Raw genomic sequence first — 144,179 nt, forward strand, 5'->3', positions numbered from 1 at the left:
CTAGATTTGGATCTTTATCAGATAGATATAAAGATGGATTTCTTACATAGGGACTTTCGTGATGAGATTTATATACAACAACCTAAGAGATTTGAGAAAAAAGACAAAAAAACACCTAGTGTGTAAGTTGAGAAATAGTCTTTATGGCCTTAAGCAGGCACCTAGGGAATGGTACCACAAGTTTGATATTTTCATGCATTCACTAGGATATACTTGTAGTGGCCTGGATCCCTGATTTTATATGAAGAAGGCCCATGATGATAGCCTTATGATTTTGATACCTATATGAATGATATATTGATTATTGTGGGAGAGCTCATGATAAGCTGAATGCCTTGAAAAGTCAGCTCTCAAGAAGAGCTTTGAGATGAAGGACATGGGAAAAGCCTCACATATTCTTGGGATATGAATTATGTGTGATCCCTCTAAGAGGCTCCTTTACTTCTCATAGATGGAGTACATCCAAAAGGTCCTTGAGTAGTTTCATATGCATGATGTTAAGTATAGTGGTTGTCCTTTACCTTATCATGTGAAGGTTAGTTAGGTTGATTGTCTACAGTCTGATGAGTAGAAGGGCGAGATGACCAAGGTCCCTTATGCATTTGCAATGGGCAATTTAATGTATGCCATGACAGCCATTCAATATAGTATTTACAATGGGATTTTTGGCACACTATGTGGCTACAATTGGCAAGGGACATTGGGATGCCGTGATGATAGGTATCATGAGATACCTTATATGTGCATATATTATGGTGGCCAAGATACAAGAAGTGGATAACCAAGGAGAAAGAATGCATGACCCTATCCATTATACAGAGAGTATGTTGCAGTCATTGAGGCTTGCAAGGAGGCTCTTTGGTTACATGTCTGGTAGCAAACCTTGGTATTACTAATGTGGTCCCTACATTGCATTCAAATTTTATGAGTGCTATTCAGTTGGCCAAGAATCCAATCTACCATGTGAAGACAAAGCACATTGACGTGCATTACCACTTTATCAAAGAGGTTGTTGAGGATAAGTCCATTGAGCTTGTGAAGATCTCACAACTAACTAGAATCTTGAATATCTACTTACTAAAAGTGTCTTAGCGGAGTGTTTTCCTTCCTTAGGAAGATGATGGGCATTGTATGACATGATGTCTATCCCTCATCCTATTGTATTTTATATATATTTGTACTTTTCTTTTTCCTTTCACTCTTCACTCAAGGAACATTTTCCTTTGGGAGGTTGGTGGGGGTAAAGGCACCTGTTTCTATGCCACCTATGTATTCACTATACTTACAGTACATGCACACTTGTACACTATAGGTGGCAAATTCCCATCATTCTCACTTCATTCTTTATTCTTTCATTGACACACTGTGATTGTTGGAGTTTCCACACCTTGTGTCTCTCTCTCTCTTACTGCCTTGCTCCTTCCTCCATAGCTTGTCTCTCTTATACTTCCACTTGTGTGTGCTTCCACTTGGGCTCCACCTTTCAATCATCTTTATTTTCATCATTACCACTAATTAATGCATCAATATCATGATCAATTTTCCATGTCCTTTCCAACAACACGTTGCTCCTCTAACAAGCTCTTCATTATCATTGCCAGTCAAACTGGGCAATTAAACTAACTATCATTACCTCCCTCAATGTCATTGCAAACTAATCATCATAGCACCCTCGAATGCATGAAATGTGGTCCAATAAAGTCTTCAACCAACTCCAAATCACAGTGTTGATAATCTCGAGAGAGGTATAACGATATTGACAAGAGGATTGAACCTGCATTAAGGCTATATAAGCTTTAGTGATAAAGGCTTTTGGGCCTTCTATTAACGTCATTTTTAGATCATGCATGTTATGAGAGAGAGAGTGCGTGTGTGAGGGAGGGAGGGGGAGGGCGAAATAGAGGGATAGGTGAGAAATTTAGAGGAAAAAATAGGGATAAAGAAAAAGAAATCTAGGACATCCTTTCTCCCATAAAGAATTGTCAAGCACAAGATAACCCCCTCCTTTGAGCCATCATAATGTTGGCTTTATTTCACTACTTCCCTTTGTCATTCTATCATCTTCTAGTGTTACCATCACTGGTATTGCCTATAAGCCTTCCTCGAACAACCATAAGGAACTTCAAGAACCATACTGAATCCAAGGGCTTATGAAAGGGAAGTTCAAAAGCAATGCAAGACAAATGGCACCCAAAAGGAGTGTTTCTAAAGTAGGATACATTGTTGCAACTATGACAAATACATTATCTACTCCACAAGCCTTCCAAGTTCCTTTTACTACATCAAAGTGTCTTGTATTGAAAAGATTGTTGATAAATAAATAAGAGATATATCTTGATTGTGACAAAGAAGGAAAATGCTTGAAATATTCATAGTAAAGGGCTTGTATCAATTCCTAAAGTAGAGAAACCTTCTTGCAAGGGCAATAAGACTCATATGATTAATGGTTGTTATCTAGAGTATTACTCACAAGAGGGTTTGTAAGATTATGAATTTGACCTACTAGTATGCTCCTATTGGGCTAAAAATAAGAGATGTGATTCTCATGAGAAGTAATTTTCACATTGATAAGGTACTAAGCTCAAATATGCACTTTCTAGGAGTCAAATTTGCTTTAGTGACCTTTTTAATAACTAATGAGAGTTAATGACCAATGGGTTTTCCTCATTTACAAGTGCTATCATATTGCATCCATAAAGTGCAAGTTTCCCAAAATAGTTAGATTATCATTGAGATTATCATTGACTTTCCTAAGGATGATTCTACAAGGGGCCTAGTGATCCCTAGATAAAATTAGATATAAAGGTAGATGCCTTGTGATGCCATAAGTGATTATGCATGGTTAAGAGTTGCACCTCGGGGAAATATTTATGTGATATGAAGAGACTTGAAATTCATTATCTTAACTTGCAACCTAATTATAATTGGGATTGCTATTTTTATTTATCATTTCTCAAGTTGTAGCACTCTTTGGAGGGGTTATGTTGGCAAGTTTATTGACCCTTGTGAGATACCTAAGGGTGTTGTTTGAATCCTACTGTGCCTTGAAGAGATGTTATACTTGTCACAAGAAAAGATTATTTTATTAGTTTAAGGTTAGGTTATTTTCCTCTCTCGAATGGGCACTACTTCATACACTAGCTGAAGGTCAAGTGGTGAGAAGGCTACTACAGAAGGCAAGGGTTGCTCCTATGATAGCATGCAAGTCAAGGAGGCTCTGGACACCCCATGATGGGCCTATGATGGAGATGGAAAACCTTCATGGCCTAAAAGTTGTAGACATTGAAAGAACCTATTCTAAATAAAGGGTGGATTATGGATTCTATCCATGGGACTTGGATACGGGTATCCAAGTGTTTGGATATAAGTCCCAGTGTAAGAGGCAATATGCTAGATTAGCCATTCAGCTTGGAGAAGATATGGATAAATTTATTATTATCATTTTCTTCTAAAGATTGTTTGATCTTGTCTTTGTGTTTGTTTACAAATTAGTGAATGAACCTTGTGTTAATGGATTGGTTAAAGAAGTTACTTTTATATGTTAAATTAATCATGTGATATAATTAAATAATTAAAAATCATGTCTTAAATGGGAAGCTAGAGGGTGGATCCTTGACAGATCCATCATATGGTAGGGTGGTCTCAGTAAGCTGAGAGGTTTCCCATGGAGTGATAGGATAAGCAATTTAAGAATAGATGAAATGTGACTTTCCTAGGAAAACCAATTTTAGAACCAACCTTATGTCATTTTAAGGGGCCGAGGTGAGACTTTGCTTTATGGGAAAAGGGGTCAATACATCAACTCTCCCTCATTTCTCACCCTCTTTGAACCAAAAGTGAGACGGGTCCACTTTGCTCTAAGTCGATTTACACAAGTAGCTGCTCGAAGACCAATGCTAGATAAACTGTTAAGTGACCTTCAAATTATGTAGGAACCTTGTTTCAGGTCAATCCTCGTTGGTATGGAGGAGCGCAACTTACCATATGAGGTAGACTCATGTAGGCCCACACAATAATGTCCATGATATTCTAAGGTAGTTTAGAAGGGCGTTGTTTAGGACTGTTGAATCATGCCATCAAGGGGACATTTGGCAAGCATTACACCTATGGACCCAGATAGTGCTAGTTAAGATAGAGATCCACGTGACTATTAAATGTTTCATCCCTTGGCATCAACTAGGGTTGAGTATATCACAGGTGGGCTAGAATTAAATAGATCCTCATTGCTTGCGTTGCATCTACTACCAATCCATATCCCTTTTACTTTTACGATGCGAGAGGGGGGGGGGATTAATGAGTCACTTCCTTTGCATGTGTCTCTATGAGTTGGTTCTTTTATATACTCTTTTCTTTTTATTTCTTAAAGAAGAAAAAACAAGGATTGGATCTTTGTTCACTTTTGATGTAGGCTTGGGATTGGGCTTGATTGAAGTGTCAGTATAATATAGTATAACTAAAATCATAGAAGTGTAGATAAAATTTAGATATTTATGTTTTGCTAAAATATGGAAAGGGATGATAGAGATAAAAGTGGTTTATAAAAATGAGTATTTATTTCCTTTTTGGTATATTTTTTCTCAGTCTTATTGGTGGAGGGTTGTGTCCCTCTGATAATAATATGGATATAAGGGTCTTGTTTAATGACATGTAATGTTGTGACTTATTCTATACAACTAGGCTTAAGTATGACATTCAAGTGTAGATTTTCCCCTAATAGCCCACTGAAAACTTGATCCCAAATCCCATGAAAAAGTTCAAGTTGAAGTGTCAATTCACCACCTCTCACAAGCCTTGTAACCAATGTATGTGACCAATCTTTAATTGACACCCCCCCCTTGGCCCCCCAAAAAAAGGAAACATTGAGCCAAAGTAGAATCCCATCTTCCAATCAAGCATGAATTTTTACAAGATGTCACCAATCTTGCTTGCAACTAAGTTTTTAAAGTGCCACTATCAAGGATGTTTCAACACCAAGCAAAACCTTGGAAATCACAAGCTCCTTTCAACACCCATTTTAAAATAATGTGATGGTCAAGTAGATTGTCAACAAACCTTTTTCAGCGTGCACACTTTTTTAAGCTAGCTCTAATATTATAAACAAAAGCTCATCACATGTTAAACTTCAAAGCACGATAATGTAAATAATCAACAACAACTAAAAGCCATCATCTATCTTAATCAAACATGCCAAGAAGAGTGATAAAGACATATCCAAGCATATAACAATTTCAAAGTTATTGTGCTATATAAAATTCCATAGTGCATAATTTATACATATTCTAAATGTTATTCTTAGTCCATGGTGTAAATATTATATCCCATAGTGAATCTCTGGAAAAAAATTTCCATGCCTCATTTATCCTTGACTCCACTAACCTCAATAATGCGAAGTAATCAATGATAGTCTCTAGTTTGGAGAGAAGCTTGAGGTTTACTTTTCATCTTATTCTTATAAATGCCTAGAGGAATCAAAAGAATTAATTTGACTTCTAATAAAATAGAAACTTGGCATGTAATCTAATATCATGACATATGACATCCTTCACCCTTCCTTGATTGTCTAATCCATGATGCTTTTTTAGACCTAATGGTTAATTTCAATAAGATGATGAATTTTGGATCTAATGTCTAATCTATCCTATGTACTTGGGATACTATTACATGTATAATGTTTCTTAAGGGCATTTAGAATCATACTGCTAGTGGCCTCCTTCTTTTACTCCCCTTGGTGATAGTCAAGATTTGCAATTAGATGGTAGCTCTTGAAACCTAAACTATCTTAGAAATCATACACACCTTTTTCTATATGTGCCATGTGTAAATGTGAGGATTGCCTTAGTCCTAGGCTACTCTAGTCTATGAGGTGAAGAGTAGGTGTTCAATCACTTCATTAATGAAGTGGATCTCATGTCACTAATGATTTGTATCAAACATCAAAATTGAGATACAACTTGTTCACACATGAACTTGGCTATCATTCTAGAATCATTATTCTATGTCATCTTGCCTTAGTCCATTATGTCATGTAGTCCATTGTGACTATAATGTATTGTGCCTAAGAATGTTGCGTTGTGGGATTGATTTGTCCCATGAATTTAATTTTCCATTTTTCAAAGGGTGAACAAGCCAAGACAAGTAGGAGCTCCACCTTGTCCTTTTTAATGGGCACCTTTATACATTGGTACTCATCACAATGCTAAACAAATCATGTTGCATCCTTGAAAATTGTGTTGCACCCTTGAATAGGATTTGCCACCAAAGTTGTGATTGTAGCACTTTTCAAGCCATGGTTCTAGCATCAAGGTTGCCTTTGGCTATTCTACCATTTGCCTCCTACAATACCTCTTCAAATTCATGCTTGCACACACATCTCAATAGACTATCTTGTCCTATCCTATACATTTTTTCTACATTTGAATTCTAGTAGAGCCTTGTGCTTTAATGTGTAGGCACATAAGGTAAGTCTTTTGTGTTGGGTGTTCAAGCAATCCATGCTCTAAGATATCCACGATGTAATCAATCCAATAAGGGGTCAAGTCATTCTTGAAGAGTTGAGCTTCTTGTTGCATCCTAAACAATTGTGAATCTAGAAGATTATCATCTATCCCGATTTTCTTTTGCCACTTGTCACTCTCAACATGTGGTCAAACATGTAGTGCTACTTTCCTTTTCTTACCAGTACATTGAAGTCGAATAACTATAGCCATGTCACATTGTGGCCTATCCTGCAAGGTTTGTTCACTAAATATAGCAAGGCTTGATGATCTATGAAGAAGATGAAGGGGGTGGCTAATAAATAATGATGAAACTTCTTTACAATGTATAGATGCTAAGCCCTTCATGTTCCATCATGAAATAATTCATTTCTATCATCATGAGCTATCTATTGGGACGTCTATGTTGTGCTCACCGCCAAGCTAGTAGAGCATGCTCCAATCACAATTTTAGATGCATTGATATGCACAAGAAAATGTGATTCTTGGGTCTAGGACTCAATTTGGCCTTATATGCTGGCTTAGGGGAAACTAGAGGTACTCTTCAACTTGTATACCAACTTTCATGTCAATGCATTATTTCGATTGGACAAAGAAAACAAATCCCATGTATAGTTTTTCTCTAGTTAATCATACTCAAACTACATGGCCCTCTCCCAAGAGTGACTATCATCTCTATGCATAGCCTTATCTTAAGTGATAGGCTCACTAACATCTATCACCATGACATAATGGCATAGAGGTCTCAAAACAATCAAGAGGACCTGAGGATCTAGTGAAGCATCTCAAGATTGGTTGTGGGGCCTATACGGCATGTCCTCTTTGTCCAACATCATGATCTTGCACAACAAGTGGATCTTGGGGTCACTACATCATCGCCATCTGCAGCAAGCTATCTAACTAGGGCTAGTTGTACTATAAAAGTAGGCTTCTCTTAAAAGATCACCCTACGTACCTCAATCACCTGCTATGGTCTCATATACATCTTTTTCTCATGGAATACAACATCACCTATGGATAACCTTCTGAGCCTATAGATCCCAAAGCTAACAGCTCATCTCGCCTACATCACCATATCCAAGGAAGATGCATTTGATAGACTTTAGATCAAATTATTGCTCTTGTCTTTGGAAATATAGCAAAAAGCCACACATCTAAAGACTCACAAGTGTGCATACAAGGGAGATTAACTAAGCCATATCTCCTTTGCAACTATATTACCAAGAACAATGCATGGAGATCTATTAATGAGATAAATGGTAGTAGTAATAACTGCCTCAACCCAAAAGTATTGTAATAAGCCTACCTGACTAAGTGCACTATTGACTCTTTCCTAAATAGTCATGTTTATGCGCTTTGCAAAACCATTCTAGTGTGGGGTGTATGCGGCAGTCAATTGATGCTTAATACCCCTCTCATCATAAAGCTACTCATATATCTTAGAGGTATATTCATCCCCATTGTCAAATCATACGTATTCTAGTCTATATCTAGACTAGTTCTCAACCATAGCAAGAAAGCACTAAAACGTGGGTAGTACCTCTAATTACTACTTAATGCGATAGGCCCAACCTTACACAAATTATCGTCAATAAATAAAATACTTAGTAGCACCTAATGACTGACAAGGCAGGGGATCACAAACATCTGAATGCATAAGAGCCAAAGACTCACCCACATGCATAGAGCCAAAATTTTAATGAGAGTTACATGTTTGCCTACCTTATTTAATGAGAGTTCATGTTGCCTGCACTATTTGCAGACTACTCAAAGTTTTTCTAACTGCTCATCCCATAAGGAGTTGACACAAAGGTCTTTGATGAAATCCCCCACTAAGTAGGCTATCTAGAAATGGAATGAAACCCATTTAAATGAGAAGATATAGCAATGCCTTCCTTTATATGAAGACCCATGAGCTTCTTAAGCTAATGCAACTATGAATCAGAGCTTTGCTTATCATAAAGATAACATATTTTCTCCCATAACTCTCAAGCACCACCCTCAATCTCAATGATATTAAAGTAAATCTACTTTGACAAAGATAATATAATATGGGACTTGCATAACTCATCAAGATCAATCCAAGCCTCTACATCATACCCTTTAGCCTTTATGCCTTTAGTCTTCAATGGTCTATTTTTCTTCTTTTGAACCAAAACTTGCCATATCTAGGTCTTCCAAGAGTTGAAGTTATTGCCACCAAACTTGTCTATCTTGAAAATGGCACTATGTTGAGAAGCACTTGAAGAAAATGCCATTACGATTGCAAAATAAAGAGTAAATGGGCTGCTGTAATAATAGTAAATCAGCCCCAAGATCAACCCAAAACTAAATACAAGAGGCAATGTGCAAGAGAATGTATGGCTATCCACAAAATAAATGTACTAAAGTGCTCAATCCAAGTGTCTACTCTCAACAAACTGACTCAAAGTGTTTTCTCTCAACAAACTGAGTCAAAACTAAATTTCAACATGGCTATCCATAAAATTGTGATAAAAGAGTATGTAACTATAAGCAAAAGACCAAAATGCAAAGCTCTCATTGCTAGCTAAGTCTGGGCACTAACTTGGCTGAAAATGCAAGTAGCAGTGGACAAGAATGAGCAATAAACCTCAAGGAACCAAGTACATGGATGCATTTCAACCAAGAGGGTAACCATATACATAAGCTGACTAAGCATAAGAGATCTCTCAAAAGCAACAGGGAGATCCAATCAACTACAACCAAACTCATAGCATATGAATAGTGAAGCTCATGTACATAAGCATAGCATGCATCCACCACTGAAAACTTGTTTGATAGGAGGAAGTACCGAGGTATCAAACCAATACTAGATTAGTCCACAATCATCAACGTCTACAAAGACAATATATGCATTAAACCAATGAGCATATAAGAGTCTCCCACTAGCTCAAAGAGTCCAAGCTTTGCAAATAGAATGCCAAAGTACTCCCACTAGAAGCAAACTAGAATAGCCAATGAGCAAACCAAGCTCAATACATAAAACTCAAAGAATTAAGAACCCAATATACATCAAGCATACGTCTGGGAGCATATACATCCAATAGGTAACCAAGCCCATAAGTGGGAAATCAATGAAGCAAACAGTCACTACAAAGTGTATGTAACCAAGCTCAAGATCAAAGCTCAAAGCTCAATGAGAACATAACCATACATATATGTCAATGGCAAGCATCTGTATACCAATAGACATCCCCAAAGATTCTATAGGAATCGAATGCATAAGCATTCATTGTGTATGTTTGTTGCCCATAGATTAAAAAAATAATAAACCTTTCAAATGTTGAGCTAAACAAGCTCTAATTGATCCAAGAATATTTCTTGAGCATTAATACATCATCCTAGCACCATAGACTTGCCCCATAAGCATCAATAAAGCATTAAACAATCAAATATATGCTATAGCAAATAGTGAATAATAGTCTTTCCTAAACTGTGAATCAATGGCTAACTTCAATCTTCTCAAATGATGCTCAAGATCAAGCCAAACTACCTACAACAAGTGCCATGGTGTGGCAATGCCTAAGCAAGGGCTAGAGATGAAGTTTGAGTTGGACAAAGTGGAGAAAATTAGCTTAGACAATAGGTGCAAATAGCATGGGTTGTCCAAGAGGTACTAATGGCTTCTTTAAAGCTCAAGGATCACCTAGCAATGCAGAGAAAGTCTTGGCAAGACCTTGGAACAAGCTGAGATGATGAAGGGAAATTTTATTGTACCTCAAATGAGCTAAATTTAGGCTGCCATGGAAGCTGCTAGTTAAGCTCTCTTCCTGGGCTGAAATGAATTTGATAAAGCTCCTCAAATGTGGGATCTAATACCAATTGAAAACTGGAGGGATTTAGCTAGAATGAGAGTACAAGAGAAAGCAAGAACCAAGAGCTATGGAGGTTGGAGAAAGAAGAGAGAGCAAGACAATATGTGGAAACTCCAACTATTAAAATATGTGGCATGCCTTCCCTTATTATATTATCGTAGTAAGAATAAAAAATAAATTGACAATAATGAGTGACTTCCACCTGCAACATACAAGTGTGTGGGTAGTAATAAATACAAGATAAATATAGGCAACTAGGCACATGTGGCCTTTAACCCCCCAATAGGTAATCTCAGTTGGATTATTCTAACAACCACATGTAGTCACGTATGCATGTATCTTCTCATACCAATCCCTACATCTTTGCTTTAGATTACTATACAATGCCTTTTTTAATCACATTTTGTTTGTTTACCCCTTCTGCACAAAAGTACAAGACAAATAATCATACACTTTCTCATGTAAATTGCCATTTGTAATATATACAAGGCGAGGGGGAAAAGGCCTCCTAGAGAAGGAAAAGAGTACCTCAACAATCCAAAGTATGTTCATACAAATCAGTACTAAAATATAAGGTTTGAAGGATTACATTATTTCATGCACTTTGGTAAAAGCTCAAGTCATGCAATCTCATGTGAAAGGAAGTTGAGAAGACAAACAATAGAGTATTCTATTATTGCAAGTTTTCTATTCAAGTTAATGGAAGATGACAACATATTTCTCTCTCAAAGCTTCTCTCTTGGATATCCATTTTCTATATTATTCTCATTTCTTGTTTCATGATAATTATGTTTGAATTTTGTATTGTCACTTAAATTGATCCTTGCTCATTATATCATTGTGGTGGGACTGAGGTCAATCCATGAGGGTTTCAATGATATAGAAATGCAATAACAATGTGAAATAGATATAGCGAATCAAGACTTAGGAACACACTAGAAAATTGAACTTTTATGACATTCTGTTCAAATTTTTTCCTCAATGCAAAAGTAAACTTCTTTTTAATGTCATGGAGTTTTTTTACACAACTCCACCATATGATACTACTTGGATGATTTTCCCTTTGAGAAGTGTTTCCCATTAAGGTTTACTATTGAAACACATCCTTGACCAAGTAAATCTTCCTTTAAAGTGATAATGAACTTATCACAATGGGTGGCAATAGTCGCTATTGCTACCCATCTTTCACCTCTAGTTTTTCTTTAAAAGTGTAAATGAATTAATTATTGATTGCATCTTTCTCCTCCAATTTTTCTTTACAAATGATAATCAGCTAGTTGCAATGGGTGGCAATATTCACTTTTCATTCAAAGAGGGTGCATGTAGCAAGTATTCTTTAGGATGGCTCCCTCTCCACTTCATCTTTATCACCATCTTCTTTATTTATTGTCTACTAGTAGGTATTAATCATTATTATCATTGCAATTTGCAAGAGATCCTAATTTCTCCCTATGTCAATCATGACTTGTTGAGGTTCAATCTTACATATATTGCACAAGCTCCTTAGAATTTCAAGAATCAAGTCGAGAATCACCCCATTATGTTTAAGTAGGATGCTAGATATGTGCCAATCATGACTGGAAATATTCATCATTAACCATTGATCTTGTTACATATTTATAATGGACTATTGGTTATCCTTTTCTTATTCAAAAAGAAAGGGAAGGAGGAGATTGTCAATTGTTGGTATCACAAATCCATACTACAATGATAATTGCTTTCTCTTGAACTCCTTAATCTTCCCTTGATCGTCTCTCTCCTTTTCTATACAAAGGTTTCTTACTTGCTACAACCCTCAAATGAACTATTAACTTATTAACAACCTTGAAATGGACTTCAATTGATTGCCACATCTCTTCAAGAAGATTTGATAAGCCATTTTTCTTGAAACTAAACTTGATCTTCTTTAGCCCTTCTATCTTCAGTTTGAATTTATGTATGCATCTTTGATTTTACACTCAAAACCTCTATTTGCATTTCACCTTGAATGCATTGCCTTAATTTTTGAATCACACCCTAAATACTATGCTTCAGGGTCCTAAATCTATGACTTGTGCCCTTGAATGCACTTCAAACTTGCAATTGGCCTTCTTCAACCTAAAATGTGAAACCTAAAATATCTCTCCCATCACATTCATGGATTAAACTACTACAAAAACTCTTTCTCTTCCTTGTTCACCTTGAAACTCACTCAAGAATATAGGTTAGGACCATGAGCTATTAGGAGTGTAGGCTTTTCGGATCCATGCACCACAACTAAGCATGCACTTGAACTTGACTTCTTTTCCAAATTTTTCTTTGAGACATTTATAACACACCTTTTCACATAATTCTTCTTACATTCTTTACACCAAATTTCAAAATTTTGACCATAAATTTAAACTTACAACTACAATGCTTGAAGTTGAAATCTAAACCTGAAAGTATGAAGATGATTGGATTTGGATTTTGGTTCTTTTTCAAGTGAAGATCATGAGAACGGTGATTTTGGTACCCTCCAACCAAGGTTTTACCAATGAAGGAGCTTATCAAAAGTGGATTTAAGCATCACACACCTTGCATCAACAAAGCAAAGTTTTCTTTACTTTGATGTTTCTTCAAGGATGATGATCTTGATGAAGAAGAAGTTTCTTCAAGTATTCAAGAAGATGAAGTTTTTCAAGGATGATAATCTTGAAGATCAAACTTTCAAGGATGATGCCATTATGGATTAGTTTTCATGTTCTCTTATAAGCAAGGTAATGTAGGTAAGAAGCTATATATGAGCACAAATTGGACATTATCGTAGTGCATTTTATAGCATCATTTGTGGTAAAATTATTATAACTTGAAGAAATTTAATAGTTTTCAATGTAGAAAATTTTCAAGATTGTATGCCTAAAAGAGGAATATTTAGGACAGTAATGCACAAAATGTAGGATAACAAATAGAAGCTTCCATCACCTCTAGATTTGCAAAAAAAAGGGGAAGAAATTTAGAAACAAATGAGATTGATCAATTTGTGCTTTTATTAAATAATAAATTTGTTATGTCCTATTATTCAATCTCCATCTGAGGTGATTCACGAGCTTTCTCTGTAGTTTGAAAGGGTAGATATGCAATACAAGCTGTAGCACAACTGAAGCAATGTCTATGATTAATCAACTTTAATAAGAAAATGCATTTTTGTTAAGGGAGGTTTCTCAAGTTAGAGATGTAGTCAATTGGCAAGTTTCTCATTATTTGTGACACCATTAAAATGCTCTCAAAAGGTTAATTTAGAGAAAGATAATGAGATTGTGTATTTGCATTATTAGTTGGAATCTTCTAGGAAAATGATGTCTTGTTTTGATGAGGATGTTTTTAATGATGTACACAATATTATTGTTGTAGTTGCAATGATTGAAATTTCCCTTACTACTAAGATTTAAAGGAAAAAATTGGATATGCATGAGTATTTTCTTATATTCCAAGTCAAGATGCTAATGTTTCAAATGATCAAGCTTTTGATATATTAGGTCAATATAATATTTATGAAGTGTTTGAGTGAGACAATCAAGCTATGGATGCATTTGAAGCTAATGGAACGTATAAATGGAAGAAGTGCGTAATAGTCCTAACATTCAAGTTGCAGCAAAAATAGCCAAAAAATTTCAAGGTAAACAAATTTTTGGCAACCTAGGTACTATCCCAAATCATGTGTAGGAAAAACCTCTAAATATTTTGTAATTTCCAAATTTATGATTTTAGGAGGCATAACTACAAAAATTTCAACACGAGAGTTTTTTAGAGTAGAATTTAGAATTTTAGGAACTTGAAACATATCCTAAAATGTTTCAAGTGCCAAAATGTCAAATTTTTTAATGTTTCAATAGAGAGAGAAACTTTATTGATGCTTATGCTTTGTGTGATTCTACAATGCAAAATGTTACTGAGATTGCTCTCATTAGGCTAATTATTTTTCAAAATGTAGATACTGAAAGTGTGTGTGGAAACCTTAAACTCTTGTAGACAAGGTAAGAATAAATCCAATTGTATATTGAAAATGCTTTCACCACATGGTTGGGATTTAACTAAGAATATCTAGGTTTTGAGGCCCTTCAACACTCTCAATAAACACAAGATGACACCTTGGATTATCCCATGTTGTCACATAAGTGCTTTGATGAAGCTTGTCATGTGGGGGGAAGCTGGAAGCCTACTACTAGATTTCAACTAGAGCTGAGGTCAAGTAGACATGAAATCCAAAAAAAGTGCAAAAAATAGTTATCCTTCAAGTTCTCAAGCAAGTACAAGCATTTGCAATTCTCAAACAATGCTTTAGAGACTATGCCACATGTAATCTCTTTTTAGTCAAGTTTAAGTGCATATGGATTGTTCCATAAGCCAAATCCATAAAAATCAAAAAAATCATTATGAAAATCTTAAATGGGTGATAAAATTTAGCTCCATGTTGAGTTTAGGATAGCACTCATTGGTTTTGAGATCGTCAAGTGTTCAATTATGTGTCAAGTGTCACTCAAGATGGGCACGAACTATCAAATGCATGTTAGAGTAGTTTCCACCACATGATTGGAAACTCCCAATGAAACTTTTCATTTTCACCCATAACCTTTTTGCTTTTTATCTCAAGCTCACTCAATGAACAATGATGATATGTTTCTTCATGCCAGAATCCACATCCTTTTCAATATACCCCTCCTTGTCCTCAAGTAGAATCTTGCCATGGAACTCACAAGCCCTTGGATGCACAAACTCAAACTCATCATGTCCTTTCTAGTTTAGAAAATACCACTTGAGGAAGATATGAATATTAGCTCTTTTTGTATAAGATATATTTGTTTTGTGAAAGCAATCACCACCCATGTGATGCTTGTGGCTATACTTGTTGATATGCTACATGTTCATGAATGCTCTAAGATAGCTAATATCAGTAATATGCTCAATGAGTAGATAGGCTTGCTCCATTTTTGGTCGTCCATATGCATGAGCGTATAGTTGATTTCATCAATTCAACTTACAAAACCCTTGTGTGTATACATGTGCAAACACACATACACACACATAGATAAAGGAAATTGTAAAGGAAATGCTATTTTATTATCTCATCATGCAACATTCTAGGAAATTGACTACTCATTGTATACAAAATCTTCCTAGATGTGAACAAATTGGACTTCATTCAATTTGAAGGACCTCATGTGCATCTATTTGAAGTAGTTCATTACAATAGGGTCTTCGTACTAGTCAACAAATATGGCAACACACATAAAAGATGTATCAAAATTATAGGACCTGGACTTCTGTTTCTTAATAAAAAACTACTTATTACATTGAAAAACCATGAAACTTGCCAGACCAACTTAGTCACACAAGCATATTGATGCTTGCATAAAGAAATGCAATATCAACTTTCATTACAAGTAATAGAGCACTATGTTCATGGCTAAGCAATCATAAAAGTGGTGTAAACCACACATACATGGCTAAGTTCAGTGCTTGATCTTCCACTTGTTTGGCAAAGAAATATATGAGACATCTTGGGCTCTCACAAACATGCATGTCGAGTTTTAAAGATAGTTAAGTTCAATGCTTGATCTTCCACTTGTTTTGCAAAGAAATATGTGAGACATCTTGGGCTCTCACAAACATGCATGTTGAATTTTAGAGATAGTTTTGATTTTTTATTATGTTTTTTTAGAGTATATTGGAAGTTACTTAAATAGCTTGGGTATCACTCAAAATTAACTACATAACTCACAATCATGTATGCTATGTTCTATTACAATTTGGCATACCCTTCTTTGTCATTTAGTGATAAAGATTACATCAAGAATGTATGACACTTAAAAAGAGTAAATGCCAAATAGAAATTTAATGGCACCCTTTAGCAAACGCTCCCTAAATGTACAACATTTTCTAAGTGTGCAGCCTACAATTGTCACACAAATGCAGTGAGTTACCACATCATGAAGTGGTTTGAGACTTATTTGCACCACTATTGTCATGGCAATACCTTCCAATTGGGTTAAATGGTTGTACTTGGTTCAATTCTGTTAAAACTCAATTTCACATGAGCCTACAAATGTCTCCTTTTGAGGCACTATATGGGTCAAAATGCATATCTCTTTCTAAAGAAGAGAAACTTGTAGATTCTCTAGTTAAGGAGAGCTAGAAATGATTGGCATGTTGTTAGAGCAATGTAAAAGTAACCTCAAGTAGACTTAAGAAAGATGTGAATGACAAGTCAATAAGTACAAGAAGTATCAAGAGCTTGAAGAAAGAGAGCTCTCCAATGGGCCCTATCTAATACTCTACATGATTTAGGAATTAGCTAACAAAGTGCAACTCCATCCTACCACAAGCATGCATGATGTATTTAACCTCTCTCATCTTGAGAAGTACAAAGGTCCTTTTGTATCACCATTAGGTGAATTTCCCCCTACTAATGACTGCGGAGAGATCATATATGTCCCTAATGTTTATTCTCAACATCCATGCTTATTAGCTCCACAACTACACATGGGAATATTAGGTCAAGTGGAACATCCAATTTATAAGTCTTCCTTTATATGAATAGAAAGAAGCCAAAGACAATCTACGGGGCATTCAATTATTAATACTCAATTTTTCATTAAAGAATGTGCACCATACACCTTGCAAATAGAAATTGTAAGTACAACAAAATCAAGCCATATTACATCTATGGTTCATCATTCATATGTGTGAGAGAGAAGAAAGGAATGAGGAAAGTTGTATTAACCTCCCTTTGGACACTTGAAAGGCATATAGAACAAGGGGCTCGCATCAAATTGTTTTAGTTACAATCCACTTCCGAATGCCATTGCCATGACGAGAAACCAAGGTGCCATTAGCACAAAAAGAGAACCAATTACTGATGCTATCAAAGTTACTAAATACATCATGGCCCACAAGTAACTGTCTTTTGGCTCTTGAACTCTATGATGACTTGGTCACCTTGATAAACTCCCAATTTCCCTCCTTTCGAGCTACCTTCATCTTGGCAATTTCACCTAGTTGTTGTGCTAGTGTACTTTCATATGTGATCCATAATTTGGTTCCCTTAAAGCATTTTGATTACTTTAATACTTCACCTCTATCTTCCATACTTCGAAACTCCAAAATTTCTAGATTTTTCCCTTGCTTGATGATTTTCCATATTATCATCCATTTGAACCCTTCTTCTTCTAGCATTTGCCTTATTTTGGTCTCTAGCTTGTATATTTTTGAATATCCTTAATGCTCTTCATCAACTAGTTCCCCTTGTGTTTCTTTATGACATCCTTCAAGGTCTCCTAAACGTGCATGGAATGCAACCTTCTTTTGTAATGTAGCCTCATTAGCTACTAAAAACTTACTCTTGCACTATGATCGATAATTCCTTGACTTCATCTTCAATTTTTTAATTAGTTGTAGCCGCCTCTATGGCCAACTTTCCCTATAATGCCACCAAGCATATAAGCATTTTGGCAAATGAGTCCTTCAAAGCCACAATCTTTGCTTCCAAGTTGTGAGCTCATTAATATAAATATTCCTCCCATGGGCCCTTGATTTGTCTTGGATAGTGATACCAAGACCATTGAGAGTCTTTGCATTCATCTTGATGTTAGGGCAATAACTTAGGCCTCACCATCATTCACACACACACAAAGAAGCAATTTGAAAGACTATGTAATTATTGTACTCAATAAGGAATTTTGGACAACACACATACGCGGAATTTCAAGGACAATATATGATTATTGTGCCCAATAAAGAACTTAGTACTTAAAGGTACACCAATGTCATATTTAAAATCCTTAAAACCACTAGTTCTATCCTACATGTTTAAAGAATACTCATTTTTAACCTCTTTACACATTTCCATAAAAATATAAACAAACATACACTATTCCACAATTTCATGAACTTCAAACATAGTAAGTGTTAGTAATATCTTAACACATTGGAAACAATGACTATATAAAGATTGTTGCTCTTACTCGCGCTCGACTTTGGTGAATGCTCATCCTCATTTCTTACAACACTTCTGGTTCATTGGAATTTTCCAATCACATAAAGGGTCAAACGCCTCCCAATGCTCATTATTGAACCTCATCAAGAAACTATTATGCTTCAATAGCAACAATTCCCATGCAATCCTATCATTACTATACTTTTTTATTTTCCCTCTTTTTTCTTAAGTAGCAAACGTAGGATTGGGAGCCGATGGATGGTTAGATTGGAAAAAAAAACAAATATTCAATTCCTGTTTGCCAAGAAAATGGTAATGAGGTAAATCCATCGATTTCTTTTTTTAGCATTTGGAAATATCAAGAGCATTTTAGGATCAACACAAAGCTTTCAATACTACAAAGGATAGAACTTGCACAACAAAAATCAATTCTCTTCTCAAGGAGGTTGTCCATCTAACATTATCCTCACCATTGATTTCTTAATTGGAAGGTTCCATAATTACTTCAACCATTTAGATCCCAAACATTGAAGCTAATTGAGGGTGATAGAAGACCTCTAACAAAACCTTTTGTTAGAGACTTCTAAGATAGCTACTTTGAACACAAGTTTTCTCAAAAGTGTGGATACATTTTAAAACTCAACTACAACATGATACCAAAGCTTCTTACACAAGATTTGTAAGTCATGTGTACATACAATGATATATTAGTGTTTATTTGACAAGTTCTCTCTTTTGACATCACTCAAAAGATGCAAGATGTCCAAGATCAATACAGCATGCAAAACATGCCTCTAAAATAGTGCTACATCCTTACTTCTTGTTTCAATGGCAAACACATCAATGAAAAGTCAATCCACTTATTAGCATATCTCAAGCTAAAAATTATCATTTGCTAGTTGGAGGCAACAACGCTACAATCACATGGCTTGTGACTTCAAGAAACCATGTTGATCTACAAGCCCACAAATTAAGTGCTTACCAAGGTATAACTCAAGGCAAGGTATTTCAATGGGCAATTGTAGCAACTAATAATAAGTTCGATATTAAACTAGTGCCATCATTGTACATTATTATTGGTCCCATCATTGCCAACTTATTATCAACTGCAACTATGGCCCCATCATTGACTGAGCTCAATATATACCTATGCCTACAACTATGGCCCCATCATTGACTGAGCTCAATATATACCTATGCCTACAACTATGGCCCCATCATTGCCACCTCATTATTGGAATAAAGTACTACTTAAAATTGGTCTCCTACTACATGTGTAATTCTTGCATAGAAGCCTCTCCAATGTGTGACGAGGTGAAGCAATAGTATGCAAAGCTAGAAAGTGTTTTTAAAATCTAAAATTATTATATGCACCCAATGAACACAAACCTTATTTTAGTACTATGCAAAGCAAGAATATGAGAAACACGACACCAAATGTTACCACACTTAAGGATTGGTACATTACCACATCTACACTCCATAAAATAAGGAGTGTTTACCAAACTTGGTCAAAAACAAATTCCTCCAATATACTTGAACCCCTCTTTTCAAGAATTGGTCATCCTCAAACCTCCACTTCAATAAAATATCACCAAATATACATGCATTGTTGCAAAAATTGAAGTGCATTTATGATCTACATACAAAACCTCGTGCAAATACATTGCGACTCACAATCGAACTCATGATGATACGCTAGCATGCGGATGTGTGCTTTCTTTTCTACATAACTTCCTGCGTGATCCCAACACAAAGGACGGAGTGCATGTAAAAACTAAAACTCACTACAACAAACATCAACATGGAACAAAAATAAAGACCACTTGATACAAAGGATTTCATAGATATGTTATGGAACATAGCTTGTGAAGGTATTGGTTGGAGATCTTTTTAATGCTTCTTAGTAGAGCATGTGCTTTGACTTTCTTAAATCCCTTAAGAGACATCTCCATAAGGATTTCCAATAGCTTTTCACGGACCATCCATAAACTAGGTAGAGAGAAGAGAGAGAGAGATGTCAGCATGGAAATCCAGAGACATGTATGAACTGTACGCTACGTCTGAGAAGGATGATTACGATGATTATAAGGACTCACTAACAGCCTTTGTGTAGATGTGTGAGTACAATGTATGCAAATACAAGAGAAGGCCCAGCACATGCTGCTTCATGCATATGTTCACAAGGTCTTCCTCACCTTCACAAAAGAATGATGGCATGGTCATTCAATGTAAAAAGCCATTTATAAGACTTGAATGTGTTGTCTTCATATCTCCCATTTCACACCTGCCCAACAGAAAAAAAATGTCCATGAATCAACAAGACCAGCAATCGCTACTTCTGTTGAATATACTGTGTTAATTGTACCTGACCACTGAGAATTTCCACAGCCATAGCTAGATCTCCATTTGCAGCATCTAAAGCAACCTCTGCTTTTTCCTGCAAAAGCAAAAACTGGTCAGATTCATCACATGGACACCCTATCTCTGAAACTTTTCAAATGTGCTTGAATAGAACAATACTCGCTGAAATCCCATTGCCACCAGGCTCAACACAAGATCCTCAACATGCTGAGAACCCTGCAAACACCACCTTACAAAATGAAATGAATGTAGAAAACATGAAACCATATACATGACAAACATCTAAAACATCTCATAGAAAGGAACCTGGATGATTAATGAAGGGTCTTGTTGAGTGGGGAGCCCAGCTTCAGCAGATCTGCACACAGACAAGTTAACCCCAGATATCCTTATTATGGGTTTTGAGGATAAGAGGAATGTATAAGCCACAGATGTCATATCTTCTAATCCAACACTTATCATATCTTCACCATTGTCAAGAAGTGACAAAAGCACTAACAACTTCTGAAAGCCACATGATAATGACAATAATGCAGAAATCACAAGTGAGGCCATGAAACATATGATAAACATACAAAGAATAAAATCCAACATGACAAATATCATGTCGCCTAGTACAAGAAATTTCCAGACTGACAGAATTTGGAACAACATTGAGTTACTTCAATATGGAGTTTGACATTTTCCATTTCACAAGGGACATCTTTCCTCTAGGATAAGCAAGAAAGGTCCCACCTGCACTGTGGATGCAATAACTTTCTTGTGCCCAATTTATAACTCAGTATGTGTTCTTTCTGCTAACAACAGTATGAGAGCAGTATGCTGATCATAAGCTGTAACAGGGGTTGTGTGACACACTACAGAGAATAACTGAAAGGAAAAGATCCGAACTATAACCACCCCAGAAAAAAGCACTAGAGTGAGGAGCTCTCACCCTCTCATCACAACCGTCTCTGAATACAAGATACCAGGCAACTCACTAGAATTCTACAGAAGCTTTACAATGTATAGCAAAGCCATGGTCAACCCTTAAGTGTTCCACAGAAAGCACATCAAATCTCAACAGTCATAGACAGTTCAAAAGCATTCATCTTGACTAAAAATGAAGGCAAAGACGACTCTTCTAAACATGATGCACATTCATCTTGATAAAATCAAAGGCAAAAACAAACTCTTCTACCAAAAATGATGCAGTCGATCTTACCAGATTAGCTTGCCTGATGAAAGATACAAGTCCATGGTGTCACCAAAAAAAACAGACACCCTGATCAAAAATGAAGTGGTAACAAGCTCGCCTGAGGAAAGCTAAAGGCAGCTATAAGAGACATCGCTGAGGGAAAGCTTTTGGGCAAAGGCTCACTAGATGCTTCTGTGGAAAAAGCACATCTAGCTTGATAAACCCAACAGGAGATTTGGATCTACCTTGGTAGCTATTAGATAGTTTTTCCCCTACCCCACACTTGTGTTCCTACCTTGGACTTAAGTTTCCAACTTTTGTTTTGCATTTGACTTCCATTGGTCTGATTTCCAATTTTAGATTTTCCCATTTGCTGCCCAGCTACTTTTTGCAAAATAGTAAAACTCAGATGATGTTTTGGGAGCCTTATGTCAGAATGACGCAATGGGGAAGCAAAGGAACGAGATTACTGGGAACAGACACAAAACATCAACATGAAAGTATAAACGCAAAGAACACGATGAAATGGAGCCCACTAGTGAGGAAGATGGGAAATAAGATGCCCCATGGACACTCATAGCATGCACTCCACTGCATACACATCCGTAAGTACTGAAATGCAAGTGTTACCGCTTAATCTTGGGCATTCAACACTCAATTGGCGCCACAATCCAAATGCCTCTTGCAGTCACAAATGACCAGCAAGCCTTCAAATCAATTTGCCCCTTGGTTTGCTGGAGGAATTGGCTTTCACCATGCTCCTTGAGTGACAAATTCATCCCCAAATCCAATGTTGGCTAGCTGGCCTCTTGAATCTCCTAAATTTCTCCAATTTCAATCGTTGAAATTTAATTTCTAGGCTTGCAAATCTGAGCACCATTCCCGAGGTCTCTGAATTCAAGTCCTAGGCCCGCAAATCTGAGCACCATTCCCGAGGTGGCTGTCAAACCATAATCCCCATTGTAAGTCAAGGTTTACAACAAACATTCTTCAAAATCTACACCTCCAATGGTTGGAACTGCTAGAATTTGCTGAGAGAAGATGAGAAATGGCTGGAAGATTAGAGAATGCTGAGAAGAGAGAAAACTCTGACTTTTATCACAAGAGCAGGTTGAAATCTGCTGCTGCCCTATCTAGACAGCCCCTGGAGCTGTCACCCAGCTAGGGAGCTTCAGAAATGCAATCGCCCCCTGTTGAATGTTGCCGTCTGCCTGTGTAGGCCTTCTCCAACTGTTGCGTGCTGTCTAGCTGCAATGACTAACCCAAGTTCACCTCCTGCTGGCTGGCAATGGCTGCATCAGCCTCCTCTCCTACTGGTACACCCCCAAAATGACTCACCTCCCTCTCTCTCAGCCTTCCACTTGCATAGGTAAGTTTGCAAAGAAACAACCTTCTTAATTTATTTTCCAAAAATTGTTAGAATTTGCCAAATCTATGGGCAGTCCCCAATGTTTTAGTCTTTAATTCTTTTTCAATTCTTAGTGTGAACACAACTACAGTTATTAGTTGTGTCACCACTCTTAGAGTTAGAGTCAATTAACTCTAGTTGAGTTAGAGCTAGGTCTATCTTAGACCTATCTTGTACCTTTCATTCTCATTCTTAGTCCTTACCTTAGGCCTCAACTGCTTTTTGTGATACAACATTGTCCATGCTTCATCAAAAAATCATCTCTAAGCACAAAGTGCTTATGGCTTTAGCCATTGCAAAGCTAATCATAAACATTCGCAAAATCCGAATCAATAGCATATTGGTCTTCCATAGCATTCAACTCAATATATATATTGTACTAATAGCTGAAATCTGAGGCTTACAAGACAGTGCATCAGCCACTACATTCTTTTTCCCATCTACATACACAATCCAAAAGTGAAACATAAACAAGGAGTTTGCCCATCTCATGTGCTTCTCAAACAACTTAGTCTGAGTCAAAAAGTAGTGTAATGTCTTATGGTTTGTCTGGCATGTAAAATCAGCCCCTAAGAGATAGCTGTTGAGCTAAGAAATGTACTTAGCCACTTAAACTGCATATTTTAGTTAAAACTCTAAAATGGAGTACGAATCGAGAGAGTTAAGTGGGGCTCCCAAACTTTCTATAAATAGGTAGCCAGCCCTCTACTCTTTCCATCTCATTTTTGCAGTTTTCAAGTCTTTCAGCTTGCTGCCCACATCCCAGACGCGGAGGACATTGCAGTCCAAGCTGGCCATTGTTGTCTACATCAATTTGGCACCGACCCTCTAAAGCCGAAGAAGAAATAGGAGCCCCCTTTGAGGGCAAAGAGAGTACATCCCCCCTCTATCTCCCCCTCTACACCAAAAGTAATGGAGAGCAAAAGGGAGATGAGCTAGGCTGAATCAACCCTTCTTCTAACACCTCGTTTACGTGGCTCATAATCTCCTATTGTTGAGTTGCACTCACCCTATATGGTGGCTTATTAGGAGGGCTACTTCTAGGGATGAGATCTATATCATAATCTTCCAACCTTTCAGGTGATAGCTGTGAGAGTGCGCAACGGAAGAGGAAATACGAACACGGAGGAGAGGAGAGAAAGCAGAGAATGAAGGAAGAAAATCTGCACTGACTGAAATGAATGCTGAATACACTGAAATGGACTGATCAGTCCCTGCACGCAGCCCGAAGCGTCAGTAAGGGAATCAGATCAGGCTGATGACGATGGCAGCACCAAAGACGGAGGAGAAGGACGTCGGAGTGTGCACCTGCTGAAGAGAGATGATCAGCCAAGTGTGGGAGGCTGGCTATATATAGCCAAAAGAGCCTAAAACTGGCCGACCTGCCCCAGGGGCCCTAAAAATGGGCCGACTGCATTTAATGCAGTCCGACTGCATTAAATGCAGTCGCAAAATGCTGACGTGGCACATCTGGGGCCAAAAAATCCCGAAACAGGGGGACAATGCCTGGCAGGTGTGGGCAGCCTGGGAAATGCAGAAACTGCCCTAAAAATGCACACTGGACCCCGACAAATAAAGGGAATGCATAGAAATGCAAACTGACAGCCAGTCGAGACTGTGACTAGCCTCCTCCATCATAACACATGACAGACATGTCAGAGCTCCTAATGTCCTCGTCTGACTCAGACTGAGGCTCACAGGCAGGAGATGACAAGGCATGACAAACATGACTGCTAACACCCCCTCTCAGATCCTAGATGTGGCGGAAGGCCAAGGGAGAAACGGATCCTGGGGCGGCAAGAGGAATGCCAATGGCGATGAAGTCCGTCGATGTAGACTGCCGCTGAAGGAGCTCCTCACAAGCCTGGAAAGCCCCCTCTAAAACACGAGGGGCCAGGGAATCCACAGCCGCATCACCGAGATCGTCCCCCTCTGAAAGGGATGGGGGGTACGAGGGAACCACCGGAGGAGAAGGTGGGGGATGGGAAGGAACCTGTGGAATAGAAGGTGCACAAGCGGGAACGGGTGTAGCAATAGATTGCCTCGGAGGACCCTGCATCAAAGAAGGGGAATGGAGCCTGTAAAGCCCGCTCTCTTGCCAACCTGTAGATAAGACAGCTCCTGTAAAAGAATCCTCAATAACAACGGCATGCTCGGTGAAGATCACTCGTGTGCCAAGCCTCGTAAGACCATAAACTGAGAGGAGGGGAAGGCCCAAATCCGGAACATGTAGGGCCTGTGAAAAGGAGCTCGAAGGTCGGTCGGTAAACAAAGGCAATGTGCCAACACCACTAATAGGCACCGGTAAAATGTCACCAACAGTGACTGAACCCTCTGATGGACGGAGATCCTGTAACAAATCACCTCGGGGAGTCATATGACTCGAAGCACCACTGTCCACTAACCAAGGCTGCGCAGAAGACACTGCAGCCACGGAAGAAGGATCCTCCTCCAAAGCATGGATATGAAGGAACACTGACTCATGGGTAACAGCTGGTGTAGAGGTAGAAGAAGGCTCCGATGTAGATCCACCCTTCGCTCCCGGACGAAGGTGAGGGTACTTCTTCCAGCATTTCTCCTCTGGATGTGTCCCTTTCCCACAGTGTGGGCACTTCGGTCTCTCTGAATCTGAGTCAGAGCCTGAAGAACTGTCCTTCTGCTTAGCCTTTGACTTCTTCTTCTTCTTCTGTCCTCCCGAACTTGCAACAAAGGCTCTAGTGGAGTCGGATCCACTAGCACTGACCTCTCTGAGTCGCTCGTCATGCTCCAAGACAAGCGGGGATAACTCCTCCCATAGAAGCTTCTCACGGGTCCTCGATGTAAGTAGGCTGGTGTAGAAGACATCAAACCGAGGCGATGGCAGCTGAGTCAAAAGAATCATAGCCATGTCTTCAGAAGATATCGTGCGACCGAGGGATGCAAGCTCATCCCTCATATCCTGTAATCTGTTGATGTGGTCCTTCATGGAAGGACTATCATCAATAGCGAGCATCCGCAACTTCTTTTCAAGAGATATCCGGTGGGCAAACGTCTTCTGCTGATAGAGAGACGCTAGCTTCTGCCACACGTCCGCTGCAGTCTTCAACCTGTGAACATGAACAAGGACAGAATCCTGCAAACTCAGAAAGAGGAAAGATCTGGCTCTAGAATTAAGCCGATCCCATAAGGCTGCACGATCCATAGATGTCCCATCTGCGGGATCCACCTTAGGCCGGGGAATAGGAACAGAAACAAGCTCCCAAAGATCGAAGGAGTCCAAGATACACTCCACCTTGCAGGACCATAGAGAAAAGTTGGAGCCATCCAACCGGTCCTCTTTGGGCAGCTGAGGAAGTACGGGTACCTGTACAGGGGGTACCAAAGGCTGCATCTTCGGCCCACTGGAAGGGGATCGCCGAGATACATGAATAGAAGGGGGACGGGAAAGAGGAATAGACTCCGGACGACGGTCCTCGTGATAGAAATCACGCCTCCGTTCAGATGAATGTCGAGACAAAAGCTCATCATCTGAGTCATCAAAACCTGTAAACTGATGATAAGACATCTTCCAATCTGCAAACACCAAAACACAACAAGGGTAAGGTTGCCGGTGCCGAAACACAAACACCAGAAGCTCCTGAGCGGGCCGCCTTGCACAGAACGCAAGGATGATGTCAAACGCAAATGCTGACGATGCAATCACCACTGAAAAACAGCCGCCTGCCTGAAAACGCAGCCTGGGAAGAAGGCGCCAGCAGGAAAAGAGCCGCCGGACGATGGAGCAACAGCCAGAACAGCAAGGCGCAGGCTGGAAGGGTGTCGCCCAGCTGGAGGAGGGCCGCCCAGGCTGAAAACGCAGGCAGGAAGAGGGTGGTGATGACGTGGCAGCCACTGGAGAAGGCGCCAGCAGCAAACGCAAATTTGTGGACACCAAAACAGGCCGCCCTGATCAAGGAGATGGTGCAGAGGATGACGCCTCAGCTGTTGAAGACGTCTTGACCAGCAAACGCAGAGTTGTGGGTGTTCTCCCGCGTAAAACTCAGCTCCGTGTACTCTCCTTCGGCGATGATACCATGTGAGAGTGCGCAACGGAAGAGGAAATACGAACACGGAGGAGAGGAGAGAAAGCAGAGAATGAAGGAAGAAAATCTGCACTGACTGAAATGAATGCTGAATACACTGAAATGGACTGATCAGTCCCTGCACGCAGCCCGAAGCGTCAGTAAGGGAATCAGATCAGGCTGATGACGATGGCAGCACCAAAGACGGAGGAGAAGGACGTCGGAGTGTGCACCTGCTGAAGAGAGATGATCAGCCAAGTGTGGGAGGCTGGCTATATATAGCCAAAAGAGCCTAAAACTGGCCGACCTGCCCCAGGGGCCCTAAAAATGGGCCGACTGCATTTAATGCAGTCCGACTGCATTAAATGCAGTCGCAAAATGCTGACGTGGCACATCTGGGGCCAAAAAATCCCGAAACAGGGGGACAATGCCTGGCAGGTGTGGGCAGCCTGGGAAATGCAGAAACTGCCCTAAAAATGCACACTGGACCCCGACAAATAAAGGGAATGCATAGAAATGCAAACTGACAGCCAGTCGAGACTGTGACTAGCCTCCTCCATCATAACACATGACAGACATGTCAGAGCTCCTAATGTCCTCGTCTGACTCAGACTGAGGCTCACAGGCAGGAGATGACAAGGCATGACAAACATGACTGCTAACAATAGCTGCCCTTAAAGTGACTGAGAATAGCAATCAACATATATTTTTCAGAAATGAAATGCAATCCTTTTTCCACTTAGACCTGTTCCCACCATTTTCATTATCATCCTTATCCTTAGTGAAAACGAAGTACACTAAATAATTATTTTTCGTTACTTTAGAAATGGCAGTAGGGCAGCTGATACAACAAGGACAAATTCCCCTTTTAGTTTTACATCCAATGTATGGGCCTTGTCCTTATGCTGAATAGTAATCACTTTAGCAATAGAATCAATCACTACATGTACACAATGGCACCCAGGCACACCAAGCAATACATCAATGGTACAATGAAAAACTCTTCAGTGTTGATAAAACCCTATATATGTAAGTGAAGCTTCCCAATCAAAGGTGTAACTCGCTTTGCATGGCCCTTAAATGCCATACCAAGTTCTCCCATGGGTCCCATCTCATCCTCTCTAATGCCTAGATGGGCTGACATATCCATGCAAAGAAAATTGACTCATGCTCCACAATTGAAGAATATCAATGCATATTGATCTGATTTTCCCCCATGCCTTACAAAGCTCAGTAGCATCATAATTGGACTGATCACTAACTACATCAAGCACCAAACAAACGGATGTTTTGGGCTTCTTCCCCTTGCTATTGAGACAATCCTTTCCCATGTGACCCCTCCGGTTCAAAAACAAAACATTTGTTTGCAGCCCTTAATTCTTAATGTTGTGCAAGTGTTTTCCAACCCTTTCCTTATTGTTTTTGCTTCTTTTCAGTGTTACTTTCGAATTTGCCCCTCTCTCAGCCTTTGAAAACTTCTTATTCTACTTCTATCAATGTCTTGAAAATCCAAAAAACAAAGCATCAAAATTTTACATCCTTGTGATACACTAGCTCATCGACAACACTGCTATGAGTTGTACTCTAGGATCTTCATGCTCACAACAGTAAAATCTGTGTAGGTGACATTTCATTGGTACCTATTTGTAGTGTTGGCACTTCGCATTAATTTCTGATCATTCATCCTCGTACTCCGTATTAAAAGTCCAAGTTCCTGAAGAGAAGGGTGTGCAGCAGTTGAAGGAGTGAACAGGTGAGTGAGAGTGACAAAGAGAGAGAGAGAGAGTACGATTCAATTTTTGGGTGTACCAACAATGTGTTGGTACACAAAGAATAAAATGTATTTATATTTAGGGCACGTAAGGGTACATTCACATATACAACTAAATAATACACGTGTACTATACACAGAGGTGAATAAAGGGCCTTTATCCCAACAACCTCCCACTTAAAGGTTCGAGATGAACCTCTAACCAATTCCCACTAGTCGTATGCAATGCTCATGCTAAGCTTTGCTTAAACTTTTAGCGAGAACATTTCCAGGGTTGTCCAATGTTTTGATCTTGGTCAATGTAATTAGACCATCTTCCAGAATCTGTCTAATAAAGTGATATTCCACATCTATATACTTTGTGCGTGAATGATACATGGCATTCTTAGCCAGATACACAGCACTCTGGCTATCACATCCCAGCACCGGAGTACTCATAGACATTCCAAGATCCTCTGCAAGTCTGCTCAATCATATAGCTTTCTTAGAAGCTTCAGTAGAGCTGATATGTATTTAACTTTAGTAGTACTCAGTGCTACGATGTTCTACAACCTGGAACACCAAGAAACGGCCCTACCAACAAATGTAAAGACATACCCGCTATCGGACCTACCAGTGTCCAAGTCACCTACCATGTCTACATCACAATAACCCTGCAAACTAAGTGCACCCTGCCCATAGAAAATACACTTTCTTTGTGTACCCTTTAGGTATAGAAGAATTCCCACTGCATGAGCAATGTCTAGACGAGTAGCAACCATAGTATACATAAGAGAGCCACAAGTTGATGCATAAGGGACTCCCTTCATAGCATTGGCTTCCACGTCATCTTTTGGGTTGTTGGCTTTACTAAGCTTAAGGTATGGAGGTAAGGGCACCCCAAAAGGCTTAGCTTCAGCCATATTAAATCTGTCCAATACCTTTTCAATGTACTTTTCTTGAGATAAGAACAGCAATTTCTATGTTCTATCCCTGCGAATGCTCATGCCCAATATATGGTCTGCATTCCCCAAATCTTTCATGGAGAACGCTGATTTTAGCTGATCTTTGAGAGCATCCAAGCTAGTCTTTCTTTTCCCAGCTAGCAACATATCATCCACATACAAAACAAGTATAATGGGGCTGCCATTTGTATCCTTTTTCATGTACAAACAATGATCCACATGGCTGCGTGTAAACCCATGAGAGAGCATAAAAGTGTCAAACTTTTGGTACCACTGCTGTGGTGCTTGCTTCAACCCATACAAGCTGCGTTTTAGTTTACACACCAACTACTCTTTTCAGAGAACTACAAAGCCCTCAACCTGTTTCATGTAGATTTCCTCATCAATGTCACCATGCAAAAAAGTTGTTTTCACATCCATTCGGTACAGCTCTTAAGTCCAATATAGCAGTGAGAGAAAAAAGCACACATAGAGTGGTCATCTTCACAACAGGTGAGAAGATCTCTTGGAAGTCAATCCCTTCCTTCTGTGCATACCAAGTATCATTAACATACAGAGATTTAATCTCTTCCTGAGCTAGCTCCCACCAACTGTTGAATTTACATGACTTGGCCTCTTTATGTAAGAGGCTCACCCTCATCAGTAAGCATCACATAATGCAAGGAGGGGTCGTACCTATGTGGCTGCCTTCCTAAGCGTGTAGACCTGCATACTCAATGATCTACATTTTCAGAAATTGAATCTACACCTGGAGATATGTTATTTTCAACATTTATTGGCTGCTGTAAGCCATTTTCAGCATGTTGTTCATGTTGTACCATACCTTCGTTTTCATTACCAACACCTGCATTTTCATAATCAGCAAGTCTATCTAGCTGTCCATGACCTCCTTGTGCTTTTATTTGTTTTCCATCATCATTTGGCTCAAAAATAACCGGCTGATCATCAATTTTTCAGCCTGTGGTACATCATCATGAGGCTCATCATTTGAAGTAATAGGTGGCTGCAAATTCGGAAATCTGACCTTTTTCATGTCTTCATTGGAGGCTAAAGTACCTTTCAACAATTTTGCCTCATTAAACACAACATTACGGCTGCGAATAATTTTCTTGGACTAAGGTAACTACACTCTGTAGCCAAATTCACCCTCATCACCATAGCCCATGAAAATACCTTTGGTGGATTTTGGGTCAAGTTTGCTCCTCAGCTCATCTCTAACATGCACAAAAGCATCACAACCGAATATCCATAAATGGTCATATGAGGCCGATTTGCCAAACCAAACCTCCTCAAGGACGCCATTCTTTAAGGACTTGTTTGGAAAGCAGTTGCAAATGTGAACCGCGGTTTTAAGTGCCTCTCCCTGAAATTCATGAGGGAGATTAGCAGTGGACAACATGCACCACACACTTTCACGTAAAGTCCTATTATATCTTTCAGCCACCCCATTTGAAGAAGGGCTATAAGGAGCTGCAAGCTCCCTCTTAATTCCATGCAAGTCACAAAAAGACTTAAAATTCAGTAGATGTGAACTCACCCCCATTATCAGTTCTCAAGCATTTCAGCTTTCTACCTGTCTGAGTGGTCACAAATGCATGAAAAGTTTTAAAAACAGCAAACACTTCACTTTTCTTTTTCAACACATACACCCAAATCTTCTTGGAAAAATCATCAATAAAAGAGACAAAATACGCAACACTACCCAACGATTTCACGGGCATACTACATACATCAGAATGCACTAAGTCCAAGACATTGGACTTACAAGAGACACCAAAGTAAAAGGAATTTTTCATTTGCTTTCCAAACTAACAGTCATTACAAAAGTCAAGTTTAGAGCAGTTTCCATCAACCCTCTTTAAAGAGGTAAGGACATCAAGTCCTTTCTGGCTCATATGGCCTAATCTCTTATGCCGCAACTCCAAATGACAACCAATTTCAGCAACTGCAAGAAACTTGCCATTCAAAGCTTTACAGTGCAAACAATACAAAGTGCCCTTCTTGGTTCCTTTTGCAATCAGCATGGAACCCTTTTTCAGTTTCCACAAACCACCACCAAACAATGTAATGTAACCATGCAAGTCAAGCTTACCAACAAATAGTAAACTCTTCTTGATGCCAAGCACATATCTGACATGTTTCAACACAAGCTCTTGCTCATTATCTAAAGACAAGTGTATAGTGTCAATCCCATCTATGCTACAAGCATGGTTATTTCCAAGGTATACTTTTCCATAACTACTTACATTGAACATAATGAAACACTCCAAGCAAGGAGTTACATGGAAAAGGGCACCAGAGTCTACAATCCAAGTCTAAGTGACGCCATCATCAACTAACAAAAGTGCATCAATCACATCAGCCTTGGTAATCTGCATATCTTGCATGTGACATACAAGGGCATCATAATCAACTGCACATAATACATCAACCTTTGTATCCGAGAGCCCCTCTATGACTACACTAGAAGCTACATTGGTCTTTTCCTCGCCTTTGGCTGCCTCAGATACATCTATCTTATTCTCTTTCTTCTTTTTGTCTCCTACATTCTTCTTTCTCTCTTGTTCCTTCTTGTAGTACCTGCAATCAGGCTTCTTGTGGCCCTTCCGACCACACTGATAGCAAGTAATATCACTCTTTTCCTTTCCTTTGCTTTTGTTTCAGCTTCTTTGTCTAGCATTTGCATCTTTCTTTTCAGCCCTACCTCTAACATTATAAGCTAAGTTGTTGCCTTCTCCACTAGACTTACGTCTAGTTTTTTCATTCAAGATTGAACCCCTCACACTATCATATGAGAGATTGGGGTTACTGCTGAGAGAAACCACCAAGGTCTCCCAAGAATCAGACAGTGTCATGATCAAAAAGATTGCTCTCAACTTATCATCAAAATCCAAATTGGCATCCTTAAGCTCATTTAAAATGCCAATAAATGCACTCAAGTGTTCAGCTGCACGCTTGGACTCATCCAGCCGCATATTCACTAACTTGCGCATTAAATGCACCTGATTAACAGGTGTGGTGATCTCATAGGTAGTTTTCAACTTCTCCCATATTGCATAACCAGTATCTAAGCCCTTAATGTCTGTCAAAATGTCATCAATGACACCCATCTTAATGTAAGCCACAACCTTTTTGTTAACTCTGGCCCAATCTACATCAAACATTTGTGCGGGTTTATCTTCTTGCAAAGCATCCTCACAATCCTTTAAGAACAATATGCCCTGCATACAGTCTTTCCAAAGGTCAAATTCCTGACCATCAAACCGTTTGATTTCCATCAAACTCTTAATGTCAGAACTGGAACAAGTTGCAGCCATTTTTATCACGAACACAAGAGTAAATGCACTGAACTGCAGGAGCACAATACACTGCTGTTCTTGCCCAAACAGTAATAAATCTCTGCTGTTTTTACATAAACCAGCCACCACACGGGCAAATACTGCAGATATTTACCAAAAAATCTGAACAAAATCCAAAAATTCCAAGTCCAACAGTGCATAAATGTCAACCAATCTGACCCAGCTGAGCAAAACTTCAGCAAAACATGAAAAGCCCCAATTTTTCCGGTTCCAATGTCAGGAGATTTTACTCGATTGAGCGAAATTCAGACAAATTTGGCAAAATCCCCAATTTAATTGAGGCCAACACGCACAATGTCTGTAATTTCTAACACGAATGTCACTGTCAAGCACAAACGGGATCAAATCTAGAAAAAGCCCCAAATTTTTAGGCCAGACTTGCACAGATCTGCAATCTGTGCTACCACGCGTGAACCCCCGTTAAGGCAAGGGGATAATTAGGAAATTAAAGAAATTTTGATTTCTTTTTTTTTTTTAACTGACTGGGGAGGGGGGGTTCATTGACCCTGCTCGTTGCGTCACCTGCCCGCGACCCATCACGATGGTCGCCGTTCCACGCGCAGCCGTCGCTTGGTCCCCGTTGCACGCCGTCACACTAGCCTAGTCTGTCACGCATGCACGCTGGCAACTGGTCAAGTGTTGGTGGCACTCACTCCCCGCTGGTCGTTTTGAGCACGACCTATGTTGTACAGGTCACGATGGCCTATTCGCGAGCTGCCTGCAGTGTCAACTGCCCTTGGTCTCAGAAAAGGTGCAGAACCTTGAGCTCTGATACCAGCTGAAGAGAAGGGTATGTGTTGGGGGTAAAGGCGCCTCCGCCGTGCCACCCCGTGTATTACTACACTGACAGTACCCGCCACTGCACACTGCAGGTGGCGGGCGCCCGTCACGTCACTTTATTCTTTATTCTTTTAGTGACAGTTTGAATAAAGGAAGGCCCGGTCACACATTGTGACTGTTGGAGTTCCCATTTCTTGTCTCTCTTTTTCTTGCTCTTGCTCTCCCGCCATAGCTCGCGTGCAAGCTTCGATCCTTCTCACCTTTCAACTGGTATCAGAGCTTGGCATTCTCTTGCTCGAGCTCGACTCGGTGCTTCTCTACCTTCGCATCAACTCCCTTCATGCATTGGATCTCCATCCCGGCAGCCATATCCGATCTCCCCGAGCTCCCGTCACTCCCCGGCTTCCCGAGCACCTTCCCAGCCTATTGAGGCACCTTCAAGGCATTGATACTGAGGTATTTGATCATTCTTTCAGGGTTTTATTTCAGTCTACAGGTTGCAAACAGCAAGGGCAGCCATGGCTTCAAACTCTTGAAGCTTATTCCCCTCATATTGTGCCTTACACCTATCAAGGCTCAAAGAGGCTTGTCATAGGCCTTTGATAGGCCCTTCTTGAGCCCCCCATTACCCCCTTTTCAGCCCATGTGGAGCAGCAGCAAGTTCAGCACCAACAGGGCAGATTGCATCATTTTTTTCCAGGCTGTGAGCACTCATCTACTTCAGCTCCACACTTGGCCATTGCTTCTTGCTCTCTACCTTGATCAAGAGGGCTATAGACTTCATGTTTGATGTCATTCAAGCTTTGAGCATTGGTCTTGATCATTTGGGGCTGATTTCTTCAGATTTGGGACTGTCATAAACTGTCATAACAGGCTGAAAACAGGGCAGCACCATTGGCATTAGCATTTGTTGCTTATACTCCATTCCGGTTGTGCTATTTGATGCCCGTATGCGGTCTACATGATGCCTAGTGCCTTGGGAATGTATGCACATGATTACGCCATGATTTTGGCCTGAAATATTGGCTGATTTGGGACTGTTATTTACTGTTATACAGTGCTGGAAACAGGGCAGCCACACTTGGCATTGGCATTTGATGCTTATACTCTACTCCGGCTACCTTATTTGATGCCCGTATGCGGTCTACTTCCTACCCGGATGTATTGGGGATGTATGCATTTGGTTTGACCATGATTTTGGCTTGAATTCGGGGCTGAAATCTACTGTTTAGAACAGTAAATACATGCTGGAATAACAGTGGGCTGAAGGTACTTTACAGGCTTTGGCACTTACCTACCGATACCAGATGTATGCTTTGAGCTTTGGCATGATGTCTCTGACATTTTGGGACGGCTTGGAGCATATATATGAGATTATGGGATGCTTTTGAGCTTCGCATTAGCTCCATCTTCACTGGCATTTGGACCGACTTGGCATGCTCGTGGACCGCCTATGCCTCATGTCTCTGCTTGACAGTTAGGCTTTTGCATTACATGCTTTGGTTCGTGACATATGCTATTTGGTTCGTGTATGCCATACCGACATTTGGAGCTTGGATTTGGATGTATTTGAGCATTCCCGGCTTACTTGATCACTGAACTTGGTTGCTATTTGGATGTCATTGAGTTGACCGAGAGCTTATTTGGGCTTATGTATTGCTTCATGGTTAATACGACCGGTGCTTCATGTATGTCATGCTCTCTTGGATGCGCTTGATGCATTGACAGGGTCACTTATCACTGGTGCTTTCTCTTGGGTTGTTTGAGCTTCTGAGCTCGCTTTGTACGCCTTTTGTGCCAGTGGGAGCATTTTACATGCTTGCTTGACCTTTGACAGTTGCATGCTATTGGAGCACTTACATGTATTTGGAGCAGTTTATGTCTTGAGCAGCTACATACGCATTGAGACTTTGGGATCATACTCCAATCTTTATGGATATGCATTGATGTACTCTTGGTTCACAGGATGCTTATGAGCTAAGTCTCATATTTGGATCTTTCTTTTTGAGCAGACACCTATTTGTGTCAGGTTTTGGCAGTTACAGGAACACTTTGCCTAGAGTGTGTGGGGGTGTGCCTTTCACTGGTAGATGTTATTTTGACATGCTTCGGTGTTGAGCTCATGTTTTTTTCACTATCATTGGCCTTGCTTATGTCCGTTTCATGCAGGCTTTGGACCTAGCATTGTTTGCTTGACATTGGATCCTATTTTGGGACAGTTTGCTCTCTAGACTGCATACTTGCAATTTATTACAGCAAGCAGTTATTGGTGGACTGAGGTGTACTTTTCATGCTGAAATATCCTGATTTGGTGTACCGCACCTAGTACTAAGTGGGCAGCAACTTTTGGCACACTTTGCTCGCCCTTTGGACCCCGTTTTGGTCATTTTTGGGCAGTTTCTGCAGTAAAACAGCAAGCAGTTTTGGACTGTTTGGGCATTTCCAGCCTGCATAATGGCGTCATCTTCGCATGATAGTGCCATCTTTAACATTACAAAGTTGGATGGTACCAACTACTCTTACTGGAAGAGTCAAATTTGGCAGGTCTTGGTGCAGAAATCTCAGATTAAGCCACTTCGGTTGAGTGGGGAGCAGCCTGAAACTATGGACAATGACGACTGGCTTGAACTTGATGAGCTATGCAAGTCCACGATTGTATTCTCTCTCACTGAACAGGTACATTATAATGTATTTGAGGAAGCACAGAGTGCATGGGATCTATGGAATAAGATCAAAAATCTTTATGATAAGAAAAGTCCGGCAAGTCAGATGTACTGGTTGAAGCAGCTTATGGATCTGCGCATGAAGGATAATGCGACTATGTCTGCTCACTTGAGCCAGTTCCATGCTATACTGAAGAACCTGACTTCGCAGGATATTACCTTTGGAGAGGAAGTAACTCCTCTTTTCTTGCTTGGGACTCTGAATGAGTCATGGGATGTATTCCGCACTGCCCTATGTGCCTCTAGTGCTACTCTAAAATTGGCAGATGTTGAGAGTGCTCTTCTTCAGGAAGAGGTGAATCGCAAAAACTTGGATGCCTCTCGTGGTAGTCATGCTTTGACAGTTAGAGGCAGGAATGACAGGTATGACCGTGGTAATAACCGTGGCCGTGACTCGCAGAAGGGTCGGTCTAAATCTCGTGGTGGCAAGTCGCGTGGGCGCAATGCAAATGTCACTTGTCATCATTGTGGGAAAAAGGGCCATATTAGACCACAGTGTCATGAGTTGCGCAATGAGAAGCGCAAGGATAAGGGGAAAGATAAAGTGCAGGAGAAGTCCTCTGATCGCAGCATAGTACCTACGAAGTCCAGCGTCAAGATTGAGGAAATTAATGTCACGCAGACTGAGGAGTCCGATGGTGGTGATGAGTTTATACTTGCAGCTAGTTCTTCTGATGCTTCACACTTGACTGAGACACCTAGTATGTATGCACAGTGCTGGTTATTGGATTCAGGTGCGTCCTTCCATGTGACGCCTTACCGTGAGTGGTTTCACTTTTACCGTACTGTATCTGGATCAGTCAGACTTGGAGATGACAGGTCTCTTGATATTGTGGGCTGTGGAGATATTCAGTTGCAGTTTTCCACTGGCAGTTCCTTTTTGCTTAGGGATGTACGTCATGTACCTGCGCTTACGCGCAGTCTTATGTCTGCAGGACAGTTGGATGATGCAGGGTTTCATGTCTGTTTTGGGGATTCTGCCTGGAAGATTACCAAAGGCAGACTTGTGCTTGCTAAAGGCGCCAAGGCTGGCAGCCTCTATCCTCTTGTTGTATCTGGGTCTTCTGTAGACCCTGTTTTGGCAGTGGGCTCTATCCCACATGTATCACTTTGGCATGCCCGTTTGGGGCATATGTCTTTGAAGGGAATGAAAATGTTATCTGGTTTGCAGTATCTTCCGCCTTTGGACTATGCACGTTTTGACTCGTGTGATCATTGTCTTTATGGTAAGCAGAATAGGTCTACGCATAAGAAATCGGGTAGGCCATGCATGAGTGAGCCCTTGGCTTTGGTGCATTCAGATGTTTGTGGGCCCATGCCATGTATGTCTATGGGTGGCGCGAAGTACTTTGTTACCTTCATTGATGATTTTTCTAGGAAAGTGTGGGCTTATCCCATAAAGCAAAAGTCCGATGTCTTGGCAGTCTTTCAGTGTTGGCTTGCTCTTGTTGAGAACCAGACTGGCTATAGGCTGAAATGCCTTAGGACTGACAATGGGGGAGAATATGTCTCACGTGCTTTTGAGCAGTTTTGTGATGATAGGGGTATTAAGCGTCAGTTGACCGCCCCTTACACCCCCGCCCAGAATGGTTTGGCTGAGCGCATGAACAGGACTATTCAGGAGCGTGTCCGCTCTATGCTTAGCCATGCAGGCCTACCACAGAGCTTTTGGGCTGAGGCAATTAGTACGGCAGTGCATGTCATAAACCGATCGCCTTCGAGTGGATTGGATTTCCAGGTTGCAGAGGAAGTTTGGGCTGGTAAGCCACCCTCTTATGCGCATCTCCGTGTCTTTGGATGTGAGGCATTCTGCCATGTGCCCAAGGACAAGAGGAGTAAATTGGATCCAAAGAGCATTAAATGCATATTCCTTGGCTATGGTGAGTCAGGAGAGATGGGCTATCGCCTATGGGATCCGCAGGCGCGGAAAATAGTACGCAGCCATGATGTCGTCTTCCATGAAGACAAGATGCACAGGCAGCCTGAGAAGGTGGTTGAGATCCGCAGAGTGATCTTTCAGGAGGAGCCTAGAGCTCCAGCACAGCCAATAGTACAGCCTGCAGCAGTTCCTCCACAGGGCCAGGGTGTTGGACAGGCAGTTAGACAGGCAGCAGAGCCTGCGGTGAGACGGTCTGCTAGAGACAGACGTCCACCTGACAGATTTCAGCCCTCTATGCATTATGTTTTGGTTACAGATGCAGGAGAGCCTTTCACTTATGATGAGGCTATGCGCAGGGGTGACAGTCACTCCTGGGAGAGGGCTATGCAGTCTGAGATAGACTCCCTGCATAAGAATGAGACTTGGGATTTGGTTGCCTTGCCTAAGGGCAAGAAGGCTTTGCCATGCAAGTGGGTGTACAAGCTGAAAAGTACCCCTGGACACCCCAAGCCGGCATACAAGGCTAGATTGGTAGCAAAGGGTTTTAAGCAGGAACATGGTGTGGACTTTGATGAGGTCTTCTCTCCTGTGGTTAAGATGACCACCCTGCGCTTAGTCTTGGCTTTGGTTGCACAGCTTGACTTAGATCTATATCAGATGGATGTCAAGACGGCTTTTCTACATGGGGACTTGCATGATGAGATCTATATGGATCAGCCTAAGGGCTTTGCAGAACCTCGCAGGGGGCACCTAGTGTGCAAGTTGAAGAAGAGCTTGTATGGCTTGAAGCAGGCACCTAGGGAATGGTATCATAAGTTTGATGCCTTTATGCAGTCACAGGGCTACAGCAGGAGTGCTATGGATCCGTGTCTTTACGCGAAGAAAGCCCGTGATGGCAGTTTGCTTATCTTGGTACTCTATGTTGATGATATGCTGATAGCAGGGAAAGCTCATGATGAGCTAGATGCTCTTAAATCTCAGCTGAAGAAGAGCTTTGAGATGAAGGATTTGGGACAGGCCTCACATATACTTAGGATGCGCATTAAGCGCGATAGGCATCAGGGACTTTTGTATCTCTCACAGCGGGAGTACATTCATAAAGTCCTTGAGCGCTTCCGCATGCAGGACGTAAAGCCTATTGGCTGTCCATTACCTTCTTATGTGAAGGTATCACAGGCCGATTGTCCGCAGACAGATGAGCAGAGGGCCGAGATGGCCAAGATCCCTTATGCTTCAGCCGTGGGCAGTTTGATGTATGCCATGATAGCCACTCGTCCAGATATTGCGCATGCAGTTGGTGTTGTGGCACGCTATATGGCTACACCTGGCAGCAGACATTGGGATGCCGTGAAGGGTATCATGAGGTACCTGAAGGGCACAGCAGATATGTGTATTTGCTATGGCAGCCAGGATACAGGGGTCGTGGGGTACACTGACTCCGATTATGCAGGACATGCAGATAGTAGGAAGTCCACTTCTGGCTATGTATTCACCTATGCTGGAGGGGCTGTCTCTTGGATGTCCAGGGTTCAGAAGTGTACGGCTTTGTCTACCACTGAGGCCGAGTATGTTGCAGCCACTGAGGCTTGCAAGGAGGCCATATGGTTAGGCCGTCTAGTTGCTGACCTTGGGATTGATGCTACACCTACACTGCATTCGGATTCTATGAGTGCCATTCAGTTGGCTAAGAATCCGGTCTTCCATGCGAAGACGAAACACATTGAGGTGAGGTATCACTTCATACGTGGTGTCGTGGAGGACAGGTCTGTTGACCTTGTCAAGATCTCCACTGACGAGAATCCTGCAGATCTGCTCACGAAGAGCCTCACTACTGAGCGCTTTGCCTTCCTCAGGAGGTTGATGGGCATTGGATGAGATGTCGCATTTCCTCATCCCTTGTACCTATGTACATTTGTACTGTCTTTTCTTTTTTTCTTTTCTCTCTCACTAGGGCAGATTCGCCTTTAAGTGGGAGGTTGTTGGGGGTAAAGGCGCCTCCGCCGTGCCGCCCCGTGTATTACTACACTGACAGTACCCGCCACTGCACACTGCAGGTGGCGGGCGCCCGTCACGTCACTTTATTCTTTATTCTTTTAGTGACAGTTTGAATAAAGGAAGGCCCGGTCACACATTGTGACTGTTGGAGTTCCCATTTCTTGTCTCTCTCTTTCTTGCTCTTGCTCTCCCGCCATAGCTCGCGTGCAAGCTTCGATCCTTCTCACCTTTCAGTATGCAGCAGCTAAAGGAGTGAACATGCGAGTGAGAGTAACAGAGAGAGAGAGTACGATTCGATTTTTGGGTGTACCAACAATGTGTTGATACACAAAGAATAAAATGTATTTATATTTAGGGCACCTAAGGGTGCATTCACATGTACAACTAAATAATACACGTGTACTATACACAGAGGTCAGCTGCCCTTGGTCTCGAGAAACGTGCAGAACCTTGAGCTTTGATACCAATTGAAGAGAAGGGTGTGCAGTAGCTGAAGGAGTGAACAGGTGAAAATGAGAGAGAGAGAGAGAGAGAGAGAGAGAGAGAGAGAGAGTACAATTCGATTTTTGGATATACCAACAATGTGTTGGTACACAAAGAATAAAATGTGTTTATAATTAGGGCACGTAAGGGTGCATTCACATGTACAACTAAATAATACACGTGTACTATACACGAAGGTGAATAAAGGGTCTTTATCCCAACAGTTCCAGACATGGGCTTCCATCTCTCTACTCATGGGCATACCCAACTCAATACCCATATTGTCTTCACCAAGCAAGCCATCTTTCTTAAGGATTCTACCTCAAGAGCCATTCTTGCAGCAAGTTGATAGGAGATGGTTGTATCAGCTCCATTTCCCTTCCATTACGAAGGACCCTCCTCAATATGTCTTCATTGCTACACTTGTTCCCTTCAATACACTGTGAAGGATCTTCCTCGACACATCTCCCATACCCATTCCAATCAACAGACCCCCCATCTTATAAGTTTCATCCCATCCCCCACCCTCTTCTCTAGTGGTTATATTGTACACCTATCCCCTTCAAGGGGACAATCTCCATAATTCGACTGTGGATTCCCCGGCCCCTCCTTGTTTTAGAGGGAGCTTCCCAAGATCGTGAGGAGCTATTTCCTATTGCTAGCATACCCATCACTTGGCCCTTGGTCCCTTACATTTTTTCAAGTAAATCATGGTGCCTCCAATAGCTACTCATTATCGTGTCTTAGTTGGGTTAAAGACTTGCGTCACCTATTCCCAATTGGACATCATTGGAGTGATCTGTTTGAGGCCTCTTCACTCACATTGGCTTATAATGGCTGCTTGTTGCATTGGCTTCCATCTTTTTAGGCAAATCATGGTGCCTCCAATAGCTACTCGTTATCATCACTTAGTTGGGTTAAAAACTTGTGTCACCTATTCCCAATTGGACATCATCAGAGTGATCCGTTTGAGGCCTCTTCACTCACATTTGCTTATAGTGGCTGCCTATTGCATTGGCTTCCATCTTGTGAGGAGGTCATCCTCTTTGGCCAATGTTCATCATCGATGGACTTCATCAACCAAGGCACTCTTCCTGCCACCCTCGAATCAATTTCATCTCCTTTGGCCTTCTACCACATCCAAGATCTGTGAGGGGAGTTGCTAGCATATGTGTGAGTGTGCAACGGAAGAGGAATACGAACACAAAGAGAAAAGGAGAAGAGAGAAGACAACATGGAATGCTGAACATGTGAGAAAATCCGGTGCCCTCACTGGCGGGAATGGGGTCAGGGACGGGAGGTGGGACGAGGGAGGGAACGGCATACATAAGTAACACTTTAAATTCCATAGTTATCAAATGTATGCATGTGACGTGTTGGGTGGATGTGTGGGTGAATGTGTACTATCAAAGACCTATGCATGTGCATGCATGCAAAAAAATTGTGTATGTAATGTGCCCTGATTTGCTACAAGAGTATGCTAATTTTGTATATGTGTACATGTAACAAAATAGGGGGAAACAAAGATAACTAACATGTTAAACTCCTTGGAAGAAAGCTGCAAGACCCCAAAATACCAAACCCGATTTTTTTTCCTTTAATCGTCCCCAATCAAAAAGGTCCCCTATCAGCTGTCCCTGACAAGCGGACAGGATAGGGGGCCACGCCCCCCCATCCCATTTTGGCATCCCCTTCGGCAAATCCGTTTAGGACAACATTTGCATATTCCAAGGCCCGAGATAGCCATTTCCAGTTATTATGTCTACACTGAATCTAGTTGTAAAACATAAATCTCCTCCTCAAGTATCCCGTTCAAGAAGGCAGACTTCATGTCCATCTAGAATATAAGTCAATGGCAATGGACCGCAAGAGCCAAAATAGCCCGAATAGTAGACATATGGGCTATAGGTGCAAAAGTCTCTGTATAATCCAAACATGTTCATTGTGCAAAACCCTTCGCAACAAGCCTAGCTTTATGCTTGTCCAAGGAGCCATCACCCACATACTTTGTTTAAAGATCCACTTCACACCAATCACCTTCTGCTTCCGTGGACGTGGACTGAACTCCCAAGACTGATTACGCTCGATCGCATCGAGCTCCTCCTACATAGCATAGCACCAAATATCATATGCAAGAGCCTCATCAACTATAGTAAGCTGATGATCTTGAAGAATCTATGACATAAGAGTGTAGTTCACACAAAGTGAACTATCCCGATGGGCTCGTATCCTAGCTGATCTACATGGGCCAGAAGGGGTCGCAAGAAAGTAACACCTACATCCTCCATGAGCCATCGATATCACCAAGGAATGGTGATGGGCTCATCCTCCTGCGAGGGAGATCGAGCGGCCTCCACTACCTGTGATGCAACTACCAAGAAAAGGGGCTCCCCTTCAATAGGTAAAGGTACATCCCCCTCATCACAAGACGAGGGCTTTGTCAACATGTGCGACTATGCAGAAAGACAATAGGGTTTGCAAGGAGAAACACAAAGTGTGTACAACAAACACTGAGAGAGAACATAAAGTCAAAAACACAAGAGCACAATGATGATGCACTGAATCATGCTATGAGAAGAAAAGCTGATACAGTGGAGCCAAAGCTCAAAAGATGACTACACTATCCTGTCTCAGGTCTTGCACAGCTAAGCCCAAAGCTTGTGGTTGCTTTGCTCGTAGCTTTGCATTTCTTTCTTAAAGCTCTTGGATTTGCTATTGGATGCTTTGTAAGGAATCAATACCTTCCATCACGGAATCCATCACACATGACTAGGCAAGATGGTGGTAGGATAGTCTTGCCAAACTATTAGGGGCATAGCAAGTGCTCTTCGAGAGCGAGAAGATTGCTCTCACAACTTACAAGAGAAGAACTTGAAAGAGAAATTGAACTAGAACTTGATTGCGAAGGCGGCAACACCTGTGGGAATCTTGCACAGTGAAGGGAGAGAAACACAATCCCCCAGGCAGTGGACTATCGAAGTAATCACTAGAAAGTGAAGGAAAGCTGTCGAGGGAGCGAACCACAGTCCTTTGATACCGTCGAAGATGAGGAAGATAATCACCAGCTATCAAGGGAGCAAAGCACAATCCTTGGACGCCAAGAAGATGGCTTGGGCAACAAATGCAAATCCTAGAGGCCTAAATGCTGAAAACACAAATGTCTGATGGAGAAGAGCTGCAAACATTGATGAAATCACTGACGCCAGGTTGTGGATATTGTCACCAGGTGTAAGACTATTGACGCCATGCTACAAGAGATGACACCGTCTAGAGAAAGGACTCCAATTTGTAAAACACAAATGCTTGGAAGCTAACGCCTACTAGTGGAGAGCCTCCAGATGATGAAAACGCAAAGTGGATGATGACGCTAGCTAAAGAAGACCAACACCTGTATGGGGAAACCTAACGCCAAGCAACGGAGAAACTTGTCACCAAGATGAGGGAGGCCTCCAAACGCAACTTGAAGCATGAAGGGAACAAGGCAACTGAAGGAGAAGAGGTGGAAGGAAGAAGGTGGCTATGAACTACAATGTACTCCGATTTGGGTATGGGCAGCAGTGGTATGAAGAGGGAAAAGTGTCGAAGTGATGAAAGAAGAGGGGTCAAGAATGGCAAAAGACGTGAAGAATGAATAAGTGACGGCCTATTTATAGGCATAAGCTGTCTAGGGTGGCGCACCACTGAGAGGCGCCGGCTAACGAAATGACCAAAATGAGGACACCAGTCCTTTTTGGGGCTATCAATGCAAAACCCTAACTGAAGTGTGGAAACTGAAGAAGTTATTTCTCAATAGCTCCTCCTCCGATGGCTCAAGTCCCCCAAAAGACACATGAGGGAATGGGAAAGGAGTAGAAACACTCAAGGAAGAAGGAAGAGAAGGAGTCATCAAGAATGAAAGAGGAGAGGGAAGGAGGGGATGGAGGGAAGAATTCGAAGACGAAGAAGGGGTGCTAATAGGTAACTACGAAGAAAGGGGTGGAGCTTATTTGTTCGGGAGGGGGGGGGAAATGTCCAATGGATGATGATGAACCTCCTACATAAGAAGCACCATCAATGGGATCATCAAAGGCTGAAGCCTCATCAAAGATAAACATCCCAGCTCACATCAATCTTTCATGTCGACAGTTCATAGAGCCTGTGGCTCTACTTGGTCATCCTGTAACCCAAGAAGATAAGCTTCTTTGACTTCGAGTGAAGCTTGTTGTCTTGTTTTTTCTTGTCCATTGAACATAAGCATCACACCCAAAGATTGGAAAGTGAAACACAAAAGGCTTCTTCCCGAAGAAAGCCTCATATGGAGTCATATGCTACAATGCGGAAGTCGAAGACATGTTGCAGATATGCACCGTTGTAGCAACCACCTCACCCCAAAGGGGACGAGCTAGACTCTGATACTCCAACATCGAATGGGTCATCTCAAGTATAGTCCAACCGGCACACTCCACAACACCATTCTCTAATGGTGAGTTCAAATGGGAATACTACACCCAAATGCCGCGATCCCTACAAAACTTAGAAAAATTGCTAGACCAAAACTCGCCATCATAGTCAACTCATACACCTCAAACCTTGAAAGATATTCAATTTTCAACAAACACCTTCCACTCACAGAAGTTGGAGTACACCTCACTCTTGTACTCCAAGAAGTATGGCCACACATATCTCCTAAAATCATCAACAATGTGCATCAAGTACTTGGCCTTCCCAAGGAAAGCCATGCCCATAGGTCCACATAAATTGGTATGAGCCAACTCTAGCGGTATAGAAGCCCTCCATGAAGCAACCTGTTAATGAGGCTACTTATGCTGCTTGCCCTATAAGCATTTAGGGCACAAGGTGTGAATAGGAGGAAAGTCTGAAAGATCCTCCACTAACTTCTTTCGAGAAGCCTTTCATATGGCATCAAAGTTGAGGTGCCCATAGCAGGCATGCCAAAGGAGACTAAGCTCATGAGAAGTCCACGCAGCAAGGGCACTAAGTTTCTAAAGCCCACCCTCTTAAGTACCTATCCAAAAAATAGAACCTGTAGAAGAGTTCTTAATAGCTAGAGCATCTTGGGTAAAGACCACACCGGTACCTAGCGAAGTCAGAATCTAGAACATAAAGGACTATGACCGCTGAGACCTCACGATCAAGCATAAGAGTTATGTCCCTCGACGTCCAAATGTGCACCAGTAGCATTGGTCACGGTGGTTACAAAGTGACTTAGTGCAAATACACTAAGAACACTTCGGTTTTAGGGGAGTCGAGACCTATAAATAGAACTCAAGGCCCTATTGTGCATATTTTTTATTATGTGATCACCACTTTTGGACTCTTGCCCCGTTGGTCAATGCATCTATACATCGTGATGGTGTGGGCTGACATCGTGATGGTGTGGGCTAGTGGTGTGGAACGCCAACCCTTAGGATGTGGTCGTGGCCCGGAGTGCTACTAGGTCCCAAGCTCAAGGGTGCGCCCATTTGACTTTATGGCTAGGAGGTGAGTCTAATGTCAAGTACCTTTTGTGTCAAGTTTGGTCATCTCTCATGTGCAAGTTGGATCCTAGGGGGACGTTTCATTGGTATCACAACGTCAACTTGCAATTGGTCACGAGATCCAATGACATGCACAAAATCACTTTTGCTCACAAAACCATGATGGTTTACGCCTAGTAGGTATGCCTTTATCTCATTAAGGGTGGTATGGAACCTAGCGAGAGAGGCATGTACAACGACCATATGTTAGGAGTGGTGGGTACGGAAACAACATATGTTTTTTGTTTCATATCCATGCTCTGATTTTGTGTTGAGTGATACTTGTGCACAAGAGTTTTTCGATTATTCCAACAATTGGAATCTGGGGAGTTGCCACTCCAAGACTATGGCAAACCATCATTAGAGATTGAAACCTTGTAGCCTGAATGAGCATTAGAGATTTTTCATTGACAATAATTTAAAATTTAATGTTAATGTTAGCATTGATTGTAATGTTAGTATAACATTAAATGTTATTGTTGTTTTAATCTTTGATATTTATGTTAATGCTACCATTGATTTTAATGTTAATGTTTTCATTAATGTTAATGTTGGCTTTATTGTCGGTCTAGACTTTGAGTGTCAGGGAGAGAAAATGACTATGATAAAGAAGACAAATGATGACTAATAGTCATGGAGAGAGAAAATATTATCTCTGCAATCAATGAGAGAGAGAGAGAGTCAGACGTAGTCGACAGCTTGGGGACGAGTAGAGAGGGAATCATCTCTTTGTTGCAACAATCAAAGAGAGAGAATATGAGGCAATCAACAGCCTGGGGACAAGTGGGATGAAGGCGAGATGACAGATCATCTGTCAGATGGATCCACAATAGTTCACCAGATTGTCCGATAGATTGAAGATCTCCATGGCCTGCAGTATCTCTCAACTGAGAAGCACGTGGCATGTTTGTTGGAAGAGAGGGAGAGAGACAGAGTGGAGCGGAAGACGAGTCTCAGCTCATTGTTGTTCTTCTTCCATTATTCTTCCATCATACTAACTAAAAGAGACTTACACACATAGGTATGACTAACCAAAACTAACTCTAGTTAAGTCACTGACTACACCGACTTATTGAATGTCACACACGTGTACAGTTGTATCCAGCTAATGTCGATCACACACATAAAGATAGACTAACTGAAGAGTAACGGGAGCTTGATATTCTTAAACTCCTCCTCAAGCTCAAACCATATGATAAACTCCAAGTAACTGTTTGAAGTATATGAACTTTTCTTTACCAAGAGACTTGGTAAATATATATGCTACTTGGTCTTCAGTCTCTTCACATGAATCAAGTCAATCTGCCTTGTAAGAACCATTTCTCTGATGAAATTGTAGTGAACCTCAATATGTTTGGACCTAGAATGGTAGACAAGATTGCTAGCCAACATAACACTGCTGAGGTTATCACAATGCAATCTCACTCTGCTTTCCAGCTATATTTCCAAGTCTTTCAGCACTTTCATCAACCAAACTGCTTCGCAAGCCGCTAAGGCAGCTCCTCTGTACTCAGCTTCTATACTAGACAATACAACAATAGGTTGTTTCTTACGCTGCCAATTGATCATACCGCTGCCCAATCCAAATTTATAACAACTGGTTGACCTCCTGCCATAAGCACAACTAGCCCAATCAGCATCAATAAACCCTGTCAAGTCAAGAGATTTTCCATATGCATAAAACAGCCATAATCTGTAGTACCCTTTACATATCTCATGATCCTCCTGACTACATCCAAATGTGGTTTGCGAGGCTTCTACATGAACTGACTAATCATCCCCACTGCATAACATAAGTCAGGACAGGTAATAGTCAAGTATATCAAGCTGCCCACCATCTGTCGATACATGGTCACATTCTCTAGCAGCTTGACATTCTAATCAAGAGGTGTCTTCATAGGCTTGCATTCAGCCATACCATACTTCTGTAACATGTCATGAGCATACTGCTTCTGTAGCAACCATATACCTTGAGGCATAGAGACTACCTCAATCCCAAGAAAATACTTTAGTTCACCAAGGTCTTTGACTCTAAAATCAGCCTGTAAAGATGATTTAATTTCAGCAATGCCCTCTTCATCATCTCCAGTGATTATAAGATCATCTACATAAACCACTAGAAACACATATCCATGATCTATCTTCTTCGTGAATAGACTGTGATCTGCATCACCCAATCTAAATCCATATTGCTGTAAATAACTATTGATCCGGGCATTCCATGCTCTAGGTGCATGTTTCAGTCCATATAAAGCCTTTTTCAGCTTGCATACATGTGTAGGAAAGTCTGGGTGAACATAGCCTTCAGGCTACTCCATATATACTTCCTCAACCAAATCATCGTTCAAGAAAGCATTCTTGACGTCCATTTGCCATAATTTCCAACCTTTGCATGCTGCCAAAGCAATGACACTTCTAACTGTTGCCATTTTAGCCACCAGACTTAAAGTCTCCTCATAGTCAAGGCCGTACTGCTGCGCATACCCTTTTGCAACCAGTCTGGTCTTATAGCGTTCTAACGAACCATCTGACTTGCACTTAACCTTGTACACCCATTTGCAGCCAATGGGGACTTTGCCTTCAGGCAACTCAACCAATTCCCATGTCTCATTTTCAGCCAGGGCTGCATACTCCTCATCCATGGCAACACACCAGTTATCATCTGTAACTGCATCATCAAACTTTGCAGGTTCTTTGTAGCCTGTCACACTAGCCATATATGCATAATGGCGGGCTGAATAACCAGTGTATGTAAACCTGTCAACTCGTTTCCTGACTCTCTCAGATCTCCGTAGCTGTGGCTCACTCTGAGCTTGCCTCTCATGAGGCGGTACATAACGACTCTGCCTTGCTCCAGGCGTCATAATAGACGGAATGCCCAACTCACTATCCAAACTATCACTGCTGGATGACTCATAACCTGTTGTAAGTGGACCTGTCACATCCTCAAGCATCTTTTATTTTCCCTTATCCAATCTCCCCCTTACTGACATATCCGTGTCAGTGGACATAGGAGTACGACTCCACAAGCATCCTGACCAAGGACTTACTATAGGTGGCCCATCACCTGTAGAACCACTCATAGATGTACTCACTGTAGGTGTATTTTCAACATTACTAGTGCTAAGTGATCCATCAGTAGCCACTACAACAGGATTACCATACCACGATGCTAGCTCATCAAAAACATCATCTCTGCTAATCAATGTCTCATGTGTAGACGGTACATAACACTTGTAAGCTTTCCGGTCTTATGCATAACCAAGGAACACACTCTTGATAGCTTTGGGATCCAATTTCTTCTTCTTTTCATCAGAAATATACACATATGCAATGCTGTCAAATACCTTCAAGTGTGAAATATCAGGCTTATGACCATACAACCTCTCATATGGAGTTACATCAAGAATCCTTGCTATAGGGGTTCTATTCAGCACATAGACAGCAGTCACTACTGCTTCAGCCCAATAACCATTTAGCAAACTCTTCTCATTCAGCATAGCTCTTGCCAATTCCATCAGTACCCTATTTTTCCTTTCTACTACATCATTTTGCTGCGGTGTATAGCTGCAAGTTAACTGTCTTCTGATCCCATGTTTAGCAAGGTACCTATCAAAGTAATTAGAGACATATTCTCCACCTCCATCTAATCTAAGACATGAAATTTTACAGCTCAACTCATTTTCAGCATGCTTCTTGAAGTCCTTGAATGCATCAAACACATCATCCTTATGTTTCAGTATGTAAAGCCAAGTATACCTGCTGAAATCATCAATGAAGGATACATAGTAACGAGCACCACCAAACGAAGCATTATGAGACGGACCCCATACATTTGAATGTACCAACTGCAAGGGTCGTGAGCTATTCCGTACATGTGTCATAAATGGAAACCTTGTTTGCTTTCCAAACTGACATGCATTACATACATGTCCAAAGTCATGATACTTGAACTTAGACAATCCAAGCACAACCTCCTTCTACTGCATAGATTTCAACTTTTGTACATTCACATGGCCAATCCGCTTATGCCATATCTCAACATCCCGTATAGCACCATCATCATATGCAAACATGATTGCTTTCAATTCTGGAATTGGTGCATCAAGAGTAAACATTCTACCATCTCTTCCACCTCTAGCAATCAATTTGCAGCCATTACCATATTCTTCAACAAAGCATCTATCTCTATTAAATCTCACCTGCAGATTCTGTTCTGCCATATATGTCCAACTGATAGAAGATTCTTGGTTATTGTAGGTACATGTAGTACATGTAGGCTATTTTTCTTACCATCAGACATCAACGACGGAACAATTCCTGTGTGCTGAATGTCATGTTGGGTATCATCCCCAGTACACACATAACCATGTGAACCTACAACCATCTCATCAAACCATTCTCCGTGGGATATCATATGATTTGAAGCCCCTGAATCAATATACCATCTCTCATCTCTGTTCTATCTAGATGCATTCTTAGACACATGCTGCGTGGCAAACAATCTGTCAACCTGCTCATCATGAGTACCACTAGAAGATGCATAATGCCCATGTTGTTTGCCCTTTGCCTTCATATCTCCCTGCTTCTTGTAACAATCCTTTACAATGTGTCCATATCTGTCACAGTAATGACAGTCATTATCTCTGTTTGACCGATCATTTGACTGCCATAAACCAAATCCACCACCTCTACCATGGGGTGACCTCCCCCTGCCTCTAAAGCCACCAGATCCACACTGGCCATGTGTATTTGTGCCATGCCAGGCATTCTGTTCATGCTGTCCATAAGCATTTCGAACGTCTCTTCGACCTCGAAAAGAGCCACGGCCTCCATCGGCTCTACCACGCTGGCTAGAATAAAGAACAATGTCTCTGCTTTGAGACGTACTAGAACCTGTATTCAACCCAAGCTTAACTTTCTCATGCAGCAACAAAGCAATCAGCTCATCCCAATCAGGGGATTCAACTCTCACAGAAATAGACGTATCAAATGCTTTATACTCTTTGCCAAGTCCATTCAATGTCACTGCAATCATATCATCCTCAAACACTGTAGATCCAATGGTGGCAAGCTGATCTGCTATGTTCTTGATCTCTGTAGTGTAGGCCTGAATGCTTCTGTCATTCCTAGATATGTTATTGAATTGTTACTTTAGCTGAATCTTTCTTGCATGTGTTACATTTCCATAATTTTTCATGAGTATGTCCCATGCATCCTTTGGGAAACTGCATCTAGTAATCTGTATAATCATAGCATCTGATATACATAAGGAAAACCAATGTAACACCTTGCATGCTCTCTCAGTCCATAGCTTATGAGCCCTTTTCTAATCATTTGTCAGATTCCTTTCATGTATTTCAGATTCAACCTCATCACATGTACATACGTCCCAATAACCTCTATCAACCACAAAATTCTTCATACGGAACTTCCATAAAGCAAAATTTTTCTTGTCTAGCTTTTCTCCCACAATTTGAGTGATATTATCAGTGCCTTGAGCATTTGCCATAGTTGCAGCTTAGGTATTTAGTGATGTATATAACCTGTAAGTATCTGACTCCTTTTCCTACAGTTCAAAACCAGTTTCCTGCTATTCATGACAATTTTCTACAATTCAAGACAGTTTTCCTGACAACCTACTTGCTATAAACTGTATTCCAACAATGAAAAAACAGTCAACTGAGCATAAACCAAGCTCAAATCAGTTCAAAACATTCTATGGTAGTGGCAAAACATCCCAGGAACAAACTATATCCACACAAGTATCAATGTTTGTACTGTATGCAAGTAGCAGTACCAATACAGCCAGCCCACTGCTATAACCAGCAGTATTTTCTCTGTTAAAACAAGAGTATTCAAACCTCAAAACAGCCCCAAAACATCTCATTCAGTTGCCGCTCTATGCAGGAGTTGATACATATCCAACCGGTCAGAATATATTGCATGTATGTCAAGTGAAGATAATAGGTATCCTTCTTGTAGACAATAACCAGTCAATACCCTGGTATAACCAGCAACAAATCAGTCCAAACTTTGGACTTTCAGCACTCACAATATCCCAAAAAGCATCTACCACTCAACTGGTATGATCTAAGCATTTGTTACTAGCAAATAAGCATCACAGATACTTCAACCCTGTAGGTATATTGTTTCCAAATTCAAGACAGCAACCAGTTCACTGTTTCCAGCCTGCAAATAAGCTCCAAAACTGAGCATTTAACACTCCAATATACATTGTTAGGATGAAAGCCACCAGTGCCCTGGAATCACCTGCTGTTTACTGCAATAAACAGCCAGTCTGCACAAGTTTGTGCTAAATATCTCAAAATCTGTAAGGAAATTGAAAAAACTTTCTTCTGCAAAGTTGTAGATCACATCGAAACGGTCAAAAATCCAGGGCCGTTTCTCCAAAAACCATTTCTGTAGCAAGATATAGCTTCTGCAAAAAAACGGGCTGCATGCACAGTCTCCTTTAATGACGTTTTCTTCAAATCTGATGTCTTGATGTCAAATGGCCACTACCAAGCCTTCAGACTTCAGGCGTTCAAGCTCTGATACCATGTTGGAAGAAAGAGAGGGAGACAGAGTGGAGGGGAATATGAGCCTCAGCTCATTGTTCTTCTTCTTCCATTATTCTTCCATCATACTAACTAAAAGAGACTTACACACATAGGTATGACTAACCAAAATTAAATGTGGTTTAAGTCACTGACTACACCGACTTATTGAATGTCACACACGTGTACAGCTATATCCAGCTAATGTCGGTCACACACATAAAGATAGACTGACTGCAGAGTAACGGAAGCTTGATATTCTAACAATGTCACCTAGTCACATGGCGTTCAACAAGTCGCTTGAACCTTCGGGGTGATTGATGTGTCCTTCAAGAGCCTAGCGTAGAGATTTATGTGTCCTAGTTTGTCTGATAATCTTCTCTTATTTCCTTATATCAATGTTTTGATTATTTCTAATAGTCTAAGGTGATTTCGGTAAAGCAACCATGCCCCTTAAGCTGCCCCCCTACCTGTTTCTCCCAAAAGAAAAAAAAAGATCCAATTCTACATTAAATACAGCTTGGTTCTGCTTCTCTCTCTCACAATCCTTGAACTCCAAATCAGCTCTTCTCTCAATCTCTCTCAAAACCTCTCTTCTTGTCCATACCATCTCTTCTCACCATATGTCTATTTTTGATGCACCCATTCCCAGGGAATCTCAACACATGGAGGATGCCCGTCCGGCTTCTCCCAAACCCAAACACATACATGGGCAGCATCCCAAAGCTTCTTCTTTTTCTTTCAAGTCCGAAGGAGATTTGTCCATTGTGGCAATTCTCCAAGCTCAAGCGAAGGAAATGCAACACCAATTAGCTGAGCTCCACACTTCCCATTTTTCATTTACACTCAGTGCATTAAGCAAATACAAATCACATTATAGGAGAAGGCATACACTTGGTGGGCAGGCTTAAGCCCTAAGCCGACAACTTAAGCTAATTTTCAATCCATTTTTCTAAGACGTTTCATAACCGATGATGAAATTAAAAATTTTTGAAAATTATTTGAGCTTCATATAGGGAAGAAAAGCTTGTATACATATTCATAGGAATTTAAAGATTTATTGTATAAAACGAAGGCCTTAGATAATCCTCAAGTGCTGCTCTACATGCGATATCTTTTTGGATTGCTACTGGACTACTAAAATGAGATGGTCCGCAATCCTCTTCACTCGCTTGAGGACATCTATAGGTATCCGAAGAATTTTGATAATACTTTAGCTGCAAGTAGGTGTAAAGAAATACTCTGACGCAAAAACACAAATAACAATCGTACGACAAAGCACACACTAATAAAGGAACACAGTTAGGGTTAGGATAACTCAGAGACAATGAACACAAAAAATAACTGAAGTGATATAACTGCTGAATATACAATGCTCATGCAACAAACACACTATGCAGTGAACCTCGAACTCCTGTATCTCAAGGATTAGGGCAAGGGTAATGAGCTGGAGAGTGTGTCGTACTCTGAATGGATTTTGAATTGTAGCAAGGCAGCCTCCGGATGTCGAACACCAGGAAACGCAGCAGTGAGAAGCTGGATTTGATGCAGGCAGCAGTGAGGAGAGAGAAAGACTAAAAACGTAGGCAGGACAACTTGCAAGAGAGAGAAAAACTAAAAACGTAGGTAGAACAGCTTACAAGAGATAGAAAATGCCAAACGCAAGCAAAACAGCCTAGCGACAGTCTGTAGGCAATTGTTGGAGGAGAGAGAAAACTGCCAATCAACAGACAGCACAGCTGGGCGACAACCTGCAGGAAGCAAACATAGGGCTGTGATGATATGGCAGGCTATACAGAAGCAAGTCTATGCAAGAACAGTAGTTGCCTGGCTAGGATCAACTCCAAACTGCGTAAAGAGGGCTGGAAATAAGCGCCAACTAATGTAGACAGCAATGGACAGTTTCCATTAAGATGTCCTCCGCGAACGGGGTGTGGGCAGCAAGCTGAAACACCTGAAATCTACAAAAACGGGATTGTGGGACTGAATGGAGGGCAGCATGCATATTTATAGAAAGTTTGGGCCCTCCCAAGTGGGTTTGTGCTTATGGGACACAGAAACTCTCTAGGATCGCATTTCTTTTAAATAAACTAGGTTTCTTCATTAATTAAGCAAGTTTTGGGGCTGTTGAAGTAAAGCTAATGAATTTTTAGCTCAACGCCCCCTCTCAGGCTCAACAACGTTGCCACGAGAAAAATCTTTTACCCCAAGTTGTCCCACCCCAAAGCAACCAGAGCATCAGACAAAGGGTGCGTGTCAGCTGCCCAGTGTCCTACTAAGACTACAAAGGCGATGGTTATCTTACCAAGGAAGCCCAAGTGATCACCCCAGAGAGGAAAGGGCATTGGACAAAGGGTGCACATCGGCTGCCCAATAGCCTACCAAGCCCGACAAAGGCAGATGAAATCAGCTATGGACTGTTTTTTTTTTTTTTTGAATTTGAATTTGAAAATTTGAAAATTTGATAGGTTTGGCATTAAGTGTGGGTTCAAATCATCAATTTTCATCCTATTGAGTATCCATGCCCCAAACGGAAGAACGATAAAAGATGTGAGACCCAAGACCTTCACAAAACAAACACACTATCCCTATCATTATTGGGTGTCGGTGAAGAAGGAAAAAGGCTGAGGATATAGCAAATATGTGAAGCAAGCAAGACAAGCAAAGCAGGCAAGCAAGAAGCTAAGGAAAAAATGCCTTGGAGACTGCCATGGGAAATGCCACGAATATGGTGGATCCAAAGTCGACCACTCCAAAAGATCGAAAAGGGATAAATGCGCACAGATGCATGTTTACGTGAACAGAATGCCAATGCAAGGGGTAATGCAAAGGGTGATGCAAAATGTCATACTCACGCAAGATGCAATGCAACGGTGCCACTTGGACAATGCCCTCGCGAGGGAATTGTTCACTTGCCCCAGTGCCCTTTTACAATCATATCATCCTGGCACGGCGGATGAAGTTACAAATGTCGATAATACAATAAATGAATGAATGTTTAAAAAACTATAAGCATCATCACGGTCACTATCAAGAGTAGAAGCCGCCCCCTCTCAAACTGAAAGGGAAAGCAAGAGGAAAGCACCCTCTCCTCATCAAGCTAAAGAAGTAGGGGAGGGTGTACCCAAACCGATCCTGGGTAACAGGTACTGAAGTACCGGCCAGTTGATTGCTTTGGTAAAAATATCTGCAAAATTGTCGAATGTAGGCAGAAACTCTAGGCGGATGGTGCCTAGCTCAACCTGCTCTCTAGAAAAATGGAAGTGGACTCCCACATGCCGCGTCCATGGTATAACGATCGGATTGCCCACAAGGACAATGGCACTTTGGTTGTCATAGTAGACAACGGTGGGAGAGTCGCATGGGAAATGAAGTGCCACCAGTAAACTCCTCAGGTAGATGGCCTTGGTGGTGCCATCGAAGAGAGCGCGGTACTCAGCCTCAGTTGTGAAAGCCACCACCGTCTCTTGCTTACGGCTTGACCAAGAAATGGGAGTCATGCCCAAGGTAAAGAGGTGGTCACCATGAGAACACCAGGTGTCGGGATCTCCTGCCCAATCTGAATCAGTGTACCCCTACAAACATAAACCAAAACCATATGTCAGGCCATAAGACTCCAATGTGACAACCTAGGTGCTGTAAAATGTTGACTAAGTATGCTAACTGAGTAAGCTGAATCTGGCCTAGCATGATTTAACCAAAGAAGTTTTCCTATAACAGAGCGATAGATATGTGCATCGAAGGGTTGTTCTAGGATATCCTTCGACAAATGGACAGTAGGATCAAGAGGCGTGGCCACTGGCCGTGTCTGATCCGAAGTGTGTTGTTCCACTAGCTGAAGTGCGTACTTTTGCTGTGACACAAAAATGCATCCCCCAGAACGAACTACTTCCATCTCTAAAAAATAAGACAACAAACCAAGGTCTGTCATCTCAAAAGTAGTACTAAGCTTTGCCTTGATGTCTGCTAGGGCAGCAGAATCTGAGCCTGTGATGAGTTAGTCGTCAACGTATAGCAAGATATAGCTGACCCCCTCTGCAGTAGATCGAGCATCTAAGTTAAGGTCATAAGGGGTAGAATGGTATCCATGAGTCCGTAAGAACTCATCCATCCGATGGAACCAAGATTGCGGTGCTTGCTTCAACCCATAAAGAGCTTTCTGCAAGCGGAATACCTTATCCCTCGAGTTCCCTGAAGGAAAGCCCGGTGGCTACTCCACATAGACTTCCTCCTCCAAAAAACCATTCACGAAGGCACTCTTAACATCCATCTGATATATCAGCCAATGCCATGCTTCTGTCGAAACCCTTGCAAAACAAGGCGAGCCTTGTACTTATCTAAAGTCCCATCAACTTTTAGCTTGATCCTGAAAATCCACTTTCTCCTGATGACTTTCTTGTCGCTTGGATGATCCACCAATGTCCAAGTCTCACTTCGGTCAATACTCTCTAGCTCCTTCTCTATGGCCTCTCGCCATTTAGGGTGCTGAAGAGCCTCTTGCCATGTATCCAGCTCAGAATGCACTATGTAATCAGTTGTAAATAGCAACACGAGGTAACGGATCTCGCGGAGGGGACCTGGGAGATGAAGAATCTGCAAGAATGTCAGGAATGGGAAGTAGACCAAGCTTAGGTGGCACGATCTCCGATGATGTGGAAGGAGGAATAGGATCGGCATCCTGTGCAAAGGATTGTACGATATCCCTCTCGTCAAAAATGACGTCCATCCTAATGATCACCTTATTTGTCCGAGGATTGAACAAACGATAGGCTTTCGCTTCAGAGGAATATCCGACAAAAATAAGGAGATCAGCTCACGGAGTGAGCTTTCCTATCTTATTATCAGGTGTGTGTGTGTGTGTGTGTGTGTGTGTGTGTGTGTGTAGGCACGACACCCGAAGACTCTGAAGTGGGAACTGGCAGGCCGAGAGCCAAAAAATGCCTCATACAGGAAAGAAGAGCGCCAGTCGAGCACCGGTTGAAATATACACCGAAGTGTTAACACCCTCTACCCAAAGGCGCTCAGGAAGCTCTATTGCGAACAGCATAGAGTGTCCGGTTCCTACGCTCTACGACTCCATTCCAAGAGGGGGAGTTAGTAGAGGTGGGCTCGCGAGAGATGCCATGCTTCAGTAGAAACTCGGAAAACTCATGGAAGATAAACTCACCACCACTATCACTCCTCATAAAACCAACACGACAACCAGTCTAGTTATGAACTAGCAGCACCCAAGCAGAAAAATAGGTAAAAGCTTTGGACTTATGCTTGAGGAAGTACACCCACATGTATTTAGAATGATCATCCACTATCAAAAAGAAATACAGTGCGCCATTTAAGGCGGCAATGGATGTTCGCCCACAAAGATCAACATGAATCAATCTAAGAGGCTCCTCAACACGATGTGTGGACTGCTGAGGGAATGGGTTACGATGCTGGCTTTCGAGCTGACAAGCTTTATAAACATCGTGAGCTAGTTTTAGATAGGGAAGGCTCTCAACCATCTAACGGCAGGATAACTCATAAAGAGAGTCATAACCAAGATACCCTAAGCGAAAGTGCCAAAGACGCTCATTGTTTGTAGGCTCCCGAGATGTGGCTAATGCCTGGAAGTTGTGGAACACGGAGCCCTCAGCTGTCAACTCGGTCAGAAAGTGAGTCATGTGGTAAAGGCCATTAGGCTATGCCTCACCGCGAGCAATCACTAAACCAGTCTGAGAGTCAAGAATCTCGATTGTGGTCACTGTAAAGAAAACTGCTCACCCCAACCGGCAAAGCTACTAAACACATAACAAGTTCACCCCAAGCTAGGTGACGTGGTATACATTGTCCGTGGACCCGCCCGGTTGCAGGGGCTGAAGTGCTCGGCTGTGACGAGTGGGTCTCTGCGGTAACCTCATCAAGAGACAACTCACAGATGTGGACGAGACTCGCATTTGATGTCTCTACGGAGACGATGTGGGCCTCTACAAACCAGTCAGACAATCCCTCTGGAGTTGAGAACATTGTCGACTGAGATGGTTGAGCGGTGGCAGTATGAGTCTGACCTTTAAACTGCCCCTTGCCATCACCCTGCCTCCCCTGCTAGGGGTTGTCCGACTGAGGGGCGGGGGTCTGAGACTTAGATTTGGTGATGTGCCTTTGGCCTTTGATCGACACTCGTCGTCAAAATGACCAGCCTTTTGACAATGTTAACGATACCTATTCTTTTTAGGTACATTCTGCTACCCTTGTTTGAGTTGTGACTAGGAGTTTCCTTGGCATTCCCCAAATTGATTTTGAGTGGAGGTTTGATTTTGTTTTCCCTTGTTGCCCCTTCTGAGAATGAGCAATAAGAGCCCCCTCTGAGGAAGAATTCATATGAAATTGATCGAACAACCGTTCGTAACGCAACAGCTGGCACTCAAATTCATAGAAAGTAGGCATGGTAGGCTTTGAAACTATATCTTCCACAAAATTGAAGTATTTCCTGGGAAGTTTGTTCAGAAACAATATGACTTGAATGTTAGAGGACTTGGGAGTCCCCGTAGTGGAAAATTCGGCAAGAAGTCGTCGATACTCAACCAACTTGACTTTCAAGTCATCCCGGCAGCTCATGGTCAAGATTTATACGACGGATCCTATCCCAAGCCACATAGCGGTCAATCAAGTGTGCACATCGCTCTGACGCTAAGTCAAAATGCTGAAGCTGATAATGAAACTCGGGCAATAAACCTTGCATCAGCTCGACAATAGTAGAGGCATTCCTAGCCTTCCATGAGCGGACAACCTTGTATGGAACAAGTGCGCGATCGGGTTGGGATTCCAACCCCTGCACAAGATCCCATAGGTTCTAGTAATGAAGGACATATCTCATCAAGTTCGACCAAGTGGTAAAGTTACCCATTAAAACGAGTCTTATCATTGAAAGCATGCTTGGCAAAAGATGAGCTGGAACCATGAGGTGTTGAGAAAGCAAGATAAGATGGAGACGGAGGGTAAGATCGTGGTGGTAGGTGTGTCTGATAGGAAGAATGAGGGGGAAAAGGTAGGTAGGCAGAAATAGGCTAGGAGTGTCCAGTGAGTGCCGATTGATGCGGAGGCACTGGAACATGTACGTTTCCATAAGGTGCCGATGGAGATGGAGGCACTAGGACACGAGAGCCATGTCCAAATCTTGGCTGGGCACAACACCATGACCAGGAGGTCCACTAGGTAATGCTATAGAGACAAGCTGTGATACCAATTGATCCACACTTGGGAAAGACTGGGGAGAATGAGACTGGGGGGAGTACCCAGGCTGCAATGATCCCAAATGTGTGTGAGAAGTAGGTGGAACACCACCCGATGGAGGAAAGGATGAGGTTCTAAAGGCGGTGCCTTGTCACAACTCTATAGAAACAGAATTTGTATCCTTTTTCATTAATTTGTCTATATAATGATTTATTAAATTTATTTCCTTTGCACTAATTAGATATAAAGAAAAGTGCATTGGAGCTGGCCACTGATGAGTGGTCACAGGTTATGGTGGACCCACGCGGTGGGTTAGAGAAAAGATAGTTCACACTTCCACCTATATGACCCGATTGGGCGCCTGTGACTAGAACTCACGCATATCAGGGTTAGACTCGCACACAGAAAGGATTGAGGCCTTGAAGTGTGGGCTAGATCCACCAGAACAGACAGTTACAATCAACAAGATGGCATGATCATGAAATGCTTGTATAATGTGCATGTGTGGGCTGAAAGCTTGAAATGCACATTTCTTTGCATAGGAAAGTCACATGAAGATTCGGATACCATTTTTGCGATGTACACGGAAAAAGCTTTCATATGATACCCATATTGGGGGGGTCCCTAAATTTTAGGAGATCCCTAAATTTTAGGAGGTCCCTAAAATTTAGGAGCCTCGAATTAGCCTAAAAATGCTAGTCCTAAAAAATAGGGATGTCATTCTAAAAATAGTAAGTTCTGTACTCTGGCTGTGCTTACTAAATTTGGTTGTTTCTATTCTTGACAGTATTCAACCCAAAAAGGAAGGCCATAGAGAAGAGACAAGTGTCAAGACACTTGTCACACAAGTTTCCAAGTGTCCCACCACTTGTCACATCTCATGACATGTGGCTGGACACTTGTCTTGTGCTACTCCACTTTCCCCTTTTGTACTAGCTCTCCCTTCTCCTATAAATAAAAGCTCGTTTTTCTTCATTCAACATCATTTTTCTTTGCTGTAAACTCATGAACAGCACCCACAGATAGCCAGAAACTGGCCCCATCCATCCCCATCATCATCCCCCACTTCTCCATTATCAAATTCCTCCATATTCCCTCTTCTATCACTGTTTTTTTTTACAAGACAGCAAGCCTGTAAATTCATTACAGCACCTCCTTCTCGAGCTCTTTCTTCCATTTTAGCTACAAGCCTATCCATGTACTGCTGATCAACGATGGAGAAAGGCTGAATTTCCCTTTTTCTTCTCTCATATTGTAAAGAAATCAGTTCTTATCATTGCATAATAGATAATGCATGTGTGTTTGTACATCTTTGCATGATCTTGTGAGAGTGAGAATTACTTCTTCTCACTCTCAGGTTGATTGTAACTGAGCTCTTCCCTAAGGGACTTGGGTTGAGCAGAAATACATTCCTTCGGGGGGGGTTGCCCATCTTCAACCCTCAATCTTGTCTCCATTACTTTTACATTTTCATGGCTGTAATTTTGTGAGTAATTTTCATTTTCAGCTTTAAGTGTTCATTCTCTTTTATATTAAATCTCGAAAACAAGCGAATATCATAATTGTTAAGCATACTACGTTGTTCGGGGCGTTTACAGTGGTATCAGAGCTTTGGCTCGGTCCTCACCCCCAACACTGGTAGTGCTTACAACTATAAGTTTGTTTGTTTCAGCCCTTGCATTGAGTGCTTGAGCATATTTTTTTTCTTTAGTCTCAATGGATCAATCGAGTGCTATCCTTCAAGCCATTCAAAGTCTTAGAGAGGAGAATCAGCAAATTCGTGAGCAACTTCTCAAATTAGAAAAAGTTGAGAATCCCAAAGAATTCAAGGAAAGAAGCCCCTCTACTTCAAGGAGACAAAGCCATACCAATGAAAGGAGCCGATCAAGAAGTCCAACTACTTCTAAGAGGCAGTCCCATTCTACTTCAAGACAAAGAAAGAGATCGCGTCGAAGCTCATCCTCTTCTTCAAAGTCATCTGGCGCCTATTCTGATGGATCATCTTCTAGTAATGAAGAGTCACACCCTTCTCGTGGAAGACCTCATCATCGTCAAAGGCGTCGACATTCTTCACCCTCGTCTCCATCTTCATCCCCATCAAGCACTTCATCATCTTCAACCTCAAGATCCGAGCATGGACGAAGGCATAAGAAGAAGAAGAAGACTAAGTCACTATCTCAACTTGAAAAGAAGATTAAGTTCAGTATATATGATGGTTCCCGAAATCCTGATCTTCTTCTGAAGTTTATTCGTCAATTTAAAATTTTGTATGGTCGTGACAAGTATAAAGAAAAAGAAAAGATTAAGTTTGCAGCTTTACATTTAACCGACTTAGCCCATACTTGGTGGACGGGGTTGGAATATGATCATGCTGCCCCAAAATCATGGCGGTCCTTTGTTCGCCTGATACAAAGCCAATTTCTTCCCGTTCATTTCAAAAGAGATGTAAAAATGGAATGGGATTGGCTTTGGCAAAGGAAAAATGAGTCACTTGGTGACTATACCAAGAGATTTTGGGAGCTACTTTTGAAGGTCCAACATTTCAAGAAGATTAGCAGTTCGGAAAAGCTTAGGAAGTTTCAAGGAGGTTTGCATTTTAAACTTCGTACTGCTCTTAATCATTATCATTGTTCTAGTCTCAGGGAACTCATTGACCATGCTGAGACATGGGAAATGGAGCACAATGGCAACAAATCATTCCAAAAGAATGATAAGAAGAGAGTAGCTGATGATGAGGAGTATTCAGCCCCAAATGAAGGACAAAAACAATGGCAAAAGCAGCCATCAAATCAAAAGAAGATGAAGCCCTATGCACCTCCTAATGCTCCTCAATTTCGCTCCAATCTATACCCACAAGCAAAGCAATTTTCCGAAGAAGAAAAGCAACGCTTCATGAAAGAAGGGAAGTGCTTTAAATGTGGACAAACAGGCTACATAGCGAAGCAATGTCCAAACAAGGGACAAAGCAAGGTTTCTGACAACAAGCCTAAGTCGCCAGTGAAAATCAATGCTATCAGTGATGTAGTTGCAAACACAACTCACACTACAGAGACGCGCAAATTATTAAAAGCTTGGGGACAGTTACAAGGTAAGCAAGCACTATTCTTGATAGATCTTGGGGCGAATGAAAATATCATTTCCTTGCAATTAGCTAAAGAGCTTGGATTAAAGAATGAAGAGATGGACACTCCGGCAGAAGTTCGTCAAGCTTTAAATGCTGATGAAGGTGACACAGTGAAGACTGTGATACCCTACATTGGCAAGCTCAAGTTTCAAATTCAAGGCTACAGTGACGAAGATACCTTCTGTATCGGAGACCTTGATGGTTGCGATGTGATTCTTGGCATGCCCTGGAATCATAGAGTAGATTCAACCATCTTCTCTCAGAAAAAGAAGGTAGAACTCACCAACAAAGGCAAGAAGTACGAGATCCAAGCTGGAGTTTCTGGAGACACCATACCTATGGTAAGCCATATGCAAGTCTCTAGAGCAATTAAGGATTGTGTTCAATGTTGTCTGCTTTATGTCACTGATGTAAAAGATAATATGAATGCTGAAAACCAAGAGCAACTTCAGCTCTTGGAAAAGTATAAAGATTGTTTTTCGGAAGATCTTCCTTATCAGCTTCCCCCAGAAAGGCCAGAAGACCATCATATTGATATTATCCCGGGCAGTTCTCCTCCTAATATAGCACCATACCGTGTGAGCCGTCCTCAACAAGAAGAAATCAGAAAGCAAGTCGAAGACCTACTCAACCGTGGGCTAATTAGGCCAAGTAGCTCACCATTTTGTTCACCAGTTCTTCTTGTTCAAAAGAAAGATGGCACATTCAGGATGTGCATTGATTATCGAGCCCTCAACAAAATCACTGTGAAGAATCGGTTTCCTATTCCTAGAATTGACGACATTTTGGATCGTCTAGGAGGCTCAAAGGTTTTCAGCCGCATTGATCTAAAGAGTGGTTATCATCAAATTAGGGTAATACCACAAGATGTACACAAAACTACTTTCCGCACTTCATACGGTCTTTATGAATTCTTGGTGGTTCCTTTCGGATTAACCAATGCACCAGCCACCTTTAATCGAATGATGGAGCGCATCTTTAGAGAGCATCGACAATATGTCGGTACTTTCTTTGATGATATTCTTGTCTTTAGCAAGAATGAAGAGGAGCATCATCAACACTTGGAAATTGTTCTACAATTACTACAACAAAATCAACTCTTGGTAAATGGTAAAAAGAGTGAATTTTTCATGCATAAAATAAATTATCTTGGGCATGTCATCTCTTCTGAAGGGATTCAGATGGATCCTGAAAAGATTAGGATAATCCAAGAATGGCCTCATCTTCGTGATGTACATGAGGTGCGATCGTTTCTTGGCTTATGTTCTTATTACCGCCGCTTCATCAAGCATTTTGCACATATGGCTTCTCCACTTCATGACCTTACAAAGAAGAAGATCTCTTTCCAATGGAAGGAAAAAGAGAAGGCAGCCTTCACAAGGCTGAAAGCAGCTCTTACTTCTGGACCTGTTCTTATCATTCCAGATCTGGTAAAACCATTTGTGGTGGAAGCAGATGCTTGCGGTGATTGTATTGGTGCAGTGCTAAATCAAGAAGGCCATGCCGTAGCCTTTGAAAGCCGCCGTCTAAATGATGTGGAGAAAATGTATGACATTTATGAAAAGGAGCTCTTAGCAGTGGTTCATGCTTTAAAGATATGGAAACATTATCTTTTAGGCAATGAATTCCTTATTAAAACCGATCATCAAAGCTTGAAGTATTTCAAGACTCAAAAGCATTTGCAGGAGAAACATGCAAGATGGGAAAATTTCTTGTCTATGTTTCATTTTCAAATTATGTACACTCCAGGGAAACAAAATGTAGTTGCTGATGCACTTTCTAGAGTGCCTCGCATTGCAACTATTACAGTGGCTCATCATGAAGATTTTCAAACGATGAAGAATACTTATGATGAAGATACTGATTTTGCAGCAATTTGGTCAAATTTACAGCAAGGAGGTTCTCATCCAGATTATTCCATCAAAGACGGTTACCTTCTCATGAACAATCGCCTTTGTGTCACTCTTCCTGTTCGACAAAAGGTGCTTAAAGAAAGTCATGAACCCCCTTATGCAGGGCATAGAGGGAGGGCAGCCACTCTAAGTGCAATTGAGCGCTACTTTTATTGGCCAACATTACGAAAAGATACACATAACTTCATTGAGGCTTGTTTGGTATGCCAAAAATCCAAATATGATAGGCAGAAGATTCCAGGATTGTTGCAACCTCTTCCAGTGCCCAAAGATCCATGGGAATCTATCACAATGGATTTCATCTCAGGTATTCCAAGAACACCTCAAGGTCATGATATGATTTGGGTCATAATTGATAGATTCAGCAAACAATCCCATTTTATTCCATGTCATAAAACATTGAAATCCGCACAAGCTGCAAGACTTTTCATTCAACATATCTTCAGATTACATGGTATGCCTTCTGAGATCATTTCAGATAGAGACTCCAAATTCACAAGTAACTTTTGGCGTGCTTTATTTGAGAATTTGGGAACCACTTTAAAGTTCTCCTCAGCTTTTCATCCTCAAACTGACGGCCAAACAGAGGTGATGAATCTCACTCTTTTGGATATGTTGAAAGCTTATGTTAGTGAACATAAGTCACAATGGGAGAAATATCTTCCATTATTGGAGTTTGCTTACAACAATACAGTGCACTCATCCACAGGGAAAGCTCCAAATGAAATAGTACAGGATAAAGTGATTCCTCCTCCAATTATTCGCACTAAAGATAAGATTTTTGCTGCTGATGAGTTTGCTTCAGATTTAAAAACCGCAATGGATCAAGTTCGAGCCACTATCAAAGTTGCCCAAGAGCGACAAAAGAAGCAACCAGATAAACGAAGAAGACATTTGGCTTTTGAAAAAGGTCAATATGTCTTGCTAAAGTTTGATAAAAGCAGGCTCAAACAAGGTTCTAGTCAAACTTCATCTTTTCCAAAGCTCTCCAGTAGATACTTTGGACCATTCAAAGTGATTGAGAAAATAAATAAAGTTTCTTATCGACTTGAGCTTCCTACTCATTGGAAAATACACAATGCTTTTCATGCAAGTTTGCTAAAACCTTACATAGGACCAGAACCAAAGGAACCCATTACTGAAGATCCCCCAGAAGTTGAAGAAACAGAGCAACTCTTGGAACCTGAAAAGATTTTGTTTCTCAAGGATCGAACCACGAGAAGTGGCCTTGTGACACGAAAATTCTTACTAAAATTCAAGAATCTACCCACAACAGATGCACAGTGGGTAGATGAAAAATTCATGAAGGATTACCCAAATATTCTACAGCAATATCAAGAAGCTTTTCAGCTGAGGACAGCTGAATAAAAGCCAGAGGGCTGTCACAACTCTATAGAAACAGAATTTGTATCCTTTTTCATTAATTTGTCTATAAAATGATTTATTAAATTTATTTCCTTTGCACTAATTAGATATAAAGAAAAGTGCATTGGAGCTGGCCACTGATGCTGTCACAACTCTATAGAAACAGAATTTGTATCCTTTTTCATTAATTTGTCTATATAATGATTTATTAAATTTATTTCCTTTGCACTAATTAGATATAAAGAAAAGTGCATTGGAGCTGGCCACTGATGAGTGGTCACAGGTTATGGTGGACCCACGCGGTGGGTTAGAGAAAAGATAGTTCACACTTCCACCTATATGACCCGATTGGGCGCCTGTGACTAGAACTCACGCATATCAGGGTTAGACTCGCACACAGAAAGGATTGAGGCCTTGAAGTGTGGGCTAGATCCACCAGAACAGACAGTTACAATCAACAAGATGGCATGATCATGAAATGCTTGTATAATGTGCATGTGTGGGCTGAAAGCTTGAAATGCACATTTCTTTGCATAGGAAAGTCACATGAAGATTCGGATACCATTTTTGCGATGTACACGGAAAAAGCTTTCATATGATACCCATATTGGGGGGGTCCCTAAATTTTAGGAGATCCCTAAATTTTAGGAGGTCCCTAAAATTTAGGAGCCTCGAATTAGCCTAAAAATGCTAGTCCTAAAAAATAGGGATGTCATTCTAAAAATAGTAAGTTCTGTACTCTGGCTGTGCTTACTAAATTTGGTTGTTTCTATTCTTGACAGTATTCAACCCAAAAAGGAAGGCCATAGAGAAGAGACAAGTGTCAAGACACTTGTCACACAAGTTTCCAAGTGTCCCACCACTTGTCACATCTCATGACATGTGGCTGGACACTTGTCTTGTGCTACTCCACTTTCCCCTTTTGTACTAGCTCTCCCTTCTCCTATAAATAAGAGCTCGTTTTTCTTCATTCAACATCATTTTTCTTTGCTGTAAACTCATGAACAACACCCACAGATAGCCAGAAACTGGCCCCATCCATCCCCATCATCATCCCCCACTTCTCCATTATCAAATTCCTCCATATTCCCTCTTCTATCACTGTTTTTTTTTACAAGACAGCAAGCCTGTAAATTCATTACAGCACCTCCTTCTCGAGCTCTTTCTTCCATTTTAGCTACAAGAAGTAAGCCCTATCCATGTACTGCCGATCAACGATGGAGAAAGGCTGAATTTCCCTTTTTCTTCTCTCATATTGTAAAGAAATCAGTTCTTATCATTGCATAATAGATAATGCATGTGTGTTTGTACATCTTTGCATGATCTTGTGAGAGAGAGAATTACTTCTTCTCACTCTCAGGTTGATTGTAACTGAGCTCTTCCCTAAGGGACTTGGGTTGAGCAGAAATACATTCCTTCGGGGGGGGTTGCCCATCTTCAACCCTCAATCTTGTCTCCATTACTTTTACATTTTCATGGCTGTAATTTTGTGAGTAATTTTCATTTTCAGCTTTAAGTGTTCATTCTCTTTTATATTAAATCTCGAAAACAAGCAAATATCATAATTGTTAAGCATACTACGTTGTTCGGGGCGTTTACATACCTATGTTTCCATGATCCCCCCTGTGCGGTGTAATGTGCAACATGAGGTGTTTGATAGGGAAATGTAAACGATGTAAAAAGAAGTGGAGAAGCAACAGAAGAATGTGGTGGGATGGGTGGGTTTTGAATTTGTGGTGTGAAAGGTGTATATGCATTTTGTTCATATTTACCATTTAATGATTGAAAATGAAATGATGATGATGATGATGCACCGTGCAATGTAGAAATAGAAACACCAAATTCATTCTGATTTTGAGAAGTAAACTGAAAAGAAGGAAGGTTAGAAGAAGAGGAACCTGACTTTTTCTTATAATCCCCACGATGTATGTTAACATACGGGAGTTGGTCCTCGAGAACTTTTCCGTAGTCAACTGATTGTATTCTATCTTCCTCATGATTTCTACCAGTATATTGCAAAGCAAAAGAGCTAAAAGACGAAGAAACAAAAGATGAATCTAAAGTATCTTGCACCGGAGTGGACGGAAGAGGATGAAAGAATGAAACATACTCCAGATCTCTTTCTCCAATAGGGGGGCCCATTCCTGAGGGAGGTCTTGACAATCCTACAATATCATCAGATTTATGCGCAACATTTGAAGAGAGAAATTCATGCATACCTTCATTGAGTAGCTTCTCCTGAAGGGCAATCCTTCGATCAAGCTCCTCAATCTTCTTTCGCCTAAAGTCCATGATCACACGATATTCTTCAGTGGAAAGCTTGTATAGCCTTTCTTCCGAGTTATCAAAATTGTGTTCCACTATGTCGGAACTTTGTGGAGCAAGTTGTTCTGCCCTCTCTTGCTCGGTTCTTGGCATAGGTTGTTCTGAAGACTGAATTTGTGTTGATATATTCAAAGTCATTTGAACCTACTCTTATTATTGCTTCTTGCGGAGAGCTTTCAGATCAAAGGCCTAGGTTTCTCAAAGAGTACCAAGCTCTGATACCATGTAAAGAAATACTCTGACACAAAAACACAAATAACAATCGTACGACAAAGCACACACTGATAAAGGAAAACGATTAGGGTTAGGGTAACTCAAAGACAATGAACACAAAAAATAACTGAAGTGATGTAACTGCTAAATATACAATGCTCATGCAGCAAACACACTATACAATGAATGAATACTAAACCTCGAACTCCTATATCTCAAGGATCAAGGCAAGGGTAATGAGCTGAAAAGTGTGTCGTACTATGAACAAATCCCGAATCGCAACAAGGCAGCCTCCGGATGTCGAACACCAACAAACACAGCAGTGAGAAGCCAGATTTGATGCAGACGGCAGTGAGGAGAGAGAAATACTAAAAACGCAGGTAGAACAACCTGCAGGAGAGAGAAATACTAAAAACGCAAGCAAGACAGCCTGGAAGAGAGAAAACTGCCAAACGCAAACAAAACAGCTTGGTGACAGCCTGGAAGAGAGAAAACTGCCAAACGCAGGCAGAACAGCTTGGCAACAAACCAGCCTCCGGATGTCAAAAACCAGGAAACGCAGCAGTGAGAAGCTGGATCTGATGCAGACCGCAGTGAGGAGAGAGAAAGACTAAAAACGCAAGTAAGACAGCCTGCAGGAGAGAGAGAAACTAAAAACGCAAGCAAGACAGCCTGGAAGAGAGAAAACTGCCAAAAAACACAGGCAGAACAGCTTGGCGACAGCCTGTAGGAGCTCGCGACTACTGGAGGAGAGAGAAAATTGCCAATCGACAGGCAAGACAGCTGGGCGACAGCCTGCAGGAAGTAAATGCAGGGCTATGATGACATGGTAGGCTGTATGGCAACAAGTCTATGCAGGAACAACAGTCGCCTGGCTGGGATCAACTCCGAATTGCGTGAAGAGGGCTGGAAATCAGGCGCCAACTGATGTAGACAGCAATGGACAGCTTCGGCTGAGATGTCCTCCGCAAACGGTGTGTGGGCAGCAAGCTGTAACACCTGAAATCTGCAAAAACAGGATTATGGAACTAAATGGAGGGCAGTATACGTATTTATAGAAAGTTTGGGCTCTCCCAAGTGGGTTTGTGTTTATAGGACACAAACTCTCTAGGATCGCGTTTCTTTTAAATAAACTAGGTTTCTTCATTAATTAAGCAAGTTTTGAGGTTGTTTAAGTAAAGCTAATGCATTTTTAGCTCAACAGTAGGGGCAGCCAGTCGATTGGGAGTTCCCATCGAGCTGTCTCAATCTTTAAGTTAAAGAATTCATCTACCTGGATAACAACTTGTCAATCCACTTCAGAGTTACACAAGAAAAAAGACAGCAAGCGTAAGGTCACTTGCAGCGAGAATCGCTTGAAGAGCCATTGTTTCAAATACCACCAAATGCATTATTTTCGCGGTGATCATAAGTGTCCCCAGAACAAAAAGACAAAGTCTACTTCCAAGACTTCGATAAATACTTTTGAGGCTCCAAGTATTTCTTCTGAAATTTATTCGAAGAATGTTTTGGTTAATGCTAACAATAGCAACAATAGTTCCGTTAATAAAATTATTTTTGGCCCGCATGATCTTTTAAAGACCATGGGGTGTATAAATGGCTAAGACATTACAATTTTATTTAATAATGGTTCTACTCATAATTTTATTTCATCTCGCTTGATGCAAAGACTGCCCCTCCACACAATACTTGCTAACCAAGTTTATCATGTTCAATATGCAGAAAACCTACAGTGGATCACTAAGATCGGATGGAACCTTATGAGCATTAACCATATGGATATCGACCATGACATACCATGGTTCTTTTAAAAATGTTTCTCCTTGCAAATTGATTATAACAAGGTGATGTAATCACAAGGGCCTCCCAAGGCAAGAAAAGTTAGAGGCTATGTTTAAAGGCTAAGTGAAGATGAAGCGACTATTATTGAAAGTAATAATTAATTTGAAAATTTATACAGCAACACATTCAAGATCTAAATGATCTAGGATAATGATAAGTTTTCGATAAAGCTTTGAAATTTCATTAATCAAATCACATGTGAAGACTCTTTAATGCTCAATCTCAAGCTTTTATTTTAAAGATAATTAATAGTAAGAGAGACATTAAGTTCCATTTGAATTTTCTCTATCATGTTATACTATGCATGCTTGGTTTAAAAATTTACTCAACAACTCAAATGTATATATGCATAGATATGTGCAAGTTGTGGGGACATGTGCAAGGTATGCATGTGTGCACATGAGTATGCTTGTGTGTAGACATGCATCTATATGCATGTTAAAGATATAAAATTTGCAAATATTTATGCATATAGACATATGTACTAATCCATGAATGCAAACAAAATAGTTAGTATATTATCAATAATGTCTCAAAATTATTCAAAATAATTGTGTAGCTAAATATTAAAATTTGTCAGCAAGCATAGTAAAAGTACACTTATATCAATAAACTTTCTAAAAGATTGAATGAGGCATGGATTGTAATATGAGAATACAAAACCAAACAGAGAGAGAGAGAGAGAGAGAGAGAGAGAGGGGTAACAAAATATAAGATCTCTTAAGGATGACATATGGAGAAAGTCATGATTACAAACTCTTTATATATTAAACCAGTAAGATCTTTGAAACTATTTCATGTATAGATACCTTACACTTTATGAGAAATGCAAAACCCAAGAATGAACATCTAGACTTTGGCAGCCAGAAAAGCTAAGAAAGGCAACTCATTCACAAGGTAAAGAACAAAGACTTTTGCATCATTGTGTATCAAAATTGTAGGTATAGTACAAGTAGATCAATTCATATACTAACCATATTACAAATATTTCTAGTATATTAGATAGACCAAAGCCCAATCCTACTTAGGAATAAAACACATGGGAAGAATATTTTGATTAAATTTTGTTAGATTGAGGCATGTCTAACACATGTTCACAATTAGTAGCCTTCTATAGAATTACAAGTTTTCATATTCTACAAATGAAGTGCTATATCTACTTAGACACAGGGCAAGTTAGTTTCTAGTTTAGATGGACCAAAGCCCCCAATCCAAAGTAGGAATGAAACACATGAGAATAATATTTTGATTAAATTTTGTTAGATTGAGGCATGTTTAACACATGTTCACAATTAGTAGCCTTCTATAGAGTTACAAGTTTCTGTACTCTACAAATGGAATGCTATATCTACTTAGACACAAGGCAAGTTACGAGAAGAAGATGTTTGTAGCACACACGAAGCAATAGATATATAAAGTAGAGGTATCTTCTCTAAACATAAAGCATGCATGACACAATAGCCATGAGATACTTGGAGCACAACACCACATGTTACCAATAATGAGGAATCCAATATAAACTCTTTAGACCAAATCATACCATCGATAGTGAACATTGTATTAAAATATCTATAGTATTCCATTCCACCATTTTATCTCTACATGAACATCTTGGTGGTTAGCCCTTCCTATGACTCATCATTCATCCCCCCTCATCTTATGATAGATGTCATTAATTAAACATAGCATTAAAGAACATCATAATTGGTGACAGCATCCATGTGGATTGCTTACTAAAGTTGAATCAAGATAGTAACCATATCATGCTACATTTATGCTCTAGTAGAAATTTGACTTGAGCTTGTTAGAAACAAGTTATGTCCCTCAAACATATGGATGGGGAAACTTGAGGTAAGATAGAGTGTGCAAACTCATCAATCTTTGCATAGGCCTCATTTGCACAAGGTTTATTTGCACATGCACACACACATACATATTCATACTAGGTTGCTCACCATCAAATCAAATTGATCATAAGCTTATACAAAAGTATATTGTCAATGCCCGGGTAAAACTTGTACTCATCTGCATACATCTCATAGTGATTAGTACACTAAGTAGTGACCTCATGGCAAACATATTGTCAACACAATACCTTGGATACATGTTGAATACATCTGAGATCCACTATATAAGAGAGTTGTCCACAACTGGCGGAGTGGAAGTGCTACCTCCCCCTTGAGCATCAGGAAATACTCCGAACCCTTGCTTTGCTAAGCCTGACTGAGCTTGAACTGAAGTCGGGTGTAACTCAAAGGCATCTAGAAAAAGCTGCAACAACAGAGAATGGTCTACCAAGTAATCCTCTTCCATCCACTTTGCATCTATTGGTGAAACAATGCTAAAGCTTCACCAAGAAGCATATGGAAACTTTACCTCTAACTTTAATTACCTTGAAACCTCCACTAGATTGTAGTTCTTTTTCCCCCTCAAGCATTTCGATGCTTTATACTTTCACACTACTGCAATTCCAACTTAATTAATATCCAACATTGCATCTAGTTGACCGGCCCTCATGTACCTGACATGCTAGGAGCACCATATGCATTAGGAAACGTTCTTTTTTGCATACTTTGGACTATTACAATGTGACTATGCATGGGAATCTGCATATTACTTGCCATACCAATACACATTTTCCCATACATTGCATGCATTACTAGCTGCATTTTTCCTCATGACCAACACTATACGGAGCATTTGCATGACCAGCATTAATACCATGAGTCCCAAACATAGTGGACTGCATATATGTATTGCCAAACTTGCTATTTAGTGCCCCAACATCATGCAAACATTGTTATACATGGGGTTATGCATATTACCAACCATACCCGAATGCATCAGGCCTTGCACACCACGCATTGCTTGTTACATACCATAAGGGAGTTGTGTCATACATCTACGTACCTGGTCCCAAGCCCACCATAGCATGGAAACTAGTGTCACCACCAAAGTACCATGGCTGCCCCATCATTGCATACATGCCCTACTATCCAAAAAGCATTGGATTGGCACTTCTAAGTTGGCCTTGCATATGTATCAATTGCCCCACTAGAACCATTTGCTTAAGCTCAGTACCCACATTTGGAACATCATGCTGCTGTATTGGCTCTTCCTTTAGTGCATCTTCATGTTCCAAAGCTTTTGAAGTTGATTTCCTCTTCTTGCCTTTGTTGGTCTCCTTTAAGGGTTCAAAAAGCGCATAAACTGAGAATTATTTGCCAATTGCATTAACATTTCAGTTGCTATCCTCACCTGATCTTTACACTAGTCATCAAATTCCTTTTCCTCTTGCTAATCATTAGCTTCAGAAGACCTAGAAGGACCTACATTTTGGTCTCAACTAACATTATCAGCTTACTGTCCATGTTGTGTGCCTTGTCCAAGATCAAGCATTGCATTTTCCCCAACACTTTGTGAATTTTCAGATTGAGAGGCATCGTCTCTACTTGATCCCATCTCACTATCTAAAAACATTCTTGGTGTAATGCTCAACTAAATACGATTTCAACACTAGTGCACAGCTTCTAACATTTAATCAGGTACCTCGAGCCCACCAAATCAAGGAATTGAGTGGTATCCTCACAATGGAACCTTGATACCAACCTTCCTTCTTGGAGAGGGTGGTAATTCCCTAATTAAGCACTTAATTGCAACAATCAACAAATAAACACAAATTGAAATGCACAATCTTTAAAAAAATCTTGGACAATAAACACCCAGTTCGTCCCAAAATTGGCACCCTTTTGGTATTTCTTTAACTTTTATTGCAAACAGGAGAAGTACAACTAAGATCATCTAATCTTCTCCATTAATCCAAGTGCCTCTTTTGTCAAAACTGACCAACAAGCCTCCAAACCAATTTGCCCCTTGGTTTGCTTGGGGATTGGCCTTCCTACTCCTTGAAAGACAAATTCAGCCCCAAATCTAATGTTGGCTGGCTAGCTTCTTCTCCTTGAAATTCCTCAATTTTAACTACTAAATTTCAAGTCCTAGGCCCTCAATTCACAGTACGCATCCCAAGGTGGCTATCAAACCCCTAATTTCTGTTGTAAATTAGGATTTACAACAAAGATTGACTGAAATTTCTTTCTCTTATGGCTCAAACTGCTGAAGAATGTTGAGATAACTTGAGAGATGACTAGGGGACGAGAGAGGATATTATAGAGAGAGAAATTTCATAGTTTCATCGCGAGAAATGCTGAAAAACTACTGCTATCTTGCTCAAACAACCATGAAAGCCGTCACTACAGCTTAGGACCACCAAAAAGATTGTTGCACCATCCTATATACTGTCATTTGCACCAGAAAGACCTTGGGCTACTATCACCTACTTTTCGACAGCTCCAAACTACTATCACATGCTGTATGACTGATCCTTGGTGTTGCAAATCACATCAATAGCCTCTCCTTGCTCTCTAACAACCTCCTCTCTCACAATAGTTGGAATAGACTTCCACTAGCCCTAAAAACGTTTTTTCCACTTACATGGGCAAGTTTGCCAAGTGGTAGCTTTCTAAACTTATTTTCCAGCATTATCCAGCAATAATTATTCTAGTGCTCAGAAAATTAATTTCACTAGCCAATAATTAAATTGGCTATGCCAATTTGTCTTCCAAGTATCCCTGAGCACTTATTAGCCCTTAGACTAGCATTAATTAATTAATTAATGCCTAGTCTCTAATGTCAGTCTCTAATGTCAACACTGATATTAGTGGCCAATAAATTGGTCTAGGTCAAAATCTAACACCAGGTACCACCTAGTACCTATCAGACATAACTTATTACAACTTTTGCCTTTAGCACCCACTGCATCCTCACGGTCCTTGGCCTATTACCATGAAATAACAGCCATGTGCATCACATGTGCTAAACAATCTTGCACATTGGATTAATAACTTAATCAAATGTTATCGACAAAATTAAAGCATCTAATAATTTCAAGTTCTCGTGACATTCAAAGAGCAACCCCCTATTCTTGATCAGTTGGAGCATACAAGGGCTGAAATTCAGCAGTCTAAAAGAGTCCCTCGCTGGCTGCTAGTCACTCTTTGGGACACCAAACAGCCTCTTCCTTTGGCTGAAATTCAGCAGCCTAAAAGAGTCCCTCGTTGGCTGCTAAACACTCTTCGAGACAACAAACAACCTCTTCCTTTAACTACGCGCACACAACCCTCTACTTGTAAGGATCAAGGTAATCTTCTTGCATGTGCATTGATGGCTATATCATGCAATGAAGAACCTCTATGATATAAAGATGCTTTTTCAGATGATTGTTGGGTGGAAGCAATGAAGGCAGAGATTGATTCCATCCATCAAAATGACACTTGGGAGCTATGTGACTTACCTCACAATAAGCGTGCAATAGGTACCAATGGGTTCATAAAATTAAAAGAAAGTCAAATGGTTCTACTAACAGGTACAAAGCCTACCTTGTTACCAAGGGCTATGTCCAACAACAAGTAACTGACTTTGAGGAGACGTCCCTACCTCTCGCATTACTATCATCAGTAGTATTATTGCCCTTGTTGCCCACTTTCATTGGGAGATACATCAGCTGGACATCAAGATGACATTTCTCCATGGATATCTCACTGAAGAGGTATATGTTTCTCAACTTCCAAGATTTGCAGTTAAAGGCTCTAAGCACAAAGTGTGTCGTCTCAAGAAGGCTTTGCATGGTTTAAAGCAAGCTTCACGAGCTTGGTATGCCCTTACTGTCCACTTTCACTGGGAGGTGCATCAGTTGGACATCAAGACAACATTTCTCCATGGATATCTCATTGAAGAGGTATATATTTCTCAGCCTCTAGGATTTGCAGTTAAAGACTCTAAGTACAAAGTCTGTTGTCTCAAGAAGGCTTTGTATGGTTTAAAACAAGCTTCACGGCTTGGTATGCCCGCATACTTTCTCATCTATTGCACCTTGGATTTAAGAATAGCTCTACCCAATAATTAAATTGACTAGGTCAATTTGTCTTCCAAGTATCCTTGAGCAGTTATTAACCCTTAGAATGACATTAGTTAATTAATTAATGCCTAGTCTCTAATATCACCATTGCTATTAGTGGCTAATAAATTAGTCTAGGCCCAAATCTAACACCGTGTACCACCTAGTACCTATCAAGCATACCCTATTACAACTTTTGCCTTTGACACCAAAACTAATATCTTAGGGTCTTATGCCCCACACTCTAAAACAATTAACTTGCATCTCACATGTGCAAGTCACATCAACACATTTGATTAACTTTTAATCAAATGCTAAGCAAAGCAATAAAATTTCACCTCCTCGTGTCCGTTTTAATGGACTAAATTTAGGCATCAATGCATGAGAATGTAATTTTAATGCATGTCTTAATTTTGATGGCTCAATAGGTTGAAACCACTATTTTTGAGCTACTCTCATGTCACCTCTATCCTCTCCCTCCTATATGCATAGCAGTGTGCAAGAACGGACTGCCATGGCATGGATTGTATGAAAAAAGAGATCCTAATGAACTTTGAGGAGAAGTTAATGGACCTGCAATCTTATGTGGCACAAGTCCAACACCCGGTGTTTGACTCTACTGTACTTCTCCAAGCCATGGCGACTGACTAACAGAGCATCAACAAAACCAAGTTTGAGCAACATTTGTCTATTCAACCACAGCATCAAGCCAAGGGTGCATGTTGGCTGCCCAAAGACCTACCAAGACTATCGAGGCGAAGGTTATCTTACCAAGGGAGCCCAAAGGATCACCCTAGAGAGGCCAAGGCATCAAACAAAGGGTGCTCGTTGGTTGCTAAGTGGCCTACCAAGACCTACAAAGGAGATAAAACCATATTCAACTTTGCTTTCCTTGTTTTTTTTCTAAATCCTATTACGTGTGCCCAAAGGGAAAATAAAAGGGATGGTCAAATCCAACACATAACTAAACAAAAAGTAATCCTATCCACCCATGGATGTCGATGAAAAAGAATATATGGAGGATATGTGTGTGATGTTGCCATAGACTACCTAGGGAGGCTGCCATGTGAGCTACTGCAAACATGGTGAATCTAGAGTTGACCACTCTTGACCAAAAAGGGACAAATATACACAAATGCATGTTTTCAAAAACAAAATGTCAATGCATGGGGTAATGCAAAGAGCAATGCAAAATGTCATGCTCAAGCAAAATGCTGTGCAACAATGCCACTTGGACAGTGCCCTCGCAGAGAAATTGTTCACTTGCCCTAGTGCCCTTTTACAATCATGATTATCTTGATAATGGCACTGAAAAAGTAATCAAAATCTTATAAACACCAAGAGAAAGAGACCAGCCCCTCCACCACCAAATGGTGAAAGGAGAAGTAAGCACTCTCTTTTCCCAATAACTCAATGTCGATGGGAGGGAGAAGAAGCACTTAAAGAAGAAGAGTGAGATGCATGTCTCCGACTGAAAACTTGTTAAATAAATGGTCTCCAAGGTCACCTCAAGGAAGGCAAGAACTCGGCCTCAAGAGAAGAAGACTCCATGTCGGTCCAAAGTGTGAAGCCTCATCAAAGAAGAGCAACCAAGATAAGGAGTGCCGAATGATCCAAGTCTCTGCTCTGATTAACCACCAATAGGTCCCGTAGAGGTTAGTACTAACATAAAAAGACAAGTTAGGAACAAAAAATACAACATAAGACCATGAAATATGTATACCTCAACTTCAATGAAAAGTCCTCGTAAGTATGATGTATTGGGTTTTGAGATGATTCCACAACCATCGAATGCTAAAGATGTAGAAAAGTAAGAGTTGAAACATGTAGACAAATAGAGAAGATAGGCTAGAGCGTGCCTTGCAAGAATCAACAGATATGCAAGTGGAAGGAGTGGCAGGTCTACCATTAGTATTGCCAACATTTAAACCAAGGAAGGCTCCACGATCCACATGATCGAAGAATCTCTAGGGAAAGTGTGCTCAAATGCTTCTAGTTGTACACTCAACGTAGAGAGCCACATAGAAAGAGAAGGGGACTCATCAAGTCTATCCTCAAGGGAGACAAGGAGTGCTTGAGGGCCTAAGTCCATAGTAGTCATAGTGGTGGACCAATTGGATAACAACTGGAGTGCAACAAGAGTAGATAGTCCTACCGCCATGTGAGTAGTGGATCTACTCTGTTAGGGTGGAGGATGACCCCCTCTCAACTATGGAGGTGGGGCAGTAATACCTTTGCTTGATGTGCTCAAGTTCATAGGTGGGGAAGAGGGTCCACTCGATATTCGTCGTCAAAATGGCCAATCTTATGGCAATGCTAATAATATCTATTCCTTTTTAGGACACTTTGCAACTCGGTTTTAATCCTAGAGAGGAGTTACTATGCTCCTCACTACACAACTCAGTCTTGGTATTGTTCTTTCCACCCCTTGCTTCACCTTTTGGGAAGTCAAGTCTGCCTCTAAATATGAATATTGGCATTTATCATCAAATTGATCAAACAACTGCATGAAACGCAAAAGTTGATATTCAAACTCATAGAAGGTGGGTAATTGGGACTGTGAGATGACTTGTTGGATAAAATTGAAATACTTTTGTGGCAATTTGTTCATGAACAAAGTGACTTAATCATCAACTAACTTGGGTGAAGAAGTTATGGTGAACAAAATGAATCTTTCTTTCCAAGAGGGATAATCAACTCCACAAGTATCGATTGGGATTTCAAAACATGTGTTCATTTGATTTCATAATTGGTTCTAAGTCCCCTTTTAACCAGAGTAGAAAAAACAACTCACATGTATCATTGGGTTGTCGCACCAAAGAATGGAATCCCTATGGAAATCAATCTGGGATATTTTCACACGGCAGACTTAAATAAGGCGATAACTTAAATGCACCTAGAACCCTATTTGCACCTCCCAGTTACCAGCTTGCTATTGTTATGAAAGGCAGGCCCCATGCTCAGTCACAGCAACTAGAACTAAACCATTGTGTTCAATGAGCAAGCACCAATACTCAGCCAACTTAACTATCAAATCATCCCTCTCAATCAATTTGAACTCTTTGAGCTCATGGTCAAGGTTAATATGTCGGGTACAATCGCGACCCATATAGAAATTGATTAGATGTACCCAACAATTAGATGCAAGGTCAAAATGTTGGAGTTGAGAGTAAAATTTAGGCATAAGACCTTGCATCAACCTAACTACGGCTATGACATTTATACTTTTCTAAGGGCAAACAACCTCATATGAAAGCTAGTATCGGTCAGGCTAGGATTCCTACCCCTGAACAAGTTCCCACAACCTTGGAAATCCAAGACATGTTGCATGAAATTGGATCAAGTGGTAAAGTTAGACTTGTTGAAACCAATCTCATCTGTAAGCGCATGCTTGACTGATATAGATGGATGAAAAGCTATGTGAGATGGGGGGGGGGGGATAGGTGGGTGGCATAGGATAGGAATGTAAGGAACTAGGTGCTACATGTGGCATCGAAGTGTCTAGCATGGTGACTCTAGAGATGTGTCCCAAAGCATATGATATATTGGTGTGTGGCCCTCATGCCGAAAAGGTATAGGTTGGTTCGCTTGGTATTGACATGTTAGCAAACTTCATGGCCACCTGGGAGATGGGAGAGTAGGGTGGAGCTTGAGACGTGTGGGTAGGATACCCTTGCATATAGGTCTTCATGAATCATTGGGTTGTGGATGGAAAATGGTGTAAATGTGAATATGGAGGGGCAACGGAAGAGAAGGGAGGGATGAGTGGGATTGAAAATTGTGTGTGAAAGGAATAAAAGTGAATGGGGATTAATGAGTTTGTTGAAATTGAAATGGTGATGATGATGGAAATAAGGAAGCACCAACTTTAAACTAATTTTCAGAAAGAAAACTTAAAGGAAATCTTTGAGGAGGAAAATTTAAGTGTTTTTAATACATAACTCTTCTAGTGTTTAAATAAAAGTATCTATCCTCTTCAAGACTTAGATTGTTATCAGTGGACTAAGGAGTACCTTCTTCTTGCACATCTTGTGTACCTGACACCAATGTGGTAGGAGGGGAAGTGAATGAAGGTTTATTCTCCATGTCTCTCTCTCCAATAGGATGGCCAATCCCATATGGAAGTTCCGTCTTTCCTGAAAAATCATTAGACCTATGAGCAAAATCTAAAGGTGAATAATCAATGTTACTTTTAGTTGTTGTTGGTGGGCTCAATGCATGAGAATCAAATCATACTCGGCCCGTGAAATCTCATATGGTCTATAAGTACCATAGTAGTTAAATGTTTATCCATTAGTGTCGAGACCTCGCTTAGGCTCATATCTATCAAAAAGCTAAGGAAGATCATTATGAGAGGTTGAAAGGCTACACCCTTTGTGAAGTATAATCTCCTCTTGGAGGCTGGTCTTGAATAAGTTGCCACTCAAGAGCATGTTGGTCGAGTGACTGCAAGTACACGATATCTGTCCTTTTTGTCACAATAGCTCAGAGGAGATTTTTCACTTTTTCTGCAACCAGAAGAGTGTTTTCCCATTCAGAAGAAAGCAGAGGGCTAGATTATCAAAGTTGATCTTCACAATAAGAGCATTTGGAGGCAAGCTTTATTTGGGGGTAAAGAAAGGTGCCTTCTAATTTTTTGGCCTTTTGAAATGCCATCAAATTGGTTGTTCTTAGGCTAATCTAGGAGTGAGTGATCTTTAAAGGTATTTCCTTTGATTATAGCTAAGCCAACTGATCATTTTGACCAAGTCCCTAAAACCAAGCTTACTTCCGCGATACGGTAGTATTTCTTGATCAAGCACTAAATTATAGCGATCAATAAATAAGCATAAACTGAAATGCACACTTTACCTTAATAATCTTGGACAATTGACATGCCCCAAAACTAGTGTCCCTTTTGGTATTTCTTTAACTATATTCGCTAATGGATTAAGTACAAGCACATGAAAGCTGGTGCTCCAAAACTAGTGCCCCTTTTGGTAAGCACTTCAAGTCAATTGCCCCTTGAATTTCACTTAGGACTTGCTCAAATGGGACCCCAACTAGCCAAATGCTACCCCAAATTCACAATGGATCAGCTGGCATCTGAAATCCCTAACAATTCCACAAATTCAAAATGCTGATTTCTATACATGATGTCCTTGCTAAATCCTAATTTCTACAGAAAAATAGGGTTTACAGCAAAATTTCCCCTGCTGTCCGCCAAGTCTAGTTGAGATCTGTTCCAAAGGCTGAAAAATGTAGAGATCTTTTGAGAATTGATTGGAGGAGGTGAGAATGCCAAAGAGAGAGAAAATTTCAGAGTTCCCATGCAAGAAAATCCCTAAATCTGATTGTGACCTGCCCTAATCAGCATTAAATGCTGTTGCTTGCTGCCTGGAGCACCAAGATACTGTCGTCTACTGCTGAATGCCGTCATCAGCCCTAGATGACCCTCAATTTGATGTCGCCTGCTGCAAGATGGCGTCTATTTGTTGTTCCTTGCCTCCAATGGCTGATTCCACTGCAGAAATTGGACCAGCAACACCCTCTCTCTCTCTCTCTCTCTCTCTCTCTCTCTCTCTCTCTCTCTGGTTGAAAAACTGAACTGAATGGCTCAAACCAAGCCCAAAAACGTTTTTCTCAGTTTGCATGGGTATTTGTGCCAAGTGGCAACCTTCTAAACCTATTTTCAGCATTATCCAGCCATTATCTAGTTTTCAAAATTAATTCATTCTGAAAATTAATTTCAGCCCTTCTGAACCTGCCCAAAATTTAATGTGCCCATCCATAATTAAATTGGCTGGGCCATTTGCAACCTAGAGTGATCCCCAACCTCTATTGGCCCTTAGACTAGCATTAATTAATTCTGAAAATTAATTTCAGCCCTTCTAACCCTGCCCAAAATTAAATGTACCTATCCATAATTAAATTGGCTGGGCCATTTGCAACCTAGAGTGGTTCCCCAACCTCTATTGGCCCTTAGACTAGCATTAATTAATAAATTAATACTAGCTCTAGTGTCACCACTGACACTTATTCACCAAACAACTGTCCTTGTGTCAAAACTGACATGAACTAAAACCAACTTGCATAACTTGTCACAACTTTTGCCTTTGACACCCACTACATCCTCATGGTCCTTGGCATGTCATCATGAAATAACTGCCATGTGCAACACGTGCTTAACAACCTTGCACATTTGATTATTGACTTAATCAAATGTTACTAGCAAGATTAAAGCGTCTCAAAAATTTCACGTCCCCGTGACAATCGTCAAGGATATCCTCCCATTAATTAAGTTTGTTAAGGATGATCAAATGTTGGTAGCTTTGAGAATGCTGCAAAACTCTTTAAGTTTGATTTTCCCTTTGTATGTACAAACTCGCATACTCATATGTCAATATAATTTGCATATGTGACCAAAAAAAGAAGGATACCAGCATGTGCAAGTTTAGATTGCTTGTACTATATCAGGGTTCACAATTTGCACAAGCGTTACAACTACGACATCTTGCACAATGTAAGTTTCTAAGAGTTGGGCTTGTGAATAGCCATTTCAATCTTTTGGACCAGAAGCGTTGCAAACAAAATTGTAGGTCTGGCCACAAAGCTGAATGCCTGAACAGCCTGTGACTAATCAGCACCAGCATGTCACACGGCACAAAAATGTGAGTCAGTGGCAGCATGCATCATCTTGTGTTTCTTACAGCAGATGTGCAGAGATCAAGATAAAATGAAAGATAAATTGATTTGCAGATGCATGAGCACAGAAATATATGTATTTACATACATATATCACACAAAGACATGAACAAACACACAGTTGCTATTTTGAAATCTTTTAACCAACCTTTCCGATGAGAATAGGAATTCAACACCTGGCAAAATAAAATAGTGTGTTAAGTAAACCTGGCATCTGGCCTTGCAGGAGTTTCTGTAAAATGAGGCGAATCTCTGTCTACTTCATTTTGACCATCTCTATCCAATAGCCTGGCCTGCAATCCAGATGATGGTTCATTTCCAGCTGTTGGCCTGTTTGCAGGTACTACTCCAGAAGCAAGGGTTCTACCTCTGCCTGGAAATCTCTGTATGCAAAATCAGCATCAAAGTGCTGTAATGAGATTAAGGTGAATTTGCAGTAGCACCCATCAATGTCATCAATAACAATTTGAGAGATTGCACTATTATAAATTTACTGGAAAAAATTTTCCAGTAAGTCCTACCTCATCCATTGGAGTCTCTCTTTCAGGTACCCAAGACCTCAAACCTCTCCATAAATTCCCAAGCCCTGTTCTGCTATAGAACCAGTGCCACTAAGAAAGCCTCTCCTGCATACTAGGGACCACAAATTTTCATGCAATGAGGATTTAGAGATAACATAATACCTGCCAGAATAGGAAACTGTGGGAAGAGATACGGATGGCACGCCTCCCCCTATGATAAACCCTGGTCTTCTCACGCAGCTGGCCTAAACCAGAATCACAAATAGCACCAGATTGCTGGCACAACACTAAAGCACAGCATGTGGCAACACACGACAGGAACAAGTCCACGAAATGGGAAGTGTCAAAAACATCAACTCACCAAAAGCCAAGAGCTCTCAATCGCAGAGTAAGTTGATGACCCAAAAAGCAAGGGGTTGAAAAGACCATAGGTATCTGCCACACAAACATTATGAATAATACCGTAAATGCTGCGGTTTTTTATTTTTTCACATTGTGCTATTTTCTGATAATATAAAAGGATGAAAATTTGGATAACAATTTTGCAAATGTGCCTACTTTTCTTTTTTCGCATAGAGCTATTTTTTATAACTCAAAGGCACAAACATTTAAAAGACATTACTAGAGGAGCACTTGAAAATTTACATGCAAATCCCGACAAAATGCCACATAAATGTCCCAGCAACGACACGCTTGGCATAAGTAGCTGAAACAAGATAAGCAAACACCAGGCATACCTGTACATTGACATCAATGATTTCAGTGTCAAAATTATAATTAACCTCCATCGAAACCACATAGAAACCCATCATCATGTCTTGAAAAGAAAATGCACAAAGAAAGCTCGTAGACTGGAACAAGTTGAGAAAAACAAAGGAGAATTTAAGATATCCATTTATGGTTCACCATTTTCATTATAAGAATGAATGCATTGATCCAGAAGATATTTGCATCGGAGGAGCCAAAATCAGATGCAGATAATTAAGAAAAATATTCTCTGAACTATTAATTACAGAGCTCCGGTCTATCCTCTGGAGATCAGAGTCTCCACTTACCTACCTAGTATATCATTTTGACATAACCCATGTTTGAATGAGTTTTTTAAAATTAATATGATGAAGCAAGATGAGTTTGCTTAGACTTCCTTTTCTACTGCAGGTCTAGAGCCTGGTGTTCAATGTCTATGTTATGTGATTCTGTTCATTGTAAACCATCCCATCCAAGTGTTTCCAATGTTCAAGCCACCAGGCATCTAGTGCTGGGGTGAATGCAACTAGCCATCTGTAGACTAGTGAACGGCATTCTGAAAATTAAAAATTAAAAACAAGCCACGACAACATTTCAAAGACATAGTATAAACCCTTAGCTGGCTAGATCATCCCTTTATTACTTGCTTCTTTATACTTGGTGTCTTCCTCTTTTCTTCAAATACAATTTAAATTCAGAAGAGAAAAAGCACTACAACCCACCACTTTGCTGGCACATTGAAAAGTCCAAAAATGCTGCAGAAACCCATAAAGCAATGATGATAGTAAGCTTCAATGCACCAAATAATAATTAAAATGATAAAAAGAGAAACAAATAGACACTTTGACTCCACCAATAGGTCCTCACCTGCGGCTTTGCACTCCACTGAGACTAGTTTCCATGACGATCATAGCAAAGATCATACCAGAAAATCCTATACTGCATTCCCTCATAAAGAAAGAGTACGAATGAACTGGATTTTTTGCAGCTACCAGGGCAATAAGTAGGTGCAGCAGCCCATTGGAGGTTGCAAGAATAAAAAGAACATGCATAAATCGAACAGAACCCAAAATGCGTTCAAGCCCACTGCCAATTGGAACAAGTGCTAGCATATTGAACACCAAATGCAAGATTGATACATGAAATAAGGTTGATGTATAAATCCTGTACACTGCCATGCTTATACTTGTCAGTTTGAGTATCATTATTATCTCAATATGATATTTAAGATTCAGAAATCATTGGCATACCTTCATAGTCTGACATGATTGCAGCTGGTAAAAAACATACTTGTTCAAAAGAATCATAACCCACCAACAAAGACACGATATAGACTACTCCACACAATATGACTATGGCAGATGTGAAAAAAGGCACTGCCACCCACCACTGTGAAACTCTGGTGGTAAAACTTGCCTACAATTATGATATCAAAAATAGGATTCAGAGACAAGCCACAGTAAAAAAAACTCAACATCCTGAACCATACCCAATTCCTCACATGTTGACATCAACATACTAAGAAGAAGAAGCCAACCTAAATTTCTAAAACATTTGCATTGCTAAGAGCAACTCATTGAAGATTCAGGAAGTTCATCAAGAAGTAACAACCATGTAAACAAGGAAACAAGCCCAAGCCATTTTAGCATGCAGGTTTGAATTTATGTTATTTGGCAAATAAGCTTACATGTGCTCGTTCTAAAATGAGTCAAGCCTCAACAGCCTGTGGCTAGAATGGTTCATTGAAAGTGTAAGCAGCCTCAGAGGATAAAAGCAAAAAAGTGCACAGCAGGGACAAACTTGTGTACAACAGGCACAATACATGAGTCACAGTTGAATACAAACAGGCTGCCATGAGATGAGTAAAAAAGCTGGAAGAACAAGAGTACTAATTAACAACTTAATGTTGATTCTTTGTGGTGGCCTGACCAACAACATCCTATCGTCATCTGATGTAGTTTTCATGCACCATTTTTCATTTACACGACAATAAAATGCACCTGATGTTAACCAGTAGCACAGCATATCACACCCACATAAGATCCATAACATAGCGCCCACTCTGTGATTATGATGATGCCTATCCAAGCAAGCACATTCTATAGTTATACAAGGTCTAGTGAAGACTGATAAGGAAATAAGTTTTTATGAAGCAGAACATGTTATAATGAGCGCTAGCACCTTTGTTTTCTTGACTGATTGCATAATGTTGCAATGTTGCATATTAGTTAAGTTAGAATAGCAACAATGTGAAAGTATAAAGCATCGCAATGCTTAAGGAGAAGAAAGGCCTACAACTAAGTGGAGGCTTGAGGCAAGTTAAGTTAGAGGTAAAGTTTCTATATGCTTCTTAGTGAAGCTTCAGTATTATTTCACCAATAGATGCAAAGTGGATGGAAAAGGATGACTTGGCAGGCCATCCTCAGTTGTTGCAACTTTACTAAGATGTCTTTCAGTTAGAGCCGACTTTGATCTAGGCTAAATCAAGTTCAGCAGAGCAAGGGTCTAGAGCATTGACTGATGCTCAAGGGGGAGGTAGCGCTTCCACTCCTCCAATCATGGACACCTCTCGTATGTAGTGGATCTCGGATGTATTCAATATACATCCAAGATCTATGTTGACAGTATGTCTGTCATAGGGTCACTACTCAATGTACAATGACATTGTGAGATGTATGCAAATGTGTATTGTTGTTACCGTGGCTCTAAGACTATACTTTTATATCAATTTGGGGTCAGTTCATGATTAATTGGACATGAATTTACAACAAAAATATCAATGTCTACAACGACATGTATCCAAATTTCATACAAAACTTTGAGTCTTGATATTATATGATTGAAATCATGATTCATTACACGTGTCACAACTCACGAGTAAAGAGTTAAGACTCAATGGTTAAAACTTAAGACAACTTAACACAGTTAAGACTCAGTTTTCAAAACTTAAGACAACAAAATGTATTATAATTTATAACTCGTGAATTATCTATGATCTGAAGACTGACATCAAGAACAGTGGAACCAAGATGCATAATAAGTAAAATCAAGATACAATGAAATATGTAACTATGTTATTTGAATAATCTGTCCAAACTCCAAAGTCTAGTGTAAGCACCGAGCATTGGGTACTAGACTCTAATAACTACTGCGTAATAAGTATCAACATCAAATGAACTACTCGCAACTGCAGTTTGCAATACTAAACTAACTCCTGAGTATCATGAGTCATGTCAAATGACTCATCCGGACTTCGAGGATCCATGCTTCATCTCCTTGTCCGACTCCAAGAACCCTGATTGAGAAGATGATAAAGTAGCCTCAGCCGCAGCCTCAGCCTCATCCTCAGCTCAAGCTCTAACTCTACTTGTAATGCAAAAGCATTTATGGCCCTGGCTCTAGTAGCTCTGGCTCTCCTCTGTGCACGAGTCTCGTGCATTGGTGCTGATAGCTCTTCATAGAGCATGGAATAGATATCCCGCTCCTATGGTATCTCCTCGATGTCTACCATCTTCTTTAATCAATTTTCTCGACATTCACTTATAGAGGTAAACAAAACAAAGATATGAGAGAAGATTCAAAATGTCCGATGTTCATACTAATACATATCACAATTTACAATCCAACTTCCAAGCAATGACAAATGGCAAAATACTAAACGCTCCAACTAGGCAATTGTGAGCTTGTTTCCCTTTTTTGTGTGGAAAAGGGCCCATGTGCTCCAATTCCTCGCAGACCCTGAACTATAACCTTGTGAGAAAACACGAACTGTAATGCATTTTTATTTAAATTTAAAAGATCAAAACTAGGTAATTGCTAATAGGCAAGCCGCAAAATCAACATTTAAGTAGGCAATAGATTATAGAATCTATTACCTAGGTTGCATAATACATTAGATTATCAACATTCAAAACATAAAATTCACGAGTCGCATACCAAAGTAGGAGCACAATTGCCATATTTCTCCCACTAGGAGACCATGGCTGAAACTACATCTCTCGAAGCCTAGCTATGGGTTGGCCAAAATGAAGAGAATGATTGCGGAATGCCAGCAAATCATCCTCTACTCTCATCATATCTAGATCATCCCCAATGAGGCACCTCATGTACTCCATAAAGTCATTTTCCAACTCCTTGCTAGTATACTGCTTCTCACTCGACCAAAGAAAATGCAAGATATGCATAATAGTATGGATTGGTTTATGAAACCAATTCCATCATGCATTCCACATTGTACGTATCTCATCAACCCTTGAGAGCAAAGGATGATGAATCATAGATAAAATAAGTTGAAAACTTAGGCGTTAAAGCAATCATCAATGAGTCGTAAACACTAAATAATTATATATGTAAAAGTTTAACAGTAATTTACTTATCTTGGGATAAAAAGCTGTTGCGAAGTAAGACCTCGCTAAGTTTATCAATATACTCGTATAGAAGGCCCAAAGTACTCCCCTCCATATCAATGATGCACAATACAATATAAATAGGAATGAGACTTTTCACTAATACCTCTGTCTCAACCCACCAACTCTCACTTAAAATATTACGCCTAAAAGTAAGAGCCTTTGGAGACTCTCTCTCACTTCATGTAAACCACTCTTGATATGCAATGGTCCATATCAAATTTGAATGGATCTGTATCAACCTCTCCACTACAGTAAACGTATAAGCAAATCTAGTCATAGAGAACTTCAATGGCTTAAGAGTGCTATTGGCTCAAAACATGCTTGTGATGAATTGCCTCTTCTTCACAAATCTTACCATGCTTATTACGGTCTTGAAAATGTCATTCACCCAAGATATTTGCCCAACATTTTCATTAAGCATGTCAAGGCAATGGGATGCACATGGAGTCTATACTATGCTAAGAAACTCTCCCTCAAGTATACACCCCATAGACACACAATTGCTTTCGTTATATATCACCACCTGCACTACATTTTCGACTCCTATGTCTATGATGACTTACCACATATGCTCCCACATGAAAGGTCCTGTGATGATAAGACATCAGGCAGAGGCATCAATGGCCTTAATGAGCATGATACCTTTGCATGAAAACACTAAAACATTGTATACATTCCTTCAGGGCATATCCAATCAACATCCATCACATAATATTGTGCATTCATATTTCGGCCATGTGTCTTTCAAGGGCTCCAATTCAGCCTCTATAGATACTTCTTTCAAAGCTCAAGTGTGTGTAATGCATCCATAGATGGGCCTTACCACTCACACCCTCTACATCTCACTACCCTGATTGTCTTCTTCCATTGATGAGTAGTGGCTACATTGAAAGGAATAGCACACCGAATAAATAAGCATGTGAATTTCCTAGTTACCTCCACAATTGCATGCCTCTAAAGTCCTACATGGACACTTGTACCATACAAGAAGCCTCTTTGCCCACCACCACTAGAAGATAGCAACACGGTCCTTTTTGCACTTGGAACAGATACAAATATGGATACACTTCTTTTTTATAGGCCACTCGCACATCCAAATTCCAATTTGACTAGCGCTACTAGGCGTACTAGCCTCTCCTTGCCCCGCTTATGCTTCATTAGCCCTATGTAGGTTGGATGAGAGAATTTATCCTCTTCTAGCTTAATACCCACATGCTTTCGGCACCAAAGATGGAGACTTACCATTACTTCCACCGGCACATTTATGCAAGGCCCGATCTCTTTGTTAGGGACATACGCCAAGTAGTCTTTCATGCATGTTATGCTCCCCCATTTCTCCAATCCACAATAGTTACACCGCTACTTCTTCGATCCACCGAAGCCCTTATATCCCTTGATTGGAGTAACGTGCCTCCAAAAGGGATCCGGTGTCATGATTAGGTAATGGGAATTTGAAAAGCGGTTAAGTAATAAGAACTTAGAATAAGGAAGAAAAGAAGGAACTTTAAAGGAGAAGAACTTCGAAGGAGAAAAGAAGAAGAAGATGAATGAATGAAGAAAGGAAGGAGAAGAAGGAGGAGGAGCAATCTAGGAGAAGAGAGATGAGGGAGACTGGAGCTACAGTAGGTAGAGAGCTAGAGTGCAAGAGACGAACACGTAGAAGAAAGGCAAAAATACAAAAGACAGCCCGTTTTGGCTCTAAATAACTAGCTGCCTGTGCGCCTACAGGATGCCAAAACGCCGTTTTGGCATCTCCATTTCGGTCCAAAATAGCTATTCCGTTTCGGGGCTGCTAAATGTCGTTTCAAGGTACTATGACTCAATGCAAGTGCGAGCAATCTCCATCTCAACCGCCTTCTGATGCTCTCTTATCCAAGACTGAGAATGCATACGTGAAGGCAAGGTGGTCGACCTAGGATGATGATGATCCTCCTCCTCCTCCTCCTCCTCCATGACATGAGTCCTCTTCCTACTAATAGATGGCTGCTCTAAGGCAACAAGCTGAGATACAGACTCTAAGGCAACAAGCTGAGATACAAAACCCTCCTCTACTTGTGTAGGAGAATCATCAAACTTCCCAAGAAGAGCATCGTGCAAGGCGTCGTGTTTTTTGGAATCCTTTGCTTTCGCTACCGCCCCCATTGTTGGGAAGTTCTCAATAATAAATTTCTCTCGGATAGTATTTGACACCTTCATGCGCGTGCTACAATTATTTATGCAATTGATGCCTGTCAAATGCTTCACTACCTGCATAATTAAACTAGTCAATGTGAAATTGTAGAATTTGCATGACCACCTGCGACTACCTGAACCAACTTGCCTAGGAGTGTTGACAATATGGAGCACATTAGTGTACTCCTTCCAATAGAGATTGATTGGTTTCGGCATGATGGCTCTTTGAGTAAGATAAGAGAGAAAAAACATCGGTAAGTATGTGTATGCACATGTGCACAAGACTCAACGCGAGAGAGAGAGAGAGGCCCCAACACGTAAATGTGTAAGTCCACAAAGAGAGAGAGAGAGAGAGAGAAACGAGACTTACGTGCTCTATACACGCTGACAATTGTAGCTCTTGATATCTTGAAACTCACTTTTGGGGCTTTTGACATTGGGCTCTCAATTTTCCCACGCAAGGTAAACAAATAGCCACACAATGAAGAAATCGGAAAGGTATGGCCTGTTTGGGGCCCCAAATAATGATCATGTTTTTAATGATCCATGCATACCGTACAAATGTAGTGTACAATAAGGATCCATATGTACATACTAGTCCTACCTTGCCTTTCATGTCTCATTTTTGCATCTTTGGATGCAACGTCTATGTCCATGTGAATAAGAAGAAATGGGACAAGCTCGATCCAAAATCAAAGAAGTTTATCTTCATTAGTTATAGTATAACCATGAAGGGCTACGCCTCTATGACATAACGAAGCAAAAGATTGAGATAAGCAAGGATGTAATTATTTGATGAGGGTGTGACATTCGATAATCCAATTGACGGTGCTTCTACTATAAGTGGTTCTTCGTCATTGACGACCACTCTCGCTGGAGTGACTCAGAGTGGACAAGCAATATGGAGTCTTGACACTCCACTAAAGGTTTTGCTTTCTCCCTTGGCTTGAGGGCTATCTTATGGAATAGTAAGAAGCACCCTACCATGGCCTTATCTTCTACAGAGGTTGAGTACTTATGAGCACTTTGTTCTACCGCTCAAGAGGCAATTTCGCTCCATCAATTATTGGCGGAGACAAGACCCACACAAGTGCGCATGGATAACCAAAGTGCCTTAGCCCTAGTGAAAAACCCTGTGTTTCATGCTCGCATGAAGCACATAGAGGTTCAATATCATTTTGTACAGGAGTGGATCATTAATTTGGAGTTAGCAATGTCCTACTCTCCCATGGAAGACCATGCAATGGATCTCTTCAGAAAGCCTTTATCCCAACCTTCTATGCTTCATTACATGAGGTCATTAAACACTCCCAAGATCTAAGAGGGGATGTTCACCTGCCATTTTGTCAATCTATCATCTCCTAGTTGTGAGCAGATAAAGACATTGGAGCTCTAACTGGTTTTGCCCATTCAGTTTGTTCGCATTTCTTTTTCAACGAGTGTCAAGTATGTCCACACTGTGCAGTGGACAGTTTTCCAGCTATTGCAATGGTCAAGTAACCTAAATATTTGCAATCAGGTCAGATCAGCTTGTTTTCATGCTTGCCTCAGCATTTTTTGTCCACTGGCAGCCTGATCAGTCACTATTCTGCTGGCCGACTACATCCTTGTTGTCCCTAGATTCAGGTTGGCCAGATTTGGTGATTTGATGCTATTTACAGCAACCAGTTTGGTGCACATCATTCATCTCAATTTTCAACAAGTTATGCACACTCTGACATTAAACCCCTCCATCTCCAGGTGCTGCCATTGTCATCAACCTGATCGAATGCCTTCACTGGGGCTTTTGGCTACATGCAGGGACTGATCACTCCATCATTGTATTTCAAATTTAGTGCACATCATCATTTCATTCTCTTCTCTTCCTGCTGTCTCTCTCTTCTCTTTTCTCTCCATGTTCCTGTTTATTTTCCATTGTTGATAAGCATAAGTACCCACAACAGCCACGTAATTCATCCTAAGCAACTTGTAAACCCCATGCCACCATATCAATGTGTCATATAAACAACTGCCAGTGGATAACACGATTGATTGTTGATAGAAGAGGCAACTCAGAATTGATGCTCAAGGTATATGTTGTGTTTTGCAGGGCTGCTTTGCATTTTGCATTTTGCCTTGGGATATTTTGTTCCAAGCAGTCTTATTAATAGAAATTTTCCCCATTCTTTGAAAAAGAAAAGAAGGCATGTGTTGTGTTTTGCTGCGTGTATCGCCTCCGTGGTACAGCCGAACAGATGATCAGACACTGGTTTCGATACCCCCCACCCGCCCGGGCTTGCGATGAGAGTCCGTTCTACATTATGCACTTCTTTTGCCTGTAGAACTACTTAAATTACAAATAAACAAGAGATCCACTGAATGAACGTGCTAATCAAATGAGTAGTAATGGAGTCAAAGCAATCAGTGAAACCCTAATACACTGGTTGTGGCATCCAATTCTTCCATAACCAATTCTACTGGTACAGAGAATGAATGATTGTGCCGATCAAATGCGCCTAGAAACGACGCAAATGCAATCAAACAGTGAAGACTGGTTGAAAATATTGCGCGGATTTATTGGTTAAGCAGAGCAAGAACCGCTATACCTCTGAGATGATGTTAGGCCTCATGGCTGAGCTAGTGTGCGCTTACGAGTATGCCCGTTCTTTTGTTTGTTTACCAGACGAAATGGAAATGAAGAAAGAACGAGCACGCTTGCTTTACGCAGACGTCCAGATGGAACGATTCACACTCGCCTAGAGTAATGCTACACAACACCCGGATTTACCGAGGTTCGATAAAGGTTTGCTGAGGCCCGGTTCAGACAATGGCAGACGGATGCACGCTTTTTTTGCACTGTGTGTGAATATATTTAATGGCTGCCCATAAACATCACGAGTTCTTGCTTGGATTGTTGGTTTATGTAGCAAGGTAGAGCCTGCATGACCTTGGCAGGGGTTTAAATCTCATGGCTCCTTTTTATTCCGAAAAGGTAATGGGCCTTGTCCAGTACATTAAGGTCAAACATGTATATCTTCACGCGGAAATCATCTTGACAAATCCCTTTTCAACACTTATGTGGCCGTCCACATTGCACTTATGTGGTCGTCCGCACAGTCTGAACCGGGCCTGAGTCTTTCCTTCATGCAGAGCCAACTCTAAGGCCAGATTTAGACTACTCCATACAGAATCTATTCCAAGAGAGTGACCGTCTCACTTTCATACACACTCGTCGAAGATCTTGATTAAAAAATGTCCCTTTACAAGTGTCATCCGCTTGTTGGCATGTTGGAAGGAACAAAATATGATAAGTGTGTGCTCATTGGTTTAAGTCCTCGTTTAAACGTGAATTGTTGGTTGCAATCTCGGTAGCATGGTAACGTCGGCTGAGATTCTGCATCTACAGACAATCTTTTGAAGTAGGAGAGCTTGCCACATTGGCACAATCTCCCTATACTCCTCCCTTGTCCAGGTGAGTGTGAATTGGGCCTAAGTTTTGAAGGTTAGACTAGTTTCATAGTACAACTATTCTAGCATTTTGGAGGTTAGGTTGGTTTCATACTAGTCAGGACACAAGTTCATTACAAGACCATTGAGCAAATGTGTCAAGCATTGACTCTTTCAAAAAGTATTTGTAAAAGTAAATACCCACCTAGAATGACCAATTGTCCAGGCCCTCATGTGGAATAAGTCATACAATTTGCTCATGTCTTAGCTACCCATCCTTCTAAAATACCACTCCATGATCTCAATCGTTTTGATAGACCGCTTATGCATATTATCATCATTAAAGATGGCACCATGGCTATGCACTATCCTTCTAGCTTTTGGATTCCATAAGTGATAGTCCATTTTGCATGATTCTCCATGGCCAACAAAAATGCATTTCTTAGTTAGGATCAAGCTTACTCTACTTGTCCCTAAGTATAAGCATGAATGCCTCATAGTTAAGAACACACAAATAATCATAAGTAAGTCTCTTGCCAAAACATAACTCCTCTGGTATCTTACCATCCAATGGCTTTCTAGGAGATTTATTAATCAAATGCATTGCTAACTTTATAACTTCAGCCCAAAATTCATTAGTGAGATTAGCATTGGAGAGCATACTATGGATCCTTTCCTAAACAGTCATGTTCATCTTCTTAGCCACACCATTTTGAGTAAGGTTATTAAGAGCTGTTAACTCTCTCTTGATACCATGGCTTGCACAAAATTTCATAAATGCATACGATGTATACTCTCCACATTATTAGTCCTCAAACACTGCGCCTAACTAATTCTCTACAAAAGCCAAGAACTTTTGAAATACATCCAACATATCACTCTTCTTTTGCGATGAGGATAAGCCCAAACCTTCCTTGTGAAATCATCTATAAAAGTGACAGAGTACAATGCTTCACCCAATGAAACTGTAGGCATTTACCCACATAAATCATTGCAAACCAAGTCAAGGATCTTCTATTGCTACTACCTCACTTATGCGGCGACATTTTAGTTTGCTTTCCAAAGAGACAATACTCACAAAAATCGAGATTTTAAAAAATTAAGATAAAAGATAATACAAATAGCATAAAGCCTTTGTTATGGTAACTAAGATATGTCTCAAATGGCAATGCCATAAAGAAATATAAGGCTATTTAGTGACTGTCACAACATGATCTTTGACACTGGAAACATGCAAAGGACGCAAAGTACCAAATTTCAACCCTTTGGCCACAATAAGAGCTCCCTTGCAAATTTTCCACAAATGATTACCAAATATTACTCTATAGACATAATCATCAAGCCCCCTATACTAATCAAACTTTTTGTTACATGTAAAATCCTCATGCTTCTTGATCCAAGCACAAGCTCCCATGAGCATCGAATGTTGCTTTAATACCAATTGAAAAGGAAGCAATGGTGGAATGCAAGGTACAAGCTATGGGGTGCAAGAGGGTTAATGAGAGAGAGAAGAACACAAAAGAGTTATATAGGTACAAAATGAATTGTACCCTTATTCTTTGTTATCTTCACTTTTATTTATATAAGTATATAGTGTATACGTATACAAGGGATGTCCGCCCAGCTATTGGCCATTGGCCTTTATCCCAACATAATAATATTAGTATGAATCTAAAAAATGCAAGGAAAATTTTAGCTTAGATCAGAGAAAAGATTGATCCACTTCATTGTAAAGCTGCCTCTAAGTTTTGGAGGTTAGTATTTCCTTCAACATAATGGCTTTAGTTTTAATTTGAAAAAATCCAAGGAAAAACTTAAGCTAGGTTCATACTAAGTGGTGGACGAAAAAAGGGAAGGGGTGCCATCCAATGGCTGCATTTTCATTGAATCTTCTAGGCCCATCACAACTTCTAGAATAAAAGCTTAAATGGTGGAAGATACTCTACTTTACATGTGGCAAATTTTAAGTCAACAAAAGCCCATGTAAACTTTTTTGAAGGACGCAAAGTACCAAATTTCAACCCTTTGGCCACAATAAGAGCTCCCTTGCAAATTTTCCACAAATGATTACCAAATATTACTCTATAGACATAATCATCAAGCCCCCTATACTAATCAAACTTTTTGTTACATGTAAAATCCTCATGCTTCTTGATCCAAGCACAAGCTCCCATGAGCATCGAATGTTGCTTTGATACCAATTGAAAAGGAAGCAATGGTGGAATGCAAGGTACAAGCTATGGGGTGCAAGAGGGTTAATGAGAGAGAGAAGAACACAAAAGAGTTATATAGGTACAAAATGAATTGTACCCTTATTCTTTGTTATCTTCACTTTTATTTATATAAGTATATAGTGTATACGTATACAAGGGATGTCCGCCCAGCTATTGGCCATTGGCCTTTATCCCAAGATAATAATATTAGTATGAATCTAAAAAATGCAAGGAAAATTTTAGCTTAGATCAGAGAAAAGATTGATCCACTTCATTGTAAAGCTGCCTCTAAGTTTTGGAGGTTAGTATTTCCTTCAACATAATGGCTTTAGTTTTAATTTGAAAAAATCCAAGGAAAAACTTAAGCTAGGTTCATACTAAGTGGTGGACGAAAAAAGGGAAGGGGTGCCATCCAATGGCTGCATTTTCATTGAATCTTCTAGGCCCATCACAACTTCTAGAATAAAAGCTTAAATGGTGGAAGATACTCTACTTTACATGTGGCAAATTTTAAGTCAACAAAAGCCCATGTAAACTTTTTTGATTGGTTGCTTTAAAAAAATATACAATGTATTTTCATGTGCTTCCGCCCACTATTGTAAACACCCATGGTAGATCTCCTCCAAATTGCTAGAATTTCTATCATCTTAGTGTAACCCTAGCCTTGGCTCGAATCTTCATATTTGTGTGCTCATTACGTAAGAAGGATTCTTGAATGGTTCAAATTTAAATAAATTTCAAAACCTATTGGATACAAACATGTTATGCATGGAGGGACTGCAAGCATCCACTATAATACAATGGCTATGTTTTGACTTTCTCTTTAAATTATACATGGAACTTCTTACCTTTCTCAGTTTACACATAAAACAAGTATTCTAAGGGATTCTACCAACACTTATTGGATACAAACATGTTATGCATGGAGGGACTACAAGCATCTACTATAATACAATGGATATGTTTTGACTTTCTCTTTAGATTATACACGAAACTTCTTAGCTTTCTCAATTGATGCACATAAAACAAGTATTCTAAGGGATTCCACCAACACTTATGTACCACATGAATTTCATCCTATTTTGTCTCACTTTGCATTTCCATTCAGCTTCTTTTCTCTTATTTGTTGTAAACCCGTGGTAGCCAACAAAAGAAAGAGTCATGGAATAGAAAGAACAAGGAGAAAGCCCAACACTACGGAGTCAATAAATGAATTCTTTAGGAATACCACCTTATCCTGACAAGTGACGATTCATTAGTAGCAATGTAGTTTGTTGTAAAATTCATTTTAATAGAGTGGGGCTTCCTTCCATGTGAATTGCAATAGAAATTCCATAAGGACAATTGCTTAAAAGAAAAAAAGCCAGCTCGACCAAAATAGAGAAAGTGATGCTCAATGTAGAAGGATGCCCAAGGAAGAAAGTTCATGTATATAAGTTGAAAATAAAGTAATAGAGATCATTCTTGCATGTGTGTCAATTGCTTCTTGCTCTTTGCTTACATTTGTGCTCTTGCTTGTTTCCATTGAGTTGGCAAGGGGAGGGGCTAGGGTGCAAAGGGGGATTGAGATTGAGAGTGTGAGGGATAAGGGTGAAGCATTCATTAACTTCTTTATCTTCAACTTCATCATCATCATCATGATCTTCTTCCATGGTGGTTTGAGTTAGAAGCGAATTGCATAGGTTAAGTTCTTAGAGTGAAAGGGGCTACACAAGAATTGTGAGGCCATCTCAAACTTTTGATCATATCAGTTACAACGAGTGGGAGCATGATATGTGTCTACTATAACCTTGGGATCATTTGGTTTGCTTGCTTGCTAGTGAACTTGCTGGTTTGGAGAGGGGAAGAAAGTCAGTAGGTTTGGAGAGCTAGTCCACCAAAGTAGGTTGAACTCCTGAAGGAATAGGAGCTCCACTCATGTGTCTCTATTTACCCCTTATTGAGTGCATAGGTTGCTCGATATTTTTGATTTCATTGTTGCATGAGTGAAATCAACCAACCAAGGCACTCACTTCTCCACCTTGCTTAGGGATAGGAAGCTTGCGAGGCTAGTCTCCAAAACAAGCATGGTTAGGAGAGGAAGAGGTGGAATGTGGATAGTGCTAGATTGATGAAAAAAAACTAAGTAAAGCATTGATTTGTTGCATTCCATTTCTTTGAAAAATAAGTGAGAAAGGAAAATTTGGTACCACCTGGAGTATCAAGGCATTGTGTGAGGTATTCTACTTGGGGTCGGAGGCACAATAAGGGATCAGAGGTGCAATCGAGCTAAAAACACTACAAGAAAACAAAGAAGTTTGCACTTTGGACAAACTTTCTTACAGTTGCACTTAAGTCGACCACTTGAGTTTAGTACTCAAGCCACGAGCTCGAGTAGGAAAGGATAGAGGGAAGAGGACCCCTTGAGGCATCCTTAGAAAAGAAAAGTGCACAAAAGAAAGGAGCATTAGAAGGATAAAGAATTAAAAAGGATAATGTGTGCTTGCGGATGCGAACTCCTGTCAGTAGGAGGGGAACAGATTTCACAAATTAATTTAAAAAATTGACGAAAAGTAGGATTGTCGAAATGTGACATAGTTTGGCACGAGTGTAGTGATTTGACCCTAGATATCTTGTGTGAGAGGACGCAAGAATAGTAGAAAATGTTTGATTTGATAGATCTAATAGTCGGTGTGACTAGTGCTACATGTGCTCCTCAATGTATTAATTGTTAATGATGGAATGAGGATCCCATCTATGGGGGTTCACTCAAGAGTGGAGTACTTGACCATTAGAGTATTTAAGAAGAAGCAAGGGAGACACTATGATTGTGAAGGGAGACACCTTGCTCAAGGCTTGAGCAAAGTGTTGACACTATGATTGTGTGTGTGAATGTCCTAAGTTCAAGTCAAAGAGAAGTCAAAGGACATTTAAAATGCCATCAATCAAAATACATAATTAAAAGGAAGGGTCGTGCAACAATCGTGCGACACTGCCAAGCTTATCACTCAAGGATCATAATGCCACATTAGTATCATGTATCGTCGCGGACTCGATCGAGTGTAGCTCACCCCTAACCGATCAAGGACTCGAGTGCCGAGCCAGTCGACGCGACTGCATGGCACATGCGCTCAAGGGCGTGCGTCGGTATAAGAGTTGAGATGAAAATAGAGCAGCCATTCTCAATAGAGTTTTGCAACAAGAGCGAGAGCGAACGAATGTCGATGCAAGCACTTCCGTAGCCATGAGAGGAAGCTAGTCATTACTACCTCTGGGCTCTCTCCCTCTCCCTCTCTCTCTCTTTTGTTGACACCATGCTCTCAAGCTTGCAAGACTTGATTCCACCCATGGACCATTACATTAGACACTCGAGAGGAGTACATCTCGAGTCCCATCATGCACTCTAAACCTTGAACTCAATCTAGTTAACTTTAGGCCTTTACCATTGACTCTGACTTGACTATTCAGTTGAGCTTGAGGGAACTTGGAGCTATATGTTTGAGCCCATGCTAATCAACCCTCAAAAGGCCCTCTTACATGGTCTCAAATGAGCACTCAAGCCCTGTCCAGCAAGACTACGACCCCTTTGACTAGCTTGATTGATATTTGGCCCTTGGGTCAACCCTTGAACTAGTAACTTAGTCTAGGCGCCCTTCAACCCTTGAACTCGTAACTTAGTCTAGGCACTTTTTAACCTTACCAAGAATCAAGAGATTGATCATCTAACCCTCAATTAGAGCACTTGAGCTCAACCCTTGAGCCAACATCCACCAAGCTCAAGGATCCCTTGAGCACTTGAATAGGCACACTCAATGAGTGCTACCCTTGAGTAAGTCCATATACTAATGACTTGAGTGGCGAAGCCAAAGTTATTACTAATTAGGATTGGGTGTGCATCTACACTTGCTTTCTATTTTTAAAAATGCCTATTTGAGCACCAAATCATGAATAAGATTATCAAAGTAAGTCACTAATTAAAATTGAAAGACCCTTATTAACTAAGGAAAACACTTGTAAGAGGACCAAACACCAACGCTTATAAAAGGAACCCACCACATAGAAGCACTAGTCAATTAAGACATGAAATAAGGACTGAACCCACAAACTTAAAAGGAACCTCACATAGAATCATTAACAACCTAAAACAACCTCACACATAATCATTAACAACTCAGAACAACGAAGAATCATGCCAAGACACGCAAGTACTTGTAAATTTAGACAAAGATTGTATCACTCGAGTAAGGGCCACACTCACACAAGTTCATCTTCAATCAACTCACTACATTAGGATACCCAACCCCCACAATGGAGAAGGAACATCACTTGAAGGGGACTAGTGTGATTTGTCATCGTTAGATGTGGAACAATAATGCTAACCACTAGAAAGATAGAGCAAGGAGACCTTAGATAAACTCATAGACTTGACTGACCATAGCCCCCTAGTGTGAGAAAGAGAGCATGCAGAGAGAGACAAGTGACATTAGGTGGTTGCTACTAAACACATGGCTTGTAGGATCCTCAAGTGCCTGAGTTACCAATTTGGTGTGCAAAGGAAGTTGCTTGACAACACCCTCAGAACATTAGTGCCCTCTAGATGGAGACTCGTGTAGCTAACTTGCTACTCTGGAGACTAGGCGTTACACTTGATTCAATGATAAATTGAAATTTCCCGTAGTTGCTAAGCAAATACAGAAGTACAAAGTAGGGGATGACCCTTACAACTTCATAGAGAAGTTTGAACAAGTTTGTGAGACTAATAACCTCACATCAAATACGAAGAGAACACAAGCCTTCAGGTTATGCTTAGGTGACAAGGGAAGGTGAGGTCCCATGCCCTATTAGTCCTTGGGTGGTGTAAAATATTTCATTACATTCATTGATGATTATTCGCATAAAGTATGGGTCTACCTCATGAAGCAAAATTCAAAAGTTTGGCTTACTTTTTAGTGCTTTCTTGCTATGGTTCAGAACCAATCTATGCATAGGCTGAAATGCCTAGACCATACAATGGGGGTGAATATGTCTCATGTGATTTTGAGCAATTTGGTGATGAGATGGGACCTAAGAATTAATTGAACACCCCTTACATCCCACCCCAAAATGATATTGTAGAGTGCACGAATAGGAAACCTCCTTCATATGCCTATTCTCAAGTCTTTGCATGTAAGATATTCTGCCATATTCCCAAAGACAAACACAATAAGCTCGATCCAAAGTCTGGTCAAATGCATCTTTCTTGGATATCATGATGCAAGTGAGATGGGCTATCACCTTTAGGATATACAACTAGAGCTAGTAATCGAGGTGTGCAAGGTGGTCTTTTAGGAGGACCCTCTTGTTAACATATAGCCAGCCCTAGTTAGATAGCATGTAGTTGCTGATGATGTAGCCTAGGATCTGCATATTCTATAAGATCATGATGTTGGATAGAGAGAAAAGATATATAGGCTTCCCAACTAGTCTTCAAATGCTTTACTCGCAGCTCTATTCTCATGATTATTAAGAGCCCTCTATGCATTATGTCATGGTGATAGATTCTAGTGACCTGCTTACTTATGAGGAGGCTATGCGTAGAGGTGATAGTGACTCTTGTGGGAGAGGGCCATGTTGTTTGAGTTTGATTCACTACAAAAGAATCATAGGTGAATGTTGGTTCCATTATCTACTGGAAAATATGCATTGCTATACAAGAGGGTGTATAAATTGCAGAGCATTCATGGTCACCCTAAGTCAGCATATAAGGCATGTTTGGTTGCCAAGGATTTAAATAGAAAAAGGGATGAGATGATATTCTCTCCTATGGTCAAGATGACTACCCTTCACTTGGCTTGGCCTTATTGTGCAAATGGATTTGGACTTATACCAAATGGATGTGAAAATGACTTTCATACATGAGGATCTACATGAGGACATCTATAAAGGCTTTTAGGAAAAGGGCAAGGAGCACCTAGTATGCAAGTTGAGAAAGAGTCTTTATGGAATGAAGCTAGCACCGAGGGAATGGTATCATAAGTTTGATGCCTTTATACATTCACAAGGTTATTCTCGTAGTGATATGGATCTATCTCTTTACAAAAGAATGCTAGTGATTATAGCCATATTATTTTGGTACTATATATTGATGACATGTTGATTGCTAGCATTACTTATGCTAGGCTAGATGCTTTGAAGACTTGGCTCAAGAAGATCTTTGAGATAAATGATATGGGGCATGCTTCTCACATCCTAGGTATGCACATTACATGCGATTGCTCTAAAGAACTCCTCTACTAGTCATAGAAGAAGTGCATTCACAAAGTACTAGAGATATGTAGGATGGTAAGCTGATTGCCACTCCTTTACCTTCTCATGTGAAGGAGAGTTAGGTAGATTGTCCCTAGTTAGATGATGAGAGGGTTGAGATAGCCAAGATCCTGCATGCGTCCATAGTGGGAAGTTTGATATACGCCATGATATCCACTAGATCTGACATAGCATTTGCAATGGGAGTTGTGGCTCATTGTATGGCAACACTTGGAAGGTGACTTCAGGATGTTGTGAAGGGTATCATAAGATACCTTAAGGGCACTACAAACTTTTTCCTTTGCTATCATAGCTAGGACACTAGAGACATGGATTACATATACTTAGATTATATAGGATATATAGATAGTAGAAAGTAATATCTTCATCTTTGCTTTTGTATGATGTGATAGTGTATCTCTATATGTTTTGTTTTGGCATGATACGCATGATTCATATAGCCAGAAGTACACTCCTCATATTGTCACAATACAATGTGATTGGAGTGATATGGAAACATTGTTTAAGATTGATACAGCATCTATTCCCCCATGGTATGCTACTATAACGCACTATCTATCTATAGGAGAGACTAGCGCTACTCTGTCAAAATCTGAGAAGAGAAAAATTAAACAGCGGGCTTTAAAATTTGTGTTAATCACAGGAACAAAATATCGGTAGGGGGTTGATGATATCTATCATCGTTGTGTGATGCCTGACAAAGTGTCATTTATCCTGGCGGACTGCCATAACTCCGCTTGTGGGGGACACTTTGTTGGGCGGTTGACGGCACAGAAGGCTTCAAGAGCTGAAGATTGGTGGCCGTCCATCTTCCAGGATTCATTTGAGTATGTTAAGAGATGCGATATATGCCAAAGACATGACAATAGAGAGAATAGAAAGTGCCCACTTATGCCTATTATGGCTATCCTTCCATTTGAGAAGTGGGGCATCGACTTTGTGGGTCCTATTACCCCATCATCTACTACTCAGAAGAGATACATTATAGTAGAAATTGATTACTTTACAAAGTAGTTAGAGGCATGGGCGACAAGGCAGGACAATGCAAAAGAGACTGCCAATTTTCTACTTGAGCAGATCATCTACTGTTTCAGTTTGTCACATCAAAGGAAATAATATCGGACCGTAGGCATACCCAAATCTATCAACAACTTCAACAACAACCAAGCAATCTCACAAGCTACTAGTGTGGCACCTCTATACTCTACCTTAGTACTAGAGAGTGAAACTGTTGATTGCTTCTTGCTACTCCAACTAATCATTCCATTGCTAAGGCTAAATACATATCCACTAGTAGACTGTCTATCATATAGACGACTTGCCCAATCTTCATCAATGTATCCCATGAAGTTCAAGTGCTTATCCTTCTCATAAAAGAGTCCATATCTATTGTAGCCTTGACAACACATAATTTATCTCACTATATCCAAATGGGGTTTTCTAGGCTTTTGCATAAACTGACTAATGCATCCAATTGAGTAGCTAAGACCAGGCCTAGCGATGGTAAGGCAAGACTTCTTGCCATTTGCTTGTATATAGTAACATTTGAAATTTTAGCTCAAGTATTTATATCCAACTTTTTATTATGATCCAATGGAGTATCCAAAGGTTTGCAATTTGTCATACCATATTTCTTCAACATCTCAAGTGTGTACTATCTTTGCATCAGCTAGAGTCCATTAGTTGAATTCACAACTTCAATGCCTAGAAAGAACTTCAATTCTCCTAAATCCTTCATATCAAATTCAATTTTCAGCATGACCATAACATCCTATATCCTAGTACCATCATCTCTTGTAAAATTATTAGATCATCAACATAGATGACTAATACCACAAGACCTACATCTATTTTCTTTGTAAAGAGACTATGATGAGTCTGTCCTCCAACTGCAAATCCAAGACTCTACAAGTAATAATCCATGCATTCCAAGCTCTTGGAGCATGTTTCAGCCTATAAAAATGCTTTATTCAACTTGTAGACATAATTTAAATATTGAGGGTGCATATATCCTTTTGGTTTATCCATAAACACCTCAAAAGCATTCTTCACATCCATTGACTATAATTTCCAGCCCTTTACACTATGGCCAAAGAAATCACTATCTTGATAGTTGTCATTTTGGCCACATAATTGAATGTCTCTTCATAATCCAAGCCATATTATTGTGCATACCCTTTTGCCACTAACCTGCATTTGTATCTTTCAATGTTGCCATTAGAGTTGCACTTAACTTTATAAACCCATTTACTGCCAATCGACTTCTTACCATTAGGCAATGCAACCAATTCCCAAGTTTGATTTTTAGCTAGTGTATTCATCTCCTCATCCATCACTTTTTACACCAATTTTTATGTATGATAGCTTCAATGAATGTAGCAAGCTCTCTATGTTACATGGCTTTTGTCATATTTGCATAATGCTTTGCTAAAAATCCACTATATGCAAGCATGTCAATAGGGTATCTCACCCTCTATAATTGTCTCAATTGTGGCAGATGTTAACCTCAATTCGAGATGGTGAAAATATGAAGCAAAGAGCGAAAAAAGGACAGAAAAAGAGCAAAGGCACATAGGCGGCCCCTAAAGCTAAGATGAGGCAAAAAGCACAATTTTAAATGGAAGGCACCTCAAAAAACTCTAAAAACCCTTGTAAAAGAGTGCCATGCTTCCTCTTGTGCCATTTGTAAAAGAATAGGCAAGTGTAGGCTTAAGACATGAGGCAAGAAGAGGGAAATAGAAAAAAAGACCTTGCCACAACGGCCAGTCATGTAAAAAGGGGATGGGTGCCCATGGGATTTTAGGGCTTGTATATAAAGTTCAAAAAGTGAATGGAAGCTCATTCTTTGGTGTGTGGCTAACAAGAGTCATCTCTTCTTCTCTTCACCTTGCTTGTGTGTGTGTGCTCTTTGAGAGAGGGAGTGTGAGAGTGTGAGGGAGTGAGGGATCAAGAGGGTGAAGCTCTTCACCATCTCCTATTTTCTTCTTCTCTTCTCTCACGCGTGCATGGCTATGGTGGAAAATGGAGCTTAATGGAGGAGGCTTGAGGATGCTTGAGCTAGCATCCAGGATCGTGGAGCTACCGATGTGTGTGAAGGAGGAGGCAACTCATTTCAGCATTAAGTTAAGCTCACTACACTCGTAGGTTTGAGGGCGCGTCGGCTAGGTGAGAGATAGCCATTAGAGCTTGCTTGGAACGCTTGAAACAATAAGTGGTCTGTGGGTCTTGGCAGTTGAGTGTGAGCTCTCACATTTTGGTTCTGTTGTCGGGACCACAGATTCAAGCTTGAGCACTTGCGTGCCTCATATCGAGCATCGAAGTAAGGGATTTGTCCCCGAAATAGAGCTTGAGATAGGTAGGAAGTTTGGGGTTTTTGATCTTCGATACAATTAAGTATTTTGGTTATTGTGGTTGTTTGATGATTGGAAAACAAGGGAAAATCATTTCAGTTATTTTCTTTCAATTCTTATTGCATTTAGCATAGGTTAGGATTAAGAAATCGGATTGGAAAAGTGTAGAGTTTACTACTGTAAAATAGGGCAAAACATGGCACAAATCGAGGTAAAAAGAGTGGTTGAGATGATTATTGTCGGCAAGAGAGTGATTGGGGATGGCAAAATCTCACCCAGGAAGGGGTCTGGGAGAGACAAGAAAAAGAGAAACAACCTTTTAACTTTCGCTTCCTCCTCCCCAATGGCATGTGCAGAGTTATTTCCCTTAAAGTAGTGGAAGAGGTGATCGGTGTTGGAAGCCGATTAAGCCAACAATGGCTGGAAGAACGAGAGAAGAATCCCACCCTCTAGGGCACCGAGATTGCAGAGTATTGGAAAAATAAGGTTTTTGAAGTGCCTGAATTTGCGCCCGGATACGAGTGCCAGCCACTGTGGTAGAGATGCATTTGCGACGACAATGTATTCTCTTGGATGGCTTTTTGTAATACCCTCCCCTTTGAGAGAAACAACCCCACCGTTATGGCATATCCTCGTAGGGTAGGGGTAGATTTTGATACAAACATCCATGGTCACTACAACTTCCCCCATCATATATAACCCCTGCACTACTACCTTAGCACAAACCTTCACTTTCACCGCGGACAGCCTAGATGCTACCATGACCCACTTCATTGCTGACTTCTCAACCTGTCCCGATCCGGCCTTCATTACCACATGCAACTATCTTAGGCTATTAAAAATCTTACTTAAGCAGGATCCCACCCTGTCAAAACGGGTTCTCCCCCTATTCTTTTTCGATCCCAATGCCATAGATAACTGCGCAATGACCCACCTAATGATGTGGGCCAGCCTTCTACCTTTCTTCTGTCTCACTATTCTCGAGGACATGAGTGATAGCCAATTCACCTGCTGCAACCACCTATTCCTCTCCCATCACCTCTCTCCAGCTTCGCTTGAACCTTAAGAATTACATGAAGAGCTGGAAATTTTTGAGTCACTCGATTAAACCCTCTTCCCCACCACATTTTGATGATGATAACTATTGCTAGCTACTACCCGAATCATGTAACTCAACCCAAAAAAAAGGGAGAGAGAGAAAGCCAAACACAGAGACCGCAAATAAATAACAATGAAAGGAGCACACACGACACACCCAAATACACTTCGCGGCACATAGCTCATAGTCATTACACCTATGGGTCCTCAAGTTAGGCACGTCCGGTGGCCTCGATTGGCCGGCTCCGTTCCTAACCCCCTAGCCCTTTTGACTCCCCACTTCATGCTTAGGGCACCTCAAGGGCAGGACATACCTAGGGAGGTAGCACTCGCCTATGGTTAGACCTGTCACCCTAAGCTACACGCACCGCACCTCCCTTCGCACGAACAAGGTCCTCAAGTGTGGGACATCACCCAGGCTTTCCTATAGTTAGACCTAGCTCTCCCTTCCACCAGCCTAAGCACTGAGCCCATCACGGGGAGGTAGACACTCCCCTTAGGTAGAGCACTTTCTCCGTTCATGCACAACAAGATGCTGCAAACCATCAACTTCGGAGGCCCCCATCACCCACTCGACATACCTTTGGTTCTCCATCAAAATCATTACCAAAGCTTCCCCATTAACGGAGTCCATAGGTGGCCCTATCATCACCCCACGAGCCACTTGCCGAGCAGCCCACCCTTCCATAACAAAGAGCTTGAAGTGCCATGGGACTGGCACCCGTCTCGGAGGGGGGTAATGGTAACCTCAATTCGAGATAGCAGAAATATGAAGCAAAGAGCAGAAAAAGGACAGAAAAAGAGCAAAGATGCAGAGGCGGCCCCTAAAGCTAAGATGAGGCAAAAAACACAATTTTAAATGGAAGGTGCCTCAAAAAACTCTAAAAACCCTTGTAAAAGAGTGCTAGGCTCCCTCCTGTGCCATTTGTAAAAGAATAGGTGAGTGTAGGCTTAAGACATGATGAGGCAAGAAGAGGGAAATAGAAAAAAGGGCCTTGCCATAACGGCCGGTCATGTAAAAAGGGGATGGGTGCCCATGGGATTTTAGGGCTTGTATATAAAGTTCAAAAAGTTAATGGAAGCTCATTCTTTGGTGTGTGGCTAATAAGAGTCATCTCTTCTTCTCTTCACCTTGCTTGTGCGTGTGCTCTTGAGAGAGGGAGTGTGAGAGCGTGAGGGAGTGAGTGTGTGGGAGTGAGGGATCAAGAGGGTGAAGATCTTCACCATCTCCTGTTCTCTTCTTCTCTTCTCTTCTCTTCTCTCATGCGCGCAACTATGGTAGATGGAGCTCGATGGAGCATGCTTGAGGATGCTTGAGCTAGGATCTAGGATCATGGAGCTACCGGTGTGTGCGAGGGAGGAGGCAACTCATTTTGGCATTGAGGTAAGCTCACTACACTCGTAGGTTTGAGGGCGCGTCGGCTAGGTGAGAGATAGCCATTAGAGCTCGCTTGGAATTCTTGAAACAATGAGTGGTCCGTGGGTCTTGGAGGTTGAGCGTGAGCTCCACAGTGGATTGCTTGATTTGCCTCTTTCATGAGGCGATATATATTTAGTCTACCTAACTCTAGGAGTATAAACAGATAGAATTCCAAGCTCACTATCCAAGCTATTAGTCAAATTATATCCAAAAGTCAAAATCCTAGGAGTCTCATTAATAACTCTCATCGCCTTTGCCTTCTTTGCATTCTACTTCATATCTCCCCCTCACTAACATAGTGTTGTCAGTGGATGGTGATGCATGACTATGTAACTTGCCAGTCCAAGGCGAAACACTTGGAGATACATCACTTGTAGGTACCAACATAGTAGTACTCTATTGTAGAATATCAATAGATACATGATCATGAGGAACAGTAGCATAGGACCCATATTGCAAAGCCAACTCATCAAAGATAACATCTATGTTAATTACCATCTCCTTGATAGATGGATCAAGACATTTGTAAGACTTCTACTTCTAAGCATAGCCAATAAACACACACTTCTATGCCTTAGGGTCTAACTTTTTACTCTTCTTATCTAGAATGTCTACATATGCAATGTAGCCGAAGACTTTCATGTGGTTGATGTAGTCCCTACAACTTTTGATATGGTGTCATGTCATGAATCCCTCTAGTAGGAGTACGATTCAACACATACATAGCTATCACTACAGCTTCAACCCAATAATACAGTGAAATATTCTTTACATTAAGCATCACATGAGTCATCTCCATAAGAATCATGTTCTTTCTCTTTGCTACTCCATTTTGCTATGGAGTGTAGCTACAAACAAGTAAACTACCCACGAATGCCATTCTTTGCCAAGAATCTATCAAATTCATTAAATACATATTCACCACCACTATCAAATCTCACATAAGAGATAGAGCAATCAAATTCTTTCTCAACCTGCCACTTAAAAGTCCTTAAAAATAGCAAGCACCTCGTCTTTATGCTTCAAGATATACAACCATGTATATATGCCAAAATCATTAATAAATGTTACATAATATCTTGCTCTACCAAGAGTAGCATTATGGGATAGTCCCCAAACATTAGAGTGAATCAACTACAATAGCCTAGAGATATTTCAAACATGCTTCATAAACAAAAATCAAGATTGCTTACCGAGAACTAACACGTAGTACACACATGACCTAAATTTGAATATACAAATTTTGACAAGCATGTAACCAGTTGCTTTCTTTGCATAATTTGCAACCTTTGAACATTCACATGTCCGATCCTCTTATGCCAAATCTCAAGATCTCTAATTGAACCTTGTCCATGTGCAAACATGGCATATTTTAGCTCGAGAATGCTAGCGTCTAGAGTAAACATACAACCATGTCCTCTATCCTTAGCAATCAACTTACAACCATTTTCAAACTCTTTAATAGAATAGCCATGCTTATTAAACCATACTTGTAGATTTTGCTCCTATCATTTTCCCAATTGAAAGAAGATTCTTAGTAATGGAGGGAACATGCAATAAATCATGCAAATTCTTCTTCTGACCATCATGAATAATTGAGGGAACTATACCCTTATGCTTAATGCTATGATGTGTGTCGTCACTTGTACAGACATAGCCATGCTTACTAGACACAATGTCAACGAACAATTCTCCATGCGGAGTCATATGATTGGATGCCTCAAAGTCAATGTACCATACATCATCTGACTTGTTTTCTTTATTAGCATGGTTATGAACATATATCATAGCAAACAACTTGTCAACATCGGTAGCATTCTCAGCTTGACTAGAGGAAGCGTAATGACCCTGTTGCTTGACTTTTTGATTTGCTTGTTTCTTTCAACACTCCTTGGCAATACACCCATACTTTCCATAGCAGTGACAATCCTTATCCTTATTTGTATTCTCATGCATACTTTGTGATTGCCATGAACCTTTACCTCTAGAGTTGGATCTCCCCCTTACTTGGAAGTATCCATCACCCCTAGAATTTTGCATCTACTAATTATTCATATTCTAATATGCATTCTAATTAGTTCCTTGACCATGAGAGAACCCTCTACCACGGTTGCCTTAGCCTCTTTGATTTGAGCAAAAAATTTGCATCTCTACCCTTTGAGCCACTAAAGCCAGCGGGGCTAACCTCTTTATGAACAAGTGATGAAATTAACTCATTAAAGTTAGGCATCTCCAATCGCGCTGAGATAGATACATCAAATGACTTATACTCAGGTCCAAGACCATTTAGTGTAACAACAACCAAATCTTCATCATCTACTCCAGCTCCAATAGAGGCTAGTTAATAAGCAATGGTCTTCATCTTTGTGACATAGTTCAGTGTTGACTATCCTTTCCTATCCATGGTGTTAAAATTTTGTTTTAGTTGGATCTTTCGTGCATTGGTAGTAGTACCATAATACTGCATCAAGATGTCCCATGTATATTTCGATGACTTGTAATTAATGATCTGCATGACCATTGCATTGGAAATACATAATGAAAGCTAATGCAAGACTCTTGAGCTCATTCAAGCCAAGTACAATGTGCTCTTTGTTTTTTAGCAGTGGGATTTCTTTTTGGAAGGTTAGATTCAACTTCATCATGTGTAATAAGTTCCCAATATCCTTTTCGAATCACAAAATTCTCCATACAAAATTTCCATATTGCATAATTGTTGTTATCAAGCTTTTCACCCACTATCTAAGTGATATTATCTATCAATGCTTGATTCCCTATAGACCAATGTCTTTTCAACAATAAAAATCTTGCATAACATTCAAGCAACACATGTGCATTGGCAATTACTCTATATCTAGTCCAATTCAATCATCTGACATGCATACTATCTCTAGTTCCCAATGTAGATGACTTTGATGTCTATGTTTTCTATTGTTTTCACCTACATTTCATTGTATGTAAGGACTGATCAATGCTAGTCATAAAGATCACATTCAATGAATCAAAAACATGAGCATTCATATCTCTATTGTTTCTCAATCAAACAACTATTGTTCACTTGCAACCTCTACAGTGTTTTACATACATTGGCAGCTCAAAACAATACTTACATACATCAGTACTTTAGTCAAAGTACTCAAGACTTCATATATATATATCTTTTGGTCTATATGTGTTTTAAAAATTGAGGTTAATGTTTCTTCTGTAGGTATTTAGGTTTGGAAAGCTCGAAATGATTGCAATCAATTCATATTTTTAACATTCCCCTATTTCAAATGAATATAAAGAGATAAATTAGATATGAAACAATCTGTTATATATATGGATATTGCAACTCCAAGATAATTGTGAAGATAAGCACGTAGTGGTTCACAAATTGCAACATTCATAAAACCTGCATAGAACTCAACCACTAACCACTAACCCATTAAATTGTTAGATCAATAAAGAGTGAAACTCCTTTGAAAATCGGCCATCTAGTCAAATTGCCTTGCAATGAGCTCCTAGCAGTGAAGGAGTATCCCAACTGTGCGTGCTACTAGTTACCTAACCATGTGAAGACTAACTAAACTAAAGTGTGCTAAAACCTAAATTGCCATTTCTATTTTAACTACTTCCACTTCGGGCTCTTCAAGAAACAAAGAGACTATATTTCGAGGGTTGATTGTAGGTACATCCTTAGATATCTCCATTGATACATTTTCAAGCAAACTATTCCTAGCACTCGATTTTGGTTCTTCTTCCCTTGCATTCGTAGAATGTACCAAGGGTACATCCGTATAAGGAACAATAGTGAGATCATTCTAAATATCCCCAGTCATTTCTATCATATGGACATCCAATAGATTTCGAAATAGCTTACCGGTATGACTTCCTTATCCTTTACTCAAGCCATGCAAAATAGGCTTCAAATATATATTATACTTTATCGTGAACATGGTATTGATAGAACCTATCATCTGAAAAATCTGCTCTTGATCACATGGATATTGATCATGTAACTTATGATGGCATTGATGTAAGATTCTTGATCATCTAAACTCCAAAACCATTGGTTACCCTTAAGCTTAAGAATTAATGAATGCATATCCTCATTTTCCTCACCTTGAATTCGACAACCCAAATAATGTATGACTTGTTTGAGTTCTACAAAATCCTTAGGTGTTGCAGGTTCAAACCATCTATGCTGTGGTTCCTCTCCATCCCCATAGATAGTAAAATCCATCACTCTTTCTTTGGGATGAGGTAATACAACCTCTGATATATTTTGCATATTGATCTTAGTGGATTTAGATTGGACTCGTTGGTAACGAACTACTAGTCCCTTAGAACAATGATAGATCTTTTGTGTAGTTCCATTGAAGTGCTTAAAGGGATGATACAACCAAGGAGTACTAGTAGGGTTTGTCCCTCGAGTTTCTAGTTCAAAAAGACACTTAGACTTATCTTTTTCCTGAAAATGATTAGTCTTTTCATATTCATTCCACTGGTTCTTATCTATAGGTAAGGCTTGTTTCATATGTAACTCCCCACTACTAAATTTTGACGTACGTTCCTCTAAACACAACTCTAAAAGTGAATTTTCATCTAGATATCGCCTTTTTCAAAATTGAAATTCTGCCTTTTCCTTTTGTAGCTCAATAATTTTCTTCATTGCTTTATTTACAATAGTCATTGCCGCCACACGTTCTATTTCCAAAGCCTCATTTAATTCTCTAATGATCCTATCATAATTACCATGATGTTCACTAGATGGTTGTGCAAACCTATGCAAGGCCGAAGCTGAGTCATCCTCATCGTCCTGCAATATTGGTCATTGTAATGGTTTGCACGTATTCCTACTCCTCCATTCTCTTTCCTTTCTTTCTAACTGATAATAATAAGTTCTTTGAGCTATATCTAGCAATTGTTCAAATCCAAAGGGTAGAGCATTTTCCTCATAAAGGGAAACAATTAAAACCCTACTCTCAGGCGCATGCCATTATTATTCTCAGTAATGTCAAATTCTTCCATATTCTCCAAAGAGGTTGTCGAGATGTCATCTACATTAAATGTCATAGGTATCTCTTCCTCTTCTAAGGAACTCCAAAAAACAACCACAATGTGGGGCCGGGCCTTCTTTTATTCAAACTATCACTAAAAGAACAAAGAATAAGTGACTGTGACGAGCGCCTGCCACCTGCAGTGTGTAGTGGTGGGTACTGTCAGTGTAGTAATACACAGGCGGTTAGGCGGAGGCGCCTTTACTCCCAACAACCTCCTATTTAAAGGCGAATTTGCCCTAGTGAGATAGAAAAAGAAAAGACACTACAACATGTACACATGTACAATAGGATGAGGAAAAAGACATCATCTCATCCAATGCTCATCAATCTCTTGAGGAAGGCAAAGCACTCGGTAGTGAGGCTTTTTGTGAGCAAGTCTGTAGGATTCTGCTCAGTCAGAATCTTGACAAGGTCAACAGACCTGTCCTCAATGACCTCGCGAATAAAGTGACACCTTACCTCAATATGTTTCGTCTTTGCATGGAAGACCGGTGGATTCTTGCCAATTGAATGGCACTCATAGAATCCGAATGCAGTGTAGGCATAGCATCTGTCATACCAAGGTTTGCAATCAAACGGCCTAACCAAATAGCCTCCTTTCAAGCCTCTGTGGTTGCAATATACTCGGCCTCTGTAGTAGAAAGGGCCATATACTTCTGCGCCTTGGACATCGAAGAGATAGCCCCTCCAGCATAGGTGAACACATAGTCAGAAGTGGACTTCCTACTATCTGCATGTCCTGCATAATCAGAGTTAGTGTACCCCACGACTCCTGTATCGTGGCTACCATAACAAAGACACATATCTGCTGTGTCCTTCAGGTACCTCATGATACCCTTCACGACATCCCAATGTTTCTTGCCAGGTGTAGCCATATAACGTGCCACAACCCCAACTGCAAAAGCAATATTTGGACGGGTGGCTATCATGGCATACATAAGACTGCCCACGGCTAAGGCATAGGGAATCTTGGCCATCTCGGCCCTGTGCTCATCTGTCTGCGGACAATCGGCCTGTGAAACTTTTACATGAGAAGGTAATGGATAGCCAGTAGGCTTAATATGTTGCATGCGAAAGCGCTCAAGGACTTTATGAATGTACTCCCTCTATGATAGATAGAGTAGTCCCTGAGATCGATTGTGTGCAATGCGCATACCAAGTATATGAGAGGCCTGTCCCAGATCTTTAATCTCAAAGCTCTTCTTGAGCTGAGCCTTAAGAGCATCTAGCTCCTCATGAGCTGTCCCTGTTAAAAGCATGTCATCCACGTAGAGTACCAAAATTGGTAAAGAACTGTTGTGGGCTTTCTTCGTGTACAAGCAACGATCCATAGCACTGCGGTTGTAGCCCTGTGACTGCATGAATGCATCAAACTTATGGTACCATTCCCTAGGTGCTTACTTCAAGCCATATAGACTCTTCTTTAGCTTGCACACTAGGTGTTCCCTGCCAGGGTCTGCAAAGCCCTTAGGCTGCTCCATGTAAATCTCATCATGCAAGTCCCCATGTAAAAAAGCCATCTTGATATCCATTTAGTACAGGTCTAGGTCAAGCTATGCAACCAAGGCCAAGACTAAGCGTAGGGTGGTCATCTTGACCACAGGAGAAAAGACTTCATCAAAGTCAACACCATGCTCCAGCTTAAAACCCTTAGCAACCAATTGAGCCTTGTATGCCAGCTTGGGGTGTCTAGGGGTACTTTTCAACTTGTACACCCATTTGCATGGCAAAGCCTTCTTACCGTAAGGCAAGGAAACCAAATCCCAAGTTTGATTCTTATGCAATGAGTTAAGCTCAAACTGCATAGCCCTCTCCCAAGAGTGATAATCACCCCTGCGCATAGCCTCATCATAAGTGAGAGGCTCTCCTGCATCTGTAACCACATCTGTAACGAGTACATAATCCATAGAGGGTGCAAAACGGTCAAGAGGTCGTTTGTCTCTAGTAGAATGCCTTAATCTAGGCTCTGCTACCTGACCGACATCCCGCACGCTGTCTAGCTGGCCGTGGAGCGGGCTGAACAACAGTAGGTGGCTCCTCCTAAAAGATAACTCTACGTACCTCAACCACTTTCTTAGGCTGCATATGCATTTTGTCCTCATAAAAGATGATATCATGGCTGCGGATCACTTTTCGCACCTGCAGATCCCGTAGACGGTAACCCATCTCTCCTGCATCTCCATAGCCAATGAAAATACATTTGACACTTTTAGGATCTAGCTTATTGCGCTTGTCCTTGGGCACATGGTAGAATGCCTCACATCCAAAGACGCACAAATGATCATAAGAGGGGGGGCTTGCATGCCCATACCTCCTCTGCAACCTGAAAGTCAATGCCACTGCTAGGCGAACTATTAATGAGATGCACTGCAGTAGTAACTGCCTTAGCCCAAAAGTACTACGGTAAGCCAGCTTGGCTAAGCATGCTATGTACCCTTTCCTGAATGGTGCTATTCATGCATTTAGCCATACCTTTTTGGGGTGGGGTGTAAGGGGCGGTCAACTCACACTTAATATCCCGCTCATCACAAAACTGCTCAAAAGCACGTGATACATACTCATCCCCATTATCTGACCTTAGGCATTTGAGCCTTTTCCCAGACTGGTTCTCTACCAATGCAAGCCAATGCTGAAATGTGTCTAAGACATTGGATTTTCTCTTTATGGGATAAGCCCAAATCCTACGTGAGTAATCATCTATGAAAGTAACAAAGTACTTTGCCCCACCAAGTGACTGATAGGGCATGGGTCCACATACATCTGAGTGCACAAGAGCCAAGGGCTCACCCATGCATTTCTTACCAGACTTTTTATGTGTATTTCTAGTCTGATTGCCATAGAAACAATGATCACAAGAATCAAAATGCGAAGAGTCAAAAGGCGGAAGATACTGCAAAGCACGTAGCATTTTCATTTCTTTAAGAGACATATGCCCCAAATGAGCATGCCAAAGGGATACATGGGGAATAGAACCCACAGACAAAACATGATCAAATGTAGCTCTAGATACAAGTAAGGGATAGAGGCTGACAGACTTGGCACCTCTTGCAAGTACAAGCGTGCCACGAGTAATCTTCTATGCAGAGTCTCCAAAAGACACAAAATACCCTACATCATCAAGTTGTCTAGCTAACATAAGGCTGCGAGTTAACACAGGTACATGGCGTACATCATGCAAAACAAAAGAACTACCAGACGGGAACTGCATCCTTACATCTCCAATGCCCACAATGTCAAGAGACCTGTCATCACCAAGACGCATAGAACTAGATATGGAACGATAGGTATGAAACCAATCTCTACAGGGTGTCACATGAAAGGACATATTTGAATCCAAGAGCCAGCGCTGCGCATACATAGAATGCATCTCAGAAGCCTATAAGGCATTGCATGAAGAAGCTGCAAGTATGTAATCATCATCTGAATCAGTGGCCTGTATGACATTAACCTCTTCTATCTTCACACTAGACTTTGCAGGTACAATACTGTGCTCAGAATACTTTTCTTGCACTTTTTCTTTTCCCTTTTCCTTGCTCTTATCATCGCGCATTTTATGGCACCGTGGCCTAATATGTCATGTTTTCCTACAATAATTACAAGTAAGATCAGACTTTCGTCCACGGGACTTACTGCGACCATGTGACTTGGACCTAGACTTTTGAGAGTCCATGCCCTTATGATCATTATCATGCCTGCCATTTCTGCCACCTCTAACGGTCAATGCATGTGAAGAGCGGGAAGCATCATTATTTCTCTTGTTGATTTCCTCAGTTAATAAAGCACTCTCAACATCTTTGATTTTCAGCCCATCAAGCTTTTTTGTGCATATGGTAGTACATAATACATCCCATGATTCAAGCTTGGTGCCAAGCAGAAACAATGGGTGCAAGTTGTCTTTGAAGTCAATACCCTATGACAACAGACTCTTCATGATAGCATGAAACTGACTGAAATGAGATGAAAGGGAGGTCCCCTCCTTCATGCGAAGGTCCATTAACTGCTTTAGCCAATACATCTGTGACGTGGGACTCTGCTGTGCATAGAGCTCCTAAATCTTCTTCCATAAATCCCATGCACTTTGATTCTCATCTTCAACACCATATGATGGACATCTTCTGAGAGTGACAAAATAATGGTAGACTTGCATAGCTCATCAACTTCCATCCAAAAATCATCATCCATATCTTCAGCTTTAACACCATTGAAACTCAAGGGTTTAATCTGCAACTTCTGCACCAAAACCTACTATATTTGGGACTTCCAATACCCATAGTTGGTACCATCCAACTTGGCAATGTTAAACAGAGCTGTATCTTTCAAATGACTAGCCATACCGTCCCAAATCAAAGCAAAAAAGTAAAATCGTAGGTTGCTGTAATCAGCAAAAAATGCACTAAAATCACTACTAAAACTGGCTGAAAGGGTGGATTTCACCAAGAGAAGCACCTGTCCACCAAATATGACCAAGATAATATCAAATAGTAAGCATTACCCTCATAGAAGTGCTCAAAATCTGCAGATTTTAGCTTGTTGTAATAAATGACAACAGTATGTAAAACTATTCCAAAATGAAGCAATTACTGATACATATGTCACTGCAACTGCCAGGTAGCAAGATACAGTGAGTTTCCAGGGGCAAGAAGGTACCAAGAACTGTCAAACCAATAACCTGTCCGGCAAGAGACATCTCACAGGTCCAGAAGTCATGCATGTAATGGTCTCGGGTAAGAGAAGAGACCAAGCACAAGCACAATTGATAGAGCAAGAAGCTAAATACATAATCATCCAAGATGCATACAAAACTAACAAACTTGTGACAAAGAGAGGTGCCTACCCCAATAGGCGTATCAAATCAGCCCACTACAGACTAACTGTAGACATAAAGCTCTCAAGAGAGCAAATGCATGTAACTGTCCCAGAAGCTCAAGATCATCTGTAAATAAGACTCTGTGTACATTTGAATATACCAAGAGGCTCCCACTGGAAGTGAAAGTCAGATGCAAAGAGAGCAAGCAACACTCTAATACATCGAATACATAGCATCAAACATGCCAAATCCTAGTAGGGTACATGCGGAGCATAAATCCCAAGCTATTTCATACCCGTAAATCATAAGCCTAAAAGCATTCAAAGAGCATGTAACTGACAACCAAATGTAATGCCCAGTAGATCCAAAATGCTCAAATACATTTGAAGATGAAGCTCCAAGTAATTGTCAACAAGCATGGGCAAACCAAGTGGCATCCATATCTGACCAAAGCACAAATATGCAAGAAGCCTAAATGTCAAGCAGTGACAATAGGCATAGACCGGTCCAAAGCATGTCAACTGAAGCCAAATACCAGTGAAGAATGACTCCAAGCTCAAAAGCATTCCAGAATGAAGGAGAATCATTTGACAACCTCCAAATACATTGGTATGATCATTTAAATATTCAGGAAGTACCCCGTATCCATGAACCAATGCATACACCAAATAAATGAGCTTCGATCCATTGTATTACAACAAGTAATTTACTGTTATATGAAGCTCAAACGGTGCTCAAATTTGCTCCAAATCATTCCCAAAGCATAGACATAGCATCCCATAACATCCGGGCATCACTTGGCATCAAACGGGCATTGCCAAGAAGCATTAAACAGTAAATGTCAAGTGCTGCCCTATTTTGACAGTCTTGGGACTATGTATACAGCAAAGGGCTGAAGGGGGAAGCACTCGAATCGGGCACCGAAAGCCAAGATCCAATGCCAGGGAGTTCGAAGATGATCGGGAAGGTTGCAAACGATGCCGGGAAGCCGGGGAAGGAGTTGGAAATGCTAGGAGGAGATCAACCCAGCCCCCTAAAAATGCATCGTATTTTGCGATGGCTACTCTTGGGAGCTGGGGGATCTTCTACAGCCCTTGGGGGCACTTGGCAATGTCGAGGGGGCTCCGATGTAGCCCGGGAAGAAGCCATTGAAGGTTCGGAAGCTCGGGGAGGAGGCGGGAGATCAAAACATACCTGTAAATGAAGGTGCCATGGCTGCCATTGAAGCTCGAGTTGAAGCTCTTCAAATCTAGGGCGAAGAGAATGTTGGGCAAGCTCCAATGCCTTTGCTCTGATACCAATTGGAAGGGAAGTGGAACCCAGGAGGAACAAGCTTGGCAGAGAGAGTTATGGAGGATGGAGAGCAAGATCCAGGAGAGAGAGAGAGACTCAAAAGTGGGAACTCCAAAAAATAGCCATAATGTGTGGCCGGGCCTTTCTTTATTCAAATTATCACTAAAAGAATAAAGAATAAGTGACTCTGATGGGCACCTGCCACTTGCAGTGTGGAGTGGTGGGTACTGTCAGTGTAGTAATACACAGGCGACTAGGCGGAGGTGCCTTTACCCCCAACATGTTTCAAGCAAATCATCAAAGTATTCTACTTTCCCTGTAGAGAGCATTAAGCAATCTAAGGTTGTATCTTCAAACAAAGACAACCAGTGAGTAATCTCACTATCCGAATCATTGTCTGATGAAAATGTTACAGCATATTCACCAATACCCATATGTTCTATCTTATGAGGTTGATGTACTGTATTTACCTCCACTTTTTCTGCTCTTGCTGGGCGTTGCAGTCTAAATAACCAGGCATAAGGCTCTTCATTATCAGTCCTCTCCATTTCCAAATCATAAAACTCATTGTTGGATTTCTCATCCACTTCACTAACCATCTCATCTCTTGACTCTTTCAAACATCCTTTCGAAATAACTTGTATTTTAACCCAATCATTTTGAGGACCAATCACAATTGAACCTTTATACCAATCTTGAGTGCACCTTGCTTGGTATAACCAAGGTTGACCCAACAACACAAAATATGAAGAGATATTTGACAATGAGAGAACTACTAAGTAATTCACATGAAATTCTAAGCCAACAATTACGGATTTCACATTTCGAAGTAACCCCAAAGGAATCACTTTCCTCTGATCAGCCACATGTAAAACGATATTGGTAGGTTCTAGATTCTTCAACCCTAATTCGTGCATTGTTTGTTCTATCATCAAATTGACTGTGGAGCCACCATCTAACTGCACTTCATTCAACAAGTGGCCATTAATAGTAGTATCTATAACTAGAGCTCCTAGATCCACAAATAAATCTACTATTTTCATGTCGTTAGTTGCTTTTCTTTTGGAAGACTTTACAGTTACTTTAGGAACGTTAATTGCAATCCTTTTCCTTCGATGCCGAACTAATTTTTGATAGAGCTGCTTTCGACATGTAGATGCTATTTCTAGCAATTGCCGAAGGTTAATGGTCAAAGACACTTGCTCTAATGCAGCCCAAAGATCATAAGTCTTATTTACTGCTTCCACCTACTCTTTACTTCCTTCCTTAGGAGGTATTAGTCTTTTGGGAAAAGGAGCTACCCCTACTTGAATCTTAGGATTTGATAAAGGCACTGGTAATAATAGATGTTTAGAGGAATGTTGTGAAGAATCTGACTCAGGTAGCTCTACATTAGGATCTATATCGTTAGATTTATCCTTCCTTGCTTCTTTTAATTGTAAACTTTCTTCCTCCAGACCTTGCTCTTCTCGTTGCTGCTTTTGTGCTCTAGTAACCACACCAATCATGGGGTCAGCCTTAAAGGTCATCCTCGGGGTATGAATTTAGACCTAACTTCATTCCCTTGCCTTGTTGTTTCTACGTCAACTAAATTTGCTGATGAGATTGAGGGTTTGTTAAAAATTTGCTTATTCTTGTCATTAGGTTGTGTATCTTCTTGCTTAGGGCAATCCTCTTCGTGATGCCCTTCACCGCTACGTCTCCTACATAGAGGACTATAGTCCTGATTTGTATGTGCATTTGGACAATATGTAGCTATATGACCTTCCTGTTGGGATCGATAACAAATTACCTGTCCCCAAGGCCTTTTGTGGTCCCCCTTGCCCGATTAAATTACGAAAAGGACCATTATTTCTCCAAAAAGGAGAATCTCTTCCTCTATTTCTATCATTATTGTAATTATTTTGGATGGGGGTCTACCTTGGGTTGGCAATCCTCTTGGCCTAAAAGGTTGATTAGGTGGTCCAATCGCATAAGTCATATTATTACAATCCATGTAATTGTAATTTGTTTGCGTTGAACGAGCTTGTTGTTGCTCTTGACCTATCTTGTGCTAACAGTTTGTATCTAGATGTCTTGTCTTAAGGCAAAAGGTGCAGAATGGTGAATACCCATGACACTTACCACACTAGATATTGGATCTAGGTGGGTTTGGAGTTGAGCTACTAGAGGATTGTTGTGCACTAGAAGACTGTGTTGTTATCGAATACATTTCTTTCAAAGGTGTTTGTATTGTACTCGTAATCTCCTCCTTCAACTTTCCTAGGGATTTGGCAATAATATCAGCTACTTTTGCTTTAACAAGAGGGGACCGAGATTGCAGCATAGAAGGCATTCCTGTTTGCATCATATAGACTGGAATAGAAGTGTACGGATTTAAAGGTACATTTGAGACATTTGGATTTTCCGTTATCAATGGATTTAAAGTAACAATCACATAAGACACATTCTTAGATATCCTGCTTGAAGTTATTGGATATTCCATCGGAGGTTCTTTAAATAAGTCCCTTCGTCATTGTTGGCTGAGTTGCACTTCTTCCCACCACCTAACATGTATTTTAGCATTTGCCAACGTAGCTGGCCGTTGTAGGCTAACATGCTGATGAACTTCAGGGTTGAGCCCATCAATAAATTTATGATTTTATGTAGGTTCATCAAGAGTTGGATTCATCTTTCGAATAATTGTCTTCATATGTTCAATGTAATGTTCAACGCTTTCGGTTGTTCCTTGGGACAAATAATCCAATTGAAGGGCTAGTCTATCTTGGAAACCTTGCCGTCGAAATTTTTCTAGGAACACTCTTGATAAGGTTGCATAAGTCACTTTATGTTGGGCATCTAAGTTCCCGTACCACCTTGTCGCCTCATCTTTTAATGCTAAAGGGAAGATATGAAGCTTTTGGTCATTGTCTATTATCTCATTGGTGACACAGGTCATCTCAAATCTTTGCAAATGAGCATTGGGATCCTCGCCCCACAATCCCCCAAATTGTGTGAAATTAGCTAATTTGACTGGATTACGAGCCATTGGTTCTCTAAATAATATCTCTAACCCTAAATCTTGGGTAATATCCAACCATGTAGGCTCCTTAGGCTCCTTAAATAGTTGGTGCAATCCAAAATTCGACTCTAAAGCCCAATCAAAAGGTAGTTCAGTACTCCCTACTGTAGCATTAGCTTCACTCTCTCTACTTTCACTACTTTCTTTGTCTACTCTTCTCCCCAGTGACACTACTGGTACATGAGGCCACTTGATCCCATTGATATGAGTCTACTTCACTTCCTGTTGACGGTGTTCTATCAAATGATATAATAGACCTAAAAGGTTCTACATTTGAGTTAGACACAGCATCTATCCCTAGATTCAATATTGCTACACATTCTCTAGCTTGTTGATCTCGAGCTTCATTTTGCTGTCTCCGTCTCTCCTCTGAATTCATCCACTATTAATGAAATAGCTATTACTGTCATATTCCAAAATTTTGCACGTTTTGTTTGAAGGTATAGAGTTAAATTTTTGCTTGCATATGCACTTAGAAGGTTTAACATGCTTGGTAACTCTTGGTCTATTTCTCCATAAGGCAACTAAATTTCTTCTTGCTCAGAAATCAGGCCTAAAATTTCAGCAATCTCTCTAACATCTTCTAAAAGTTCGATAAGCATTACGATAATACTAATCAAAGTGGTACGATACGTTGGTTGTATTGATTTCCACTGCATCTATTAGCTCAAAGTGCACTGCTAATAAAACTATGGTTTGTGCGCAATCGTTATAACCCCAACTCCAAGAAGATAACTATTCTATGTCTATAGTTAATTTTGGGCCAAAATATTTATCCCCCTCTACTAAGTATGTGTCTCTTGCCAAATCCAATATTCTCCTTTGGCAGCTTTGGGGCAAATTCAGAAAATAGTCCCTTGGAAAAGAGACCTCGTATTCACTCATCAATACCTAGGATTTTAATATCCTAGGGAGATCGATCACCCGTTCAAGTGCACTTCGCTCTTGGCAAACACACAAAAAAATGACTGGCCAACCAAGCCACTTTTAACCAGGTCGTCAAGCCAACTCCTAAGAGTTGTTGCATTGAATAGGTGATATTGGCAACCAATTTATATAATTTATCTTAGCTTTCCTCAATATTTACGACACTCGTTTATAGTAGTCCAATTAATCTAATATCAAGAACTCAATAAGTTTGTTAAATCTTACACTTCGTCTCTATTTCTATACTGAACACTTAAATATCAACCCTAGGATTTTAATCCCTTCGGGAATTAACTTCCAAGAATAAATCCAATAGTTCTATCTAATTCATTGTATTATCAAATCAACTAACATTCTAAAATCCATAAACTCTAATTTTCTTTTAAAAATATTTTCCTTATCCAATATTGTATAACTTAATACATTGTCAACACTTTTAATTTACATAAAGTTAGACACATCATATTTTATATTAATAATGTTCAAAGTAATAACATCGAATAAATTTTCATTTTCTCTAACTCAAAGAACATTTCATAAAACATCCAAAGCTATATTCTTAGGTTTTCTATAGAAGATCCTAATTTTTGTTGAATTAAAAACATGATTTTTATCAAAAATGCTATAATGTTCATCTAAAATAACTATTTTTGATTTTTGAGACATAGTAAACATCTTTCAAAAATTTTGGAAAAAATTAAAAATACTTCCAAAAATACATACTTCATAAAAAAAGTATCACATCTTATAATTTTTTAACCAAATATTTTAGAAAAAATTATCTATACCTTTTTAAAGCCATTTTAAAGCATTTTTAATGATTTTTGATTTTTAAAATAAAAATTAGACCTACATAAATTCTAAAAAATATCTAGAGTTGAAATTGAGATTCAAAGATATTTTATAAAAATTACAAACCAAATAAATATTTATGAAAAATTACTTTTTTCTATTAAACGAGTTAAGCACTTACGTAAAGTAAGAGAATTGTAATTGTGTCTTGGAAGCCGTGTCCTTTGTAGTCCAAAGCCAAGGGGAGTCTATCCAATCGTTCGCAACTGTGAGCTCATCATTCCTCCTCTCCCGAGAGATCCATTGGCCAATTGCATTGTTGCCATGGAAATAGCCAATTGTAACTCTCTTAAGACTTAAACTTGATTAAGTCCAAGCTTAAAATCTTAGCCTTCATGGTTTTATAAGAGAGGGGAAGAGAGTATTGAAGCTCCAAAATGGAGGTTGGAGGAGAAGACATGGCGATGGCTATGGGAGAGGCATGGGATTCAATTCTTTCTTCTTGCTCTCTCCAACTACAATTGTTCCTCCAATATCCTTGCTTGGATGGCTTGGAAGCCTCTTCACTCTCTCTCCTTCTCCAATTGATGGCATCATGGCGTTCAATATGGCACCCTCATCTCCCTCATTCATTTTCTCCTTCTCTCTTATATAATGGCACCCCCCCTTCTTTTCTCATGACTCTTCAACTTCCTACTAACTCCTCCCTTTCCTCTTCTCCAATTGGAACCCTTTGGGCTTCCTCTCCCCTTCATCTTCCTCTTCCACCAACAATTGACCTTTTTGTTGCATATTTTTATTGTGAATACATTTATAAACAATAATGCAAGTGACCCTTTTTCTCCATACTCCAATCTCTAAGTTGCACATCAAATTGGTGGCAAGTGCATGGATGATCACTACAACTCAATATTGATTTGCATTTATTTCTTCATGGATTAGTAACCATGTTAGTATCTTGTCACATTAACTCAGATACTATGGTCCACTAATTGTTATATCCATGTCATTAACTCCACTTACTCAAAGATGCCTCATATACTTGGCATTGTAAAGTAGCGACTCTCCTTGTCCACACTAGCATTTCCTTTGTTCTTTGACTTGTCCCTCCCCTCCTTTAATCTTTAATGTGATTATCCTGGAAATACAACTCTCTCCCTACCATATCCCAATGTCTATTGTTCAAAGATGGGAGAGAGAGACATGGAATACTTCATATCCATGAGCCTTCAGGCTCTCATTGTGTTTTCTTCATTATTCAAGAACTAACTGAGAAGCACACAATACAATGTAGAAGTAAACTAGAGTAGGTGTAGACCTAACTGACTAACTCTAGTTAGGTCATTGACTAACACACACCCGACTTATTCCATGTAGTCACATGGAGACAACTGTACACACACACTAGCTGTCACAGATGTCCGTCACTCATAAAGACGAACTGAAGTGAGCTTGACTTCTAACACTCCCCCTCAAGCTCAAAACAAAACTCAAATCATCTGCATCACTCCATGTAGCTGTCTAAAGTGAATGAACTTATCTTTACCAAGTGATTTGGTAAAGATGTCTGCTACCTGGTCTTCAGTCTTCACATGTTCCAAGTCAATCTGATATGCTAAAACCATTTCCCTGATGAAATGGTAGTGAACCTCAATGTGTTTCGATCTTGCATGATAAACAGGATTGCTTGCTAACATGACACTGCTTAAATTATCACAGTACAGTCTTACTTTGCTGTCCAAGTATACTCCCAAGTCATTCAGCAACTTCTATAACCACATAGCTTCACAGGCCGCTAAGGCCGCACCACGATACTCTGCTTTCGTACTGGACAGTGCAACTGTAGGCTGTTTCTTACTCTACCAACTGATCATGCTACTACCCAATCCAAATGCATAGCCACTGGTTGGCATCTTGTCATAAGTGCAACTAGCCTAGTCAGCATCAGTATACCCCATCAAGTCAAGGGGTTTCCCATATGCATAAAACAGCCCATGATCTGTGGTACTCTTTACATATCTCAAAATTCTCCTGACTGCATCCAAGTGTGGTTTGCGAGGCTTCTGCATGAACTGACTGATCAGCCCCACATCATAACTCAAGTCAGGTCTTGTGATCGTGAGATAGATCAAGTTGCCTACCATTTGTTTGTACATGGTAACATTCTCAATCTTTGTCCCAACATCAATTTGCAGCTTGACATTCTACTCTGAAGGCGTATCCATAGGCTTGCAATCAGCCATACCATATTTCTGTAACATGTCCTAAGCATACTGCTTCTATAGCAGCCATAAGCCTTGAGATGTAGAGACAACCTCAATCCCCAAAAAATATTTCAGCTCTCCTAGGTCCTTGACCTTAAACTCAGCCTGTAAACATGTCTTTACTTCAGCAATCCCGCTTTCATCATCTCCTGTAATAATCAAGTCATCAACATAGACAACTAGGAATACATAGCCACGATCTGTCTTCTTCACAAACAAACTATGATCAGCCTCACCCAATCGGAAACCATGTTGCTGCAAATAACTGCCGATGCGAGCATTCCATGCTCTGGGTGCCTGTTTCAGCCCATATAATGCCTTTTTCAGCCGGCATACATGTGTTGGAAATTTTGGATGCACATAGCCTTCAAGCTATTCGATGTAAACTTCTTCCTGTAACTCTCTATTCAGAAAGGCATTCTTTATGTCCATCTACCATAGTTCTAGCCTCTAGCTGCTACCAAAGCAATCATAGTTCTAACTGTAGCCATCTTTGCTACAGGGCTGAAAGTCTCCTCATAATCAAGACCATACTGCTGCACATACCCTTTTGCAACCAGCCTGGCCTTGTATCTTTCCAATGATCCATCTGATTTACATTTTACCTTATACACCCACTTGCAGCCAATAGGTGTTTTGCCCTCAGGCAACTGTACCAAATCCCATGTGCCATTTTCAGCCAAAGCTGAATATTCCTCATCCATAGCAGCACGCCAATCCTCATATGCAACTGCCTCATCAAACTTACTTGGTTCTCTAAAACCTATTACTTTCTTCATATAAGCATAATGACGGGCTGAATATCCAGTGTAAGTGTATCTATCAACAGGTCGTCTGACCCTCTCTGATCTCCTGAGTTGTGGCTCACTGTGAGCTTGCCTCTCATGAGGCGGCACATAATGACTCTGCCTAGCACCTGGCGCCATAACAGATGGAATCCCCAATTCACTGTCTAAGCTGTCACTGCTAGATGACTCATAACCTACAGTGACTAGACATGTTACATCTTCAAAAACCTTTTCTTTTCCCTTATCTGTTCTCCCCCTCACTGGCATATCCGTGTCAGTGGATGCAGTAGTGTGACTGCACAATCGTCCTATCCAAGGACTCACTGTAGATGATACATCACCTGTTTGACCACTCATGGAAGTACTCTCTGCAGGAGTATTTTCAGCACGACTCATACTGGGTGAGCCATCAATAGGCACTGCAATAGGATTCCCATACCAGGATGCTAACTCATCAAATACCACATCTCTGCTTATGAGTGTCTCATGCGTAGAAGGTACATAACACTTATAAGCTTTCCGTTCTTGTGCATATCCCACAAACACACTCTTCACTGCCTTAGGGTCTAGTTTCTTCCTCTTCTCATCCGGTATATGCACATATGCAATGCGGCCAAATACCTTCAAGTGTGAAATATCAGGTTTATGACCATACAGCCTCTCATATGGAGTGACATCATGAATCCTTGCTGTAGGGGTTCGATTTAGCACATAGACAACAGTCATCACTACTTCAGCCCAATAACCATTTGGCAGACATTTCTCATTCAGCATAGCTCTAGCTGATTCCATCAGGACCCTATTTTTCCTCTCTGCAACACCGTTTTGCTGCGGTGTATAGCTACATGTGAGCTGTCTTTTGATCCCATATTTAGCAAGATACCTGTCAAAGTAATTAGAGACATATTCACCTCCTCCATCTGATCTCAAATAGGATATGTAGCAGCCCACCTCATTTTCTGCATGCGTCTTGAAGTCTTTGAATGCATCAAACACATCATCTTTGTGGTTCAAAATATAAAGCCAACTGTACCTACTGAAATCAACAATAAATGATACATAATACTGTGCACCTCCAAAAGAAGCATTATGTGAAGGACCCCAGACATCAGAGTGCACCAACTGTAAAGGGCTAGTGCTGTTTTTTACATGTCTCATGAAAGGAAACCATGCCTGCTTCCCAAACTGACATGCAGGGCATACATGACTAAAGTCATTATACTTGAATTTGGGTAATCCAAGTACTACTTCCTTCTGCTACATAGATTTCAGCTTTTGTACATTGACATGTCCAATCCGCTTGTGCCAAATCTCTACATCCCGAATGGCACTCTCATCATGAGCAAACATGGCTGCCTTAAGTCCCAGAATGGTCGCATCCAATGTAAACATCCTGCCATCCCTTCTGCCCTTAGCAATTAACTTGCAGCCATTTCCATACTCCTCAATGAAACATCCATCTTTGTTAAATCTCACTCGTAGATTCTGTTCTGCCATTTGACCCACAGACAAAAGATTCTTTGTTATGGTCGGTACATGTAATACATCATGCAAACCTTTCTTCTTGCCATTAGGCATCACGAGAGGAACAATCCCTTTATGCTTTATGTCATGTTGGGTGTCATCCCCAATACATACATGACCATGTGTACCTGTAACCATCTCATCAAACCACTCTCCATGCGGTGTCATGTGGTTTGATGCTCCAGAGTCAATGTACCATCTATCATCTCTATTATGTCTCGATGCATTTTTGGATACATGCTGCATGGCAAAGAGTCTATCAACTTGCTCATCATGAGCACCATTGGAAGATGCATAGTGTCCATGCTGTCTGCCCTTTGCCAGCAATCCTTTGCAATGTGCCCATACCTGCCGCAATAATGGCAATCCTTGTCCCTGTTGGACTGATCAGATGACTCCCATGAACCAGATCCACCACCTCTACCTCGGGGTGATCTCCCCCTGCCTCTAAACCTGCCAGATCCACCCTGGCCTTGTGTATTTGCATGCCAATTACCCTGCTGCTGCGGCTGTCCATAAGCATTACGAGTGTCACCACGACCTCGAAATGAACCACGACCTCTAAATCCTCTGCCACGCTGGCTAGGGTATACCACAGTGTCTCTATTTTGAGGTGCACTGGAACTTGTATTCAAACCAAGTTTGACCTCCTCATGCAGCAACAAAGCAACTAACTCTTCCCAGGTAGGGGGCTCTTCTCTAACAGAAATGGATGTGTCAAAAGCTTTGTACTCTTTCCCTAATCCATTCAAGGAAACATCAATCATATCATCTTCTGATACACTTGAGCCAATGGTAGCAAGTTGATCAGCTATGGTCTTAATCTCCGTGGTATACACTTGGATGCTCCTGCCATTCCTAGACATGTTGTTGAACTGCTGTTTCAACTGGATCTTTCGTGCATGTGTCATGGTTCCATAATTTTTCATCAGTATGTCCCAAGCATCCTTTGGAGTCTCACATCCAGTGATTTGAATTACCATAGCATCAGATATACATAGAGAAAACCAATGCAGCACCTTGCATGCTCTCTCATTCCATAGCCTATGAGCTCTTTTCTGTTCATTAGTTGGATTCGTTGCAGGCAACTCAGGAGCAGCCTCATCTCCTGTACATAGATCCCAATAACTCCTGCCAACTAGAAAGTTCTTCGTTCTAAATTTCCATAATGCAAAGTTCTTGTTGTCTAACTTCTCTCCAACTATCTGAGTGATATTATCAGTCCCATGTGCATTAGCCATGATGCAATAGACTATGTCTGCCAGATGCTTGACTACCTGCAAGCCAACAAGTATGACTGACCAAGTTTAGTCCTTAATTGTTTATGACAGTTTTTTGCAATTAATTGCATTAAAAAACTAAGGTATTTCAACCCAATGACAGCCCAAAACAGTCCACAAACAAGTGGTCTAACCCATAGATATAGCAGTCAATACATATACTTTGTAGTTGCTTCAGCTTAAACTCCTGCAACCTCACTGCGAGAGTAATTACATGCAGTCTGAAAACTGTAAACTGTGAGTAACCAGTAGCAATTTCAAGGCCAAAATCAATGTGTATACATGTCATACATGTCCCAAAAACTCCAGAGTATCTGCTAGTACATGTGGCAGTCCAAATATAACCATTCGAGCACAAAGTAGTGCATATCCAGCAAGTACAAGTGACATAAATCTGCTCATAGATTACAAACAACCAATACTCTGGTAACCAAGATGTATTTCAGCTCCAAAAATCTTCAAGACATGTCATACATTCACTTTGAAGTGATAGGTTCAATACATGAGCATTTGGGTAGGCATAGACAACCTGTCTTCATTAATCACTATTAAGGAATACATGACTGTTCATAACCATGACTGTTCATAACCAGCCCAAGCACTATCAAGGCAATTATTTAAGGTCCAAATTTGAGTATTCAGCAGCATCCAATGCTTTCCACAATCCTCCATATATTCAGCATGCATATGTCAGTTCATATAGGTGATAGAAGCTCCAAAGTGACATGTATTGCTTCATTAAGATACAATGCTTGCTATTCACTGTGTATGACAGTTTCCAGCCATTAAAATATTTCCAGATTTGAATACTTTAGTCATAAAAAACCAGCTCCAACACATGAGAACATATACATACGGCCTCCAAGCAAATGCCTACGCCTCGTTGATGCTTTTGGGCATAACCAAGAGCTTCTGTAGCTCAATGATAATCAAATGGAAGCTGTCCTTTCACTTTCCCAATAGTTCAAGATTGTTTCACAGATCTGTGTACTCTGTTCCCAGCTCATAACAGAGCTCCAGCACAAGCAATGGCTTCTTGTAGTCTTCAAGTACCTTTAGAAGGTGTAGACAAGCTCCATATCACTTAGTAAATGATGTAGTTGATAGTTTGTAGAGATTTGTGATCAACAGTCCAGCAGGCGCAGTCACGTTGATTTCCAGATCTGGTTTGACAGCTGGTCCTCTTCATCGTGAGGCTCAATGAGCACTTACATATGCTCAAAGATGCCCACCAAGGCTCCCAGAAAGGCCTCAACCACTATGATAAAGCATAGAGTCCAAATGAGCAAATGCATACCTTGACAGAGTAATGGCAGCCTGTTTTGTTTTCAAAAAACCTTGTTCTTCAGCTTCTTCAAGTCTTCTTGACTCCCTCATGCTCCAGAGGGCTCAACCTGGCAATGCTCTGATACCATGTTCAGAGATGGGAGAGAGAGACAGGGAATACTTCATATCCATGAGCCTTCAGGCTCTCATTGTGTTTTCTTCATTATTCAAGAACTAACTAAGAAGCACACAATACAATGTAGAAGTAAACTAGACTAGGTGTAGACCTAACTGACTAACTCTAGTCAGGTCATTGACTAACACACACCCGAATTATTCAATGTAGTCACATGGAGATAGCTGTACACACACACTAGCTGTCACAGATGTCGATCACTCATAAAGACGAATGAAGTGAGCTTGACTTCTAACATCTATCCTATGTATGATGCGATGAAAAATTTGCCAGTTTTACTACTCCCATCTATGATTATCATCAATGACCAAGATCACTTGTCTAACCTAAGTCCACCCTCTAGCACAAAACTCCTTCAAACCAGGATTAAGACGAAATCTTGACTGCATCTGCATTAAATTAATGGAAAAAGTTGGTAACAATGTGCCAATTGTGTACAATTTTGCTAAAATTTTTAGCAATGTTAGGCATTGTTTCTAGGTGTTGTCACACTTTCAAGTGTGATACATCGGGCTTCTTGTCAATAAAGTATTTCAGGGGTCATCCCATAATGAATTGCAATTGTGGGAGTTCTTTTCATAATATAGAGACCAATATGAACAACTTCAGATAAAAAATGTTTTGGCATATTCTTTTCAACCATCAATGCATGTGTTACTTCTGTAATATGCCTACTTTTTCTCTTTGCAACCCCATTTTGTTGTGGGATATATGTGCAAGTAAATAATCTCTTTATCCCATGAGACCTCAAGAAGTCACTAAACTCATTAGAGAAGTACTCTTCCCCTCCATTTAACCTCAAGCACTTAACTTTCAAGCATATTTCGATTTTAATAGTAGCCTTGAAAGTTTTGAAGTGCTCAAACACATCACTCTTTTTCTTCATGAAATATATCCATAGCTTTCTTGAACAATCATCAATAAACATGATAAAACATTTGTTGCCACTAAGAGATATGTTTTGTGTAGTTCCCCAAACATTTTTATGCATAACATCAAGTATGTTCGCACCACATCTCTATCATGCAAAAAAGGTTGTCTTGCTTTGCTTATCAAATTGACATCTTTCACACACTTTATGAAATTTTGAAACTCTAAAAACAAGTAACTCTATAATCCACTCTTTGGACTACATTCATTTTAGCCTTTGCATATTTATGTGTCCAATAAATTTGTGCCATATTTCAATATTTGTAACCACTCCTTTGTCTTTAACATACACAATAGCATTCATAGCAAGAAATCTAGCATCTAAAGTGAACATGCGACCAACTCTACTTCCTTTTGTGACCAACTTACACTTATTATTAAAATCTTCTACAAAGAAGCCTTTTGTATTAAATTGAATATGAATCCCTTGCTCTACCATTTGACCAACAGATACTAAATTATTTGTGATGGATGGCACATGTAGTATATCTGACAGACTTTGTGTGACCATCATGCAACGACAAGGATACTTTTCTAATGTGTAAAATTGAGTGGCATAAATAATCATTCGTCTGCACATCACTTAGATTTTGTAAATGTTACATCTCTCTAAACCATTTAGCATATCTAGTCATATGATTAGATGCACATGCATTAACATACCATACATCATGTGTCCCCTTTTTTGTAATAGTATTCATCATATTGTAATATGGTTCATGTTCACCTGTCAAGCTATCTTGGTTTAATATTGGTTTATTGTTAAGGAGTTTTATCTAGGTTTTATTGGTGTGAGGTGTGCGCCAGTCTCAATCCAAGGTGCACCTTTTAGCAGTCTATCAGTAGGTTTTCCAAAATGATGCCACCTGCTTGTTGGTGCTCCCTTGGAGTATCACAGGGTTTGTCACTTAGGCCCTACTGAGTCTACATTGCAATGGAAGAGATTGGGCCAAACCCACTAGAATTAGCCTGAATTTTTGGATTCCTAAAATCAAAAGGGTCTCCTAATAACAGCCAACTAGCATTAGTAATTTCGAGTTTCCACTTCCTACAAGATTACTCGAACTAAAGTGGACTTGCCATTGCACTTGGTTCAAAGAGAATGGGAGATGGAGGGGAGTGTGGTATACCAACCCTCTTACCCATAAGGTAAAATCCCATTTTGGCCCCCTAAAACAATGCAAGTCGGTTCTACCTAATGACTAATTGGTCAATTTATCATCTTTCTATTTCTATCGCCCTTGTGGAATGCTGCACGAATAGTTGCTTTTTCAATATTTTCTTCCATATTAGGGTCTTCCTCCTTATTAATCTCTTTAAGGGTAATATTTGACGTTCTTCCTCTTGCCATAGCTACTTGACCATGGCCTTGGGCAGCTCTACCTTGACCTCGAAATTGGCCTTGGTGATGGTTTCCACCAAGCTTTGGACAATCTTTCCTGAAATGTCCTAGCTCATTACAGTGAAAGCACCTAAGACCATCCTTGTTTCCCTAGGTAGGAATAAAATTTTCAACTGCATTCGATTTTTCATTTTTCTTCTGACCTTGGTGAAATTGACCTTGGGGGTTCTTTTTGCTTGATCTTTGAATTCTCCTTTTTTTTTGTTATTGTAGCTCCAGAACTTATTATTTTTAGGCTTTGATTGTATTTCCTGCACAATATAGGAGCACCTCGAATCAAAGCAACTTGGAGGTTTATTGGGCACATTGATTACAAACGAGTGTTCAAAGGAGAATTTAGCCCATTGCATAACTTGGACACTTGTTAAGCAGTATCCATGGAGGGTGCATATTTAAGAAGTGAAACAAACTTGGAGTGATACGCCTTCAGGGTCAAGTCCCATTTTCTTCAGATTAAAGAACTCATTCATCTTCTAGGTGCGATAAGCTAGAGGTAAATATCTTCCTCTTATAGCTTCTTTCACCAAATCCCAAGTAATGGTATTTTTAGGGACACCTTGTTCTTGGCACCATTGCTTCCACCACTAGGGTTGAGCTTTGCCAATTAATTTTAGCTTAGCTATCATGGCTTGGTTGGCTGGGACAGTTCCAGCAACAGAAAAATAATCTTCCATGGATTCGATCTAAATTTTTGTAGCACCTTCCACATTCTCACGTTTCCCGTCAAATTCTGAAGGTTTGACTTGCTTCAAAAGATTCCTTTTCTCTTGGATTTTGTTGGGAATTATTGTGGGTGCGAAATTTTGGGAAATTTTTAACAATTCCCCAGTTAAATTTTACAAAATTCATATCGTGTTAATATTAGAGTTTGATATTCAAATTATTTCTCACTTAATTTATTGAAACAATTTCAAATAAAACTCTTTTTTCATTGCTAAAGTTAAACTGCAATTTTAGATGTTCCAAGGGAAAATAAGGTTCCATTATTTCTCTGATTGATAAAGTATCAATCAATCTTTATTACAACGGATGTACAAGGTAATCAAATGGAAAAAAATACATTATTTAGATAGCTCACATGCTCATCTTATTTTTTTTTTCATAAAAGGATTCCCTATTACAATCTAAGCATGACACTTTGATACATCCTTTATGAAGTAACTTGGATTCTGAGAGTAGATATCTAGGAATCTATATTTTTGAGGGAGATCAGGAAATCTATCATTTTTGTAGTTGCAAACAGCAGCTAGAGCGATCTACGACTTTTATTTTGTCAGCAGTAGTATATCAAGTTGACTTTACATTGGCTTCACAAAATAGATAGATCTTGACAACTTTAAGATCTTCCACCCATTTTACCATTTTTAGATTATTCTAAAGATACGCTAGATGGCTTGCATCGATATACCAGTATCCTCTGCTAATCATCCACTGTCTTTCATGATATAGAGGTGAGGGGTTGTACAACTGATCTAGTATCCACATCATCTAATTCCTCTAGGAAAGACTGGATGAATGCATAGCTGACATAAATGTTACTCGAAAGATCAAGAATCGTTTCCAAGATTTGTTATTTTGCCATAATTCAAAAACATACATTAACAAAGAGAAGAAAACATATCCTAGGCTATATTTACCATCCAAGAAATTTATTTCTTAAGCTTACATCGTATTCTATTCTAATAAGTGCTCTGATACCAATTGTGAGGTGTCTACTAGTCTCAATCCAAGGCACACATTTTAGTAGTCCATCAATAGGTTTTCCAAAATGACGCCCCTCAGTACTCCCTTGGAGTATCACAGGGTTTGTCACTTAGGCCCTACTAAGTCTACATTGTAACAAAAGAGTTTCGGCCGAACCCACTAGGATCAACATGAATTTTTGGGTTCCTAAAATTAGACGGGTCTCCTAAGAGTCAGTTAGTGTCAGTAATTTCTAGTTCCCATTTCCTACAAGATTACTCGAACTGAAGCGGACTTGCCATTGTAGTTGGTTCAAAGAGAATGGGAGACAGAGAGGAGTGTGGTACATCAACCCTCCTGCCCATAAGGAAAAATCCCATTCTGGCCCCCTAAAACAATATAAGTCGATTCTTCCTAATGACTAATTGGTCAATTTATTGTCTTTCTATTTCTATCACCGATTTAGAAAAGCTCCCAGCTAACTGAGACCACCCTACCATTGAACGGACCCATCAGGGGTCATGCCCACCGACTTTCCTTTGATGACGGTATCATCTTTAGTTTTTTAATTACCTACAACACATTAATTGAAACATATACAACCAACTTCCTTAATTAGTCCGTTAAATCACAGGTTCCTTCACGTAATTTATTTCACAGACATGCATACAATTCAAACAACCCTTGAATAAAAAATAAATTCCTTTATTATATTGGAAGTTTATTATTATTTCCATCTTTCTGATCCTACGGAATATATACCGAATTCCACGAGGGTATTCTATCCACCAATATTCCTCCCTTGTAACTAGTATTAGGATTCCATGATTCCATCTTGGGTCATGAAGGGGGATTCTAGGAGTAATGCAGAATTTATGACCAGAGCCCTTTGGCATTCATATTTCCTACTACTTGAGACTATCCCTATGGACAAACCTTTTTGCTACTATTGAGCCGGTCCAAGCCTCTCCAAGCGATAATCATGACCCCCTTGGAGTAGGGTCTCGTAGTTAGCTTGGGGGTAGCCTAGCTCGATCTTTCCTTTTATCCTATTTGTCAATGTTTTTAATCAGAGATCTAGATTCTAGCAAACACAAACAATCCTTTCAAACAATGACAATCACACCATTGTGTAGTCCATAGCTTCACATAGCCAAGGTAGATCCTTAACCCAAGGTGACCTTACATTCTAATGAGGATTCTTCTTCCCATAAAGAAGTGTTGAGTACAAATCTTTCAATGTTGTTAAGCAAAACACGAATTTCTCGTTTAGGGACAACTTACCCAACATAAGTGATTTTCCTTTAGTTGGTACTTAGAAAAATATTATGACAATAATTTAATGAGATCATTTACAAGATTCTTTAAATAGACTTTTATTTTTAAGCGTTAATCAACTCCTAATCATTGTTGAGTTTGGCAATAAATATATTGAGTTATTTTACTAATCTCGAATGCGCATAACATCCTTTACTCATTTCGTGCAATAACCTCTTGCAACTATTTCCATCACGATTCTAGAAATTATAATTTTGATTAATCTATCTATAAATCATAGGTAGTAGTTAACTGTTTGTGCGTATATTAATATGCTCTCTAGATGAAACTGACATCTCGTGTAAGAGTAAATACAAAAGCTAACATTTTATGTACTTAATTTCGAAAAAAACCTTATTATTTTATGTGGCGATATGAAAAACATGTTGTCACAGCAACATCTCTATATTTAGCCTTTCTATCAAATAAAGAAACCATTGGTTACTTTTTGTTGCTCCAACTAACTATTGTACTACCAAGGGAATGCATAAATCCATTGGTAGATCTTCTATCAAATCTTCTATCAGACTTGTTACTAGCCCAATCTGCTCCTGTGTATCTAAATATTTATACATCCTTATCTACTCATTAAAAAGCCTATAATGCAAGGTGGACTTCATGTACCTCAATATGTGTATGGTTGTATCTAAATGAGGAAGTTGACTCACAAGTCCAATAATATAGCTCAAGTCTCCTTGTGATAGTCATGTCGATCAAACTCTGTATTTGTGATATCCAAACTTTAATTTAAAATCTTTCCAACTTCTCGCAAAATGAACTTCAAGATCTCTAAAATCATTAAATAGAGAAGGTCTCGAGCAAAAAGACCCGAGGATCGTAACCTGACATTTTTCACATTGACAAGGATTGTACCCACCCTCACAAAAGTTACTACGTGAGCAAGAATTATGAGTCATATTAATCATTAGTGGTCCAAAAATACTAGATTTTTGAACAAAACTAGCATATTTTTTATATTTTGGATATTATTTATTGTACATTTTTTAATGGAAGCTTCTAGAATAGGGTATCATGTAAACAAAACAAGTGGCTTTTTCAGCCAGTTTTGGAGATTTAATGCAAAAAGAAGGATTGGCGAAATCACGTGCATTGTGATCGTAGTTTACAGGCACGCAAACAACACTTCGAACAGGGAGAAGAAGAAGGAGCAATCTGGAATAATTCTAACCAGGCGTCGTGAGGTTTTACCCGCCTTTCGGAGCCAACTAAACCATTAGATTTGTGGTCTAAGCAGCATTAGATTGCATCTTGGAAGTTTCAGATTGCTGACTTTGCCAAGATCCCCTCCATAAAGAACTCTTATTCTTCTTAGTCATAACCCTTCCTCTCTAATTTAGCTTTAAATAAGAGGCATGGGGAGCCATTGAGAGCAATTGGAGTAAGAGGAAAGAGGCCCTTCTCACGAGTATAGAACAAGAGGGAGTGAGACAAGAGAAGCGTAAGCACATGAATTTCTCGTCAAGAAGACAAGGAGGATACTTTGCGACCTCTCGAATTCAATTCCTCCATCCCTTCTATCCTATTCCTTCCCGTGGAATCAAGACTTTTTTCGATCTCTCAAAATTCTTGGTGATCACTTCTTTCCCCCCATCAATCAAAATGTCATCAATCTAATTACCCCCAAGCTCCTTCGCCTTTTTTTTTTTTTGCGATCTCGCGATTAAAGGCCATTGCCCTAAAGAAGAAAGCTACGAAGGTCACAAAGGCAGGAGCTGCCAATAATGCTACAGACACAATTATTACAAACGGAATGGCAAGTACGAGGATTACAAACGAAGTTGCAAATACCATCAACAAGAACTCGTCAGGGATCTTCAGATACTAATTTTTAAAAATAAAAATAGCTAGTAGACGTTTATCCTATGAATAGGCAATAGAAGTTACATGCGTAAAACAAGATTTTATTTGATTCCTGCATATAATTTCTTTGATGAATTATTAACCGCGAATTCCAAGGGGTAACTTGGGTCTGTACAAGATGAACCCAAGCGAGTACAAGGAAGATATTGTGTCCCTTAAAAGATTTAATATTTATGATTTTTGTGTCGATTAAATGAAATCTTTGATGGGTAATAACGGATGTAATCCTCGGTATATAAGAGACCTTGAGATGCAATTGCAAAATGATACTGTTTGTAATTAAACTAACCAAGATTTTTGAGTGTTTCAATGTACAATACAAAATATATAGTGCAGCGTGGTCACGCGAACGACATTTTCGCGTGGAGCATATTGACAAAATGAGCTCCACAATGGACTGTGGTATCATAGCAATGTTTGAGCAAGAGAGTCGACAATGAGCAACGGATCCAAACACGGTTATAAATGAGATGGAGTATTTTGGGAACTTGCAAAGTATTGTTACGGTGGATTACCATAGCTTCTCCATGATACTATTCGATGTGCAATGGTTCAAAGTGGTACTTGAAGGAGCTGGAGCAACAGCTCGACGAGGTCCATTTGGATTTCTCGAAATAGATTTTGAAAAAAAATGAACAGATTTATGCGACACCTTTGTGTTGCCAGCCCATTGTGAATAGGTGCATGAACTCATTTGTTTGTTAATTGTATTACGACATGGTACATGTCACAATAGTTTAATCTCTCTTGTACGTGTTTGTGAACAAGTAATCTTCTATCCAAAACCCCGACAACCTCGATGGTGATATGTTATACCTTCAGCTCCCCGAAGTGCGAGAGTATATGATCGAAGCGATGTTCCGAGCATAAATGAGGACAATATGCAAATAGAGGGGTCGATATTGCAAGGAGTGGAGGCCACCGAAAGCTTGGAGCATGTAGAGGAGCCAGCATCGGGTAACAATGATGAAAATACAGGAGTCCAAGAATTCTTTGAGAATGAGGTGGACTCATCCTTTTGTGGTGACATGTCTATCGACCTTCTAGTGTATGCGGAGTTGTGTCAGGAGATTGACATGGGACCATAGGATACTTCATACTTGGAGCATCCACTTACTCAATTCGTTGACTAATCGCTTATAAGGGTACATAAGATATGCATTTTAAGTGAGATCATTTTTTTAGGATTTATATTACCGTGCTTTGTATGATTTAAATTGATTATGCTAACATCATTTTTTGTATGTGCAGGTGACCTTTTTGGATACTTAGATCATCAGGATGAGTCGAGGGATGAGCGATGAGGAGTTGCAGGATATCTTCATGCATATGTCTCCAGATTAGATGGCGAGATTCAAAGACATGGCAGACCAGGAGTTGTCTCAGACATCGTCAAGCCACTCTATTAGATCTACTTCGGCACGATCAGATACTTCAGCTTCGAGCAGACGAGGTCGACGCTCCAAACTTGGGCCAAAGGGAGGCAGTGCTTCAGGGTCAGGGGGATGTTGTAGAGATATGAAGGCAGTGAGCCCGCAGTTAGCACGGGATACAGGTGTTACTCCTCGCTCTCGTGGCTGTTCTAGGGAGCGTGGCTCATGTGCTTGCTATGGAGGCACAGACGCGGTGTCTCCGTCTCGTCGTTTTGCTGGAGTTGCATCACCTCCAAGATTTATCACACCTGTGAGGACGTCTACTCCAGTTACTCTGGCTTTTGCTTAGCCGTCTATAGGTGGCACCCCTATGGGTGCTACATTGATAGATACTATCCCGGTCGGTACACCAGATGTATAGGGGTCTCCTGGATATGCCCAGGAGCATGGTCGCATGTGGGAGAGGACCCATCTTAGGCATACCCCAGAGGGATATGCCTATCTTGTCGATGATAGGTCAAGAGCCATCATCATGAATGATGAGGGGAGGAGGGTGATGGCTCGCATGAGAGAGTTGTATCAACAAGTTTTTTGGCACAACATCTTAGATCATTGGAAAAACATACCGGAGGGGAGCAAGGACTACATAGTAGCATCCTTGCATGAGGAGTTTCCAGTTCCAGCCACAGCAGATAGATTTTCTACGAGCTGGATGATGGGCTGCATGCATGCATATATGTCACACAGACGATCAAACGCACGTAAGGCACTCAAGAGTGGCGCTACAAAGCCCAAGTGGCTAGACACACAGACGACTGGCGCCGACTGAGGGAGGAGGCTACAGATTCTCCAGGACGTTGGAGTCAGCAGCGCGAGGCGGCGAGGGCATGATTAGAGGCTGGAGTGGTCCATCATCTTGGGAGTGGTGGCCACAGGACATATCTAGAGGACTTTGTAAGTTTTTATTTTGTTTTGCTTGCTTATTTTTTTGTAATATCCTTTGTATTGACAATCATGTTTCTAACAGTTAGTATTTTGTTTTCTTTGCAGCACTCCATTACAAATCGTGATCTGACCGGCCTTGAGACTCGATATGCAGAGAGGCACGGTCTCACTGCATTGATCGACCTATTGTATAGACGCAACGGCCCTGTAAGTCACTTATCTTTCTTATCCGTAGTTACCATGTTTAATTAGAATGCATTATTGTATGGTGGACTGATGTGTAGTTGTTTCTTTTTTTGCAGAGTCCGTTCGATGCTCCTTTGCGGTAAGACGAGCTTTCAGATGGCAAGGATGTATAGCTCGCCCTTGGATCCCTGGAGCTCACACACCCTTCTTTTTTGGTCGCTTGATCTATGTAGATATTTTCTATGTAGTAGTGATATATTGCCATGATTGTACCAGTCACTTTCATTATGTGATCATGTATTTATTTTATGTATCAGTGTTATGATTTAAGTACACTTTGTTTTTGTTTACACGAGCATTGTACACAGTGCAGAAACTATTTTGTATGGCCTAAATAAAGCACATAGTGCTATATGTGGCAGCCATAAATTTTTTTCCCCTGTTATCGTCGCTATTAGCGTCGCAAAATAACCTGCACGCATCGTTATTGGCGTCGTTATTAGCATCACAAAGCGTCGTTATCAGCGTCGTTATTTGCATCGGTATCAGCGTCACAAATAGCGACGCTGATAACGATGCTAATACCGAATGTTCTATGGTGTCACCAATAACGATGCTTTTTGCGTAGACGGGAGCAAATTTCTTTATTTACATTTTCGTCGCTTTTAACGTCGGTATAAGGCCTATATCTTGTAGTGTATGCACCCCAGTATTCTAATTCCTAGCCCATTAAATCTCCATACTAATATTGGATTACCCAATAGGCTTTATATATTACAGCCTTCGATCTGCATATGCCCATTAATATTTTTGTTTAGGGAGGGAGCACTTTTTACACATGCAGTGAAAAGACCAATTTTGATTTATCTTTTTTTCCATTTTTTACTTTTTTAATTTTTTAAAAATAAATCAAAAACCTTTTAATAATTATTATAATTAATTAGTATTATTAAATAAAAAATTAATATAAATATATTCAAGTTTACTAATACTTTCAATATTTATGTTATTATTATTATTTATATATTTATTTACTTAAAATTAATGTAGTTTGCTCATTTGCTTTTGTCGTGAATCACATATGGTGGGAGAAATCGCTTGAGCTGTTGCGCCAAAAACACACACCATACACACAAGAGGAAGCTCACTCAAGAACACATGAAGAGGGATGAAAACTGAAACATCTTTTTTCCTTGTTTTTCTTTTTTCTTTTTTCACATAACACAATGTACACAAAGTGTAGATAAAATAGAACATAAAGAAAAGCGGTCTACTAAGTCAAACGGTGCATAACTAACTATACTAAACGATTGGTACTATAACTATACCATCTGTAATAGGTAGGTGCAATAAACTAAACAAAATAAGTGATAAGTTAGTGGCCATGTGAGGATCATAATGACCACAGATATGCTAAGTGTAGACATGCGATCCCAACTAACCAAGCAATCCATCATCAATGTTCGTATGTGTTGGGCTTGCTATCTCAACACTCCCTTACAAGCTCAATTGTATCTCTGCAACTCTAAGTAAGCTTCAAAATTTTTGAAGCTTCTCTTGTCATGTAGGAAATTTTGCCTCCCTATTTTGCCTTTGTAAATACCTTTATGAATCAGGGCATACATGTGCAAAGAAACCCTAATTCAGATTAGCTAGGGATTAGCTAG

The 144,179-nt window shown here is 40.4% G+C and overlaps 1 protein-coding gene across 3 annotated transcripts; it reads right to left on the bottom strand.

Annotated features, from left to right (window-relative positions):
* Nucleotides 1–20,091: 20,091 nt before the first annotated feature.
* Nucleotides 20,092–94,641, bottom strand: RBL15 (RHOMBOID-like protein 15). 3 transcript variants are annotated; one of them, XM_087696222.1, is made up of 13 exons: nucleotides 94,346–94,637; nucleotides 86,430–86,595; nucleotides 86,047–86,350; nucleotides 85,902–85,934; nucleotides 85,078–85,169; nucleotides 84,794–84,867; nucleotides 84,595–84,677; nucleotides 84,433–84,505; nucleotides 84,119–84,294; nucleotides 20,955–21,006; nucleotides 20,808–20,864; nucleotides 20,653–20,724; nucleotides 20,092–20,571 (listed from the first exon to the last, which is right to left on the bottom strand). In XM_087696222.1, exons 1-13 carry the CDS (start codon nucleotides 94,367–94,369, stop codon nucleotides 20,566–20,568), a joined length of 1,212 nt encoding a protein of 403 aa, XP_087552348.1. In that variant the 5' UTR covers nucleotides 94,370–94,637; the 3' UTR covers nucleotides 20,092–20,565. The 3 variants fall into 3 exon arrangements, with proteins under 3 accessions (XP_087552348.1, XP_087552349.1, XP_087552350.1); XM_087696223.1 differs by having other exon boundaries at nucleotides 84,433–84,502; nucleotides 94,346–94,635; XM_087696224.1 differs by lacking the exons at nucleotides 20,092–20,571; nucleotides 20,653–20,724; nucleotides 20,808–20,864; nucleotides 20,955–21,006 and adding an exon at nucleotides 69,257–69,408 and having other exon boundaries at nucleotides 94,346–94,641.
* Nucleotides 94,642–144,179: the final 49,538 nt, after the last annotated feature.

Source organism: Lygodium microphyllum, chromosome 16, assembly GCF_053477565.2.
Source record: "Lygodium microphyllum isolate KBCC chromosome 16, Lygodium_microphyllum_v1.1.10, whole genome shotgun sequence".
Taxonomy (NCBI): Eukaryota; Viridiplantae; Streptophyta; class Polypodiopsida; order Schizaeales; family Lygodiaceae; genus Lygodium; species Lygodium microphyllum.

Bases quoted from the DNA above. Each gene is read 5' to 3' on its own strand.
- RBL15 (XM_087696222.1), bottom strand. From the start codon at position 94,369: ATGAGGCCTAACATCATCTCAGAG. The intron at 84,506-84,594 runs GTATTATGTTAT...CTGGTTCTATAG, and splicing joins ACAGTTTCCTATTCTGGCAG to CAGAACAGGGCTTGGGAATT. The intron at 20,865-20,954 runs GTTCCTTTCTAT...TGGTGTTTGCAG, and splicing joins ACCCTTCATTAATCATCCAG to GGTTCTCAGCATGTTGAGGA.